The following is a 109,182-nucleotide window of genomic DNA, read 5'->3' on the forward strand; positions in this document are numbered from 1 at the left end:
ACAAAAACTAAACCTGTGCAAAAATTCAAAAATTAAGATTGTTGCAAAAGTGTTAATTAAATGGGTAGTAATTGAGCGGATAGGGTTTGATTCGGCTAGGAAAGGACGCGGGTTGCAAATAATCGGATGAAAATTGATTGGGTTTGAATTGATTCAGGCAGGTAGTAATTGATTGGGTGTCAATGGTAAGTATATCATTTTATCTAACCTTTTAGTGTAATTGATTTATACAGTAAACAATTTATTTAGTCATTGGTTTGCAGTCTAAACTGCAGCTTTTAGTAAAGAAATGATAAGACTTAGTCAAAAATTTCTTTCCGGGCCACAATAAAAAAAAATCCAGGACCTTTTACTTTTTAATATAAAAACTCTAAAATTTAATATAAAATAGCAAGTGTGTATGAAACAAACATAGTATAGAAAGTAAGTTACTTAATATCAAAAAAATGCATGATTATAAGTTTTTAATGCTTTTAATGCTCTAGTAGTTTTTTTGCTATTATGTACATCTAAGCCTGCAGTTTGCAGACTTCTGGGACTGGACTAGTACTGCTTTGTGTATTTTGCGTTTGAAGGTCAAGAAAACATAGTTTTGATCTTTAAGTCCTCACTCTCGGGTATTTTATAATGTCATCTATCTTGGAATTTTGTAATCACTCCATAACCTGGTAACTAAGTTTAAAAAAGCCAATGGTTTGACTGAAGCCATCTGAATCATTGTTGTGCCTAAGAAGAACTGCCAATAAAGACTAAGGTCAGTTAAAAACATAATTTTACATTAATTTTAATGTTAAAATCATCAGAAATCTCACTTTTTAGTGATAAGCTAAAAACAAGTATCACAGTGATCCCAACTGGGTTAAAAAAAATCAATGTTTCTTGAATAATATGTAGATGTTTTCAGGGTTTAAAAACCTGAAACCCGCAAAAACCTAGAAATTGAAACAAAAGTTACTAAGTTACTGACAAAAGTTACCTTAAAATTTAAAGAATTTTTACATGTATATTAATGAAATTTTAATTTGACACAAAAATCTATCATAAAGATAATTTTTTTTTGTTATCACTTACTTTTTTTTAACACATTTAAAGTAGCTTTACAGTACCTTTTTAACGTTTAAAAAAATGATTAAATAGTATAATAAATTTTCTTCAACTTCTGAATGTTAAGTATGATCAGATAGTTAAAGAGAATTTGTTGTACTATTTAATAAATTTTTTCTACCTTAAAAGTTTAATTTTTTTTGAATAATAATAGACCCAAAGACTTGTACTTTAAAAAACCTGGAAGAAATTCAGAAAACCTTGAAGAAATTTCTTAAAAACATTTGGCAACCCTGTGTTTTATAAATCATTTTTAAATTAATTCATAAATTGGCTATTTTTTTAAACAGTTTAGCTTGTTTTATAATTATTAGAATACAAGGTGCTTTTTACAGATTTTAAAAATTCAAAACAATTTTTGAGGTATAGCCGGTCAAAAACGGAGGCAACAATAGGATCCTTATGGGAGGCGCAAACTAAAACGGCAAATAACTAGAAATCACTAAAAATATATCTCCTCCTACGTTTTTTGAGATAACTACCTCATATTTTCAGGAAATGTTTCTTGCAATATTTAAAAATTCTGTTGGAACAGAATTTAAAAAAATGAAAAAATAAAAATTTTATATCAAAAAAAAAAAAAAAAACTTTTTATTTTTATTTTTTATAGAAAATTTTAATTTTTTATTTTTTTTTAAATTCCCTCCGACAGAATTATCAAAATATATCAAGGAACATGTCCTAAAAATTTAAGGTAGTTATCTCAAAAAACGTAGGAGAACATAGATTTTTAGTGAAATAGTCTATTTTTGTTGTTTTAGTTTGCGCCTCCCATAAATAACCTATTGTTGCCTCCGACTTTGACCGGCTATATCTAAAAAAATATTTTGAATTTTTTTAAATCTGTAAAAAGCATTTTGTAGCTTAGTAAAAACTCTTTAAAATAAGATCCAAACCAAAAAAGGGTGTTTATTTCCGGATTTCTTTAGTTATTTTTAAACTTTAAAATAGTAAACATTTTCTTCATTTAGCTTACACAACTTTTAATATACTGAAAGCTAAATAGAAACAAACAAGTTTTTCAAAGAAGGAGCCCAGCTATGAACTATTAGATTAAATTTTTGTCACTTTATATTAATTTTTTAGTCACTAAATTGGTCAATGGCTGCTTGCCATCCCACTAATATAGAGGTGGACACCATAAATAATCAAAGGGCCGGATCCGGAAAAATTTAGTCCTTGGCAGGCCCTTAGCAATTTGAGTTAGTGATTTGCTGGATCCTTGTATCCTAATTAACAAGTATTACCCAGATCTGGCTAATTACTTTTTCTAGATAAAGATCCAGATGCGACTGGAAACTAATTTCAAAAATGATTTGGATCCTGCTGGATGCTAATAGATTGGGTATTGCAGAACTTTTAATCCATTTATTCATTACTAAGTTTCTCAAGTATGGAATTTTATGTTAATGTTTATTAAGTATTCATAATTCTATATTTAATATAACTCTGGACTGAATTAATACTTGTTAGTCTTATAAGAACAATAATTTGATTACTGAAAATTACTCAAGCGTAACATTTTAAGCTAAAACATAGAAAATTATTAAGTATTTGGAATTATCTAGCTTTGACAATCCTTGGTTTCACATTTATAATATTCAATTTAACAGTAAACTAACATTACAATATAAAACTACTACTTTATAATTTAAATAAACTAATAAAGATGCATTACATATTTTTGCACATATAAAAGAAACAAAACAACAAATAGTTATGATATAATAAACAGTTTTACAATTAAAAGCAAAAATTGATTAAAAGAAATTGATGAAACACTTGTGGTTGATCATATATTAGAGTTGTTTAAATATAGCTGCATGTTGGTTTGAGAAAATCTGCAAGTGCAATGGAATACCAATTAGGTTTGAAATTAACCTATCCGTGTTGATGTTTATAGTCAATATTTTTTTGCAAATGTATGAAATCTCAAACAGAACAACTAGCTTCATGGTCATCTTTTTTAAGTTGACAAACTTTGGCTAGTTCATTAATACATAAAGTCTTTCTAAAAATATACTAAAAGTAACAAAAAATATATGTTTGATTTAAATTTTTATGTCAACTTAATTGTAAAACAGTTAGACCTAGATAACAAATTTCTTTGGATATAATTTAAAATTGGTCAAAGTCTTAAAGTTTTGTTTTGTGAAAAAAAATTGTACAACTTTTCTAATATTTACATATTATAAATTTTGGCTGGTTTTCATATAAATTTTGAAAATGCTTAGTGGGCTGGTCACATTTGGCCATGGGCCGTATTCCATTTAAATTTATAAAATGTTTGCGGGCTAAAAAAAAAAGATACCAACCAAGGGTTAGGGGTAACAGTAATGGTAAAAAAAAAATTAAGAATAAAGTTACCGACCAAGGGTAAGGGTTTAGGGGTAACAGTGATAGTAAAAAAAAATAAAAATAAAAAAATTGTGCGAAAATATCTCTGTATTTAATTGTGAATGATCAAAAATGAAAATATTGTGCAAATTTGACAGATATCCACTTACTTTATCTTCTGTTATTTTCTTGCAGTACTTATTATTTTTTACAGAACTCTGTGGAAGTGTGTTAACATGTTTAACACACAAAAAAAGTCAGTTCAATATTAAAAAGTACTGTGCAAATTGATTTTTATTATTGTACATTCCAACTACTTGCTTTGCTAGGATCTTTATTAACAAAAGATTAGCTTGAATTTTTCAATAAATTTTGAATAATCAATTTTGAAACAATTTCTTTATACATTCTTTGAAAAAAAGTACCTATTATTTACTACTTAAGTAAATAAAATTTTAAAATTTTTTTCAAAAAAGGAAAAGTTTGTTTTTGCAGGGTTGCCCTGCTTTACCTGGAAACCTGGAAAACCTGAAATTGGACAATTTAGACATAAATAACCTGGAAAAACCTGAAAATTTGATCAAAAAATCTGGAATTTTTAATAGTTTTAACATTTTCAGTAGTGAAAATTTGATTTGACACAAAAATTTATCATATAAATAAGATTTTTTTGTCATTATCAAAATATTTTTTGATTAAAAAACACATTTTAAGTAATTTTACAGTATATTTTCAATGGTTTTATACTATTTAACACAGTTTCTTATATAAAAAATAACTTAAAGTGAAATAGACCCAAAAGTGTGCACTTTTAAAACCTGGAAGAAATTTGGAAAACCTGGAAAAAATTTGGAAAAAAACAAGTGGCAACTCTGTTTTTAGTGTTCCAAGAAATATTTTCTAATAGTTTGATGTTTCTAGCTCAAAAAAACTAAGAAGAGATCGATTTAAAAAAAAAAAAATTTTTAATTATACCAGGGTAGGCATTTAAGCTGGAATCTTGCAGGGTGGCCAAAAGAATCTTGAAACCTGAAATTTGACAATTTGTGCAAAAAAAATCTAAAAAAACCTGGATTTTAGGAAGTGTTGAAATGAAAACCTGAAAAAACCTAAAATTTTGTACGAAAATCGTGAAAAAACCTGGCTTTTTAAAATTTTTACTATTAAAACAATTTCAGTATAACAAAAATTATAAATTTTATCACTTTTAGACTTGTTCCTTAATCAAATAATATATTGATTGAAATTGTATAACTAAATATAAACATTTTAGTCTTGTTTTGATTTCATGCATGAATAAGTTTTTTGATGGTATTATAGATAAAAAACATTGTTAAGTGCAGTTTACTATTCTATTATACTTGACAAGGTCATAGTTTTTTTTTACCACTAAACCTGGTAGTAACAGGGTTGCCACTTTACCTGGAAAAACCTTGAAAAACCTGGAATTTGACAATTTAGGCAGAAATAACCTGGAAAAACCTAGAATTTGAGAAGTTTTGAGAAAAACCTGGGAAAACCTGGAATTTTAACAATTTTCAGATCTTCAGTAGTAAAATTTGATTTGACCCAAAAAATTCAGTTTTGTCATAATTATATTTTTTTATTAAAAAACATATTTAAAGTAGCTTTATGTTATCTTTTCAATGTCTTTATACTATATAACACAATTTCTTACCTTAGATTTAAATTTATACCAAAAATAGACCCAAAAAAGTATACTTTTAAAAACCTGGAAGAAATTTTGAAAACCTCGAAAAATTTTTGAAAAACAAGTGGCAACCCTGTAGTAAGTAAAATATTTAATTTGCACTAATAGTATCATTTATAGACAAGTATATTCAAGTTTTTGATTGGTAATTGATAAGTTATTACTTAATTTATTGCCTTAATTCATGAAACTACTTTTTTACTTGCATTTCCATTGTTTTGAATGTCATGTAAAGTCAGTCAACAAGAACCTATTTCTGACTGATGCAACTTAATAGAGTTTAGATTAAGAGAAAACTAAGTGCAAGAGAAAATTAAGAGCAAGAGCAAAAAAAAAACAGAGATAAATAAAATCTTTTGATGCAGTGTTATATGCTCTATGTCAGTGCTTCTGAACCTTTTTCAAGTGGCGGAACCCTTTTCCAAAGTTCAACTTTTCCACGGAACCCCTAATTTTAATTTTACATAAAATGTTTAGTTAAATAAATGTTCTTTTTTAAATTTCAAAAGGCTTCGCAGAACCTCTGAGAGGAACCCCATTTCAGAAGCACTGCTCTATGTATTTATAGAAGCTATAACAAATCTTATCTTTTTAGTATAAGTTTTAAGTCATCAGTTGTGCCTAATTTATTTAAAGTAGCTATAAAAAGTATCGTTTAGTTAGGTTTACTGTTTTTTTTTGCATATTTTTTAAATAAAATTTTTATTTTTTACATTAAAAAAAAATTCTTTCCAACAGAATTTATTAAATATATCAAGGAACACTTCCTGAAAGTTTGAGTTAATTATCTCAAAAATGAAATATAGCAGAAGATAGATATTAGTGAAATAGTCTGTTTTTGCACCTTCCATAAGGAACCTATTGTTGCCTCGGACTTTGACCGGCTGTATCTCAAAAACTATTTTGAAATTTTAATATCTGTAAAAAGCATCTTGTAGCAAAGTAAAAACTATATCAAATAAGAGCAAATTTCGAAAAAAGTGTTTTACCACCCTCTATGCCCTTAATTAAGTGTTTTTGTTACCTTTTGTCGGTTAGTAATTTTTTTTAAATCTTTATATCATGTATACGTTATACACTTTAGGCTTTTTGTTTTCTTTTTTTCCATAAACTTTTATAGTTGAGTAAAACACTGTAGATCAGGGAATTATACATCATAAGTTTATCAAAGATTAAACTAGAAATGGTTGTCTTGTTTAAGAAAAGTTATTTTTGTTTAAAGCTTCAATTAACAAATTAAAACTAACAACAAATTTTAACTAGATTGTATAGCTACTTATGTTATTAATTAACATAAAGGCTTTTGAACAATCATATGAGATGAACTTGTAAGAAATTGATTCAAAATAATAGTACAGTATGCAATAGAACAAAACAAAGATTAAATAATAGTAATACTGTATTGTTTAAGTACTTTAAATGTATCAAAAAACTTATTTTTTTGACTAAAGATTAATTTACTACTAAACATGTTCAAAAAAATATATACTTATGAAAACCTGGAAAAAATTGGCTAAAAACATTTGGCCACCCTGATCTTGAAAAACCTTAAAATTCAAACAATTTTTATAAGAAAAATAGTAAAATTTTGATTAGATCAAAAAATCTTAATTTTTTGTATTATTTACAAGTTTGTTTGTTATAAAACATATTTAAGGGCATATGGGGGGTAAACACCTTTTTTTTTGGTTTTTGATCTTATTTTATAAAGTTTTTACTAAGCTACAAGATGCTTTTTACAGATTTTAAAAATTCAAAACAATTTTTGAGGTATAGCCGGTCAAAGTCGGAGGCAACAATAGGATTCTATGGGAGGCGCAAACTAAAACAGCAAATAACTAGAAATCACTAAAAATCTATCTTCTCCTACGTTTTTTGAGATAACTACCTCAAATTCTCAGGAAGTGTTCCTTGCAGTATTTAAAAAATTCTGTCGGAACAGAATTTCAAAAATAAAAATCTTATAACAAAAAAAACAAAAAAAAAAACTGTTTTGATTTTTTAAAAAATTCCTTCAGACAGAATTTTCTAAATATATCAACATTTCCTGAAAATTTGAGGTAGTTATTTCAAAAAACTTAAAAGAAGATAGATTTTTAGTGAAATAGTCTATTTTTGCCATTTTAGTTTGCGCCTCCCATAAGGAACCTATTGTTGGCTCCGACTTTGACCTGCTATATCTCAAAAACTATTTTGAATTTATTAAATCTGTAAAAAGCTTATTTAGCTTAGTAAAACTTATATAAAATAAGATCAAAAACCAAAAAAGGGTGTTTACCCCCCCCCCCCCCCCCCATATGCCCTTAAAATAGCATTACAATAATTTTTGATAATTTTTTATAACTAAACCCTTTTTTTCTAACCTTGTATTTAATGTTATACTTTTAATGGACCACAAAGCTTACACTTACAAAAATCTAGAAGAAATTTCTCAAAAAACCAGAGGCCATTCTGTTTTAGTTTCTGCCTTCCATAATGAATCCATTGAACTCATCAAATTTATTTAATTTTTTGTCAAAAATAACTTGTTAAAACCTTTTTGTAAAAAGGAGATTGTAGCTTGGTTGTAAATCTACAAATTAGTACAGAAGTGTATAATAAAATTCTTTACCTTCTGTGGCCTTTAAAAAGCTAGTTTTAAATCTAATTTAGTTTATCTTACTTTGTTTGCCAATACTGATAAATTCAAATAAAGTTGCTTTAAGATTTTATGCAAGATTCTATTTTTAATTTTTGTTTTTGAAATAGTTTAAAAAAAGTTAAAAATTTAATTTAACAGAAATTTATTTTTACATCTTAAGTAAAAAGATAAGCTGCATATTAGGTTTAAAATGTTTAAAAGTATATTTGATTATATATATTTCAGTAAGAAATGGACATGATGAATGATGTACAATCAATAGAAAAGAGCATACAAATCCTATTAGATGAACAACGTATTAGATTAAATGATTTTTTTGTAGATTGGGATCCATTACGAAGTGGATTTGTTACAAAGCAACAATTTATTCGATGTTTTGATTTAGCTTGTCAAGGCACTCATGGGCTTAATTTAACTCAAATAGAAATTGAAAAAATAGTTACTAAATATTTAAATAATTCAACATCTAAAGACATGGTGTGTTATAGAGACTTTCTAAGCAATATAAACCAACATTTTAACCAAGATTTATTGCATCCCAAACCACCCGTAGAAACTCAAGTTTTAGCTAAAGTACCTTATTTGAAATCTATAAAATCTGAAATTCCCAATAAAACTTTAAAATCAAAATTAATTTACAAAATATTAGAAAAAATTGCATTTTACTATTACTATAGAAAACTAGACATACAAAGTATGTATAAGGACTTTGACAAAGCTAATTGTGGATTAATAACAAAGAGTGTTTTTATTCGTTTTTTTCCTGCTCCGGAAGGATGCACTGAAAAGGATATTGTTATGCTTTCCAATTATTATCAAGATCCTAAAAAATCACTTTGCTGTAATTACTTAAATTTTTGTTATGACATTAAAAAAATGATAGAAAATATGTATAAAAGTAACCAAAAAATACTCCAAAAGAGTGTACCTAAATTGATAAAGAGTAAAATAATAGACAGTTCAACTGAAAAAGCTCTGAGTTGCTTGAGAATTATGGTTTATAAAAATGGAATAAGAACACAAGAATTTTTTCAAGATTATGATAAACTTAATCATGGAGTTATTACAAGAAATCAGTTTTTCAATGGCCTAAAGCTTTGTGTAGAAAGAATTGGAACAGATCCTTTACTGACAAACCAAGAAATAAATTTTATAGCTGACTATTATAGTGAACCAGGTGGTCTTGTCAAATACAAGCAATTTTGTTTACTAATGGAACATGCATTTAATGTGCCTAGACTTGATAAAAAACCAGTTGTTTTACCTCTTCAGCCACCTTTAGGAGCTTTGTCTAGAAGTCTTGGTTTTCTCAAGGAAGAAGATAAAAATGATTTGAAACTTGTTTTAAGTCAAATTAAACACAAAATATATGAACGTAGGTTAGAAATTCAGTCTTATTTAAAAGACTTTGATAGAAGTAAGGCATACTCTAGAACTATAACAAAATTTCAGTTTAGCAGAGTTTTACATAATCTAAATTTACTACCTCCTCAGCATTACTTTAACTTACTTTGCGAAAAATTCTGTGACCCAAGGTCAGGTGATATTAGTTATAATGCATTTTGTCAAGAGGTTGATATTAATTTTCATCATCAAAATATAGAAGAGCTTGCCCCAATACCTGAAGTTAAATATAAGCCTAAATTTAATGCGCCTTTATTAGATGCTTCTAAAGTTAAAATAAATGAAATTATCAATCGTATTAGACATCTTTGTACTGTTAAACAGATCCGTCTCAGCGAGTTTTTTATTGATTGGGATAGCCTTCACAGTGGTTTAGTATTTAAAACTGTGTTTGCAAGATGTATACACCTTATGGGAGTTAATTGGCTAAATGATGTTGAAGTTTTGGCATTAGAGGAAAGATATGAAGATAAAAATAAGCCTGAAATGTGCTCTTGGGTAGAGTTTAAAAATGAAATAGAAAATTTTATGGAGCCTAAAGATCTTGAACAACACCCATACAAAAATGTTTTTGCTAGAGCTCATCACATAATGCCAAAAAAAGGTGCTGTTACTAAAAATAATAGTGTCAATTCTAAGAATCAAACTCTATTTACTAAAGCTATGAATCGTATGCGAGAAAAGGCTATTGTTAGAAACATTAATCTGAAACCAACTTTTCAAGATTTTGATGCTCATCAGCTTGGACATGTTTCAAAGTTTCAATGGTTGCAAATTTTAAAAATGCTTGATTTTGAGGCTGATGAGGATGAACTAAAAGCAATCTGGGAAAAGTTTTCAAATAATTATGGTTTTAATTGGAAACTTTTTCTAGAAAATTTGCTTCCTCAGGGAGATGAAATTGATGTTTATCCTCAAATTATTAATCACATGATTGAGTTAAACTTGAACAAAAAACCATCTGAGCTAAATCCACTAAAAACTATTGAGGAGATTATTTTCAAATGCAAAGTAAAAAACTCCAAAGAAAGACAGCGACCACATGAATTTTTCAAAGATTTTGATAAGTTAAGAAGTGGTGTTATTTCTAAAGATAATTTTTATCGTGCTGTGGATTTAATGAAATTACAGTTAAAAGAATCTGAGGTAAATATAGTGGCAAACTTTTACCAATCATTTAAAAAACCAGGTTTTGTGCAGTACAAATTATTTTGTGATGAGATTGAGAGAGTTTTTACTATAAATAACCTTGAAAAACTTCCCACAGTGACACCAAGTCCATTTAAGCCTCCTGTTGATTGGCATTGTAATATATTGAATGATAGTGAAGAAAATCACTTGATGATTGTATTAAATAGAATTGCTAAGTGGGTAAAAGAAAATCGAACTCAGTTGTACCAGTATTTTGAAGACCATGAAGTCACTCATACTGGCCACTGTTCAAAAGATGTTTTTTCTCGGGTGTTAAGTAAGCTAAACTTGCAGAGATTTTATAATTCTCAAGGATGCACTTTAATATGTAAACGATTTGAAGTAATTCGGGGAGAAGTAAGAGATATTAACTTTTCAGCTTTTTGTGATACTATTTATGATATTGCTGGTTTTGTTCCAAATAATCCTTAATAAAAGTTATTTTGTGGTTTTTTGTTCAAATTTTGATTACTTATGAAAAACAACTTTAGTCACTGCATAGCTTCTTTATACTTAGTTCTCATTGTCAACATAAATTTAAAAAATAAATCTTTTTAATATACAATGTGTTTGTACTTTTTAAGCCTTAAGTAAAAAGCTGAATGCTGGCAAATTTGATAAACTGCTGTATTAAAGTAATAATATTTTTAAACTTATAAAAATCAATCATATTTGTAGACTCAAAATATATTATTACAATGTTAATAAAAGGTCTTGTTACAATAAAAGCTGCTAAAGATGTTTTCAAAATGAGTAGTAGGTTTGTGAACCACCAAGCAAATTCTATTGTGCAAGATGTCAAAGATAAACGATATAAAGCTATGCTTGGTGGAGGAGAAAAAAAGATAGCTGCACAACACAAGAAAGTATGTTTAGTTTTTATGAAAATAAGTATTTAATACCAAAAATTCTTTTTATAAAATAGTAATTAAAACACATATTTTTTTAAATTGTTATTGCAAATATTTAGGTTTTCATGAGAGTTTTGTATAAGAAAAAAAGTTTAGACTTGTAATAAGTCCTTTCTCACTTATCTAGACATTTTGGGCAATATTTTAAGTTATGGCCGGATAAGTACAAAACATTGTTTTTTCTTTAAATAATCTACCTCTTTTATATTATGCTATGCATGCAAAAAAAAATGCACTCTCTTTTTTAAAAAATTAGTTTGTTTCCATTTTTTAAACGAAACTAACAATTTAATCAGACCAAAACTAATCGAAACAAAACTTTGATAAAGTTTAAAGCTAATTTAAGGAAAAAAACACAGTAAACCAGACTTTAAAAAAAGCAGTAATAAAAAATCTCCGGCAGTAGGATTTAAGCTAATTAAAATAATGAATTAAATCCTACTGCTGGGAAAATTTTAGCACTTTTGCTACTACTTTTTACCAAGTCTGCTGTTAACAGTATAACTAATATTGGAACTCTTCTGAAAAAGGAAAGTTTAGAGATTTGTTTGACAGAATTTTCCCGTTAATTAACAAAAAAATTCATGTAATTGGATGAGTTGTGACACACTTTCTAGTGTGGCTTCTGGTTTACAACGATTAATAATCATTCATTTTCTGTATGGCTTCAGCTTCAGAGAATGGACATTTTGATGAGTGAAGAACATTATTTTTGTCTACACTAACCCTCATCAGCATATCCTTCTTTGCTGAAGTGGTTCTATATCCTAGAGTGTTCAGAGTAAATCAAACGGTAGAACTGAGATGCCCTTTTCAGCAGTATTATACCATTACTGGGACAGTCCTTTTCCTGCTCCTAACGAAAAGTAAAAAATGTAAATGTAAAGGGCGCTTTTTAGTTTGTCAAAGTAACTTTCCTCTATTTTTTAGCTGTCTTAGTGGCTACAGTAAGTCCTATCTCCTCTTTTCCACCTTTAAACTTTTGAAACTTCCCCTTTGCTTCTCAAAATGTCTTTCAGAGTCGACTGAATTGGCTCATTTTAACAGATTTAGGCACATTATTTGTTGCTATTTTGCACACTTTTAGCTTGTTTTCATTTGTTAGTTGAACTCGTTTTCCTTTCTTTGCTGTCATATCCATATGTTGACTGTGTTACTACTACTAACTTACCTACTAAAATCAAAAAAGCTTGTAAATAAATTATAAAACATGTTTATATTTATTAAGCGCCAAAACTATTAAACATTTTAATTTGGAAAGAATTATTAGAATCGTATGTACCTATAAACTGTTTGCCTAGTTATAGAAATTAAATTAGACATGTTATTATAGTAAAACATTGATTTTAGCTTAATTAAATAAATTTACTTCTTGTCTAAAAAAGACCGGTAAGCGAGGGCTGGGTAAGCTAGGAAAAACTGTACAATCAGAATATACCTACAAATAAAAACTGTTACGATTTAAAGTAAAAAAAAACTATTGCTTACTTTCCTTTAAACTAAACCATTAAAATTTTAATCATTGACAGAAATATTTTTTTCTTATTAAAGGTATTTTTGTTTTACTCAAATTAAGAAAATTATTGTCATTAGGGAAAATTAACTGCAAGAGAGCGTATTGATGTTCTATTGGATGAAGGAACATTTACAGAATATGATATGTTTGTTGAACAAAGATGTACTGATTTTGGAATGGATGATGAAAAAAACAAGGTTTTTGTTGCTTTTAAATACATTGTTAATTTTTGACTTCTTTATAAGCTTATCCAGGGTTGCCACACACTTAAATTACTCAGTAAAACTCAAGGTAGACGGAAAATTTTCTTAAACTCAGGCTACTTTGAACTCTTTTGAAAATTTTTGAATTTGTTTTTGCAAAACTTTATAGATATTTTTTATGTATCTCAGGTTATTTTATATGATTAAAATATTTTTAACGTGTTGTTTTTATCAATTCCTTTTATTTTATCCTTTTGTTATTACTTTGGTGTTTTTAGGTATATAAGGTAGATCAACAATATATTTTTCAGTTTTTTGCACGAGATGATGTTTTACAATTTTTCATAAACTCTGGCCAACTCAGACTAGCTTGATATAACTCAATCTAGCTTGTTGTAACTCAGACTTGCTTTTTTGTAACAATTTGTTGTAAACCTGATTATCCCTTAATTCTATTTGTAAAATTTTCTTATGAAAGTAAAAAAATGAATTACAACAAATTTTTATTAAATAATTTTTTTTTTATTCTCTCAAATTTGTTTGATATTAGATTACTAAATTTTTATAAACGTGTTTTACAGAAGTACACCGATTATGTAATGCATAATACACTTTATCAAAAACTAAATATTTTAACAGTTTACAGGAGATAGTGTTGTAACAGGACATGGAAAAATAAATGGCAGACCAGCGTTTGTTTTTTCACAAGATTTTACTGTTTTTGGTGGTTCGTTATCTTCTGCTCATGCTCAGAAAATTTGCAAGGTTTTTTTTTTGATTGGTGGTAATTTTATTTATGCTGTTAGATTATAATTTTTATCAATTCCAAAACTTCTTATTTTTTAATGCATAGATAGACTAAAACAAATAACAATTTTGTTTTTTTATGTTTTAGTTCTAAGTTACTGGTAATTGAATTTAGTACTAAAACACTTTGTTAAAAATAGTATATCTAATAATTTTTGACAACTAATATTTTGTAGATTTTATCTGATGTAAGCACTTTAAGTTAAAAAGATAAGGTTATAAGGTTTATTTATTTTAAAAATTAATAACTAAGCTGTTAGTTGTTTTAACTGCTTTTAAAAGTTTATAGTAGTTATTAAAGTATTCGTTGCCAAATTTTAAAAGTATCATTGGTTCTATATGGAAAGTGCAAACTAAAAAAAAAAGACAAAAAAGGTCATTTTACTAAAAATTTATCTCCTCTTACAATTTTTGAGCAATAATTTTCAACATTTCAGTTTATTTATATCAAATTAAAGAATTCCTCCAAACGTATATATATATTATTAAGATTAGACTGAGAAATTATTATTTTTTCAAATAAGCCAAATAGTATTATTTTATTTTTTGGTCGTTAATTATTTTTTGAGTTTTTTGAAAAGTCTGTTCAAGCATATTTTTTATAGATATCCAAGGTACATTTTCTAAAAGATTTTTCTTTAGCTTAAAAAATAAAAAAAGTAGATAGATTTTTAAATAATTTAAAATTTCTAATATATAATTCAATGAAAAAATTGCAGATTATACATTTGTTTTGGAAAACTTTAGTAAAATTAATTCACATTTTTATGTTATATTAAATTTGATCCTAGTTCACATTTTAAGCTTTCATTAAAAAATCAATTAAAAAAAATGTTAAAAATTGACTTAAATAAATACAATATATATTAACTTTTTTGAATAAGAATTGAAAATGTTTTTTAACAAACGAAATAAATCTTGCTCAGTGTTTTTATTTTAATTAAGTGAGACAGTTGTTTTCAATGGTTCTTTAACCAAGTTTTATTTATCAAATTATTAAAAGCTGTCTGATTCTATCAAAAAAGGTAGACTACCTACATACCGTTTAAACTTGTTATTTTTTAGATAATTTTTTTCACTTTAGGTAACCTTGCTCCAATAAGTAGTGTAATTCAGTTATAGATTGGATTTTAAATTTTAGTTATTGTATGATTATGAATCAGGTCTTTATGATCACTAGTTCTCAAAATAAACTATATTTTTTTCTAGTATTTGGTTCACTGTGACGAGTAAGCTCTAGCATCCTTTTAACAAATTTTATATTTTTTATATGCTACGTTCAGATAATGGATCAGGCCATGTTGACAGGAGTACCAGTAATTGGTCTAAATGACTCTGGAGGTGCAAGAATTCAAGAAGGTGTTGAATCGCTAGCAGGGTACGCTGATATATTCCAAGTAAGAGTATTATATTAATTTTTTAAGTTTTTTTTCGGTATTTTAAATGACTTTGGTTTAGTAAGACTTATAAAATATTTTAGTAATCTTAAGCATATTAGAACTATTCTCGGCACTATTCCGATTACAAAACTAAAATTGCGCTAATATGTATGTACAGTAATCTGTCACCTAGGTACGCACTTTGAACACAGCACAAAAGTGCGTACCTAGGTAATTTTGGTATTAAACTATGTTTTTACATTAAGCCTAATACAAACATATTAAAAACCACTAAAGTTTACAGACGACTATTAAAGCAAAATCTGTTAAGACAAAAACTTTAACAATAAAAACAAAAATATTTGTTGAAAATATATTTGAAGTCTTAAATATTTAAATACGTATATTTATATCAACCCACAAATTTTTTTTTAGTTTTTCTTGTATTTCCTGTACCTTTAAAATTAACATAGTGCATATAGTTAATTACTAATTTTTAATAAATAAAGATTTCTTAAAACTTTGATCATATTTTATTAAAAACTATGATGAATAAATGAAGAAGAGAATATTACGTCAGTAAATATGAGCTAATGGTTGTTTGTATAAATAGCCAAAGTTTACTGGCTGGCAATATTCTTAATAACATTTACACAAAGTTTGTTATTCTAGAATCTAGAAGCAGGGCTGTTTTCAGCAGAATTTTTTTATGATTTTTAAGTATTTTTTGTTCTTGTGTTTTAAACATAGGGTGTGAAATTTAAACTGCACTCTTCGTCATTTTCGTTAAATATTATAAGTAAAGTGTAATATGTTTGTTTTAAACATTGAATTTCATATACAATTTGTAAGTTCATTAATTGTTTTCTGGTTCCTTTAATTTTGTTTTATCTAAACTTGATATAGTATAGTTAATTTTTAGATATAATGCTGTTGTATTCCTAATTTTAAGTTTGTTTATTTTAAATTTCCGAGTAAAAAAAAAAAATTAACAATGTGTTTTTCGGCTAAAATGTTCGTGTTATACCGGCAGTTCGTACCTAGATGGCAGGTTAGTGTATATATTTGTGATTATTAAAACTATGTGAAGTTTATCTGCTATTGGCTGTGCTCTTTTTATAGGGTGGTAGCTGTCTAAATTGCGCGAGCGTACAAAATTGCACGAGGGGACAAAATTGCACGAGTTCACAAACAACGAAAGATACTTTGTACAAAGATACTTTTGCACGAAGATACTGCACGAAGATACTTTTGCACGAGGGGATAAAATTGCACGAAGATAAAATTGCACAAAGATACTTTTGCACGATGAGTTACTTTTGCACGAAGACACTTTTAATAAAAAAAATTTTATTATTATTTTTTATTGTAATTAAATTTTTTTTAATTATCACTGTTACCCCTAACCCTTACCCCCCTCGGTCGGTAAGTTTTCTTTTGTTTTAATAAAAAAAAATATTTTATTTTATTTATTTATTTATATTTTTTTACTATCACTGTTACCCCTAACCCTTACCCTCGGTCGGTAGCTTTTTTTAAAATTTAATTTCTAATTTTTATTTATTTTAATTTTATTAGATATTTTTCTTAATTTTTACTATCACTATTACCCCTTACCCTCGGTCAGTAAAATTGTTTTCTTTTTTTTATTAAATCATTTTTAGTTTTTTTTTTTTTTGTTTATTTATTTATTTTTTATTTAATTTTTTACCCATGTGCAAAAATTTTATTCGTGCAAAATTAACCTTTGGTGCAAAATCGTCTTCGTGCAATTTTGTTTCCTCGTGCAATTTTGTGCCCTCGTGCAATTTTGGATTTGTGCAAATTTGGCTTCGTGCAATTTTGTACACCCGTGTAATTTAGTCCCTTCGTGCAGTTTAGTAACCTCGTGCATTTTTGTCTTCGTGCAATTTAGACCCGTTCCCCTTTTTATAACCTCCCAAGTTATTTTGAAATCAAATTTTTTGCGCTATAGGTCGCAAACATACTTCGAAATCTCCGTCTCATTTTCATATACACCACCTTTAAAAGGTTTTTATGGTTAGCATATCGGAATCTGAACTGAGTTGAGCATAAGCCGATGTAGCAAAGTGCTATTTATTTCAAACCGTACTAGCTGAAGATTAAAAACAATCTTTTTTTTATCAATTTTTTTAATTGAATTTACTTTTTGTTCGCGCTAAAATTGTTCAGGTAATGCTAAAACTTTTATTTCTATCTTTCAAGTTTCAATTTATATTTCGAAAGCGTAGTTTTTAGTTTGTTGTTAAGAAAATTTATGCCGTGTGTAACTTTTAAACGATAAACCTGATGAGCCAACATATTAATTACGCTTAAAATTATAATTTGCATTGCTTTCGTTCCTCTGCCTTATCTTCTAAACCGTATAAGATATGTGGTTGGTTATATATGTAACGCTACCCTGGCGGTTACTGACTATAACGCGCTAATATATAAAAATCCTTAGGCTCGTTCTTATGCTATTGTTTAGACTAACATTTATAATTAATATGGTAGGTTTATAAAAGTTAATTGAACTTATCTTATTGTTTAACTTAAGTAAATTCATAAAACTGTAGATAATTTATACTACTTATATAACTGAAATCGAGTCTGTGAGTTGAGAATGTATTTTACATTAAATAAATGTGCGAAAAAATACAACAAACTATACTATCAAAATACTACGAAATGAACAGCCTAACTTAAAAACAATCGACCTCGGTACTCTAGTAACGATGTTTAACAAATATGCATGGTTACTCATAAGAAACAATCAAAACTAAAGTAAACGCAAAAGCAAGTGAAAAACCAAGCCACATTCAAGTGCACTAATTGCTTATAACATGAAATAGTTTAAGAGAAGAGAATGAAAGGCGTTGGCTCTCTACCGCTAACCGCAGCAGAGTTCTACTCTTCTAACATTTTGAGATTATGAGACATTATCTGGATCTTCATGCACCAGCACAAAATTTTCAACAGTTTTCTATTGAAAATTTTATGGTACGGGTGCGTTGGGTCCAAGTATTGTTAAAAGTAGATACACACGGCATAAATGCTCTTTTAACAACAGTAAATAAAGACTAAAAACTACGCTTTCGAAATATATTTGGGAATTAAAATATAGAAATAAAAATTTTAGTACTGTAAACTTTAGCACGAACAAAAAGCAAATTCAATTTAAAACATGGCTGCACTCTCTGCAATATGGAAAAACACGAGATTTCAAAATTTAAGTTTAAATAAACAAAATGAACTTTTTTGTAATTGTAAACATTTTTCAAACTTATATTTTTAATAAATTTGAACGTTTGTACAAGCTTAGTGTATCTTATATTTTTAAATGACAGGGTTGCCACTTTACCTGGAAACCTGGAAAAACCCGGAATTTGACAATTTAGGCTAAAGTAACCTGGAATTTTAGAAATTTTGAAAAAAACCTGGAATTTTTAACAATTTTAACAATTTCAGTAGTAAAATTTCAGTTCGATACAAAAAATCTATCATATTAATAAGATTTTTTTGTCATCATCAAAAAAATTTTCTAATAAAAAATACATTTAAAGTAACTTTCAGTATCTTTTCAATGTTTTTATACTATTTAACACAGTTTCTTACATTAAACTCAACTTAAAACTAAAAATAGAATCAAAAATGTGTACTTTTAAAAACCTTGAAGAAAATATATACGTATACGAAAATGAAACTGAGCTTTCGAAGTATGTTTGCGGCCTAAAGCGCAAAAACATTGATTTTAATTTAACTTGGGAGGTGATAAAAAGAGCGCAGCCAATAGCAGATGGTAATAACCCTGTTTGTAGGCTGTGCTTTAAAGAATCAACAGCCGTTATGTATGCGTTAAAAAAGAAAGGTTGTTTAATAAGAGGAGTGAATTCATATCGTCTTGTTGACATATGAAAAAGCTCTTCTTAAAATACAATACATTTTGAAGTATTTTATAGTCACTCAACTGTTGTTTTTGTTAATTTTTATTGTTTGAAAGATAGATGGTAGATCTATTTTTATACTGAATTCTTGTAATGCACAATATTACGTCATGTTGTTTTTTGTATAACTTTCGCTTCTATGTTTATCAAAGTGCTTTTTGTTTTAAATTTAGCTGGCTGAAGATTAAGGCGTCTAGTCGTATGAAACACGTGTACCAGTATTTTTGAAATCTTATTTTTTTAATAAATTATATATTAATATATATATATAAATTAATGTTTTTTTAAAATTTCTGATCGATAGTGCTCGACAAATTGAATCGGAGCTAAATATTTTTGTGGTTATATAAAAAACTATAGGTTTATATGACCGTTTCGAAAATGAGATATGTTACCTCATATACTCATCAGTAAAGCTAAAGTTTATTAACAATGTTTAAGAGAATTTTAGAATTTAGAAATTCTATAATTATTATGATGTAGTGATAATGAAGGTTTTCGTACAGTAAGCTAATTTTGAAAAAATACGCTGATCTTGTTAGTTTAAGAATTTTTGCTTTTTTAAAAGCTTGGAAAGGTTGTATTAGAAATTTTTTAAAGCTGTTCGTGTTTGCGGCTTAATTTTAATTTAATTTAATATTTAGTTAGTTTTAGTTTTGCTAAAAAAGTATATTTGGTAATAAATGCACATATTTTGTCTTTCGGTTTTCTTGTTTTGTGTTATGTTCTTGTCTGATTAACCATTTTCTATTTTTTTTAAGTTCCAAAGTTTGCAGCCGAATTTAGTATTGAATTTTGATTTTGTCCTGTTTAGTATTTCCCATTTAATTTTGTGATCTGTATTGTTATCTTTTAAATTTCAAATATAGTTTGCTAGTTCTGTTGTATGTCTTTTGTTAATGTTGTTGAATGAAGATTTGTGATTCCTATTTCTTTGTTTGAAAGTATTTCCTGTAGATCCTAAGTACTGTTTGGTTGTTTTATTGGATGTTATAGTCGCTCTTAATATTATGTTTGAAACTAGGCATTGATTGTTGAATATGAGTATATATAGTTTTTTTTTTTAAAGTGTCGGTCAAAGTGCTCGACAAATAAATTTGGGTCTAAATATTTAATTATGTACATAATAAACGACAGTGTGCCATGCACACGAACAGTTTAAGATATTTTTCTATATCACTTTTCCAATCCGTCTTATAAAAACTATTTTATAGCAATTACTAAAGAATTTTCAAAATGCACTAGTTATTTAATTAGTAACAAAACGAAAAGCAGCGTATATTCAAACTGTACAAAAAACTTCAACATCATTACTACATCACAATATTTATAAAAATTGTAAAATCTAAAATTCTGTAAATCAAATCAAATAAACTAAATCTTTTCTGATTGTTATATGAAATAAAAATATTTCATGTACGAAAAAAATGTAAAAAAAAACTGTGGTTTATTGTGTAAGTAAATAAGTATATATGTTTGTTCATTTATATTCTATGCATAAACATTAGCTAGTTAAAATATTATGAAAGTATGAGTTATAAAGTTTTATTACAGAGAAATGTCATGGCAAGCGGGGTAGTTCCACAGATATCTTTAATTATGGGACCTTGTGCGGGAGGAGCAGTGTATTCGCCTGCACTAACAGACTTTACATTTATGGTCAAAGACTCTTCATACCTTTTTATTACTGGTCCGGACGTTGTAAAAGTAATTAATTTTGATAATTTTTCCAATAGTTGTAGTCGAGTCTAGTTAACTGAGTTATATTTTAATTAACTTTTTTTTCTAAAATATTTTTATAAACATTGTAACCTACAGAACATGCTATTTTTACTGTCAATCGTTAATTATTGTTTTTTATGAGTATAGAGGGAAAAAAAAAACTTGCTCAAAAAAATGTTTGTTGTCAAATAAATAAAATAAAATTTGTAAAATTAATACTTATCAGGGTTGCCACTCGGTCAGGAAAAGTCAGAAAATCAGGAAAAGTCTGGAAAAATTTAAAAAAATGACAAAAGTCAGGAAAAGTCAGGAAATTTGATAAAATTTAAAAAAAAGTCAGATTTGTCAGTTTAAATTTACAAAATTCCTTGTTTTCCAAAGCCTTCAAATGGTAAAAATTAATTAAAAGTCCTTTAAAGTCAGAAAAAAATATCAAAATTTTCTTAAAAATTTACAAAAATATTTAATTTTATTTCCATTGCCTTCACCTGGTATAAATTAGTGAAATATCCTTTATAAAACTGCAAAAATTTTCTATTAACATATTGAACAAGTACCCTACTTAAACAGCAGATTTTGTAAGCTTTTTAGTATTGATGATCTGTAGCAAGGACACTTCCATAGTGAAACTGTGATATATACACAAAATATCTAGCATAATTTTAGAATCAAAATGTTTTTTGTTTAAATAATTGAGTTATTTATAACTAAGCAGTTAGTTTAGTATTTTATGTAACAAGTTAATGTGTATACTTTACCTCTTTATAATTTTTTCAAAGTTGATTAAATTTATAAATTAAGTTATATTATAAGAGAAGTATATGCCAAGATTAAGTTTACTTATTGTTTGTATTTATTGTAGAATAACTTAAGTTTTTAAAGTAAATATGAGTTTATTTATTTGTTACAAATTTTATACTAAATGATAAGAGGAAATATTTTATACAACTAATATACTATAAGTTTACTTTTTTATGTCTTTTTTTTACACTTACTTAAGTATATTCTTTTTTTTTATTGATTTTTAATTTAAGGATTTTATATTAAATAGTTTGGGTAGTATTTTGTTAAACTAAGTGAACAATTTGTATAAGTAAAACTGATTTAGAAAAGTCAGGAAAATTTTGGTAAAAAGTCAGGAAAAAGTCAGGAAATTTTTCTCAGCTTGATCAGTGGCAACCATGCTTAATGCTGTTTTTATATTATATATTGTTAAACAATTGTTTAACGGACTTGTTTATAATTTTTTTATGTAAAATAATGTTTATTGTGTTACTTGCTTAATTGTTAGACATATTCCTCAAATATTGTCAGGAAAAAAACTCTTGTATTTTAAATTAGCATAAAAAACTTACTTTAACATAAACTTATTTAATAAGTTTACTTTTTACAAATATTATTTTAAACCATCTAGAAAGGAGAATTTTTTTAAATCACTTATTCAATTGTACTTATTTTACAGATTAAGAAGTTGTTTCGAATTTCATATCTATCTATAAATATGCATTTACAATTCAACAGTCAAAAATAACTCTTTATTTAGTTTGTTAAATTATTTAATGTAAACTAATGAGTGATCTGTAAAGATAATAATAATAAATGAAATACTTTACAACAAGCTACATAACTCTACAAACAGTCAGTGACAAATGAGGATGTTACACCAGACGAGCTGGGAGGAGCAAAACCTCACACTAGTGTATCAGGAGTTGCTCATGGAGCTTTTGAAGATGATGTCGATGCTCTTATTAATCTTCGTCATTTTTACAACTTTATGCCACTGAGCAATACAGATGACGCACCGATGGTGCAAAGTAACGATCCCAGGTATTTCGCTCAAACTTTTTTAAGTAGTATTCAAGTTGTACGATAATGTTATTTTTAATTTTAATGTTTACTAGATACTTTGTACCGTAAATAAAGTGGTAAATAAATGTCCTTTCTTGTTATTTAAGACAAAAAAAAACCTTTTTAGTTATCATTTTTAGTTGTTAATATTAGCATAGCAAGTTAAATGAAATAAATTTTGGCTTATAGCTTTTCGCTTATTAAGATTTAGTTGTCTTTATTACTATAGACAGGGTTGCCAAAAAACCTGGAAATTGAGAAATTTTGAAAAAATAACCTGGAGTTTTGAACAATAATAACTAAAAAACCTGGAATTTTTAATAACTTTTACATGTCAAGTAGTAAAATTTCGATTTGACACAAAAAATATATCGTATATACATAAATTTTTTGTCATAACCAAAAAAAATTTTTAATAAAAAACACTTTTAAAGAAGCTTTACGACATCTTTTCAATGTCGTTATACTATTTAACACAGTTTTTACTTTAAACTTAATTTTAACTTAAAATACCGGTAAAACGTGTAATTTAAAAAACCTGGAAGAAATTTTGAAAACCTGGAGAAAATTTGCCAAAAACATTTAGCAACCCTGTATAGATTTTTATTTTAGTTCAACTTTACAATAAAATATTTATTATATATGGCAGGAACGTAGCTAGCTCAAAAAATCTACAAATATGCAAAAAAAAAAACGGGAACGGGTCAAAATTGCACGAAGACAAAGTTGCACGAGGGGACTAAATTCCACGAGATCAAAATTGAACAAAGAAAATTTTTCACCAAGGGTCAATTTTGCACGCGTTACACTTTTGCACGAGAGTAAAAAATAAAACAGAAAAAAAAACTAAATGATAAATTTATTAAAAAAAAACAAAAAATAAAGTTACTGACCAAGTTAGGGGTAACAGTGATATTAAAAATAAAGAAGTAATAAAAAAATAAAATAAAAGCTACCAACCGAGAGTAAGGGTTAGGGGTGACAGTGATAAAAAAAAAACTCATAAAAGTTATTAAAAAAAAAGCTACCGACCGAGGGTAAGGGTTAGGGGTAAATGTGATAGTAGAAAAAGAAAAATATTCAACCCGTGCAAAATTGTCTGCTCGTGCAAAAGTATCTTCGTGCCATTTTATCCCCTCGTTCAAAAGTATCTTTGTGTACTCGTACAATTTTGTCCCATCGTGCAATTTTGTACTCTCGTGCAATTTTGACAGCTACCCCAAAAAACAATAGGGACGCATGATGACGTAATATAGGTATAGGGAAATTTATGCTACCACTAGTGTTATTGTGTTTTATATTAAAATATGCAGTTATGATAAGTTCAAAAAAAAATGTAATTTTGATGTACAAGAAATAACTGTAAACAAGGTAGTTTATGGTGTTACACACCAGTGGCATTGCGATGATATTTTTGTTAGGAGCTGCGAAAAGTGAAAAATTCTCCAAACTTAAAATTAATTTAAGACCTTTTTACTTTAGAACTGCATCAATTTGTCAATGTAAAAAAAACATGTTTTCATAAAAAAAATCAAACTAACTAGTAAAAAAACTTAAGGTAAAAAATTACGTTTTCTTAATAGCTATAACTACTTTTTTTTAATTTAAAACTATTCTGGTTCTCTTCGAGTTTCCCTTGCTAGAGTTGTCCTTGCTCGACTTGTCCCTGCTCGAGCTGCCCCTACTCGAGCTGCCCCTACTCGAGCTCAATTTGTCACTACTTTGTTTATTGTTCTCGCGTTGTAATGAATTTTTAACAACTCAAGATCATAATTTTTATTTTACATTTTTTCTCATCAAAAAAATCTATAACTTTTAAAAAGAATATTTTTACAATGCATTGCTTTTTGATAAAGAGAATCTGAGCTGAGTTAAGTCTATTTAATATGTTCAATTTTTAGAAACTACAAGTGCTAAAGAGTGTTTATATTTCAAAGTTAGGGCAAAACTAAGTATAAAAAATACTAAAAGGTAAGAAAACAGAGTCTTTTTAAGCTAAAGAATTGAAACAAAAACACCTTTATTTTGAAAAACTGTATACGTTTCTGCAGATTTGCAGAAATTTACCAAGCTAAGTGCCTGATACATGGTAATACGTTTTTTTGTTTTAAACTAAAACCTATTCTAAGCATGCATTGAAATATCTAAGTTGAATTACTAACTGGCCTTTGTAACCTATACATAAACACTGTTCAAAAAGATAGCTTTCAAAAGATTACTACATATAGTGGTTAGAAAGAGATATCTGCAAAGCATATTTTAGCAAATATTTACTGAACTAACATGATTTTGTTTTTTACTATTATTATGACACTGTGCAGTATTTATCAAAATCAATTTCAAGTAAATTATTATATAAACTTTTAAAGTCTTCTATTTAGTAAAGTTAAAATATTACTGAAGTTTTTGACTATAATTGTTGAGTTATTAAGAATTAATATTTTTTAGGTAAAAAAAACGAAATCTAAAATGTTTTATTAATTAAAAAGAAACGAATCAACATAAAAATTAAGTTAGATATTGTTTATGTAATGATATTAAAACTTTAATATAAGTGCATTTTAAATAACTGTTTGTTATTTTAGCGATCGTTTGTGTCCGGTACTTGACGATATAATCCCGCTCGACAGTCACATTGCATACGACATGGTTGATGTAATCAATTCGGTAATTTGAACTTATTACAGCTTTTATTTTAACGAACTCCTTTTGTATATCACATTAGTTAGTAGCAATATTTAAGTTATCTTCAGCTATGCTGAAATATTTTTGCCATTATACAAAAAGAACTAGACTGCACCGCATGAACAACAACCCACGCAATTTTTTACTACCTGATTTTATTCTCATTGGAAATCTTCAGACAGATGTTGTGTTAGACTGATACAATGGTTCATCGTGACTATGTCTATCTAATGAGTCTTAATGATGACAAAACTAGGTTTTAAATTTTGCGTAGATTGTCTTTGATGATCGTGCGTAACAGTATAGTGCTTGATATGTTGTATAAAAAAACTGAATGTGTAATTGTTTTTAAAATTATATTTTACTTAAACTAGTTTTGTATATCATTATTTGAATAAATGTTTATGTACATGGTTGAAATTTTTTTTATCAACACTTTAAATTTAGTATTTGTCAAAACTAATAAAAACTACAAATTTTACGTGAAGTTAGAACGTTTTAATAGTTTTATTATTTACTTTAGCTAATACATTTTTAATTTAATAGAGATTTCAAAACTGATTTTTTTAAAGAGTGACTCAAAATATTATTAGCTGTTATATATTTACCAAAATTTTGTTTATCCCAGTTGTTTATTCGAAAAAAATTGGTTACTATTCAATATACTGCTATTCATAATTTTTGTAGATTGTAGATGATGGTCATTTTTGGGAAATAATGCCAGATTATGCTAAAAACATTGTAGTTGGTTTTGCGAGAATGGATGGTAAAACCGTTGGCTTCGTTGGTAATCAACCAAAGGTTGCCTCAGGTGATACTGTTTATAACTTTTAACATATTTTAACTTTTATAAATGAATATTCACTAAGTATAGCCACATTCTAAATGTTTTTTGCAATCGATTAAAAAGAAAGCATTAACAAAAGTTATTAGAGCCAAAGTCTGGATATTGATTTGCCGTGAGACAAGCTCAAAGTTATGGCTAACTGACGAGTTTCGATTAGAACGAAAATGTGAATGTTTTAGAATTTAGTCTACCGGTAGCTTGAATCTGTTAATCTAAATTATATGATCAAAACTTGTTGTTAAAATAATTTGCAGCTGTATTTAAAATAAGGTGTATATTCAGTTTGTATCAGGGTTGCCACGGGTCAGGCTAAATCGGGTCAAGTCAGTTTTTTTGGGTCAAAATGACCAAAAGTCAGTTTTGTTAGGTTAATGGCAAAAAGTCGGTTTTTAGGTCAAAATGGCAAAATGTCAGAATTGGTCTGATCTAATTTACAAAACTCTTTAATTTTCAAAGCCTTAAAATGTTAAAATAATTAACAAAAATTTTCTAAAAGTCAGACTAAATAGCATAATTTTCCTAGAAATTTACTTACAATATCATTAAATTCCAAAGCCTTCAAATGGTAAAGTTAAATAAAAAAATCCTCTTTAAAGTCAGACTAAAATTGCGAAATTTTCCTAGAAACATGTTAAACTATTACCTTGTTTAAACAAGTAGTTGTTGTATGTAATCTTTTTAGTATTGGTGATCTGAAGCAAGGACCTTCGATAGTAAAACTCTGATATATACTCAAAAGTTGTGAACTTGCAGTTTCTCGCAAAAAGTTTGCAGAATAAGTTATGATTTAGTTTGAGTATTTTAATTAAAAGTTCTTTGCGGGTAGTTTACTTAACATTTGTGACTTTTGATTATTTGCAAAGAGGCAAGCAGTAAGAAAAAAGTATACCTAATTCAGTGCAAATTTTTTATAAATAAGTTTATATTATATATTTTTACATTCCAATAACTTATTATTACAGTTATCTTTCGCTGAAGTATTCATTTCTGAACACAGCAGCTACTCAATCTAAAGTTTGTAGCTAAGAATTACTAGTCTAAATAAAAAGACACCTGACAGAAAGTTGCCACTCAAAATATGTGTACTCAGAATGCGTTATTAAATAAAGTGCATATTTAAAACGCGTACCTAAGAGGAAAGTAAAAGTAAGGCTAAATCGGTCAAAATTTTAAAAAGTCGGGCTAAATTTATAAAATTTTGCGTGATACCCTGTTGTAAGCACTTTAAGCACCGAACCCACTTTAAGAATGAACCCACACCCAGATTAGTCGATGTTTACTAAGTAAGTTAAAGAAGCATATTAAGATAATAAAAGGGATAGTAGTAGATAAGTTAGAATATTTATTAGAGTTTATGGTAATGAAAAATAAATTTTGATTGGCTTGATTTGAAGAATAACTCCTTGTTTTAAACTTCATTATTAAAGATGAACAATCTAAAAAACGCTTATAAATACATAAACACTAAAATGAGCTGATGTTAAGCGAGCCGGTCATTTTCACTTTGAGGGCCGAATCCGGCCTGCGGGCTGTATGTTACCCACCTCTAAACTAATAGGCTATTTCGTTTCATCTGTTTTAAAGGCCAACTAAGCTCTGACCAACAAGGGTTGTGGAAAATATATGTCTCTTAACAAGGCATGTCAGTAAAAATAAGATAAATTTTCAAGTACGTACGCTGACTATTGATGAGTTGTAAATATTGTTTCAACATTTTTAAGCAAGTTAATCCAAAAAATATTTAATTCAAACTACTATTACTTTTGACTTATACTGCTGTACTTTTCAATGAAATTTAAACAACAATTTAATTATAGTTTTATGCTTCCAGGTGTTTTGGATATCAACGCTTCAGTAAAAGGTGCAAGGTTCGTCAGGTTTTGTGACTGCTTCAATATTCCCATAGTAACCATGGTAGATGTGCCTGGATTTCTTCCAGGAGTTGGTCAGGAACATGGTGGAATAATTAGACATGGTGCTAAACTACTTTATGCTTATGCAGAGGCCACTGTGCCTAAACTAACGGTCATCACTAGAAAGGTTTAGTTAAGTTTGTTGGTAAACTTCGAGTTGTCAGTTTGGGTAGTTTGTAAATAATTTGGCATTAAAAATTGTTTGACATTATAGTTAAGTATATATAATATTAGTACTTTTCTGTGTTGAGGCCCAAATGTGTTTTAAAAGTCTACTAAATATAGTATTGTTATGACAGTAAGTTTTTCCGTGCTTGATAACTTTACTTTAAGTAAATATTTTTTTATGAATTGGTTTAAAAAAAAGAAATATAAGTTCCAAATTATTCAGGGTTCGTGCGCGTCAGGCTAAATCAGTTTTTTAGAAAAAATTTGAAAAACGTCAGGCTAAATCAGTTTTTTTATTTAAAAATTTGAGAATCTCAGTTTTTCTCAGTTCAAATGCTTGGAAAATTTTTGATAAAAAAAAATTGAGAGTTCTTTTTAAGATCAAATTGAAATGTGAATTTTTTCTAAATAAAGATTTAGTTACTAAAGAATAAATTAGTCAGTATTTGTAAAAATAAATGCTTTACACTTTTTTTTGAAACCCTAAAAAATTTTTAAGAATCTTCATTATTTTGTTTTGAGCAGATTATTTACGTCATAATTATATAAATTCATAAAACAAATACAGATTGCTTTATACCAAAAACTTTTTAGATTAAAACTCTTTGCAGTTTATTCATATATTTTACTGTTTGTTTAAAGTTACTAGAGATATTCACAACACTAAAACTTAGTTTAAGATATAAGTACTAAGTTTTGTGGGAGTACAAATTTTAGGTACAATTCATTTTTCTTTACAAAAACAAAACATTAAAGGTTTCTTTTTTAATTTTAGTGTTAGCTTTTTAAATCTGATACGACGTCAACAACCACTCTACTTATTTAGATTTTACGATTTATAATTATGTATCAACTTTAAGTATTAGTCAAAATACTATAGCAAACATTTTTTACTTATTTTAATACTCTTGTAAGCATTTCATTTTATTAATAGTACTTTCTAAATTGATAGTGTTTTGCAGTTTTCTTGCGCACTTATAATGATATCATTAAGGCATATGGAGGTGCATACGATGTTATGTCATCAAAACATCTACGAGGTGATGTCAATTACGCCTGGCCTACGGCAGAAGTTGCAGTAATGGGAGCCAAAGGGGCTGTAAACATTATTTTCCGTGGTTACGACAGTGAGACCCAAAAGAAAAAAGAAGAAGAGTATGTGAAAAAGTTCGCTAATCCATATCCTGCTGCAATTAGAGGTTTCTAATATTTGATCGTTAAAAGTTTCATGACTTAAAGTTTTTTTTTAATTTTAAAACTTGATTCTTACCGAAAAAAAAATCTTATTTACAAATAAGCATTACAAACTAAACAGATCAAAAAAGTCAAACAAATTTTTTTAAACATGTTTTTTAATAAATTGATATAGAAATAAGAATATTTTAATCAGGCTATGTTGATGATATTATTGAACCGCGAACCACCAGAAAACGGTTGTGCCAAGACTTGGAGTTGTTGAAAAACAAAAATCAGGAAAACCCTAAGAAAAAACACGCTAATATTCCTCTTTAAAACCACAGTTTGAGTAGTTTACTAACACCCATAGAATATATTGCACTTAAAAATATATTTTGAAAAATCTAAACGTTTCACAATTTAGTTTTCAAAGCTTTTATAGTTTTTAAGGTATTTAAATTTTTTTAATGTATTTTAAAATTTTACAGCAGTTAGCTAAGGTTCAAATTGTTTAAGTTTAGAATTTTTCAAACTAAACTACATAACCACTTTAAGTTTTATCGTGATGTGTGTAAGTTTATTTTTTCATTTATTTTAATTATGTTATATAATCAAATGTTTTCTCAACAGTATTATATCAATGATTAGTTTGATGTTTATTAGCATATGTTGCGTTTTGTATCTGTAAAACAAATGTTTTTAACTATATGTGTAAGTGTTTTGGAAGGTATATAATTGTGAATTTGGTCGATCTTTATTAGGCAATAAACTAAAGTATAAATGTAATATTGTAAGTAGTTTTTTTGGTTGCTTTAGACCTGTATAGACTCACAAACTATAAAATACTTTTTTTTTTAATTTTACAATAGTAATAACCGCTCAGTCGCGCTAAAGAGTAGCATTTTCTCATAATATTACACACTTAACTGTGTGTGTTGCTACACACGCTTTAGTTCTATTTGCCAAGCATACTGTTACTGAGCAAAAAGGAGACTTTTGTAGATTTTGGCATATGTTTGTTTAGTTTATTATTTTTATACAAGTTTTAAATATTATCTTTCAAATGTTTATTAAAAAGTTAGACAGATAAGTATTATAAATTAGTTTTAAATTATTATATATATATATCTCACTACTCTTGTTTAATTTTTATATTGTTTATAGAAAAGCACTATATTACTTGAACTTATTTATGTTAAGAAGTGAAACTAATTTTATCAAACAGTATATATTTTTTTAAATTAAGCTACTTTTAATACAAAGTTAAAATTTTTATTTATAAGCTTAAATTTATTACTTCAAGCAAGTTTTAACTAGAACATGAAGTTCAGTGAATTTTTAAACATTGAACAGTTAAAACCTTGTTTGATTTTATTTTAGTCTTTTATAAATTAATTTAAGTAAATTGTTATCAATATTTGATTATGATACTGAAGAATAAAAAAGAAAACCCAAGCAATTAAGCATTGCATAAAAATTAACAACATTATTTAAAAAATTATTAAACTTTTGAGCTGATTTTGTGAATAGAAGTATTTGTTAGGTTCTTTGCTAGATATCTTTTACAGCTTAGAAAATGCATTTAAATATATTTAAACAGTTTCAGCAGTTAATTTTTTTTTGCATTTTAGATTCTTTTTGGCATACAAACACTTTTATTTCACAAGTAAAATATTTCCATTTAAGCTAGTAATTTTGTTTCTTTATTCTTTCATTACTTTATGTTACTTTCTACGGGTCGGTAATTTTATAGGTATTTTTAAACAAAATTACCATTTTAATTTCATGTATCGTATTTTTAGTATACTTGTTTTTATAAGGTCTTTTCATGGATAAATTTTGTAAAGTTTCTCAATTTTATTTTCACATGTCGTGATTTTAGCGACTTTTTTAAATAGTTTATTTAATTATAAACTGTATGAGCTACCTTTATTTTATAAAAAATATACAGAAGAAAATAACTTATGGATTGTTTGTTTTTTTGGGTGTAATGTGAAATAACTTTATTTAAGTTCATATCTGCCTACTACAACCTTTTAATTATAGTTTATTTGCTACAGTTAAAAATATTCTTCAAAAAACCAAACATGAACAGTTTTTTTGGTGTTATTTGAATTAGATTCATAAAAACTTCACTTAAACTTTTTTTTTACTACTATAACTTTTAAAACTTATTTATTTTAATTTATTATGAACTTTCTAAAAACTTAATATAAGTACAGTAACCTCTCGCTTATTTACGCACATTATGTCCACAGGAAATATGCGTGAGATCGTAAAGATACGAGAGGTACCAAATATACTTGCTATAATGGCTGCTTTCTTGATATTGCTTTAGTTAAAAGCAGACTGGGGACTTTCCCACTTATAACATTTTGTTAACTTTATTTATGAATATGAAAACAAAAGATAAAACTAAACATATATTAATAAAAATGGATTCAAGTTTATATAAAATAATAAAACTTGTAGAAAAAATTTTAAAATAAGCAGATTTTATTTATATGTGACTTATTTTATACTTTTTGCTGGGAAGCTTCATTAGATTTCTTTTTTAGATGTTTATTCATATATAGGGCAAGAGTGCTGTATTATTTATTTGTGTTTTAAACTCTCATAATTTATTATACTTTCATTATTTAACACAGTCATATTTCTTTCAAAACTTCAACTTAATCTCTTATTGTTAACAACATTTCTGATATACTGAGGTATAACTAAATGTATATCAATTAGTCAAGGAACAAAAGTTTACAAAGTCTAAAGATATAGAGAGGTGAGTTAATATTTAAAACATATTTTAAGTTAAAAGTCTACAGTAAACCAAATTTGTGCAACATTGAAAACTATAAAAAATTTTATTTTTAGAATTCTAAAATACGTAACTAAACGAGAGTGCGTAACGTCACGAGTGCGTAAATATACGAGAAGTTACTGTATATCAAAGTTTTTGGTCAAGTTTGAAAACTTTGATAACTGTACTTTCTAGTATAAAACTTGTTATCATGTATAAATTCTTTCAAACAAAATAAATAAGACTCAATTTTTAGAACAAGATATATTTCATGCTTCTTTCATCAGTTGTATATTAAGCAAAAAGAAAAAAAGTTTTAAATCTAACTTATATAGTGGAAATGCAATCAACGTAATTAATAATAATAAAGCAAAGAGTAATTAACAATACATAAGTACTTCTAATTACAATGCAACTAAAAAATATAAGTTAGATTTAAAACTTTATTTTTATTGCTTAGTATACAACTGATGAAAGAAGCATGAAATATATCTTGTTCTAAAAATTGAGTCTTATTTATTTTGTTTGAAAGAATTTATTTTAATGTCAAATAATGTTTAATTATCATGTATAAAACTTATTAATTTATTATAACACTTTATAGCTCACCTTATATGCATTGTATAATAAGAGCAGTCGTAATATTTTATGAAAAAATATTTTTTTGTAGTTATCCGGACATGTTTACAGAAAAATCTTGCTAAATGTGTCCGGATAAGTGAATAAGGACTGTACCACAATTTGAAAGCAAAACTTTCATCACCAAACAACAACAAAAAGACTGTTGTACAGGCAATTTCCCTCTGGTACACTTTGATATATCTGCACTTTATTGCGCTCACTTTTATAGTGCAGTAAGAAAATATTTCTGTTATAATCTATATCCTTGAATTTCAAATCTAATTGTTTTAAAAAACTTTCACAAGAAATTTTGTTGCTATTTTACGTTTAGAGTACACATTTTGCAGCTCAAATTCAGTTGATGCACTTTGGAGCTACAATTACAATCAACAAAAAATAACATAAACAAGACATTAAACAAGTTTGAATTTATAAAAAACTAATTAATAAGTTTAAACTTATTTGCTTGATAAAAAAGGCAGTAACATAGTACATACAAACATATGTGTACAAAATTGAAAAAAGTAAGTTAATAGTCTGTTAGGGGGGAGGCGTAGGGAAATAAAGCTAATTAATATTACAAGTGATGAAAAAATCGCTAGTGAATTTAGATGGAATGAATATAATAGTTTTTTTTTCTATTTTGTTTTTGTGGAAATTTAATGAATTTTACTGATATTTGTACTATTTAAATTAAATCTTTTTAGTTTTAACCGAAAGTGTTCCACCCACTCACACGATACCACATCCTGTGACAACTTATTCGACATAGTCTCTGCTCTGTGAAAAAATGAACCTTGCCACTGATTGTTGTTAAAGTTGTGTTAACATTTAATTTTTCTCTTAATTTTTCTTATATGATTATTATTAGGAGAAAAAACTGTAAAATTGACTAAAAAAACTTTATAACTCCCACTAATAATGTTAAAGCGTAAATAAATCAAATTCATACTTAAAACTGAAGTTATAAATTTCTTATACATAATAGCTCAAAATTTTTTGTCCTAAGAACTGGTGTACGAAAAAACTTATCGGTTGTCGAGTCACACACAAAAACAATTAAACGTCATGTCCAGGACATAGGTTTTTACTTTTCTGATTTATTTACGAATATTAAATATTTTTACTTAAAACTTAAATAAATTAAATATTAATAAGTTTTCTTTAAACTAAAAATAAACTTAAGCTTTATTCAAGGTGTTACTTTTTATGATAGTTTAAACAAACAGTATAAATTAAAAAAAAAAGAAACAAAGTAAATTAAAACAAAACTTACTTTAATGATGTTTATATTTTAAACTGTATCCAAGTTGTGTACGACCCGACAACCGAAAGGTTCCTTCGTTCACCATGTCTTTGAACAAAACAATTGAGCTGAACTTTTGTCGTTCAATAGACAATAAGTATACTCTTATAAAAATGGACCTTGTTTTTGGAAAACAAACTTACAGTTTTTTTTTCTCGTATAATTAAAATATTCAAACTCATGATAAGAGCGTTCGAACTATCCTTTATAGTTTTATTGTTTTAAAATTAGTATTATTATAGTATATTTGATATTTATTTATTATTGTATATTATTTGTGATTTCCAATGATTTACTTAACTTTTCTGGTAGCAGCAACCAGGGAGGTCGCGTTTGAGCATCTGAGCAATAATTCTCTACTTTTATTCAGAAACCCACAGTAGAACAGAATATAAAATTATGAATAGTTTTTCACTAACCACAAAGAACAAACAAATGTAAAACTAACAAATTAACTAATAATAACTAAACAAATATTTAATGTAAAATATTCATTAATTTAACTAAAATGCTATAAAAGGATACAAATTTGCGAATTTAAGTAGATAAAAACCCTTTGTAATCAAATTCTTCTTGTTTGCACAATTCTGGTTTGTTTAAAAATATAGAGATAGCCTCTAACTTAATGAGGTCAAAAACACTGTTACAATGATTGATTATTTCAAATCTAGTTATCTTATATTTTCTTCCACAATCATTATTATTTATTAAATGTTTTGCAATTAAAAATCTTTTAGCTGCGTTTTTGGTTGTTGTTGTCTTAATTTCAGGTTTTTCTTCTATAAATTTCAACACGTATGCAGGTAAATGTTCCTTGATCCTGGTTTTGAAATGGCTTGAAGTTTTTCTGATATAGCTTATTTCACAGAAGCAATTGAACTTGTGTATACAACTTTTGTTTAAATCTAGTCTCGGATCTTTTAACTGCACTTTTAATACTGGTTTTGAGACAAATATGATTCTTGGATTAACTTAATTGTACGCTGTTTTTGTTAATTTTTCACTCTATTCTCAAACACACGTGATGTTTCTCCACTATATGGTAGTTTCAAAACTGCTGGGAACTTCGATGTTTAATTTTATGTTCTGCTCTACTGTGAGTTTCTTAAAAATAGTAGATAAATGTATATTAAACTGTCACAAAAAAAGTTTAGAGAGTGCTTTATAGTTGTTATGTACCTAATTTTCTGTACTTGTTATTCTATAAACATTTGCACTTACTAGTTTGAACAGATTTTTTAAGGGGTCTAGGAAACTTTCTAAACAAATTAATTAAGTTACTGGGCTCGTGTTTTATTTTCAGTTTTGTAAAACTTTGCTTTTGTGTTGTTGTATCATAAGTTTAATAAGGTTTTCTGGTTATGAAGATAGTTTATTTTTGATAACTTTAGTATTGTTAAAATAAACACTTTTTAAGTAATTTATTTTATAGATAAGTTTTAGTTTAGCGTATATTTAATTAAATTTTTATAGTTTTTGAAGCGATAGTATAAATAATACAGAACATTTATGTTGTAGCACAAAACATTTTTAATGAAAACACTTTTTTAAACTTTTAAATTCCAGAAATTTTTTGACAATAGAATAAGTACAAAAAAAGTTAAAACATTAGTGCAACTCACATGAAGATGGTTAAACGTGAGTAAATTTAAACACAGATGAGTGATAAAGTTTCTGGGAGGTTAGTTTCTTGCAACTGACTGTTTCAAATTTGTTTTTACTTTTATTTGGTTAGCACTAGGCTGAATTGTACGACTAACCATCAGTAGTTCCAGCGAAATAATATGACCTTAGTTTGGTCCTACTCAAAGACATAATTACGAGGAAACGCAGTACCAGATGATCCGTTCCACAAAAAAAAATGTTTTGGAGTTAATTTTTAATAGATACAACGTTTTTTTTGATTATTTCTACCTAATAAAGTTGGGTAAGAACAAAATCAGTTTGGTACTCTATCATTAGAACAGCTGGTGATAGTCGTGTAGTGCAGTAGAATACTAACAGTTTAATGATTGTTAGCATTTAATCTATACTGACGATGATAACCAACAGTTTTTAACTCGTTATCATTTAAAACTCGATTATTTTAAACTTTTCCTATTGATCTTCCTAAACTGAATCATTAAAAAACATTTTCGTTGTAAGCATAACAACTTAATCAGCAAAATACCAGAAACTTGATTTGAAAATATTACAACTGTTTAATAATTAACTTAAATCAGTTCTTATCAAAGTGTTGTGAAGCTCTGTAAATTTTGTAATATTTTTGTTATACATATATCATATGAAATTATAAGTAACTTAATTACATATCGGAACGATTTTTACTTATTTTTTGTTAATTTAAAAACTTAATAAATGTTTTACTAAATAATCCTTTATTCAAAATTAGCTTATTTTTTCTTATCTTATTTTTATTATTTTATATTGAATTAAATTTATTGCATTGAATTGAAAATAGTTCATTCATATTCAAAGCATAAGTAATATGTGCTAATAGACTTATAAAAATAAAATGATATCGTTTTTATTTTTATTAATTATAAATTAATGAAGTAATTTTGGTGTAAATATAAAACTTTATAAACAGCACATGCTATAGTATGGTAACTTTGGTGTTTTTAAAGTTAAACTCAAGAAAACATTGTATAAGTTTCGCCCGGTTCCATGTCAATTCAAATTCGGACAGTTCAAATTCCGACAACTCAAATTCTTAAAAAAAAATTAGAAAGACTATATCTCAAAAAATAATTGAAATTTGAGAATAAAAAAGCTTATGTAGACCTTATTAATATCTACACGCCACTTTTTTGTTTTTGCAAAATCTTAAATACTTTTTACGATATTTTAAAACTACTAAAAATAACTATGTTTTTTACTTTATTTAAACCATATATCAAAAAATATTCAATGTTTTCAAAAAGAAAAAATGGCTTGAATATATTACTAGGACCTACATATGTATTTTTTATATTTGAAAAATGTAAATTACTTTTTTATTTGTGGTTCATTACCCTTTCAATTTTTTTAAGAATTTGAATTGTCAGAATTTGATTTGTCCGAGTTTGAATAGTCGTGCACCCGTTTCGCCCCTTCTACTTATATATAGTTTTTAAATTTATATATACACACTAGAAAAAATATAACTTTTTACAGGGGCGTGTCTAGACTTTTAAAAGTGGGGTAGCACAATTTTTTTGTTTAATAATACAGTAACTTTTGTAGTAGCTTTAAATAATACACTTTAAAAAGTACATAACTGTCTAATACATAACTGTCTAAAAATTTTTCAGCTACATAAGATCTTTAAATTTTAGAATTTAAAAATACCAGTAAAACATTTTTAAAAATCCTTATAAGCAATCCAGTTTTCTTCAGTTTTTAGTACTTAATTATATAAATTTAAGTCTTGTTATTAAAAAGGAATTTAAAAGAAAACAATATAGATTAAAAAAAAAGGAAAATACTAAGCAAAACAAAATAAAAATTCAATACTAAATTTGATTGCTGACTTTTTAACCTAGATAAAATAGATAGAGCAGATAAGACTAAATTACTAAACAAGAATAGCGAAGAGCAAAACATATGTTTACATTATCAATTTTTTCTTTTTTAAATTAAAGCTAATCAAATTAAAATCAAAGTAAATTATGCCGTGCACGTGAAAAGTTTAAGATATATTTCTAATATACCTTTTCCCTTCAGTATTGTATAAAAATTACTAAAACTTTATTAAAATGCACAAATTCTTAAAATAATAAGAAAACGAAAAGCAGCATATATTCAAACTCAACTTACTGCACAAATTTCTTTAACACAATACTTATAACATCTGTAAATTCAAAAGTTTTGTAAGACATGTCAAATAAAGTAAAGTTTTTCTGATGATTGTAGTTTATTGTATAATTAATTAATATGTACTATATACCAGTGGGGTAGCGTAATATTTTGGTCAGGGGTGCGCAAATTTTTTTCTTAAAAAATCCCCTAAGTTAAAACTTTTGTAATTAGCTATAAAAAGATCATTTTATAATCAATACAATTGAAATAAGTTCATAAAGTAAAATAAGTTCGAAGTAACTGTTTTAAAAACTACTTATATATTACACAAATAAAAAAAAATATAAATATCATTAGAACTACTTATACTTGCATAAATGAAAAATTACTAGATAAAAATTGTTTTTACTACTTACAGTAAACTTTATACCTTTAAAAATAAATATATTTAATAATACGAAAATATCTGTTTTATATATGAAAAAAAAATCAATCTCTTTAATATACAATACAACAGTGATAACAACACCTCATTGCACATAATTTAAATAAAGTTACACAGAAGTTAAAATAGACCAACTTTATAACTGTTATTAAAATTTTTTAAAACTTTTCCAAATAGTTAAAAGTATATTTTTTGAATCTAGTTCATCTGATTGTATTTGTTTAAAATAAAAATCGCAAACAAAGTTCATTTCTCATAGGCTGACACGCTTTTTCTTGTATGTTTACAAAAATAAAGATCAGAAAACTAGCAGTAGTCTAAACATTTATTGTAGCATAAAAAAAACTTGTAAAATTGTTTAACTTTCTATAAGGGTGACGTATTTTTGTAAACTTTTTGCAGAAAAATCTGTCATAAGGTTATAATACTGCGGTGCACTAATTAGTTGCGTTCTTTTTGAGTCTAAATTCTTATGAAGTTAATGAAGTTATAAAAATTTTCCTTATGGAGTTTTTCATCAACATCGATGCGCACTTTCGCTTGCGCACCGAATCAGTATATTGGGTAAATTCCCTAACTTGTCACTAGTTGGTATTCAAAATTTCGTTTAACGTTTTGAATACTAGACAAACATAGTTGAAAAAAAGAAAATTAAGCAGAAAAAATAAACAATGAAGGACATAAATATTACATTCTTTTTTTTACTTCTTTTCTTTTTTGGGTGGCACGCATGCGCCAGTGTCCCTCCCCACGCTACGCCCCTGCTATATACTAATAAACAAAACATATTAAAATATTTTAATTATTTCTAAGAAAGGTCTGTTTTAAAGAAGGAGCAACTGTTAGAAAAATATTTTTTTCTATTTAATATTTTGTGACTGTTCTTTTAAGAAATTGCGTTGTTTTTACGTTGCGAGACATACATTATCTTTTAAAGTAATAATATTCATTAATGTTTATGCATAAATTTGTATTCTATTTTCGTTCTTTTTTTTTAGTTGTTAAATTTGAAAAATTGAAATTTTGTTAAGTGTAGAACAAACAGAAACAACTATTTTGTTACAATTTTTTTAAACTTTAAATATCGATTTTTTTTTAAGTTTATTAACTTGTACTTTAGCTAATAATGAAATCTTTATTTTCAGGGAACGCTTATCAAATTCGGACTACACTAATACAAAAGAAAGCAAAAGTAATCACGTTGAAAGTAATTAGTGTACTATTTTTTGTAGTTTTGGTAAGCTTCAAAACTTTTCTGGTTTTAACTTAGTATTGAGTATGTTTTTGCATATGCTTTTAAGTATTATGCTAAAAACAGGGGTTAGTAAATTACTATTGAAAGACAAATCTGACCTGTCTCGTGAATTATCTTTTACTTAAAAGTGAATTAGCGAAACAGTATCTTTAAATTAGTGTAAAATATCTTTAAATTTAATTTATAAACATTCTGTTAATTTAATTCCAAGTAACATTAGAGGCAATTTAATTGAATATATTCAATTTTTTTGTTGAAGAATTTTTTCTTAATTAAGAGTAATACTACGGCATACGAAAAACTGTTTAAGTTGAATCTGAGTTTTCACTTATAAACGGATGCTGACCAATTACTTGAGTACTATTTTAGAAAATAAACTTTAGGATTTTGAGTTTTTAGAGCATAACTAATTGTAAAAAATAAAAATTTATAGTTTTATATATTTATTTTTTGTATAGTGTTTCGTAGTATTATCTGTGTTGAAATTAAACATCGTGAATAAGTGATGCGATAATCAAAAATACGCCTATATAAAAAAGTACCATTTCATACTAATATTATATTTAACTTTTGCTTCAATTACTACACTAGTCAATACTCAGTTGTACTTTTTGTAGAATAAATTTACAACTTTTTTTCACAGTATAATCACACGTCTCCAAAAGTTTAAAACAATTTTATACAAAAGGTATTTAAATGATGACGATTTTTAGCTTTATGTACAGCTTAAAAAACTTTATTACATTTAGTTTTAAAAAAATGGTTAATTGATTTAACAACTAAAACAGATTGTCAGTTACCATTTCAACCATTTACAATTCATGTAGTAAGTAAAGCAGGAGACCTGAGAAAAATTTGTAATTCATATAAAAGTTTTTTCAAAAGTCTAGATCCAAGTTTAATTAAACTTTTTCAGTTTAGTGAAAAAAATAACTCTTCCACACTTCGAGTTAGTTTAAAATAATTATAGCTTAAGTCTACAACTTAAGGATATTAGATTTAAGTAGTTTTTGTAAATGCTTGTTTAACATTTTACTGTTGATTAAATTTTATACCCAACAGCAACTATAAAACGTAAACCTATCTTAAAATTTTATTAATAGAGACTTTATAAAACATGTCTTCAAAAAACAAAAGTTTTAAAATATTTGTGAAATAATTTTTTTTAAAACTTTTATTAGAAATCTAGCAACATAAAAGCTCGTATACCTTCTATTGCTATTGTTGTTTTTTGTTACGATGATCCAGTCGAGTATGAATTGTTTGAAAACCAAGAAGGTTTAGAAGATAAAGCGAGTTATGAAACTTATAACAAATTTGCAATTAATGAGAGCTATCAAAAATCTCGAGTTCTTGAAAAGGGTAATGTTTCTACTTACAAAAAGTTAAAAAACTGTTTAGGTAGTTTTCCATGGTCTTTTCATCACAAAGTTAGCATTAGTGGTTCAATGAAGATCTGCGAAGGAAATGATCAAGACTACTTTTATTATCGACCACTTGACTTTGATTATAACAAGTCATATTCTGATTGGGAATCTTTGCCACTTTTAGGAGTTCGTAAAACTCATGACGGTAACCCTATTTTAAGAACAACCGTTTTCGTCACCTCAAAAAAGTGGCGAGAACAAATAAGTTTTTATTCTCGCTTGTGTTATTCCCCAACAAAACTAATTCGCGATGATTTTTGCCTGATCGAGCTAGAGCACACATTCAGCAAAGGAGTTAAAATGCAACTCGGCTTAAAACGTTTACCGGAAGGTCTGCGCCCTAAGCAGCTTTTATCAACATTTTTAGAGTTTGAAGTCAGAAAATACGATACCGTTGCTTTGACTCCACATGAGCTTGAACCTATGAGCGATATAAGAATGCGAACACGCGATCATGACGGGAGCACTATAATTCTTATTGTACCAAATAAAAAAGTTAAAAAAGAAATCGAAGTTAACCGGTCGTCGTTTAAAAAAAAAATCAAAAATATTGCTCAGAGTGGAGGTCAAAGTCTTAGTCCTTTTAAAATTAATACAAGCAGTACTTTAAAAAAAACCTTTGAAGCTTCTATAGATTTTAGCAACACGGCAACAAAAATTCCACTGAAAAGCCAATCATTCGAAACTAAGCTAGATGTGTCTAAAAGTTCAGAAATATCTAAAAAGAATCGTAAAATAAATAAAAAAGTCTTTGAAAAAACAAAGTCTGTAGACCTTCTTGAATCCGAAGTTTCATTAACTTCAAGTTCTAGGACTTTGTCAGTAATAAGTAAAAAGCTTGAAAAAATTCAAAACATACCAGAAAAAACAATACATGTAAAAGATTATGACAAAAACGAAAATAATATTTCTATTCGTGATAGAATAGCTAAGTTTGAAATTCCAGTAAATAACTCATCAAAAAATTCATTAACAAACTCAAGCTTCAACAATAAAAAAAGCATAGAAACATTTAATATAACAAATGAAAACTTCACCTATCCTAAACTTCCGAAACGAATGCCGCTCATTACCAACTGTTCTTACAAAAATTTTGAAAAAAACAAAAATAACAATCATTTGCAAAAACGGTCTGTTTCTGCAGTACCTTACAAGTTTTATTTTAATGAAAAATCTCAACAAAGTAGAGTTAAAAATACGGTGGATTCAAATTTTAAAGATAGTTTTTATGTTTGACTTTAGTTGATAGAATAAGGAAAGTTTAAAACAGCCTTTCTAAACACTATTTGATGTTTATAAACACGTTAATTTTGTTGATCTACGTTTTTTTTGTAAACTGTAAAAAAATACTATAAAAATCGTTATTTATACTACAAAACTTATGTTTATCTAGATGTTTAAAGCTGAATTAATAAAAAAAAGAATTATTTATCTAAAGCTCTTAAAATTTGTAATTTTACATTCGTTATTGATTTAAATGTCAAGAAAAGTTAAACTTAGAACTAAATTTTTCTTATACTTTGTCCTGGACAAGCAGTTAAAAGGTATCTGTGGTGTGCGACTCGATAACCATAAGGTCCTTCGTGCACCAGGTCATAGGATTAAATAATTTGAGCGTTTTTTTATCGTTCAATAAACTATAAATTGTAGAGTAATAGTATTTTTTAAATCGACAATTTAAAAACTTTCAAATACGAAATAAAATGTTAAAAACTATTTTTACAAAATTTGTAAAAATTAAATTCGATAAGCAGCTTTTAATATCTTTTTTTAGTTTTTTTATATTTTCAGGTAGAAGTCTGCAGATATTAAAAAGAATAATTGCAGAACTTTTGTAATAACATCATTAAAACTGTTAAAATATTTATGAAACTAAAATAATGATTGATACCTTTTTGATTGTTTTTATTCTTATTTTTTTATTAAGTTATGTTTAATAAACTGTTAGTGTAAGCTTATATAGTTGTCATAAAGTAAAGTTGTTATTTTTATGTACCGTTATTCTTTTAATAAAAAAAAATATTTTTTAATGGTTTAATGACATATGACAAAATAAGTCAGTACGAACTGAGAAAACGTTTTGAAATTTTACAATTACGATTGTTTAATAATAGTTAATAGTTAAATTTTAAAGAGTGAAACTGTAAATGAACAAATAAAAGTAGCTGTATATTATATTAGATTACAAACATTTTATTCAAATTTATTTAAAGGTGAAAAACAAATAAAAACACAAAACAAATAAATATATTATTTATTTATCGTCGTATAGTTTTTTTTAATCTAGAACTATAAATTAAATTACTTTTTTTTTTTAATAGTTTTACTTAAAAAATGTCAAAAATTGACCTATATTTATAAAAATTGTTGTGCACTATTGCTTTATAGATTTTTGTAATAGCCATTGAACGAAACAGATAAACACAAAGAACTTTAAAACATTACTATTTAAAAAAAATAATTGGATTTTTTTGTTAAACGGTACTTTTTAAATAGTTTAAGCTGTTTTCTCTAAGATTAACCTCTGGTTTTTAAGTTATAACGTGCGTATTCTACATCTAATTGTTTTTAAAAATATTGTTATAAGAAATATCTTTAAAATTTCACTTTGAATTTGAAGTCTATACAGTGAATAACTACGTCTGTGGACATGTCGGCAATACCTATAGTTTTATGTGTTTTTGGCTTAGTTCAAACGTGCATTAATATGCGTAAAAAATGCTATAAAATAAAAGTACAACTTAACTATTTAACATTGTAAATACATCATATATTTTAACTATGTTTGAAAATTTACTGTTAAATATGTTTTTTGTTCTAAACTTGATAAGTTTATTTTGTAGCTGCTTCCAGTTTGTGTGAATTTAAATAGTTCCTAATTAAAAGAACTTTTCTACTAGTAATGAGTTATAAAAATGTTTTATTAGGGTACGTAAGCTTATAACTGTGCAACGTCGTGCATGTAAAAAAAAATGCTGGTAAATTTTATTTAAAATGAAAGTAGTTATAAATGCTAGGCTTATTGAATATTTTGAGAAAAAAATCATTTTTTTTACATAAGTTTTACCATATAATAATTGTTTAATGTAGTTGTACTATTCTTAATTAGTTCATAATAAAAGTTTTAAGTAAGGAAAGTTTTTGAGATTAATAAAGTTTCTGCACACCCTAACAGGAATACTACGTGTCGCCTCTGGTATAAGCATAAACTTCTATAAATATAGATTAGTTAAAAACGTTTTTTATAAGAAATGTTTTTAAACCGGCCTTTAAAAGCAAGCTAGGTCTCGTTTCTGTCAGTTTACTATTTTAGAAAATTAAAACATCAAAATGTACCTTAGGGACGACGCAAGTTCAAAAAAGTTATGAGGCTAAAAAAAAAACATCATGTACGACGCGTTATGACGTCAAACTAACTTTACACAGTAGTTTCTGAAATGGGGTTCCCTGGAACCCTAGGGTTCCGCGACGCCTTTCGAAATTTAAAAAAGAACATTGATGTAATTAAATATTTTATGTAAAATTAAAATTAGGGGTTCCGCGGAAAAGTTGAACTTTGGCAAAGGGTTCCGCCACTAGAAAAAGGTTCAGAAGCACTGGTTTAAACTACCTCAAATGTTATTATATTTTATGTTTAAGCATGCAGTTAATTAAGTTTGGAATTTATACTTTTCAGAAAATTTTTAACGTTTTATTAGCTAATTTTATTATTTTATCAGATAAAATGCTGGAAATCTTAGTGATAATTGTAAACTAAAAGAAATGTTAAATAAAAATGTTCAACATATTTTATAACATAATTTTTATTGAACGAAAAAAAAAAGCGCTCGAAATAATTTGTTCTAGAATCTGGAAAAAAAAACTTTCGTTTATCGAGTCGTACACCACTTGGATACAGTTTAACATCTTGTCCAAGACATATAAAAGTATATAATAACAATTAACTTATAATATTCTTAAAAATCTGAAAATGTTTCGACAAAACTATGTTTTAAAAAGATACAGTTGCTTTATGTTTATCAAAAACTATTTTGTAAAAAAAATATGAAAAATAATTATTCTACTTTTAGGTTTTATTTCTAGCTAATTTTGTTACATATAAGAATAAAAAATTGAACTATAAGAATATAAAGTTTACCTGAAAAAGAAATTAAATACTTTTTTGTAATTACTTTATTAAAAGTGGTATACATAAATATAATTAAACCTTTTAACATGTTTGAAAAAATTGAAAATATTTTCGATTTCTTATAACAACATAAATTACATTACTAGTAACTAAATCCAAAGTTTTTCATATAATACTTTTGTATAAAAATCAAATTATATAAAAATTTTAAAAGTATTAAAAAAAATTAGGCTAAACATTTCTTTGTCAAGTTTAAAATATTTATTTACTTTTATAAACTAAAGTGGTATATAAGTAAGTTTTTATAACTTTTTTCTCTAACTATTAAGTTTGGTTTTAAAAACATTTATTTCTTTTAACATTTATTGAAAGTTTGCTATTATTTGTAACTTTTTATGATTAGTAAAAGTTTTACGTTATTATTACAAAAAGCTTAAAAACTCTTTACGAGTTGAACAAAGTTTTAAATACTTCACTATTTATAAAGTTTTACTCTAGTCTACAATCTATTAGAAGAGATCAATATTCTAAAGGTTTTACCTAACTTTTATTTTGAACTTTTTTTAGATTTTTTTTAAATTAAACAAAAATAATTAACAGCTTCTCATTTATTAAAAAACGGTGCTTTATTCAAGATGCAAAATTTTCATAATAACCTAAACAAGCAGTATAAATAAAAAACTTATTGGTAGAAAAACAGTTCTAAAAAAAGTATGTTAAAATTTTTACTTTATTTATCAAACAGTCTTACAATGTTTTTTTTTTATGAAGTTATTTTTCTTTATTATAAGAATTTTTAAACTATCTTTTATAGTTTTATTTATAATTTTAGTTGAAATATATTCTGATCTACCATGAAATACTTTATTATTTTAGTAATGGTTACCTTACTTCAACTTAAAATAACAGAATTCAAGATGTACAATATAAAAAACAAAAGTAATTTTTTTTACAGTTTTTTATTTAAATGCTGTATGCTGTTGTAGCGAAATGGTGGGTAAAAATATTGTTTAAAACTTTTTTGAATTAAAAAGTTTATGTATTATTCAAACAAACTTTTTAATTCAAAAAATTATTCAAACAAACATATTTAGTCACTAAAAAATGACCTATACTTATGAGTCAAATAGTTTCTCTTGGAAGCTTTTTTTATTATTATTACATTTCAAAACTTTGCAACTCTCGAACAAAAAATTAATGTCCCATCAATAACAAATGGTTAGTTGAAAATTTCATATATAAAGCCGCTATCAGATCAGAAAACGAAACTATCACTACTTAATCTCAGCGGGTGGCGCTTTCAAAAAATATGGTATGTACAACCATATCAGTGATTTTAAAAACTACAAAGAAAACGGCACAGAAATATCGAAACATATCTGGAAACTTAAAAATAACAACATTGACTATAGAATAAACTGGGAAATAATCCACCATATTGGCAAAGCCAAAAACCCAGAAAGTATTTGCAGTACTTGCATACTAGAAAAAGTCGTAATTGCCAAAGCCGACAAAAGTAATAACTTTAATAAACGGTACGAACTCTTCTATTCCTGCCCGTATTTCAAAAACCTTAACTTAACCCTTAAGTTTTCCGTAATATTATTTCTATAAATGTCCTTAAAAAGTTTTTGTGTAGCTTCTTATTCCAGCGAACTAGTTTTTATAAAAAGCATTCAAGCAAGAATTCAAAATTTCATAGGTTTTACAAGCATATATTTCTTTAAATTTTTGATAGCTATGTCACGATTCAAAATAGCCACATTAGAATGTATTTAAACTTAAAGCTCTTTTACTACTAATAACTACAATTTAACTTGCAATGTTTATTTCAAAAACTTACAAGAAGAAAAAAAGAATCTTTTATTTAGGTTCTTGTTATTTTTATTAATTTATTATTTCTATTTAGGTTTTGATTATTATTTTAGTTCTTTTCAACTATTATTTACTAAGCAGAAACTTAAGTAAAGTTTGAAATTTACCACACATTCAAACCTTAAGATTAAAATTTAATTGCATTTTTTTAAAATTAAATATCTGTTTTTGTTAACTGTTTAAATACTATTTACCATGATTGTTAAATATATCTTTCTAGATTTTATATAAATACTGACGAGGTCTTTGTCCGAAACTTAGAAAATTATTTAGTTTTTTAAATTCTTATCATAAAAAATACCAATACAATTTTACAGATATTAAAAAAATTTAACAACTTTTTTATTTTAAAACAAAACAAATAACAAAAACAATTTAAACAATAAAAAATTAAAATTTATAACTTTTTAAAATCTTTGATAGTTTGCTCAGATTAGAATAATCTTTGTAACATTTAAGCAATTCGGAAAGTGTAGCTATGCAGATTTTCAAAAACTTATTATAGATTAATAGATTTAAAGCTTATTCGCTCATTTTTCATATAGGTAAATCGACCATAAAAAAATACTTAAAAGTTTATTGTAAAAAAATGAACGAAAATGCCTAAAAAAAGTTTAGTCAAAGGACCTAATCTACAAGAAAACCTCTCGGTCGTCGAGTCGTGCACCACATGCTTAAATAAAATTTTAGTAAGCTAAATTTGTGCCTAAACTTTAAAAACATATAAAATAAGACTTGATTTTTTTTGAAAGTGGTACCAACCGGTGTTCCCTTAATGTTATTGTTATTGTATCAAACTGATCACTGAATACTGAATAAAAGTTTTTTTTTTGTTGAAGTTAAATTGTCAAAATCGAGTAACTCTTTGTTATAACTTTTTTTTTAATATTAAAGTTTATTTGTAATTTGCTGAATAAAGGGCATTTTTTTGTTTGACTTTACTTAAAGTATCTTTGTCATTTTAAGTTTTTATGAGTCTTCAATTAATTATTAAGGGTAGTTTTTTTAATACTTGTTTTGTTTGATTAGAACTATTGTTGAGTAAAATATTGGGGAGGCTGGTTTGTCAAAGTTATCTCAACAAAAAACAAAAGCACTACATAAAATATTAAAACATTTCAAAGAAGACGATTATAGAATTACTTGAGAATACAGGACAATTCAAACATATTTTTACATGTAACTTTTAGCGTTTTAGATACCCTTTAATAAACCAGTTTTTCAATTTTTTGGTCGACAATAGTCCTAATTAACCAAAACAAATGTCAAAAAAATAGCCTAGACAATTAATCCAAAACTCATTAATAAAGAAGTTTCTTATAATGTCTGAACAGCTTTATGAAGATTAATAATGGCCTATCGATCTTAGAAAATAAGTCAGGTACATTTAAAAACGGCTTTCAAAGGGACTCAAATAGGTGCTCCCTAGATTTAAACTCAAATAACTAGAGTTTAACTTTGTACTATTTCTGACATAGAGTTATACAAGGAGTAACAGTCATTAGGTAGTTTCTGGCTAAATTTAATAAACACCTTGGCGGACCAAAATTTTAGATTATACATTGAGTGCGCTAATCAAGCAGCATATCACGATCTAGTATGAATTAACTTTTGCTACTTTACGTATGGTCAAACTCTTAAAAAAAAATATTATAAAAATTTCATATTTTGGAGGTTGGAAATAAACTTACTTTTTTTTAATAACATTATAACAATATTCTCGTCACTCACAAGCTTTTACAGATAAAGTTAGGCATTAAAAACATATAAACTACAAAATAAATCTACTAACGAATTAAAAAAAAAAGCAATTTAAATTAAATAAGAATTTTCTTGTAGAAATTATAATTGTAGTACGAGAGAAATGTAGTAAGAGAAAAAATAACACAAAACTCTTAAAACTGTCTTAATAGCTTCTTATAAACCAATTAAACGTAATTTATTAACTAAAAGTTCATTATATTTTATTACTTTTAAAAACTTTGTATTATTTGGTGTTTTTAGTGTTTTAAATAAGACTAAAGAATAGTTTCAACTATTCATTATTTTTAAAAATTTATGCTAGAAAAAGTAAACGAATTGTATATACTTAAAAAAACTCTTACTGTGTGTACTAAAAATATATAAGTTACAAAGCGATTTCGTAACAAAGTTGATAGTTGACTTAAAAAAGTCGCATAGAGCGAAAAAAACTAATACATGTGATTTTTGTTAAAGTATGTTACTAGCAATTTAAATTTTTCCCTAAGGCTAAAAAAATAACTTAAATTGTTTAAAAGTAAACTTAAGTGATAGCAATAATGAAAAGTTTGTTCGAAAATGAATGAAGATTATTATTTGGAACAAATATATAATACATTCAATAAATAGTTATATTCTTTGTTTTTGAACAGTAGAAGTTTATCGGTAGAATAAATCTTGCTAGAAACTTAATATTTCAATAGCTGATATAGATTTTTCATGGTTCAGCAATTTTATCCGCCCACTATATGTCTAAAGATTTTGAAATTTTTACATTTATCAAGTTGTGCTTAAAACTTCTTAAGCTACTTACAAAACCAAACAAAATCAAAATTTATAGTTAAAAATCATTTTGTTAAAGTATCTACAACTTTTATAATTGAATTAAGATTTTTTCTTAACCAACATTCGTTAAAAAAATATCAAAAGATAAAAGGCAAAGTATTTTTTAGATTACTTATTTGTTTACCTTACAGCTAAAACTAGATTTTTTTTATATTTGACGAACTCTTTATACAAGTTTATTAGGATAATAAAATAAGTGTTTTAAAACAAAGTTAAAATACTTTAGGATATTTATTCATAAAACTAATTTTATGGAAGCTTTGGTGTTAATAATTTTGATTATTATTTGTCTTTTTTCAAAAAGTATTGTTAAATCAAAAAGAAAATAGAGAAACAAAAACTTATTCAAAAATTTAATTTATAAAAACTTAGATATAGTACTTTTTGACTAAGGTCGTTTATATTTTCAATTAGTATTTTTTAAAGTGTAAACCTTTTTTCTAAAGTGTTCAAACTTAATCAAACACAAGCATGTTAAATCTTTTTTGTTTAAACGTCTTAAAACTACAAGTTGTTTTTTAAATAAAGTTGGTACAGTTTTGAAATATAAATGTCAACAGCACAAGTAAAAAAAAATAATTTTTAACAATATTTAAGTACAACTTCGAAATAATATGCTTAAGTAGTATAAAAACACACAGGTTTTTTATGTAAGTCAACTTCATGAGATTTTATATGAAACTTTTTAGATTCATTTTATAAATAGTAGTGTAGGTACACTGTTAAAGTGTTAAGTAAAAAACAATAAAGTATTAGTTTCTCTAAAGTTGTTATATATTTCAGCCCGACTACTTTATTTTCAACAACGTTTTTTGTTATTTTTACTATAAGACAAGCTTTAACTAAATTATTACAAGTTAACAAAGTATAAGATTTGATCATGGTTCACTTTTTCTATTTTAGTAGAAATAGGTACATAGTCTCTACTAGCGTAATAAACTTATTGTTTTCTTGATTTTTACTGGATATGAAATGCTACCACTTGAATAAAAACATAAAATTTGTCCATTAAAAAAGTATACAATAACTATTATTCACTATTTTATATCTTTCTAAGTCATAAGAGATATCTGTTTTTGTTTTAATTTACAACCGTAATGTAAAAGTAAGGTAAATAAATATACGTTTTATATTTGTATTTTTTTGTTTAGAATTTATAAAATTACTTACTGATCACATATAATACTTCTAAGAAAACGAAACAGCAGTTGACAGCAGTAAGCGCATCTTACTTAGCTTTAAAGATGGATTCTTCTAATTTCACAACTTCTATGACAACATTTGCAAACGATTGTTTTGTGAAAAGTATAAAAAGCCACTACGAAGAAAATTTTCGTTTGCCAGTGTTAAAACAGACCGATTTAAAAATCATAAATAACAAAACCTCAAAGAAAAACAATTTTAGTTTAGGTGATGAGCAACTAGGTTGGTTTATAATTACCATAAACGACAGAACTTTAACTACAAGATTTGATTATTTTTTATTCAAGTATGTTATTTAGATTTCAAAAGAATTTGTAAAATCATTGTGGATAAATGGCAAATGCGTAATAAGATTTAATAATAAAAAGCTTAATGATAAAACTAGAATATAAAATTGTTTTGTCAAAAACTTTGTATAATTTTGTTGTAATAAATTCTTTTTTAAACTAAATAAATTATGATAATATTTTTTGTTTTTAAAATTATTTTCAACAACATTTTTTTATTTATTTATTAAAATTTTTATATTACTTTATGTTATTACTAGTATTTTACTAAAATATATCGGGCTAACTTTTTTTCTAATAAAAAATAACTACATTATTTTGACTAATACCAACAGTATAAAAATTCTATAAGAAACAATAATTATTCAGGCTTAATTTTGAATATTGTTAGATTTAACTTATTACGTATTTATTAAGCTATAATGAAGTTAAAGTTTAGTAAAACAAAAAGTATTTTTGATAGATGCTCCGCAATCAATAAAAAGTCAATCCACATATATGTTTAAAAATAAAGAAACTAAAGAAAATTATTTATCCGATGAGCTACAGTTAGTTTACATGTGCTATTACGTCATAACTTCATTCATGCAGGACAAAAATGAGCAGCTAAATAAAGTTTGTTTGTTTTTTCAGTTTTTAAATTAGAGTTTTAAATTTTTATAGCTGTGTATAACTTTTTATCAACTTTTCTTTAGAACAGGGATCAGCCGCCTTTTATTCCATTTTTCAAAGAAAAAAATTGCTGGTAGGCTGCACTGTATAGCAAAATTTCTTGCGCGAGCCGCAATTATTAAAAGAATACTCTTAACCTATTTTAAAACTTTATTTAAATCAAAAGCTTTATAAATTAAGCAATAACAAAGCACTAATAATTACTAAATAATAAATTAAGGACCTAATTGAAAAATTTTACCACAGTTTTTTTTTTCTTTAAGTAAGTACACCCTTGGCTGGAGATTTTAGCTTTGCTGCCCGCAATTTACCGGCCTCTGCTTTTAGTATACAGAATAAAGTACTAAAATTTTTATTTTAAGTGGTAGAACATTTTTGTTACTATTATTAAAACTGCATACAAATAGAAAATTTTTTGTAAATTTTTTAAATTAGTAAAAAATAATTTGCACACTTTTTTACAACTACTAAAATTATAGTCACTTGTTTAAATGTTTTTCGTGTAGTAGACTGATATTATAAAACTACTTACTATGAATAAGTGTTTCTATAAAATCAACGTTTATAAAAATCTAAAAATAATATACGACTTAGATATCAAACAAAAGTAGCGTCAGTAATGTTTACTTGTTTTTAACTTTAAGAACTTTCATCAATATTTTAATTATAACAAACTTATACTTAAAGGGTCAAAGTACTAACCTTTTCGAAACAATAATAAGCGAAAGAAGAAAAAACTACATAGGAAAAACTCGTTTATGGAATAAATCTACGTCAAGTAAAGAAACAGATTCTCGAACACCTTCTCCTTTGCAAAAACGAGGGAGAAACCGACCTAGTTCTACACATGTCAATGTAGATAGCGGGTATGATTCAGACCAGACAAACTTATGTCGAAACTTGTATAGTTTTATCAATGCAGATATCGAGAAGATGTCTGTACTGGAAAAGGTAATAAATACTATTTTAAATTTAAGATAATGTATTTTAACTTTTTCAAAGTTATTTAGATTTTAATGTTTTAAATACCGTAAATTTGAGCTTAAGCAAAAACAAAATAGCATGTTTTAACAAATAACTACTTTCAAGTAAGATATGTGCGAAAACGAAAGTTTACTTTTTTAGTAAGATCATATTACTAGCAACTTTGCTAACAAATATTTTCATATCTATATGAAATACAGGTAATTGCAGTTTCTACAATTGGTATGAAGTATAACTGCCTTAGAGACGAAATATACTGTCAAATTTTAAAGCAAATTCATGGAAATCCATCTCTTAGAAGTGCAGCTTTAGGCTGGATCTTATTATCTTTAGTCTCTTCTTGTTTTCCACCATCTAATAAAGTGAATGTTTTTTTATTAACATTGAAACTTTTGTGGCATAAAAGTCTTAAAAGTATTATAATATTTAAACTTTAATAATTTTGTAATTTTTTTAGGTAAGCTTATAGATTTTCTTAGAGCTCACTAGTTGTTATTTCAAATTGGTGTTATTATTAAACTAAGTCACTAACAACAGCTTAATAAAATCATTAAGGACAATTGTTAATTTTTTTACATTCTGATATATATAACCAAAGACATGTCATTGTATATCATTAAATTAGTTACTATTATTTATAACTAGTACCCAAATAACATTTAGCATACGTTAAAAAATATTTCTTTTACTAGACAAATTCCGTTTGAAATTTGTTTTTTTTTTTCATTGTAATTTACAACTTTTTCACATTACAGATGTGAAGCATACCATTTTTGTACTTTTGTAATTCCTGATATTGTATATAGTGTTTAAAAAAATATTTATTGAATATTTCAAGTATTTAGTGTTTTAAAAAAGATTGTACTGCATGTTGTTATATTAGATAACTATATATACTTTATAATTTTATTTACATAGATAAAAAGTCTCTCTTTTAAAGACTAGAGAAGTGTTTATTTTTACTTTTCAAACAGCAAATTAGTGTGTTCGAGAAATTTGAGAAAAAGAAAATGTTAAATTTTGTACAGATAGAATATACTAACACTTTATTTTACTTAGCTTAAGTTGCTGAACTTATTTATTAAGTTTCCTTTGTCTAACAACCTTAAACTAAAAAATTGGATTCAAAGGCTTAAAACTAAAAACATTAATTAATATAGCCTTTGTTTGTAAAAATATACTTTTTACTGCCTGATTAGATAAATTTGTTTATACAACTAATACAAACTAGTCATCTACCGGATACAAAATACGGATCTGGCTATTTTTTGCTTGGATCCGGGTCCAGTTTATGGAAAGACTTAGCTTTCTGCAATCAGCCTCTTTCAGTTTTATACTTACAGTTTATCAAAATTATTCTAAACCACGTAGTACTGGACACTTTATTTTAATTTTTCTAGTCTTTTCAAAGTCAAAATTTTTAGGTCAAATTAAATTAAAAAGTTGTACACTTAAATATTAAAAAACTATTCTTTTGTTTTCCGTTACAGTAAATTAGTAATTAAAAGAATTTTGAACAGTTTTTTTTTCAGTGTATAACTTATATAAAAATATAATAGAATACATTTCATTTTCTTTAAATTTATTTTAGTACTTTCGTAGTAAAGCTCATCAGAAATTGTTTCTTACTAAATTGGAATGAATACAAATTGAAATAAAAACATACTGAAGTTTAAAGTTTTAAAATATAAAATGACGTAATAATTAAATGTTAAAAATCAAATAGGTGCTTATGCTATATATTAGTTTTATTAGTATACCAAATGTATATAGCATAACCACTTATTTAATTTTTAACATTTGATTATTACGTCATTTTATATTTTAAATCTTTAAACTTCAATATGATTTTATTCTAATTTGTATTCATTCCAATTTAGTAAGAAACAATTTCTGATGAGCCTTACTTCGAAAGTACTAAAACAAATTTAAAGAAAATGAAATGTACTCTGTTATGTTTTTTAAAAGACTTTTATAAAACTTTACAGTTATTAATTTCTATAACATTCTTAAAACAATGAATACTTTTTTTACTTACACAAATCTTTGAGTTATAATGATATTGTTTATTGAACAATAAAAAAACGCTCAAAAAGTTTGGTCTAAGGACCAGGTGTACGAAAAAACCTTTCGGTTATCGAGTCGTACCCCACAAGCATACCACAATGCATGTATAATTTCATTTCATACATGCATTCTTTAAAGCAAATGCTTTTAAATAACTCTTTCTTAAAATGTCGAAAACAACTATCTGAATTGTTCTGTTAAACTTTAAAAGGCGCTAAGAGCAGTAAAAATTTATATAAAAAGTTTTCTAAGCAAAACACAATAATCTTTTCTAAACAACTTTTTTGAACTTGGCCTGAAATATTTTATTATGAAAAGACTAGAAAATTTAAAAGAAAACGTCTTGTGCTACGTGGTTTACAATAAATTAGATTCCAATTGTATTGTTTATAGATAAGAATGTCATCTTGTTAGCCTCATTATTGAACTGCTTGAGCTTTTTTACATAGTAAAGCAGCAGTGTAGTAGAAACAAAGCATTACTATCAAGTATATTTCCTCATCCAAAAGTAGTGATTTTTTATTTATTTTCAAGGGAAAAGTCCACTAGGTCAAAGTAGTTCTACAATCTTAGCAAACTTAGCAGAAAATATAAAATAAGCTTTTGAATGAAGGTTGTAAACTACAAGCAAAAGCTAACATTTAAACCTTCATGATAACAACTTGTTGTTAGTCCCAAGAGCTGTTGATCAACGGTATCGACTTTAACTTTTCCACCCTAAGCTCAAACATAAAATTAAAATGTTGTTAGAATTGGAAGAAAACAGCATAGTTATCGTGAGACTGGTCAAAGTAGTCACATATCTCTAGTACCGCCTAATAATCCTAAAATCTAAATATTCTCATATCTTACTAGGTTTGCAAGGACGTATCTTTCAGTACCTCCATCTTCTGTTTATTCAAGAATGTTATTTTCTCAAGCTAGGTAACTTATTGGAATAAAAGTAAAATCGATTGCTTACAAAGACCGGCAAAAAAATATTTATTTTTTTTATTACATCTTTAAAAATATAGAATATATTTTTTGTTGCTTATAGCGTGGATAAAAGTAAATAATATACTTAAAGTACTTACTTTTATATATCTAAAAAGTTATTAAAAAAGTTAATCTTCATCTTTTAAATTAAACTTTTGTATAACTTTTTGTAACTGTCCTGCACAAGACTTCAAAAGGTATCCAAGTGATGTGCGACTCAATAACCGAAAGGTTTTTTTGTGCACTAGGTCTTAGGACTAAATATTTTTTGCGCTTTTTTTGTTATTCAGTAAACAACTTTAATATATAAAAGTTTGATTTAAGCTTGTCACAAAAAAAAAAGATTTGTTAATTTTTAAGTATTCTAAGATTAAATCTTTTTTTCTACATCATACACGGTACGAAATTCAAGTTTAATCGTATACGTAGCTTAAAATCATATATGAAATTTAAAGTGAGATTTCGTCTAAAAAGAACATTTTTTCGTGTTAGTATAAAATTTAATTTTTTGTTAGGGTTCAAAATAAAATAGTTTAACAGTAACATTGCGTTTCGTTTTTATATTGTATAATTAAAACAAGGTTTTTATTAAACTAGTGGTATTGAAATAGTAATATTTTCTTAGCTTGTTTTCTAATAGCACTACATAAACTTAAAATATTTAAGTTCTGAATCTGGCCGGATCTTAAATTTAAAAAGATATACGAATACGGCTCGACCCTAATTAATGGATCCGGTAGATCATCATCAGAAAACATAATAATAAAGTTTTTATGTAATTATAAATTACTTTTTATAAAATGTCTAAAAAATTTGTCTGAAAATCTTGTTTAATTTGTTTTTTATTGTTAAAAACATCAATTCAAAATTATTAATATTTGTTTGTTAAAAGTTTAACAAAAATATGTTAGTTAGCATTCCAACTAAAGATTAGTCCAAAGTTTTTCATAGTATTTTGTAAAATTTGTTTATATAATGGTATTTGGTATTTAGTCGTATGCATTATTTTGACTTTGAAGCTTTTGATTAACTGATTGCTCCATTAAATTTAATTAAGCTTTTTAATTTATTTATATATTACTTAGAATAAAATTAACAGTTTTTTAAAACCTAAAATAAAAACCGGTTGAAGTATTATGAGTTTTACTATTATTTTTAAAATAACAAGTATATTTTGATTAGATACTGCCATACCTTGAATGTGTTTTGCATGAACACAACTCAGGAGGAAGTAATTACTGCAAAAAGAGACTTATTAATGTTATTAAAAAGGAAATGAGAAAAAATCCACCTTGTTCGTTAGAGCTTCAGGTTTTAATTTTTCTTTAATAATTATTAGTTACTGTGTAATACCAATACAATTAAGTAGCGTTTTCTTATAAACAATTTTACTTTTAAATGAAGTTACAAGTTATAGCTTTTTACTACCTAAATTTTAGTGTTTTAATTTGAACAGTATAAACTTGAATTTTAAAACATGTATAACAAAATTACTTTTAAAACGCTAGTATATAAAATTTTGTTTGTATATTTTTGTTTAAACAAATTTTTATATACAAAAAATAAATTCAACATTTATTTTATTAAAAATAAATAATTTTTTTATAAGGACTAAGTAATTGCTTATAATATAATTTAATTAGGCAGCAAAGCAAAATAATGACATTAGACTACCCATAATTTGCATGGATCAATCGGTTAGAACAGTTTGGGCTGATTCACACACAACAGTCGAACAAATTTGTACTAAAATTGCATCTAAAAACCGTTTAGATGATAAATTCGGCTTTGCCATATTTTTTTCATTTGATAATAAGGTAAACATTTTTTTTTCATTTGTGGTTGGTAACTCTTTAAGCCGAGGTCAAAATTTATCTAAAATATTCTTTCGCAGTCAGGCTTATTAAAAACTCATTACGAGCGTGTAGTTTTGAAAAAAAAAGATTTTTTTTTACATAAAACAAAACTGTAATGAAGTAACCATTTAATAAGTACTGCTATGTACTGAAAGTTAGTTTAACAGCAAATTTTAAAGTGTTTATTATAAAAAAAGCTAACATTTATTTCTTTAACACAAGTTAAGTCACCTCGGGTAAGATAATTTTTTGCTTGGTGGGTCAGATCTGGCCCGTGGGACGTTTTTTGCCTACCCCCAACTCTAAGTAATAATAAAGAAAGTTTTAATCACGTATGTTACCTGTAATTATTAAATTTAGACATATACGAGTTAAATTTTATATCTTAAATTAAAGATACTTTTTTTAAATGTGTAAGAAAAAAATAAAAACAATTAAGCTTGTTTAGTTTTTTTAAGCTTAAATTTAATACAATATTAAAAAAAACTTTCAGAGCAAACAAAATTTTTTAACAGCAACTTCATTTATTTAAATTTTAATCGGTTTTAAAAGTCAAGGAGTTTTCTCAATATATGTTTAGCATATGGTCATTTGACATGCATCAATTCGCATTTGATGAGTTTCTTCCCGCATTAGAAATGATAAGGATTAATTCTTTATTATAAATTTTTTTTAATCTAATTATTTTGTACACTCATTGCATAGTTTAAAGTAAACTTTATTTAGGTTTTATAACTCGCACTGTAAAAATTTAACAAATAAATGATTTTTAAGTATATTCTTAAAAACTAAAGGTAGGTACAATTAATTTAGAATACAAGCTACTTCTTGAACTCTTTTTTATTAATAATGTACTATTCTTACTTTATAAATGATTTTTAAATCACTTTAAGTGTGCAAACATAAATTCTTGTGTTTTACAAAACTTTTTAAATTGTATACAGTATATTTTAAGCATTTCTAATCATAAATTTTATTTATGATGATATCTAAATTTTTAATTATAATAGTAATTAAAATAAAATAAAAACAGCTTTTTTCTAAAACAATTTGAAGTAACTAGTCATTTAAAGGCAGGTGATGTGACTGTTTCATAAAAAAATTACTATGTTTTGTTAAATTTATAAACTAACACTTAAAGTCTTATGTTGGAAGCTTCTCTGTTTTCTCATTTACTAAAAAAATCATTGTATATGTACGCACATAATATAATTTGTGGTAATTATTGTTACAAACTCCTAAGTTCAGCTAAAAAATGTTTAAAAACTCTTATTGTAGTAAAATGAATAAAAATTGTTATAAATTATTATTTAGCATAATTTAATTCTTTGATAACCAACCGTGAGTAACTTTTAACATTTTTTTACTTTTGTAAATTATTGAACTGAAAACCTTTACTTGAAAAATATGTGTGCATACAACTATTTTATATGAACTGATAATGCTAAAATACAAGTAAAAGTAAGTCATTCATTTACCATTTAAAAAACACAAGAAAAGAACATCTAAGTATAAATTAGGAATTAAGGACTGTTGAAGAATACTAACCTAAAGACATGTCTTGTCATTTACTAACAATCATGTTTTTTTTTTTGTTTAAAACAAGTACTGTAAGTTTAAGAAAATATTCTTATAGGTTGTTCAACTAGGAGGTGGAGATTTTTACATTATGGATGCTATTTCCCAAGCAGAACAATTTGCAAGAAACAATAGCTTAAAAAACTGCTGGAGAATTTATTTCAGGTTTCAAAATTTTGTCGTATTTTCTTGTACATTTATCTCAATTCAACAAGTCTAAATGCTCTTTAGCACTTAAGATAAAATATTTAACTGTTTAAAAAATAAGTATTATTTAAGAAACTTTTCCAACTATAAAAAATTAAGGGAACAACCGTCTGAGTATATTTTTTCAAAAATTAAAAAGTATTGACATAATAAATATCGTATACATACAACTTGTTCAATGTTTTAAAAACATAAAGTATGTAAAAACTTTTATTTTAGCTTTATTTTTTTTTAATTACTTTTATCATTTATCACGTAAAGCAAACAACAAAAAGTTATTTGATAAACAAGATTTGTGTGTGCTAGTAGTTAGTTAAATTCTAATCTGTTGAAAAGAATATTAGTAATTTGTAACGCTTTTTAAAAATAGCAGTTATGGAGTAAAATGCAATTTTTTCTTAGGCGTGAAATATTTTCTCCTCTAGAAGCTAATGCTTTGAACAATAGCCATATGAAAATGTGGTTAACTTACAAACAAATTTGTGGTGGAGTCCAAAGTGGAGAGTACGAGTGCAAAAAGGTTTGAGCTATATTGTAAAGTTAAAGTTTTAATGATTAGGTCGGAAGAAAAGTTCAAAGTCTAATACAAAGAACTGAAGAGAAAATAAAAACAATAAACAAACTTTATGTTAAAAATAACACAAAAATAATAATATCTATTGAATTATTTATTCTGACATATTTTATAAAGTTTTATCGGATATGTACATAGAATGTTAAAATGCAAAGTAAGTTTTATGAAAATATCAAAAATTATTTAAACGCTGTGAAATTAATGAGCAAGATTTATAAAAAGACCCTTTGTGAAAAAATAACGACGTGAAATTCTAACATGTTCCTATAAAACAATTTTTGATTTAGATTCTAAAACTTTCTGGATAATCTGTTTATGAGATCAGCAGTCTTGATATTTTTTATAAGCCGTACTCAGTAAAAGTGCACACTAGACTATCAATAAAACAAACTATTCCTTATAAACAGCATTGTTTTATTCTTTGAGTGTCTTAATAACTAAATAAATGTTAAAAACTGTTATTTATGTTATAATTAGCTTTTTTATTAGGAAAAGATAAATCAAAAGTCATTTAAAAAACAGGTTTTTACTTTACTAAGCTTTCTCCGTACAGTAATTAATTCAAACGTGCACTGTACACCGTGAAGACAGCTGTATTAAACATTAGTACGTAAAAAACTAAGTGTTTGTTTTTTAAGTTTACAGATATAAAAGTATTCTTACTAGTAAAAACATATCTTAAAATCAAAAAATAATTGATTTTAATTAATAAAAAATAACGAGTTATCTTAACAATATATACTTAACAAGCTACAACTTTAAACTTTTTTAGTGTAAAACTTGTTAGAATAAAACTAAACAAGGTAACTTTAGCAAAACCTACCTTTAACTGAAAGTTACCTAAAATATTATAATTCAACTTTAGATTTTTAAAATGTTGCTAAACATCTTCTCATTTTTCAATTTAATATTTTTAACTGTCATGAAAAAAAATCTTTTTACTTGATGAGTTATAAAAAAAAGTATACTAATTTTTTTCACAGCCTCAAGATTTAGCGCTCCTCCTAGCACATCAATATCTTATTTATAACAAGAAAAACCCTTATGAAATAAATGAAGTTAAATGTACGGAAATTTGCAAACAAGCCTTACCAAAGGAAATACCTACAGATGATATAGATAAATGGACCAAAATGGTTTTGAGTACTTTGAAAGCTTTAAAAGTATGCTATTTCATTTAGTTTAGAAAATGTTTTGATCTTGATTTTAATTACGTACTTTTACTAAAGCTCTACCATTATTTCAGTTTATCACTTTAAGTATTTACACGATTTAGTTTAAAGTTATGTACATAATTTACTTTATTTTTAGTACTACTTAAAGTCTTTTGTTTAATTCAGTTTTAAAGTATTATGTAGTTAGAACTTTTACTTTTAAATGTAAAAGTTGTTTTAATCACTACAAACGGAAAAAAAATGACAAGGAAGTAGTAATTAATAGTATTAGTTTTATAATTTCTACTTATTTCAAGAACATTTTACAAAAACAAGGTTGTACCACAAACTTAAACAAATATTTTGCTGATTATTTTGGATTTTTATTATTATTTTATCAAAAAAATTCAAATATTATACTAGAAAATATAAAGTTTTTACAATATTTAAAAAGTTCTATATTTTCTTTTGGTGATTAATTTGCAGATTTATTAGTTGTAATATTACTTTAACTGAAGCAGCTAAACATTAAGATTACAAATTTAAAATCGACAGGATAAGAAAAAGAACAGTTTTGACTATTTGGACGTTATGCAACAAATTATACGATATTCCGCAAGATCCTTCATTCTAAGTTTTACAAAAACTTTTTTGTTAGTTTTTGAATGATAAAAAACTGTCATATAAGCTTTTTTTATAAGTTTTTAATATATATTTACAACCATTACGTTACTTAAGTAGTATTTTTTGACGACAGGTTTTACTTAATATAAAGAATGACTAGTTTGATTTGTCTAATGGACAGCTTAATCAGCTAGTTACGTTGAAATCCCATAGTTTTTGCTTAAACAATTTGTTTGTTATTACATATCAAACACCTTTCAAAAAGATACCTTAAAATACAGTAAATAATCTCGACTATTTTTAAAATTTTATTTTTGTAAATCAGATGAAGTAAAGGTTTATTCAAATTAAAAAGCTCTCTGATGATTGTCTTTTATCATGACAAAATATTTTTAAGATGTAAGATTTTTATTAAATAAGTAAATTTTTTTTTGGAATGCTAATAAGGGTTTTTTATGTTGTTTGAAAAATAATATGATTTTTTTACATAATACTGTAACTTTTTTTCTATGTCTCTAAGTTTTTAAATTACACAAAAAAACTTTTATTTTGTCTGTTAACAAACTTAGAACTAGTACTATAGTACAACGGTATCTTTTTATATTTTACGTTTTTTGTAAAATACCAAATAAAGTAACAAAAAATATGCTGCATAGTTCTGTGGAACTTATAGTCAAGAACATAAAGAGAATGTAGTTTTACATTTTAAAGTAAGGTGACTAAAGTACCCAATTAAAGTTATACCAATAATTTTTAAAGTGTTCACTTAAATTAAATGTCAACAAAAACATCGGCAAAAGTCAGCAGGGCAGAAGCCCGGACTTTCGTATGCCGTGAGACAAGCTCCAGTTTAACACAAGGGTTGATCATACCAATTCGATCATCAGACCACAAGCTTTCGGTAGACTGAGACCGGTTTTGTCCTGATTAAGACTCATCAGTCAGTCACATCCAAAAAACTTGCAGTCTTCTTTAAACTTTAAATGAAATGTCGTTTAAATATTTATTATTTAGAGTAAGATAAATAACTTGTAGTAAACGAGTACTTAACTTTAGAAACAAATACTGTAAAAATCATGCACTGCACAGCCTATTATGTTAAGTGTTCAAAAATTTGTTACTATTTTATATATCACAAAATATATAATATATGATAAAAACAATATATAATATGTTTGATAATATAAAATATTTTATATAATATCAAAGTTTTTTTTGCAAATCACCAATAAGTATGAATAAATATTATTTTTACTTTCTTATCATTAATGTTTGATAATATACTTCAGACTTGATTGGTATACTGACGGAGAGAATACATATATTTCAAAGAAAAAACTAACAATAAATCATACGAAGTTTACAATTCAACCACAACCTAAAGGTCAAAGTAGTAAAGTTCTAGTAAATACAACTGTACCTTTAGTCGATATTAAGAGTGTAGAAAAAACATTAGAGTTAGTTTGTACTTAAATATAAAAAGTTTAGTGAAATAATGAGTATTACTTTTTTTTATTGAAAAGTACTTTATCTAAATTAAAAAAACACCGTTTTTTTTTTTAAATCCTCTAATTTATTGAGTAAGCAGAGAATTAACAATATCTCGTAAGTTTTCATGATATCTGGTTTTTAATTAAACATAGGTACATAAAATATTATTTAGAATGTTTATATAACTTGTTCCTGTTATCAAGTTGTACTAAGCTATCATTTAAATAACTTTTTTATACATACTGTACCGATTCTTTGTTGATGCTTATCCTTGGGTTTTCTTTTGGTCCCAAGAAAAAATTTCAAAATTATAAAACTAAATTAAAAATAATTTTAATAATAATAATCTAACTCGCCAATTTTCATAAATACATTTCTCTTTATTACTATTAAATTAAAGTATTAATCATGTTTATAAAAATAAAAAAAACTAAGCTCCTTTTACTGAATTACAAATTATGATCATTTATATTATTGAAACAAGGCTTATCAACAACAATCATCTTCCAGTTAAGTACAAACTTCTTAGGTACGCATTTATAAGACAAAGCCTTGAGTACGCACTTCCGATTAAGTAACTCATTTTTAGCTGCTTTCAAAGTCCGTAATAAACCGAATGATAACTATAAAACAACATAGTTTCGAAGTAATTTTACAAGAAGTTAAGTTAAAAAGATAATTTTAAAAAAAGTATTGAGCTTAATTTTTTGTTGTGTAAATTTTAAAAGCTGATCATTTATAACTTTAAATTTTTTATTTTCTATATTGATCGTATTAAACTTGATTATTCAAACGAGCATTCTCTTGGCTTCAATGGCTTTTTTTGTAATTTTATTTTTTAAGCAAACTTTAAAACCAATTATTTTCAATTTCTTTAGTGCTAACTTGGAACTTTTTTTTTTTATTCTAAAGAACGTTCCTTTGCTTAGCTTTTCACAATAATTTTCATCGAATTAGGGATTTAGTTTTGTAGTGGGGCCCCTTTAAAAATTTAATGTTTTTTTAGCATTTTTTACTTTACATTGTTTTTCTCCAAAAAAAAATTTTTTTCAAATTTTTTTATTATTAACATACTTATTAAGTTTAGTTTTGAGACGTTATTAATTTATTTTTTCGAAATTTTTTTTTTATAACATGTGCTTAAATAAATTTTTCAGAAAAGTTCCAAATATGCGCGGTTTTGATTCTTTTTTTAGATGGTTTTATAGCAAAAGTAAATTATTTTTTAGATAATTTTTATTCTAAACAGACTTATATAACTCAGTTTTATAACGTTACTAAATTTTTTCAAGCTTATTAATATTTTTCAAATATATGACCTATACAAGTTTTACCTGAATTTTTTTGTTTACGTAATTTGAGGGATTTCTTGATCAAATACTAAGAGTTTAGGTAAAACTTAAATGGGTCATATATTTGAAAAATAATAATAAGTTGGGAAAGAATTAAATAAAGTCATAACACTTGATTATATAAGTCTGTTTAGAATAAGAATGATTTTAAAAACAGTTTACTTTTGCTCTAAAACCTTGTAAAAAAAGAACCGAAACCGTTCAAATTTGGAATTTTTCTGAAAAATTTATTAAAGAATATGTTATATAAAAATTTTTTTTTTTTTTTATTAAATTAATAACGTCTTAAAACTCAATTTAATAAGTATGTTAATTATAAAACAATTTGAAAAAATTTTTTTTTTGGAGGAAAACAAGGTAAAGTAAAAAATGCTAAAAAACATTAAATTTCTAAAGAGGCCCCACTACAAAACTAAATCCCCAATTCAATGAAAATTATTATGAAAAGCTAAGCAAAAGAACGTTTTTTAGAATTAAAAAAAAAGTTCCAAGTTAGCATTAAAGAAATTGAAAATAATTGGTTTTAAAGTTTGTTTAAAAAATAAAATTACAAAAAAAGCCATTCAAGCCAAGAGAAAGCTCGTCATATCAAACTCGATCATATTAAACTTGAACGTATTATACTTAATCATCATAGACCAGGTCATTTTGAATTTAATCATATTAAACCTGATCATATTAAATTCGATCATATCACACTAAATCGTTTTAAATTTAATCATATTAAACACAATAATTTTAATTTTAAAAAAGTTTAAACACGATCATTTTAAAATCAATTATTTTAAACATAATTGTTTTAAATTTTATCAGTTTTAACTTGACAGCTTTATACTTTTTATCGTTATGTTCATAACAACATAAATAGCAAACGTTACAAATTATCTCGGAAACAGTACAGCTTACTTTTGAATTCAATTTTAAGAAGTTCGTTAAACTTTTTTTTAGAAGTATTTTACTATAATAAAATGACTCCTATAGACTTGTTTATTGGAGATTTTACTTCAACTGAAAGAATATAACACTTAAAACGTGGTAAAAGCTTACAAAAATAAGACTTTAATCATATATTAACTTAAATATAATCAAAAAGTACAATAAGTTTATATTAAACATGTTAATTCTTTTTATAACTGCTGTTGTTTTTTTTGTATGTGCTAAGTAGTTTTATAACTGTGATGATCTTATGTATTTGCTAAGTTGGTTTATAAATTTTGTCGATTGTAACGTTAGATAGAAAGTACACAACTTTGTTGATTTTATTATATGTAAACTTTAAGTTTATACTTTTTTCTTCGTTTAAAAATACAAAGAACTATGAAGATTTTTGTTTGTGAACAAATAAGTATAGTAGAAAACTATCTAATTTGTATTTTCTTAACAACTGATTTTAATAAACCTGTGTAGTTAAATATTTATAAGTTTTAAAAACAGCACAAACATTCCTTTTGAGGCCGGTATTAAATTTAAAAATAACTACAGCATGAAAAAATTTTAATATCTACAATTTTTAAATCTGTTTTTGTTTTAATCTTTACAGCGATGAAATAACTGTTCGAGTTGTAACATTAAACGGTGGTCAGCATATTATGAAGTCTTATCAGTGCAAAGAGATAATCTATATTTTAAAACGTTTCATTGAAGAGATAAAAATTTAAACGTTTCTTCAGCTCAGTGTAACTGTTAACTACTTCAACCCAACACAGAAATTTTAAAAAAAAGTTTTTGCTTTGCTTATTGTAATACAATAACATTTTGTTTTAGAATTATACATGTCTATTTTTCTTGCCATTTTATATTATATTTCAAAAGCTGCTTCTAACTTTATTAATATTTTTGCTAGTTTAAGCTGTTTCTTAGAACTAACTTGTTTTGAAAGTTTCTATAGTTATAATTAATTGTGTTATCAAATACATATATAATTTTAATTTAAACTGTCATACTTTTGTTTTCTTTATACTGTGAATATTGTTTTAATCTTAAAATTGCTGCAAACCTAATTTACTTGCTATACGTAATATATATTAAACTTCACCACACGATCAACAACAACTGCATCAAAGAAAATCCACGACCGGTTTCGTCTTTATTAGGACTAATCAGGCAGGCTTAGTCGCAAGAATTCAAAGTGGAAAAAGTACATCAGCACTGAAGCGACCGCTTATGAGTAAAGTCTTCCTATACGTAGTAATAAATGCTTCACCTGTAGCTATTTACAAAATTTAAATAAGTTTTAAAAATATGACTAGTTTTATGATTTTTACAGGAAATATTAGTATTAAAACTTGTTGAATAAAAAGAAACTTTTGGTTATTGTGTTATGTGTATACTTTAAGTATTACTTATTTTAATCAGTTAGATTATTTGTAAGTTTTCGTAAACAATAATGCATTTTTACGTTGTGATTTTTAGTTTATTAATTTTTCTCTAAGTATTAATAAAAGTATAATATTTTTTGTTCAATAGAAAAGCCGTGTTAAATAAAACAAAAGATAGATTAATGCATTTTAATTTCTTATTTGAAAAGTATTTTATTGTTTTTTCTTATATAACAAACTCATCAAAACTTGAAATGTAGTACTCTGAAAGCTTGTTGAAAACAAGCTATGAGAAGTTGTAAATCAAAATGAATCATTTTGCTACATAATCCTGTATTACTTATCAATTTTAGTGCTGAAAATTTATTACTTAATGTCACTAGGATTAGTGCAATATGCTTAAAACAAATTTTCTATAAAAAATACCCAGACAGTCACCTAGGTACTCACTTCCTAGGTACAAACTGCCGGTATGGTACGCAATTTTCAGCTAAAAACGCTGTGTTCAACGTGCAATTTATTTTAATTTGAAATTTAAAAAACCTTAAATTAATACAAAAGTATTAAGCTTTAGAATAAATTATGATGTATTAAACTTAAATAAATAGTAACTAAAGTAACCAAAAAATGAGTTACAAACTTACAAATTGTTTATCAAATCAAATATTTAAAAAAACATGTTAAAGTTTATCTATTTAACGAAAGTAACGAACAGTGCAATTTAAATTTGCGTACTCCATGATTAAAACACAAGAATAAAATATACTTAAAAAGTCATAAAATTTTTATATAAACGAAAATAAAGAACAGTGCAATTGTCATTTACATACTTGATCTACAACATAAACATAAAAAATATTTATAAGATCATTAAAAATTTATATAAACGAAAATAATCATAACAAGTTATAGAGTATCCTTTATTTATTACACTAACACATGTTTCTGTGTGTTAATCCGTTAACACACATAAACATGTGTTAGTGTAATATAGAAAGGATACTCTATAATTTGTTATTATTATATATTACAGTGAACTTGTTTCGCTAGGATCTTTTGTTAACAAACGCTTAAATACATAATTTTGAATAGTTATAAACGAATATAATGACCAGTGCAATTTACATATACATACATTATAATTGAAATATAAACTGAAAAATCAATAATAATAAAAACAAAGGACATTGCAGTTAAAATTTATTTAGAACTAGATTTTGTTAAAAACATGTAAGTGTAGCTTGTCGTTTGGGTTTATCAGACATTTTTTTTTGCTCGCTAGTTCTTTTCAAAATATTCTGAAAGTTTTAAAGCTGGCTGTAGCTTTTTGTAATTGTTGACAACTTGTTAACGTACTACTTGTTAACAAAGCGAATAAATGTGTTTTTTTTGTGTGTACAAATTATATACTGAACTTAAAAGAGGATAATTATTTGGACGTAATAAAATCCCTCCCTAAACTTAGTATTTATTTTTATTCAACTTGTCTGATTTACTCAACAATCGAAAAATCTACACAATTTTATAATCATTATTAGAATTTTTTATTACTTAAAATGCTTATAACAAGGAATTTTTTCTGTTTTATTGAACGACAAAAAAGAAACGCTTAAAATGTTTGGTACAAGGACCTGGTGCACGAAAAATCCTTTCAGCTATCGAGTCGCACACCACTTAGATACAGTTTAACGTCTTGTCCAGGAGAAAATCTTTAAAAAATATGTATTTTTTTTAATTAGAACAATCAAATACATAGTCATAATTTTAATGAATAATTATTTTTTAGCATACAATAATCTTAAAAATTGCAAGATTAAAATTTTGGTGAGAAAAAATTAATCAATGTTAACTTGTTTAAGATTAAATTGAAGGATATTGAAAGTTCAGTGTTATTTATCAACTTGCTAAAAGTTTTTTACTAAGATAACTTATATTTTTGATATAAAGAATTAACTTTTTCTCTGATCAAAATTATAACTACACACCATTATCAAAGATTACGTTCTAAAGAATTAAGAGAATAAATCTAAATTTCTTCATTAGTTAATTTATTTTTCTATAGAAAATACTTGGAACAATTTTGTATCACATTTATGGTTACATTTATTTCTTTAAAAATAATAACTTCGCGATTTAGATATAACAAACAAATAAATAACTTAAATAAACAGCTAATTATTAAAGACAATTTTTTAAAAGTAAATAACGACTAAATAACTAAAAATAGCTTGAATATTTGGATCAAAATGTTTAAAAACTTTTTAGATTATCAAAAATAGAATGTTTTGTCCATTAACATTTAAAAAATTTCTTTACACTGCTTTGTAAATAGAAAATTTATTCTTTATGTCTTGAAAAGTGTTAATTAAATAGAACTTATACAAATATGATGAATATTTAATAACCTACGAATTTATGTTTAATATAAATGTAAAAATATTTATCTTCTTCAAATAATATCTTGGCACTTTTTCGGAATTCACTTTTCTTTCACATGAACACACACATACTCACTTAAAACATATTAATATAATTGTATATTCTAAATTAATGAATAGTCATAAACTATTAACTTTTTATACATATCACTTTTTATTCTGCAACCTGGTTTTTTACCTCTTACTAAATTGTATATTTTTAATTTTTATTCAGTTCTTTAGTTCCAAATTTAACTGTAAGCCTGTATTCAAATCACAGAAAAACCTGCTTTTTTACCTACTACGCCCAATGTATCAGGTGAAAGTTTTTTTACTGCAGGTTTATACTTATTATATAACCACCTTGTTATTTTACATTCGTATCAAATAAGAATTCGTAATTTATTGTACATTCAAAACATCTTATAAAATCTATTTAATTAACTTTCGACTCCTTTTTGTAAGAAAATAATTAATTGTCTTACTTAATATGTAATGTATATGCAGTTAAAGTTTTGGTGTTTTTATGCTCTGTATTGTAACTTAATTGTTGGTCAGGGCTTTGAATGCTTAACAACAATTCTAGCTTTGTGCTTTGATGTATTTCGCGTCTGCGTGTAAGTGGTTTAAATTCTAATTAGTTGATATATTACCACAAGTTTCTATAGCTTTAGTTACCTTAAACTATAACTAAATAAAAAGTATACAGCATTTCGTGGCGCTTACATTTAAATTTGTTAATTAACTTATTAATCAATGTTTGTTGTTTTACTTCTTTTTATTCATAATAGATAGATTTAATAACACATCTTCATAACTTATTATTTTGTAATGCATTGGTAATGCATCCCTGAAATTAAGTCTTGAATATCAAAATGAACCTGTACGGCAACCATAATTAACGAATTGCTAATCACTTATAATTATGTATAAAACTGCATTGTCATGATGCAACTTAAGAAAAACAAATTCATTGTTTTTATAAACTGGCTTGCAGTCACTTCAATGTTGTCAGTCCACAAGGTGTGTATTTCGCTTTGTGTAGTGAAATCAGTTCACGTACATCTAGTTTGATTTGAATTTGTTGCTTTTTGGAACATAAATTCTGTGTTTGCTTTGAGTAGTGAAATCTGTTCACTTATAGCTAAGTTGATTTGAACTGGTTGCTTATTGGAATAGTTCTGTATTTGTACAGTTAAATTGGAACTCAGCAGTTAATTTCCAGTTAAAAATAAAATTACATTTTTAACTGCTGATTTCTACAATTTTATCAGGGCTGATACCAATTTAAACTTTTCACTGCTAACTTTTTATATTTGAGTAGTTTGCTAATTTTCTAGATTTGTGTTTATCTGTATTAATTTTAAAGTTTAGTAAGTTCATTACTTCACATTGGCTTGTCTTGATTTTATTTATTAATTGACTCAAAAGTATACCTAATATGGACCTTAAGTATAAACCTCTCTCTAGTCTAGATGTAGCAAAGCTACCCTCTAGAAAACCTTCCACACGGTTTAGCATGGCCACTAATGTGTCCATCTCTCCGGGGCGCTCCCCCGTAAATTACAATGTATTTAAAATAATTGTGAAAACTATGTTTAATTAAAAATCCTGGCTGTTTCTTCAAGACATAAAAAGTATTTTTTCTATCTTACAAAACAATGTAAAGAAGTTATTTTAATGGTAATGTATTATAACATAATAATGTGCCGCAACTGTTAATAAATTTTTTCGAAAACTTATCGACCGTTTAATCTTATCAATTAATATTTCTTCAACTTTCATGTAATTAGTTTATATTTTGATTTGATATTTAATTTTTATTTTACTTTATTTTAACAATTAGTCCTGGACATGATGTTAAACTGTTCTGGTGCATGACTCGATAACCGAAAAGTTTTTTTTCGTGCACCAGGTCCTTGAACCAAACTTTTTGAGTGTTTTTTGTCGTTTACAAATATTATAGTTTTATAACAGTCGGATATAACATTACAAATTGTATATACTTATTAGTAACTATTAATTTACAATAATATATAGTAATATAATTATTATTAATAAACACATGTATACAGTCACCTACTTTAGCTTCTGTTCTTTCCTTACAGTAATTATTTTTTTACAAAGCTTCGTTGAAGTGTGTTAACTTGTAAACACAGGAACATGTGTTAGATATAAAAACATATCTATGAAAGTACTAATAATTATATTTTATTGTAGCAACCACTTTGTTTTTATAACAAAAATTAAAATTTTGCAAGTATCAACTACTGATTAAATCTTAAAATAGTTATTAAACAATTGTTTTCAATGTTATACAATATAAATAAAAAAGAATAGGTATTTAAGCAATTTAATAACGTGCTTTGATTAGGAAAATAGTTATAACATTTAAGCACTTAGTTATTATAGCAACCACTTTGTTTTGATTGAGAGAATGAAAAATTTTGCATGTATTTTGATAACGTCACCATGAAAAAAAAAATTATTAACTTAGCAGTTTTTGCTGCTGCAACTAAGAAACCCATAAAACTTTCTACAGACAAACTAGTTATATAAGCATTACGCAGTTTTTACACCAATGTTGACTATTTTTATAACAAAAGGAATGAAAATAAACAAGAGTATCTTTTGAAGGGAGTGCCAGTCATAAATATCAGATAAAGTATTAAAAAGCTAGGAAGGCAATATATATGCTGTTTTATTTATTAGACTTACGTAGATTATATAAGGTTAGATTAAATTAGTTTTATTGAATGAAGATAATTCAAAAAATACATACGCTTTGTTTTTAAACCAAACAACTAAGAGTTTATTTCATTTAAGACAAATTAATTCAAAACTAAATTTATAACTTATACCATCTAATTAATTTTGAGAGACTTCAGACTAGATTAAATTTTTAATTATAAAAAAATGGTAGAAAGAAGTTTTTAATAATTTCTAAATTATTTTTTTATTTTAAATTTCTATAAAACTAAATTAAAATAGTTTATGTACGTTATACATCTTTCTGATAAGAACTATTCTTTTTGCAGAATTCAACTATATAATCAGCTACACTTTGATAAGATTTAGCAACTGAACTTTCTGGAAATTCATCAAACAACGATCTACCTTCGTCACAGCATCTAAATTTAAAACTAAATAACTTAAATTCTTAAATAACTTGAAAAAATAATTTTAAGAAGGCTTGGTTTCAAATATTTAAATTTATTTATCTATTATAAAAAATAAGTATTTTAAATGAAAATACTTAATAGAGTTAGATCGTGCGCCATTCACCTGTTTAAGCATTACATTTGCTACAACATTAATAAATAAGCATTAAAACTTCTTTAAAAAAATTAAAAAATATTTTTTACTTAACAAAACTAAAAATAAATCTAAGTAACATAAATAGTTTTTAAACTTTTCATATTCATAAAAATAATCAGTAAATGTTATTAACACAGCAAAAGTGTATCGGAAAATAAAAACTTAAGATCTAACTTTCTCTGTTAGCAAAGCTTAGATATACTTAATCTAATAAAAATTGCTTATAAGTAGGCAATTTACACTAACTGAAATAAATAGAAATTAAAATTCAGATATTAAAACAAAGTAAGAAAAAATAACGAAGAGCTTTACTTTTATCAAACTAAAGTGGACTAAAACCGTTTGTACTGTTATTTAAATTAAAATATTTTTATTAAAAAAAAAGATTTAGAATGTAATTATTTTTCTAAAATTTTTGGAAATCAAACACATACTGATTTATTACCCTTAGTTATTAACTTAAAATTTTTGTATTAGCTGAGCAAACTAATCATAATTCTAAAAAATAATCATCAAGGAATTAATCCTTAAAAATAATATTCTTAGACTAATTTGTAACCACATTTTTACATAATTACATTATTAGTGAAAAACACTCGCGGACTACACTTTTTTTAACTATACGATTGACTTATTTTATATTATAAATTTCTATAGATACTGTTTTTATTAATATTATTAGACAATTAAGTTTATGTTTGTTTATAGGAAAACAATATCAAAAATAGTGACTACCGAATACACAAAATCAGGATACGGATATTAGTGAAAAAAGGCTGGACCCGAATCTCATTTTTAAATCACTAACAAAAATATATAAGGTTTAAATAAATAAATATCATGATTAAGTTTTTAATTAAGTTGATTATCTTATAAGTTAACATAAAGGTTTGATTAACCACTTCGATCATCAGACTACAAGCTTTCGGTAGACTGAGATCCGGGTTTCGTCTACTTACTTGTGGTCTGATGATCGAAGTTGTATGATCAAACACGTTTATGATAACTTTGAGCTTCTCTCACGGCATAATAAATTCAAGGCTTAGGCTCTGTAGACTTTCGCTGAAATTTTCTTTGATGATTCTATACGTTAAATAGTTTGGTCTATGGTGTTTTGTACAGATTTTTATGTTTTTAAATGTCTAATGCTAAAAACAGTGTGTTCAAATAAACTTTAAGTATAAAATTGTATTTTGTTATCGTTTGGCTCTAAAATAATAGAGCTTTCTCTGGACATAACTTACTTGAAAAGTTATTAACTTAACAAATTAATGTGTCTTGTAAATGTCTATGTCGTTTAAAACCGGTATGCTATCTGTTATGTAAAAAACGCTGCCATTTTAAGTCATGGTTGTTAAAAGTTTTTAGAATTTTTTTTCCAGGTTTTTTAAATTTCTTTCGAGTTTTTTAAAGATTAAGTTTTATGGTTAACTTTTAGTTTAAAATAAAATTTAAGCCAAAAAACTGTTTTTATTAGTATAACAACATTGAAAATATACTGTAAAGCTACTTGAAATGAGTTTTTTAACAAAAAAATTAATGATAAATTCAATGATAAAACTTTATAAAAAAACTTTCTACATGATAGATTTTTCGTATCTAGTCGTAATTTCATTACTTTACATTAAAAACTCTTGAAAATCCAGGCTTTTCTAAGTTTTTTAATTTAAAATTTCTTAAATTTCAGGTTCTTTGGCAACCCCGTCAGGTCCACCAACTAGCGAACTTGCCCAAACTTTTTATACAACATTGAAAAAGTATACAAAAATTGATTTATTTAGGAATAAAAAAATCATTAAAAATTTTAAAAAACCACATATAAAAAAGAGTTTGTCATGTTAGGGAAGAAACTAAATTATTTAAAAAAATAATTAACATGCTTTTATTGATACAGCTATGGTACACATATGTCAATAGATAGTAATTAGAAAGTGGATGTTTGTCTTTTTATCAAACATTTTGGTACTTAAGGTAGTAACTAGAAAACACAAACAAATATTTGTAATCTACAATATAGATCAATCACAATTTTCAATTCAAAAGTACTAATACTGTGAATCTGTTTATGCATAGGTAAATTGCGTTTTTTAAGAAATATTTTAACATAAACATTGTGTAATTGTTTCTTTAAGTAGAGACATTTTTATTAACTAAAAATGATTTTTGCTCGTTTAACAAAAAGGATCCCGATCTATTTTTGATTCCTCTATGCTAAAATTAGTGATAAAATTAAAACCGGTGGGAACCGGTTCAAGATCTTTTTTTTATTAGGATTCGGTGGATCAGTTATCGAAATACTTACAAAAAATAAGAAACTAAGCCAAAAATTTCATGTTCAATAATTTCATTTTCAATAAAAAAAGAATAAAATCAAGGCAGAAACCACAAAAAATTATTGACATGCTAGGAAGATAAAGAAACTCACATGTTTATCATTAGGATATTGTAAAAGGATCACGCAAAGAATTACTAGAAAACTTATAAGAAACAAGTTTAAATTACAGCAAACGTACTGTTATATTTTTTTGAAACTATCGAAAAATCTATAAAACTTTTAGAAATAAAACGACTAAAAAGACTTTTATTGTAGTTATAGACAGGGTTGCCACTCTTTTTTTCAAAAATTTTTCCAGGTTTATCAAGTTTCTTCCAGATTTTTTAAAGTACACATTTTTGGGTCTATTTTTAGCTTAAAGTTAATTTCTATATAATAAACTGTGTTAAATAGTATAAAATCATTGAAAAAATATTGTAAAGTTACTTTAAATGTGTTTTTTAATATAAAATTTTTTGATGATGACAAATAAAATTTAATTATATGATAGATATTTTGTGTCAAATCAGAATTTTACTACTGAAAATGTTAAAATTATTAAAAATTTCAGGTTTTTTGATCAAAATTCCAGGTTTTTCCAGGTTTTTTTCAAAATTTCTCAAATTATAGGTTTTTCCAGGGAAAGTGGCAACCCTGTATAGAGTTATTAAACATATTTTAGTCAAATTTTTTACGACATTATACCTAATCGAACTAGATTTATTTTCTTTATTTATAATAAACTTTTAATTTTGAAAAACTTTTAATAAGCCATATGTAATATTAAAATATAATGTAAATTGGAAATTTGATAAGTACATAGTTAGTACATATTTATTTCGAAAATAAGTTATTAAGTTATTTATCTGTTTAAGTTTATAACTGATAAAACGAACTTAATATTTAAACTATTTTAGTCTCAGTTCAAACTATTAATAAATATTTTTAATAAATATATGACATATTGATACAGATTAAATTTATAAATTCAAAAACCTTGTAACTTTCTGGTCAATAGGAATAGTAGCAAGTAATTTTAACTGCATTTCATCGCAAGTTTGAATAACGTTTTGTTTTATAGAATGAGGAAAAATTTCGCTTGATTTTCCGCAATTTCCACAAAAAAACTTGCTCATATTTTCAATCATACCAATTACAGGAACATTCACCTTAGAAGAAAACGATTGTAACTTAAATATATTTCAAATAAAAATCTTACTACTTAACTTTTTTTTCATATTATACAAAATTGACTTATAGTTTACACGTTTAAGTATAATATAAGAGCCAATATTATTTTCTGTATAAAAAATTTAAAGACATTTTATGGCATTTTAGTATCAGTAGTATAAATGCACGAACAAACTATTTTTTTGCACTTAAAAACTGATTTTATCAATTTAGCTTAATTTAAAACTTATGTAACGATTAAATATACCAAGACACAAAACGTTTTAAAAATTGAAGATGATGATTTTATAACCAAAGTCTGTCGAAAACTTATGTGCAATATTACTAAAACAATGTGAATAAAGTTTATTAATTTGTAATAACAATATAACTCAAAACTTTCGAAATCTGGAAGCTTAAATGTACTACAAAATCAATCCACTGCTTTCTCAATAACTTTTGTCGTTAATTAGCAATCAGCGGCAAAAAAATTGCTGAATACAATCGAATAAATTACATCTTAGTTATTTTTTATACTTTTAGTTGGTCATATATTTGATTGTTATCTATTATAAAAACTTCCAAAAATCTCTAAAGTCAACATGAGTCCGAAGACAACATTTTAGAAATTTTTATAATTTAGAATAGTATAGAATACTTTAGAAAATATTTTTTGTATACTTATACTACTTGTGTAGAATTATTAAGCTTCCGCTCATTTTAGTTAATACGTTTATAATTGTTTTGTTTCAGATGTTTTACATTGTTATTAAATTCACTTAGTTTAACAAGGAGTTATTCCTCATGTAATAAATCTTACTATGGTTGTAATAAAGTGCCAAATTCAAGAATTCAGCTACCAAACGCCAGATGGATCATACGAGTTAGTTTGCAGGCTTCTAGACCTAGTTGACCATAAAAATAATTCTGGTTTATCAAAAAGTATATCAATGGCAAATGAACCTCAACTGATTCAGCCAAGAGTGGACCGTGGGATCAGCAAAGAAATATTGTTTGCTTTTATACGCAGGTGGGAGGCATTCAAAATTGGCTTAAACATAAGCAGCCAGAATGCATGCATACAACTGTATTAATGTGCGCATGACAAACTTGGTAATCTCATGTTGACAAATGATCCTAGAATGATGGATAAATCAGAAGAATATGTAGCTAAATTGATGGAGTCAGTAGCAGTCATAAAAGTTGCAGTTGGTGTCAAAAGAGCAGAACTTGTGAGCTTGCATCTAGACCACGATGAACCTTTCAGAACATTTGCAACCCGTGTTCGAAGTAAGGCAGAAACTTGTAATTTCACTACAGTTAGTGAGTGTGGAAAAAAATGTTAAAAGTTATACTGAAGAAGCAATTAAAGACGTGATGCTTGCAGGTGAAAGTGACGAAGATATTAGAAGAGAAGTCTGACCTGGCCTTTGAGACTTATTTTCCAGTTTTAGAGTACCTGAGGAGATATCGAGCGATGGTGGACCAGAGTTCTTGTCCTGTTAAACAAAGGAATTCTTAAAAACCTGGGCTTTACACATCAAATAGCTTACGCTTATTATCCAAGATCACACGGAAGAGTGGAAGTTGCTGTATGATAAATTTCTGGGTACAATGCTTCAGTTGAGTAACACCCCTGACAGCTGAAACTCCTTCTCCAGCTGAAACTATATACGGACGTCAGCTGCGAGATGGTTTTTCATTTTTAGACAAACTTGAAAATTTTCTAATCCTGCTGTGCGTCCTGTATGGAGAGAAGCATGAAAACTAGAAGAAGAGGGACTTCGTATAAGATTCGTTGAAAATGCAGAAGCGATCAACTGTAATGCTAGGAAGTTGCAACCTCTGTATGTTGGCAGTTAGTGTTTACTACAGAACCAAGGCGGTGCCCATCCGCGTAAATAGGACAGGAGCGGAGTGGTGATGGAAGTGCTTCCACATGATAAGTTTGTAGTGAGAATTGATGGCTCACGAAGACTGACGCGTAGAGATAGAAGATTTCTAATATTGTACAACCCAGTCTCAACAAATATTGAAACGAAAGTTTTCAATGGTTGGCACAAAATTCTACCCAGCTCAAACAAATCTACCAAGGGCAATGTAAGTCATCAACATGATGATTCTCCTGTAGAGGTTACAGAAGACTCCAACAGTGCCAATACAGATGAAACACGTGAGATTGACCGAGATGAGTTGAGTGAGCACATTCCTGCTCCTCCAGTCCCCATAGTAAATAAGGTGCCACTTGCCTTGCGTGTAGGTATAAAGATTTCAATGCTCCAGGAAAGCTTAAAAGTGGAGTACTCCAATGAAGAAGGAAGAGTGCTTTAGATGAGATGTAGCATAATTGAACTATAGCTCATTTTACTATATGTTAGTGTTCGTATTATATATGTGTATTTATATTTATACTATATAAATATTTATCGTTTCAGATTTTTCATTATTAATGAAGTATTTATACACAAGGAGTTTTTCTTCATAACTATTCAAATATTAAATTAATCATTTGCTAACAGAGATCTTAGAGAAGCTAGTTCACTTAAATATTAACTTGTTAACACACAGAAACATGTGTTAGTTTAACAAAGAAAGAGTACTGTGTAAATTTGTTATTATTTAATTATTCTTATAGTTTATCTTGCCATAATGATAAAACTTTTAAATATGTTAAAAAACTATAGCAATTTGTTATTAAGGGCATAGGGGGTCCACCTTGATTTTTACAAGTTGATCTATCAGACATTTTTAACCGCTTGAGTATTTTTTAACAAGTGAGCGATCAAAGTCGGTGACCTCAATAGGTTCCTAATGGGAGGCGCAAATTAAAAATGCATAAAAAGACCATTTCACTAAAAATCTATCTCCTGCTTCATTTTTTAAGCAATCTTCTTCAAATTTTCACAGAAAGTGTATTATTAAATTTTAAAAAGATTGAATGCAGGAATGTTTTTAATTTTGAAAAATAAAAATTTTATTAAAAAAAACCACTTTTTTTTTGGTTTTTTTATCTAATTTTTTTTTTTTAATATTTTCGAAATTCCAAAATTCAAAGTCTTCTAAATTACAAAAGGAACGTTTCCTGAAAATTTGAGGTCTCTAGCTCAAAAAATGAAGGAGAATATAGGTTTTTAGTGATTTTTTAAATTTCCAAGAAAATTGACGTTGAAAAATTTGCGGTCCATACCTTTGTATCGGAAACTTTTTATAAAAATTACAATATCTCAAAAGTTAAATAAGATTTTTTAATTCTATAAAAACTGGCTTGTAGTTTGTACTTCAAGCTTTCATATAAGATACAATGTTATTTTTGTAAAAAAAAATGTCGGATCCCCCCTATGCCCTTAACAAAAATTAAATAATAGAACGAATAAATTGTAAAACAACTATGTATTACAATCACTTAAAATTGTTCGATTTCAAATTTCTAATATTGAGTACATAACTTGGCTTGGACTTTAATTTAGCTTAGTTCATTAATTTATTTAAGAAAACTAACTTTTTTAAGAAAATTTATTTGTTTTCTAACATCTAAAAGAGAAATTTCTTGTGGAGTTGTCACTATAACTGCACCATTAACTCCAACCTATAAGTTTTAGTTTAGGTTTATCCAGTTTTAGTTATTTGAAGTTTTATTTTTTGAAAAATTATATAAATTCACATCATAAATTTCTTACATACATCTTTAAATACTACAACTAGCTGATTAGTGTTAATTAATATATTATCATGTAAAATCATCAAATTTACTAACTTTTAGTGTTTTTTTTCTATTGAGACAATCTTGTTAAACTAATTGTTTTTGTAAACAATAGTGCAAATAAAAAAAGTTTGCAAAAAATACTGCACTTAAACATTGTACTTTTTAAATGTTGAAACAATTGTGTTATACAGAGTTAATTTACAGTAAAACATTTTTCAGATGATAGTAATTTTAGCCTTAAAATTGAAACTGTTAAGTTTTATGAACTTTTTATATATATTTAATTTCTTTTTTTAATTAAGATACTAAATGCTGTACTAACACTTTTCTTGAAAGAAAATTAAAAAATAGCATCTAAAACGCTTTAAAACATTTACTTCCATAGCCTCATATTGATTAATTTGGTCTTACAAAAATAAAGTCATATGAAAAGTATATAAGCTTTGAAAAGGTTTTTACTTTTTAGTCTCTAAGGTTCAAAAACTAATACAAACCTCGCCTAGTATACTTGTTATAGTGAGATGTTCATTTGAAGTTCCTGGAGGAGTGTCAATAAGTAGATAATCTATAGTATTCCAGTTTACCTATAAAACTTTGGTATAAGTATTGTCTTTAAAAAAAAAAATTAATATTAAATTGTTTTTGAATTCACACCCAAATTAAACTATTATTAGTAATAAAATTTAAGTTTTACGAAACTCTGCAGCAAACATAGGATTATAAAAAAACAGGAGCCGATCATTTCTAACCCACTATCATTTCTATCCCACTATCATTTCTAACCCACTATCATTTCTAACCCGTTCACTTCTATCCCGATCATTTCTAACCCGATCACTTCTAACCCGATCACTTCTAACCCGATCATTTCTAACCCGATCACTTCTAACCAGATCTATTCTAACCAGATCATTTCTAACAAGATTATTTCTAACCCGATCATTTCTAACCCGATTTAACCCAATCATTTCTAACCCGATCATTTCCAACCCATTCCACTTGTTTATTCTTTTTTATTTTTTAATCTGGATTTCATGCAAAAACAAACTAGCCTTATATATAGTTATTAAAATATTGTTTATTTTTATTTTTAGTTTCTTTATTCTTCTTAGTATACATTTTAATTTTTGTATTAACTTAACACAAGTTTAATTTATTTCATTATCTCATTTTTTGATATTCAATCATACACATAGTTTCAATTTTTTCATTACAGTAACCTCTCGGATCTTTACGCACTCGTGACGTTACGCACTCTCGTTTAGTTACGCGTTTTAGAATTCTGAAAACTAAAAAATATTTTTTTTTAATATTGCACAATTAAGTTTATTGTATATTTTTAATTAAAAGTATGTTTTTAAATGCTAGCTCACCTCTCTATGTATTTAGACTTTGTAAACTTATGTTCCTTGACTAATTAAAAAACATTTAGTTATTAGTATATCAGCAATTTTGTTAACAATAAGAGATTAAGTTAAAATTCTAAAAGAAATGTGCCTGTGTTAAATAATAAAAGTATAATGAAATTTTAAAACACAAATAATAAATACAGCACTCTTGCCCTATATATGAATAAACATCTAAAAAATAAATCTAATTAAACTTCCTAGCAAAAAGTAGCGGTGATACTTAATAAATATAGAGCTTACACTTAACACAAATCTCAATTGTTATTTTTAGTAAAAGTATCACTAATTTTCATTTGACGCTTTTTTTAGTTTAAGTTTATCTTCTGTAACACAGCAAGCGTTGAAATTTTTCGCACGTTGCCTTCAATTCTTCGTAATGCTCACCAGCACCAGTTACTCCATCATTTTTCTTATGTTTTATATCTTTTTGTTTAAAAGAAGAAATCCATTACAGCACCAAATGCATATTTTTGTAAAAGGCTATAGAAACAGATTTTAATATAGACACCTCACCATTTCCTAATTGTAAACAAATGCTTAATTATAAATTGAATTTTCTAACTAGAATACAATGTAAATGTTAAGTATCAAATAAGTCACATATAAATAAAGAAAAAGATAAAATCTACTTATTATTAAAATTGGTAAAGTTTTTCTACAAGTATTATTATTTTATATAAACTTAAATTTGTTTTTTTTAATATATGTATAGTTTTATCTTTTGTTTTTATATATATAAACAAAATAAACAAATTGTTATAAGTGGAAAAGTCCTAAGTATGCTTTTAACTAGAAGCATTATCAAAAAACAGCCATTATAGTAAGTATATTTGGTACCTCTCGTATCTTTACGATCTCTCATATCTTTACGCACTTTTTCTGTGGACACAATGTGCGTAAATAAGCGAGAGGTTACTGTATTTCTTTTTTTTTTTCTTTAAATCTACTTTAACAGGCCTTTTTCGTTAATCATATACAATTAAGTAAATAGTTTACTTTACAATACTTTAAACTACTCTTTGTAGGATTTTTAAGTAAGCAGTTATAACTATATTTAAGTTTGATCTTATAGTAATTCACTTGACTATAATAATTTTAACAACAGCAAATTTTAAAAAGTAAATCTTTACCAATATTTAGATACAAAAATCTTTATATTACGGTCTAAAAACTACATTGTAAGTCTGTTGTAAATGTTTTATTATAGTAGGTTAGTTTTAAGTTTTATTTAATAACTTTTACAAATTGTTATACAACTTGCCTATTAATATAATGGAATTCAAACAAACACTAGGAGAAATAAAAAACTTTTGTTATATTAAGTGGAAAAGCATAATTTTTAGGTATAACCTAGTTAAATGTTAGTTATAAAAGGTACTAGGTATTAAATTCTATTTCATATAAATTTGTCTTAAATTTAAATTCAGTCTCCATACTTGATAAATATATATTAACCATATAGAGTCTCTTCAAAGAAAAAGTACGGAATAGTCATTAACGGCTGCAATACTCATTATATTTCTTACATTGACGACTATCAAAACTTAATATTTAATCTTTAGAATTCAAAAGACATACTTTTCCCAATCCCTTTCAAAACTAATAAAATACAATTAATTTATAATCCATTTTTGAACCTTTTTAAAATAATAATTACCACGAAAATAAATTGAAAAATACATGCATTCGTAGTTATCTTTCAGTTTAAATGTGAAATTAGCTTTTAAACAAAACTAATCTTTGTAAAAAAATTGAATAACTTTGATTTCAGTTTATTTGATTAAGATAAGATACTTTATATTGAAAATAATAAGTAATTTAACAAGTTTTAAACCGATAAACCATTGATTTATTATGTAGAATTCAGTTTATTATATAGTTTGATTTAATTAGCAGCGCTTTTCCTCTGTAAGTAATAAACCGTTTTTCAATATTTTTGATAAATATTTATTTGACCTGTTAACATTTAGTGGTTAGTCAATGCACTTAAATATTTGATTTTTTTTACAATTGTATGTACTTTAATTCCAATAATGTTTATTTTAATTGTATCGATTATGCTTTGACATAGCAAGAAAAATAATTGATAAAAAAACAATGAAATATCAAACGGTTGCACAAATGTACAGAACCTAACTTTAAAAGTCAGGACGTGTATATCCCCGGTTGATGTTTGAACAAGAATAAATTTTATTTATGAAAATTTGGAGTTTGCTTGAATTCTGACATTCTAGTATGTTCTAAATGAATTTTATAAAAGTAACCATGAAACTTATTTTAATGAAGAAGTGCTTGATTCAGACTATTTTGCTTATTGCTCCAATAAAATTATTGAAACAATTTACTAAATCGTCCCAATATGTGTTGCTAAACTTTGAAGACAAGGTTTTTTGTTGAAAAGAAATTGGAAGTTAATTCTAAATTGAAAGATTGTGCAGCTGTGTTTGGTTTATTGGAACTAACTGATCGATGAAAGAATTGATGTTAAACTTGTTATTATGAAGTTAAAACCATATTTGTTAAAAACCTTATCCTTCAAATCATAAATAAGTCAATTAGTATTATACTAAATTGTTGATTTATTTTAGTGTTAATCTATAAATGTTTGATAAAACAGAATTTTTTGATTTTAAGGTATATAAACTTTCGTCTCTTTGTTGAGTGACATTCAGTATAAGTGGTCCAGATTTTGATGACTGGGTCTAGTGTAGGATGACAAACTTCCAATAGCAATAAATATCAAATATTAAATTTTAACAAAAGCTTTAGAAGTGATCGGGTTAGAATTGATCAGGTTAGAAGTGATCGGGTTAGAAGTGATCGGGTTAGAAGTTATCGGGTTAGAAGTGATCGGGTTAGAAGTTATCGGGTTAGAAGTGATCGGGTTAGAAATGATCGGGTTAGAAGTGATCGGGTTAGAAGTGATCGGGTTAGAAGTGATCGGGTTAGAAATGATCGGGTTAGAAATGATAGCGAGTTAGAAATGATAGTAAACCAAAAAAACACATATTCATAGGATGACATAAGGCCTCAATTCTATAACTCAACATTGTGTGTTGTAGAAGTTGACAGAATTTATAATCAATAAACTGGATTTCATAAACAAACTTTTTGCAAGCACCATAATTTGTAACTGAAACATAACATTTAAAAACTAAACTTATTTACATGAGATGATTATGTAATTAATAAAAGTGCTTATCTTGTATCATGCTTGCCATAATGGGGGTTTCTCTAAATCTAGTGAGTCTAAAACCTTATTTTTACATTATTTTAATAAATAATTCATTTTAAAAGGTGATTCATTATTTCCTAACAAAACATTATAAATTTTTACCGTTTATGCTTTACTTTTTATATTTATATAACAGTTTTGGCTTTTAATAAAAGCCCTACTGTTATAACATGGGGATTTTTTGAGTTTTTTTAGTCAAATTAACCTCAACTAAGAGTAGAGTGTTTCAAAACTAATCAAAAAAGTTTTTTAAATTGCTTTGCTTCTAAAAATAAAAGGTAAATGGACTTAAAGTAAATTTATAGGAAAAAATTAACAGCCTCCATATACTGTTGATTTCTAACATTTTAATTTAAACATAAAATAAATGTTATATAAATAGTGTGTATTAATAAATGTTTATTTAACACATTGTCCACAGACACGATAACTCGTACGCTTCGTTGGTGTAGTGTTTAAAGAAAAGATTGGCAAAAGTCATCAGAGCCAAAGTTTTTAAGTGCCATGAAACAAGCCCAAAACTTATCAAAATTTAATTATTCTGGAACTTCTTACAAAAATGACTATATCTCAAAACGTATGTATCTTCTTTTTATTCCATAAATACTTACTTACAGTTTGAACATTAAGCTTTAAAGGCCAATGTAGTTTTGTATACATATTTTTACCCCATCCCCTTATACCCTTAAGGATTTTTTCTGAAAACTCTAAACCTCTAGCTCAAACATTAAAAAATGGATATATTTTCAGTGAGTCCACAGATTTCGAATTAAACTAACAATGGAAAGGTTACAGTGCATATGTTTGTAATATTTTTTTAGAAAAATGACAATGTCACAAAAGTTTATACTTATTTATATTCTATTAAAACTGACTAAGAGTTCATACTTTAAACTTCCGTATATAAAAAAACTATAAATTTTGTAAGAAAATGCCTTGACCAATTATGGCCTTAAATCATATATTTCACATTGGCTGTGACTGTAAAACTATTGTAATATTTTGTGATGATAGGTTAAAAATTCTTTAAGCTTCAAAACTTGTAGACTGTTAGATTGTGGGTATAAAAAAACATTTCTATTATTTTTCTGCATGGTAATAAATCTGTTAGATCAATTTTTATATATTTGTCACAGACATTAAAGTGGTCAAATTGGTTTTCAAACAAGATAATGGTCTCATCATCACATGAAATTAAGGACTATTCAGCCATAAATATATTTTAATAGATTTTAATTAATCTTATTTGTAAAGGCTCTATTTTATAGAGACTTATTTTATACTCAAATTAGTTTTTGTGTCACTTCTAAAATTTTAAATGTACATATTATGTTTACACAAATTTATTCAACATAAACTTTCTTAGCTACCCTCTTTTGTTGTAATACAAACTTTTATTTCAAGTTTATTTGCGCTCTTAATTCCCGTTTTCTATTTAGCTGAGTTTATTTTGCAGCTATTTTATTCATTTACCACTAGAAAAAAGTTAAATTTAGCTGAATTCTGTTCTTAATGAATAATTCAATAAATTTATGTGAGTACGTCATGGTTGCTTGCTGTTGGAAATCTCAAAAAAAAGGCTATGGTTAAAAATTCTTAACCATAAAAAAATTGTTCAGAATTAATTTTGTCAATGACAACATTATATACCCAAAAATAACATTTCTTTAGCGTTTATTGAAAAACTTTCACTCAAACAACTTAGTTTATTGTTATTATCAAAGAATAATGCTTAAAAGTCAAATAAAATCATGATATACAGTTAAACCAATAAAACTTGAGAGGAGATACATTTATTTTCAAATACCAAAAATAGAAAAAACAGATAATATTTGAGTTCGTTTTCAAACGACATTTTTAATAGTTATTAAGTCATTACGAATGATTTGAAAAGTATAACAGATAAATTTTTATTAGTAAAATTTAAACATTATAAAACCATCTATTTTAAACTATAACTAAAAACTATAGAAAAAAACTGTAGACTACGTTAGACTTGAGTCTGAAAAAAAAAGTTCAATATATTAGATTTACTTCTAGATAGTTGGTTGAACGAGTTAAAGAACTCATGATTTAAAATACTGTTATTTCTGACCACATTAGAATTAGACCATAGTAATGCTTGCAATTGTATATTAACATAGCTATTAATGACTTTAAAATTTTCAAATATTATAATACAAAATAGGAAATTAGTATAACTGAATATACTTTAATAAAATAGTACATCCAAATTTGAACAAGCAACTTATAAAACCAGAAGTACCCATACTTTAAAAACTTTTGATTAGGTTTCATAGTTTTTTTTTTGTGTCTAATGTATTTTTAAATGTATATTTCGTCAAAAGTTTTTGAATTTTTATTTAAAAAGTTGCTTTTTGTGCAGCTATTTTGTTATACTTTTATACATATTTTTATAAGTGTTTTTTTTAGTTAGCTTCAAATATATTATTTCATAACGTTTAATTTAGGGGTGGGCAACGTACGGCCCGCCAAGGTCAACATTACAATATTTGTATAAAACTTTGTATTAGTTTTACAAAACAAAATTTAAGAGTTAGATTTTAAAAACATTTTAAACTCATTTTTAAATTTATGTGTAATAATAAAAACACTATCTTATCCTAATATTTTGTTTTGTTTAAACTAAGTTGGAATATTCTTTGGTCAAATTACCTAATGCAAAATGTTTTATTTTAATTTGATATTTTACATACCTACTTTTGTCAATCTACCATATCAATGACATTCATAAACAATGGACAAGTCAAAAATGACTTTTTTTGTCGAACAAATAATGAGTTATTTATATCAATATTAAAAAAATAATTCTTTTCCAAAAAGTAATTGACAACTTTTTTCAGTAAAACTGCTCAATTTTATATTTAAAGAAAGGTTAGGAAAAGTTTTAAGATTCGTTTGGGACCTAAGGCCGCAAGTTAGGCAATTTTTTAAAATGATACTCTATTTATGAAAAATATAAAGGTTTTACTTAATTTTCCAATAAGGATTGGTTCTCAGATTTTGAACTTATGGTAAACTTGTTTAGGCATAATTGGGAAGGGTATTTTTGCCCATTAAATGTACTTTGCAGTTAAGACATTAAGGCTAAAAATAAAAATGTTTCCCTAAATCTCAGTACGAATAACTTCACTCAGTTTGCAACACTTACAAATTCAGAACAATCAGTAATATAAATGGAAAAGTACATTAACATCATATTTATAGCTGACGATGAGTTTGGTGTGACGATGAACTTCAACAAAAGAATACCCTCATAGAAAAATTCAAAACTGAAAAAATTTACAAAATATATGATGCACTTAACAAGTTAAAGTTCGATTCGAAAATCTTTTAGTATCAAGTTATTGCATTAATAAGATTATTAGTAATTCTGCACAGGGTTACAATAAATATATAAATCTAAATACTTGATAAGTATTAACTTAAAATGTCATACTTAAGAAATTTTTGTGAACTAAACGGATTCGAAAAAGTGATCAACAGGATCCATTAAATTAGTTTCCAACGGGATCCGAATCATATTTCAAAATTAGTATCTGGCCGGATCAGGACCTTAAAGGGATTATCCGATCGAATCTGTATACTGGATCCGGTAGATTACTAACTCGAAATGCTCCGGCCCGCCGATTAAAAACGCTGCCCACCCCTAGTTTAAATATCATTAATGAAAATTGATCTTTTATGAATTTTAAATTATTGATACTGATCATAGAATTTAAAAAGCTCTTTGAAAATAAACTCAATAATTTAGATAAAAAAGGAGAAAGCAATCAACATGGTTTCCAATAAGTTATTAAGTCATACATTAAACATGAAAAATGGTCTGTAAAATTTTGAAAATGCACGTTTTTTTGATGAAATAGCCTGTATTTTTTCTGTTTAATAACTTTAATCTATTTACTACTAGTGTAAAAAAGTTTTGCTTTGGTAGTAAACTGATAATTTTAGCAATTCTATTGAACCTTGATTATTTTAACTAACAATTATTTTTTAATTAGTGTAAACAGTTAAGCTTTATAGTATATACAAAATAGTTTTCAAAGTTATTTTTTGTAAATAATTTTTTGAAGTCTTCACATAGTTATCAAGACAGTATGGAGAAAGTATAATTATTATTCGAAATATCTAAACTACAATGTTCACCAATAAAAATCAGTATATAATACTTCATTTCAGTTATATGATAATCACAATTTAAAATTTAATCTTACTTCTTTTAAAAGTCTCTTGATAAGTCCATCTTTTTTATCTCCTTTTAAACATAATGCAACGTCTTCTTTGATAAGAAACCCAGTAGACATAACGGCAATATTTTCCCTGTAAACTTAGACTATTAATATAAAAACTAAAACAATATTGTAAAGTATTTGTTTAAACAAACTTATGATTTGCAGTTTAGTTTTCTGAGTTTAGAAATTAAGATAAATTAAAGGTAGTGACTGACAAATGTAAGAAATAGATAACATATATTTTAAGGTTGTCAAGTAGGTTTTATTTAATTTGATTAATATTTACATACTAGTTATATGAAGTACTTTGTTTACTTAAAGGAAACTTAAACATACTCTAAATAAATATTTGTCAACGAGTTTTTCGCTAGTAAATTTGCATCCCTTATCAAATCAAAGCAAAATCAAGAAAGAATACAACATTCAATGCAATAAAAATTATATTAGCATTAATTTAATGGATGTTTTTATGTACTTTTTTTTTAATTTTAAATATGTTTTTTTTTTTGCTTATACAATAACTTATTTAAATTTACTGAAAAAAATTTTAATAACTTAGCAAACTAATATAACAAAATATTGTTTATATGGTACAGTGCTTATTCACTTATCCGGACACGTTGGGCAAGATTTTTCTGTAAACATGTCCGGATAACTAAAAATCCGGATAAGTACAAAACATCAATTTTTTCGTATAATAACTGCCCCATATAATGCAATGCATAATAAAAGTGTTATAATAAAAATAAATACATAGTAATTGTGAGTAATATATAATAAAATGATAGTTAATAAAAGCTAAGTTTTAGATTCAATAATTGATTTTTTTAAAGTAGAAAAACATCAGACTTACTAAACCTCTGAAAGGATATACGTTTTTGAGGGTCAAACAAGTAAAATTTATCATTTGTAATTCCGACTGCCCTAACTATTAATTAAAAAAAAAGATTAATTTTTGTTTAAGAGATAATAAAAATTAAAAATATTAATTGATTAAATTAAAATTTTCTAAACTGACTTACTTTACATGCTTACAGATTAATGATAACTAAGCTAGTTTTGAACAAAGATAGAATGTAATCTTTAGTAGTATGATTACGTCATAATAATGAACAAAATTGTACAATCTATAAAGTCTTTTTTAAATTTCTTACAGCATAAGAGCTTAAATATTTGTATCATACAAAAATATAAGAGTTTAATATCGAAAACTTTTTGAACATTCTTCTGACTGAAACTGTCCGGATAAGTGAGCGTCCGGATAAGTGAAGTCCGGATAAGTGAATAGCACTGTAGTGAGAACAGTTACTAAGTAACTCATAACACTTTTGCTTCTCTCTCTTAAATACAGGTTTTTACTTTCATGAACAAAATAAGTTTTTTAATTCATTTTTTCGCACTTTACTGACCTGTGATATAAGTAATAAAAAAATTACTTTATATATTTTAACTCTTCTTTGTTACTACGAAGGATATGTTTTATAATATGTTTTATTTATACACTAAGGCCATAGAGGGAGGGCTGCTTGTTCTTAACAAGTTAGCTATACTATGTAGATTCTAATCTAAGGTAAAAGCTAATAGATGCATTTTACAGCTTAAAACAATTAATAACAGATTATGAAATATAAGGAATAACAATTGGTGAGTTAAAGGCCATAGGTGAGTCCACCTTGATTTTTACAAGTTGATCTTATTTTTAGAGTTTTATCTCAACTATCCAACATTTTTAAGAAAATTCAAAGTAACTTTCAAAATATAAGCTATCAAATTCAGTGAGCTCAATAGGTTCCTTAGAAGAAGCAAAACAAAAACTCAAAAAAAAAAGCTTATAATATTATTTCTTAATTATTTTCTTAATTGACTTATCCTTCATCTTTTTACAGTAAGTCCATTGCTTATATAAAAATTTTTTAATTTTTTTAAACTTTGAAAAACAAAAATGTAATAAAAACTACCTTTGTTTAGTATTTTTAGATATAATATTTGAAATTTATTTTTTAAACTATAGTTTCCTGAAAATTTGAGGTCTCTAGCTCAAAAAGTAAAGAAGAAGATAGATTTATATTGAATCTATAAATTACCAAAAATTACAATTAATTTGCAATCCATACATTTGTATAGAAAACTTTTTTTTTTCAAAATTATAATACCTCATAAATAAAAAATAAATTAACTCTATAAAAACTGGCTCATATAACATACAAAATTGCCACTCTTTAGTGTCAAAAAACTATCCTGGTGACAAAAAAACTGTCCTGAGTCATCCTGAGTTTTTTTAAATCCTCTAAAAAATCTTATACTAACTTTTAAAATCATTATAAATAAAGTTTTTGAATAAAATTGGTTATAAAATATCAAAATACTGAACCAGGAACAACTAAACATCATTCTAAATAAATCTAGGAAAAAAACTGACTGTGACTTTCAAAAATTTTTGAATTATCCTGAGTTTTAGTAAAAAAACTTAACTGTGCTAAGTAAATCTAAGGATTTTTTAATAAACTTAAATTAGCCTGAGTTATCTTAAGTATGTGACAACCCTGTTTATACTTGAGGCTTTCATTTAAGAGCTAACGCTAATTTTTCATAACAAATGCTCGATCCCTTCCCCCTGTGGCCTTAAAAGTTCTGCTCAGTAAAAAGAAAAAAAAAGATAAAAATAATGTTTTATTTAAAATATTTTTCCTAAAAATTTTAACACTCCATTATGGAATTAAAACCATTGTTATCTAATAAACAACTTTTTTCAGGAACAGGTCAGAAAAGCAAAGTGAAACTTTAGCATGGAGTGAAATTTATCACGGTGTGACACTTGAGCACGGAGTGTCACTTAAGCACTGAGTGACACTTTAGCACAGAATTTATATTGCAACTTTTTTTCTATGCTTTAATAACATTTGTACTATTATGTTTAAAAGTCTAAACTAAAAGTTAACAAGTTCTAAATGAGTCTTCAAGCTTTAATTAAAACTAAAACAAAAATAAATTTACAAACTTTATTAACTTATTTTACTATATAATTTGAAATTAAAATATTTTGACACTTTTACATTAAAATTTTTGACATAAAACTATTTTTATAAAGCTAACAATATATACAAGCTCTAGAATTCTTAAAACTTTTTTAAAGGCTTTATTAATTTAAACAAGATATAACTTTAAGCATAAATTTTAAATAAAAGGTGAGATATATAAAGGTCAAAAACTTACTTAATTAATTTTTCTAATGCATATAGCTTTGAAAATTATAATACATAAAGGTTTAAGTTTCTCTTATTTCTACATGCACACATCTTACTTTTTTTTAATGCTTATCTATGTGTTATAAAAACTAAATATAGATTACTACAAGGGTAAATAAACTTTATTCAACAATTTTTCTTTAACTTTTTATTATTTTTATTGGTTTAAAACAGAAACTTTAAGAAACAGCTTAATTTAAAGGGCTCCTAATAAAAACTTTTTAAGACGATACTTTCAAAAGTGTTAGCACTAATTTTCACATTTATTTTTTTGTTATTATAATAATCATAAACTAATTAAATATTATTTAAATGAACATTTAAAAAGATTTAAAATCATTCTGTGCTAAAATGACAAAGTGTTAAAGTGTCACTCCGTACTAAAATGACAAGCCGTGCTAAAGTGACACTGTGCTTTTCTGAAACCTACCCATTTTTTTCTATATTAGGAGTGATTTTGATATTCATTAAATTTATGATTATAGTTTTAGTGAGTTTTAAATTGTTGAAGTTTATTTAAAATCTATTCAAGTAAAATTTAAAGTCTGTAGCTCAAATAATTTTTAAAAAGAATTTTGTTTTTAAGTGAACCTTATATTACATTACAAAAAAAATTACAGAAAATAGTTAAGTTTTGACATATTTACTTGAATAAAAAGATATTTAGATCACATTAATTCGATCACTAAAACTTTATAATTCAGCAAACAGTGCTTCTGAAGTCAAAAAAGAACTACTTTGGCAAAGGCTTCACCAGCAATCACAAGATTAAAGATTTTCCTGTAATTATTACAGTTCAACCTGGAACTTGTTTTTATAAAAGTTAATAATCTTAGCATCACACATGTCATGTAGGTGGGGTACTAAGCATGACTTGCAATGGGAGCAAGTCGGCCACAACTGCCTGGTTCTTTCTAAGGAGCCATCAAAACAATAGCTTTACTAAGGTCTTTGGTAGCTGGTTTGCATTTCAGTTCATACATTATTAATAATCATGCTGTTAAGTTCATCGTTAGTAACTACACTTTGTGAAGAAAACAGAAGAGAAAAGTGTTAAACCCATCTACCTAATTGTATAACATTTTTCCAGTTTCTGATTGCAAAGGTGAGAGAACTGAACCACTTTTCATTGGTATGCCTAGATTTTGCACTTACAATGATTCTTAAAAAATTAAAGTCTTAGTAAAAATACAGAACTTTATCATCAAACAAGATCAATGGTATCAAAAATGTAAAAAACATTGTTTACCTTTGCTCAAATGTTGCATCAAACGTATCATTGGACACAGAAATCAATAATCGTATTAGTAAGGCCTTGCTTAGGCACTTTTGCTTGTTTGACTCCCAAGAGTTTGGGATAACTAGAATTTAATCATTCACACTACAGCTAACATTCAGTGTTCAACATGAACGTTTTCTAGCATCCAAAAGAACTAAATCAACACCTTCCACCTATGATGCCTCTGTCAAATCCTTAGAATTGCATGTCAACAAAAGATCACCAACAAGGAAGTGTTGAGACGTACTAGTCTTACCATCATGTACTTTACCTTCACTCAATGCAGGCTTTGCTGATTTGTTCATGATCTAAGCATGAGTAAAGATCAAATAAGAAAGTATATGTTGTATAGAGAGTTGGTTATTGGCAAACACAATAGAGGTTGTCCAAAACTACTTTTAAAGATGTATGCAAGCGCGACATAAAAAGCTTAAATATAAGTACTGATTAGTAGAGGTGTTTGCAAATGACCGCCTCAAATAAAATAGTACTTGAAAGACTGAAAGAAAAGGATAATCAATACCCTGAAAGGAAACTGAAGCAGATAAGGAAATAAGAAGCAAAATGATTTTTGTTTATTAATATTTTTATTTTTGTTTTATTTGTTGCATTACTGTATTTAGAATTTGTATTGTTATTTTTTATTTTTATTGTTCTACGTACAAAACGCATTGCCAACTTTGGTTAATAGAAAGCCTTTTATTGTTATCAAGTATCATGGTATACCTTATATATAACTTATACATAATTTGATTAGCATAAAAAGCAGTCACTTACAAGTAAAACATCTCCTGATGCAAAAAAGAACTGTAAAACTTTAAAATAAACATAAAACATACAACTACCTACTTAATTTACTTGTCAAAAATTAGAAAAATTAATAAAAACAATTTAAAAGAAAAATAAAAAATAGGTTTCATAACAAGACAAAAAAAATACTAAATAATAGAAAAATAATCTGAAAGAAAAAAATTCTTTCAAAATCTAAATTCATTAGCTTTTACTTACCAAATTAAGCAAATAAAAAGATCAATTTGGCAATGGTCTTAAAATAATTTCAAAATTAAAATTAGTTAAGATATTGACTTATCTTAACCATAACACAATTACTTCAAGTGTAACTTAATAATTGTGGTATACACAATATGCTTTAGTATATATAATATTTAATTTTTATTCTACCTATATATTGGAGAGTATCCAGAAGAGCTAGCATGAGACTCTTCATTCATTATACCAAGCATTCGAGGTATGGATGGACCACAAAGATCAATGTCAAATACACCAATGTCAATACATTCATCTTGGGCTAGAGCTAGTGCCAAATTTGTAGTTAAAGTACTTTTTCCTACTCCACCTTTTCCTTTAAATTTTAATTAAGTTTATAAAAAATATACAGTGGACTAAAAATTTTCAATTTAGTATAAACTTTTATTATCCTTTTTTTTTTAATATATGCTCATATATGTGTTTTTTTGAATAACTAGAAGGTAGCAAATAAAACCTTGCTGACAAATGGGTGTTAAATACTGAAACAGCTGTAAAAGGTAAAGTATTTGTTTTTGTGTACTAAATTTACATATAAACATAAAATAACATTAAATTACAAAGTACTTGCTTTATTGAGACCCACATTTCTCTATGTTAATCTAGTAATTTTAAATAAATCATAAGGTTTTTTATGATAAATTTTTTTCAAAAGCCAATTAAATTTAGGGGTAGAGAAAACTTGGGTGATGTTTGCTGTACTAATAAGGAGATACGATTTCGATGTGTTTTGGCTTCATTAAGAAAAATCTTTAAAATAAAATAAATTTTGCAAAAAAAAAAGGCACAACCCAAAAAACTAATTTCAACCACAAAGTCCATACTTTTTGATTTTTCAACTTAAACAGTAATAAAATCACTTATACATGTCCTAGACTTATAACTTATATCTTAAATGAAAGTTTATAATTGTAGGCATAAATTAAAGACATTTCTACTGCTTTTGATGTATTATGACATCATTTTTACACAAAAAATGCAAATTTTGTCTTTAAAATTGTACTTTTTTTCTAATATAAAAAGCACATTCTTCTGCTGTTTTTACTTTTAGTTTCTTTGGATTTTGAATGTAAAATGTGTGGAGTCAGCTAGCCAGAAAGATATTACTGATGTAATGCCATTCTAATTGCATGTTGGTATAGATATTAAATACATTTTAAATCTATTTCCAATATTAAAAATCATGACTATTGAGAGCACCTGTCTAAGAGTAAAAGATCCAGACCAGTGGTTGTCAAGCTAATCAAAATCTGTGTACACCAAAATGCAAAAAATAAAACCAGTGCACCCCAAGATCTAATTTTATTAAGTGCTGCTAGTGGTTTCACTACGTAAACACTTTTACTAATGCATTTCTCCTTTAAAGTAATACCTCAGTTTATATTTACATGCAAACCTTTCAACAACTAAAACTAGAATTTATCATTTTATCCTGTTTTTAATGAACCTTTCTATTTGGTTTACCTTGTTTGCCCAATGATATTTTATTTATATGATGGCTTTGTCTTACATACTTATTAATTAAACACATCTCTGCAATCACTACAAATTCCCAGTACAGTACTCTTAGAAAGTTTTATTTAATATTTTTTATGTTGTTTAAACTAAATTAATATTATAATAAAAACTGGATTTTTTTTTGTAGTCTAAAAATTTTGTGCACCCCTAAATGAGTTTTGTGTAACCTAAAAGTTTTGTGCCCGCCAAAATAAATTTCATACACACTGGTGTGCACCAGTGTACACCTTGACGACCACTGATCTAGACCTATATATCATAGAAACTGCTAGTAAATTCATCAAAAATAGTCTAATTTTGTTTTTAAATATATAGAGTTCTTATTAAATTAAATAATAACTATTTATCAGTATTAAGTTTTTTATTTTAGCCTTAAGTATGTTATTGTTTTCACATTTCTATTAGTATCAAATTCTAAATTAAAGTATAAATTAGTAGTTTATAAACATATTTCAAATAATTATTACCAGATAAAATAATGATTTTGTTTTTTACTTTAGAAAGAGCTTCTTTAATTAAAGGAATATCCGGATCAGGTTTTCTAGTCTCTCCAGTAGCACAAATTTTTTGGTTTGGACAACCTTCACAAGCAGATGCTTTCCCTGCTTCCTTGGACTCTAGCCCTGGGCAATGTTCAGGTGTATTTTTGGGATTATTTAACATTGTTATATTTCTACTTAAAGATTTATTTTTATTAGCTATTGTTAACTTATTTTAATAATATTAACTTTAAAATTTATTAATTGTGTTTAATATTTATTTAATACAAATCAACTAGAAATGACAAATTATAATGATTTTATTATATATTTAAATACAGTATCTTTTTACAAATCTATGCATTTTTGAATTCTCAAAAAACACAAAAAAAATAAAATTGCAACTCGTGGTTTTTTTTTTAACATAAAATGAAATTCCCAAAAAAAAATTAATAAAATACATATTTTAATTTATTAATAAAATGCATTATCAGAAAACAGTCAATATAGTATGTATATTTGCTACCCTCTTTAAATATATTTGCTCATTTTAATACCCACTTTTGCTGTGAACGTAATGATTCACAAGAGGTTGTGTAATTGTTACAATACAAAATAAAAATTTGATAGACATTGAATTACATGTTAAAAAAACCTACATATTTTAATACCAGAACTCATTTAAGGGCATGGGGGAGAGGTAAAACACTTTTTACAAATTTAGCTTTTTTTAATGATTAGTCAAGCTACCAGTTACTTTTTATTGTTTGTTAAAATCATTTGTCTGTTTAAAACACTTTGTTTTGTTTTGTAATTTAAAATGTTTTTGCATTAACTACTATTTTACATTGAGGGCATAGGGGGTTAAAATCACCTTTTTTGGTTTTTGATCTTATTTCATATAGTTTTTACTAAGTATAAAGATGCATTTTACAGATTTGAAATATTCAAAATAATTTTTGAGATTTAGTCCATCAAAGTCGGAGGCAACAGTAGGATCCTTATAGGGAGGCATATACTAAACCTAAATGCAGTTTTTCTACAAAATAATGGACATACATTATTCAACAATATATACTGGAACTTTTAGAAAATTTACATTGATATTTTACTAATATTTACTACCACGTCCAAATTTCAAGAAGATACTTTTTTAAAAGTAAAGACATCGATAAGGTACGCTTATAAGAAGTACGCAACCGCGTAAAGTACGCTCTAAATTTTTATTTACTACCAGGTACAAAACATTTCACCCAATTTATCTATTATACCTAATATGTTTTTGACAAATTTTATAAATACTTACAACTATAAATATTTACAGATCACGGAAAAAACTCAAAGTAACACAAAATGTTGTAATTTCTTGTCACATTCCAACTTCGATCGACATTCTAAAATTTTATTACAACATAAGTAAAAGTAATATGATCATTGGTATTTATTTTAAACTAAACTTTAGATATAAAAAATTATAAATTTTGATAACTTGAAATATTATTAACTATAACTACTTACTATTTATAAATATCACAAAAATAATGAAAAAAATCAAGCTTTGTTAAAATCAGTCTGTTCTCCTTTTCAAACTTCAATCTAGTACTTTTTATGTCTAAAAGTAGATGCAGGCACAGTATTTATGCCTTATAAAACAGTAAAACTATGATTAAGTTGTTTTGTTATTTCTACAAACACACTGACGCACAGTGTTTATGCCTTTTAATGGAAGGTGCAAACTAAGTACGCGAAAAAAAGACCATTCTACTTAAAATCTATCTCCTCCTTCATTTAATTAAGCAATCTTCTTCAAAATTATGATGTCCGACGAATGGAGGGCTTACAACGACGTTGAAATATTAGTACATAGCAATAGTGAACTGATGAAATATAAACACCACACGGTTAACCATAAAGTAGGCTTCATCAACTTCGACAACCCACGGGTACGTACCCAAACCATTGAACGGTGCTGTGGTGACATGAAGGAAGTTATCAAGAGGAGAGGGTTGAGTAAGAAGGTTGAGCAATATTCGTATAGATACAGATTCTTAAAAAAATATCCGGTGAACACGCTTCACCATTTAATGGTTGAACAAGGAAATCATTCCCTTATTCTAGGTATATGAACACCCCATAATACTTTCATAACATTTTCGTTATTTAGTTAGTCTGTGAAACTTGTATTGTTTTAATGTATTTTGTAAACTTATGTGAAGTATTTTAATAGTTTTTAAATTTTAGCTAAAATAAGTTGCATCTAGAATTGAAATGTTTTATTTAAGTTCAAATGTTTATAATTTCGTTAAGTTGTCAAGTTGTGAATTGAAGTAAGAATAATTAAAGTATTTTAACGCTAACCTTAATTAAAGTTGTTACAAGTTTTTCGTTTTTTTAATCAAGTGTTTTAAAAAACTTCTTTAGTCTGTAAAGTTTTGATGGTTTTAAATCTTTTGCTTAACTTTGTAAACTAAAAAAGAATTATTGATAATAGTTTTTAAATTTTAACTTAAACGTCGTGAAGAAAAATAGTTGCAGTAACAATTAAATATTTAAAGTTTACTCTACGTTGTAGTTAAAACACAATCTCTTATAAATTTATTTGAAAACTTTCTTTTTATTCGTAAAAAATAAAGTAATAGTTAAAAAAGAAGTTTTACAACTAAATATTATTGTTTTATAAAGCTACAAATGTTGTGCGATCAAAGTTTTATTGTTAATTGAAGCAAAATTTTGTGCGTGCAATAACTTAATGACATAAAAACAAGTTAATCAAAGGTTTTTGCGTAAAAATAAACAAACTTTGGGTGTGCATAAATTGAAGAAAAAAAAACAAGTTAACAAAATTAAACAATTTAAACATAGTTTAATTACTTTTACTAAGCACATTTACTACGCGTCTATATATTTGTAGATATAACGAAAGAACTTAATCATAATTTTACGGTTTTATAAAACACATATACTGTGCGTCAGTGTGTTTGTAGAAATAAAAAAACAACTTAACATAGTTTTTCTGTATTTTTAAGACACAAATACTGTGCGTCAGTGTGCTTGTAGAAATAACAAACAAGTTAATCATATTTTTCTCGGTGTTATTAAGCCTAAGTACTGTGCTTGGCTTGCTTCTACTTTTAGACATAAAAACTACTAGATTGAAGTTTGAAAATGAGATCAGACTATTTTTTAACAAAGCTTGATTTTTTTCATTATTTTAGTGATATTTATTTATAATAAGAAGTTAAAGTTAATAATATTTTAAATTATCAAAATTTAAAATTTTTTTTATCTAAAGTTTAGTTTAAAATAAATACCAATGATCAAATTATTTTTACTTATGTTACAATAAAATTTTAGAATGTCGATCGAAGTTGGAATGTGACAAGAAATTACAACATTTTGTGTTGTTTTGAGTTCTTTCCGTGATCTGTAAATATTTATAGTTATAAGTATTTATAAAAATTTTTTAAAACACATTAGGTATAATAGATAAATTGGGTGAAATGTTTTGTACCTGGTAGTAAATAAAAATTTAGAGCGTACTTTACGCGGTTGCGTACTTCTTATAAGCGTACCTTATCGATGTCTTTACTTTTTAAAAAGTATCTTCTTGAAATTTAGACATGGTAGTAAATATTAGTAGAATATCAATATAAAATTTTCTAAAAGTTCCAGTATATACTGTTGAATAATGTGTGTCCATTATTTTGTAGAAAACCGTCGCTTTTAGGGGCGCGTATTCTACTTATTAAACTCATCTTTTTTAGAGGTACTTTTTGACAAAATATTCAAATTTTTATATAAGCAGGGCTACGCTCTGCTAATATCTACATTTACAGTAACCTCTCGCTTATTTACGCACATTGTGTCCACAGAAAAAAACGCGTAAAGATACTAGAGATCGTAAAGATACGAGAGGTACCAAATATACTTACTATAATGGCTGTTTTTTGATATTGCTTCTAGTTAAAAGCAGACTGGGTACTTTCCCACTTTTAACAATTTGTTTTCTTTATTTATATATATATGATAACAAAAGATAAAACTATACATATTTAAAAATAAAAGGAATTAAATTTGTATAAAATAATAAAACTTGTAGAAAAATTTTATTAATTTTTAAAATTAGCAGATTTTATCTATAATTATATGTGACTTGTTTGATACTTAACATTTATATTTTATTCTACTTAGGAAATTCAATTTATAGTTAAGCATTTGTTTACAATTAAGAAATGGTTTGGTGTCTATATCAAGATTTGTTTATATAGCCTTTTACAAAAATATGCATTTGGTGCTGTAATGGATTTCTTTTGACCAAAACTATATAAAACATGATAAAATTTTTTTAAAAACATTGTTTATGTTACTAAAACTTTTTTTAACTTGACCTTTGCCCACATAAGGATAGACTTGTCTTGTATAAAAGATATTTAAGTGGATTTTTTGAGTAGGAATGAAATTTCATGCCATAATAATTTTGGGTAATGAAATTCAAATTTTTATTTTTGAATTTTTTAGAATTAATAAGCGTAACGTCACGAGTGCGTAAAGATGCGAGAGGTTACTGTATTATCAAAGTTGCTACAATAAAATACTACTACTAAAATACATTTACTTTGGGAACAGGTCAAAATTGCATTACGACAAAATTGCACGAAGACAAATTTGCACGAGATGACAATAATTCACAGTCAAAATTTTTTACCAAGGGTCAATTTTAAACGAAGATAATTTTGCTCACAGACAAAATTGCACGAGGGGACTAAATTTCACGAAGACAAATTTGCACAAAAGGACAAAATTTCACAAATAAAATTTTGCATCAAGGGTCAAATTTGCACCAAGGGACTAAATTGCACAAGGGGTTATTTTGCACAACGACAATTTTGCACCAAAGTTCAAATTTGCACGAAGATGCTTTTGAACGATAAGAAAAAAAATTCAAGAAGTCATTTTTGCACAAAGGGGCAATTTTGCACGACAGTAAAAAAAACAGAAATATAAATAAAAAGAAAATAATAAATAACTAACTAAACAAAAAAAAAAGTAACTGACCGATGGTAAGAGTTAAAGGTAACAGTTATAGTAAAAATGAAAAAAAGAATTTATAAGTATTTAGAAAAAAAAACATATAAACTAATAAAAAATAATAAATTAATAAATAAATAAGTTACCGACCGAGGGTAAGCATTAGGGGTAACAGTGATAGTAAAATAAAGAAAAAAGTTAATTAATAAAAACAATTACACAAATTAATAGAAGTATTTAGTTTAAATGGTAAAATTTTATTTCTAACGCTTTCAGTAAAATATTAAAGAATCAATTGTTTATTTTAGTATATATCTAACACAGTACCTTTATTTTAATGTTTGTATTCTTAAAAAAAAAAGATGCTTGCTCATTGGAACAATTAATAGTTTATTAAACTTTTCTAGTCTAGTAAAGAGTTAATTAAATAGTTTAAAAACATCTTTAATATATTTGCTAAAACGTTAACTTTTTTTAACAATGTACTTTTATAATCGTTGATAATCTTAAAATATTTTTTTCTAAAAACTGTAAACTTTTTAAAAATGTAATATAAAGTAAACATTGTTAACAAGTTAAAATAATAAAACTTTAAATACGATAATAAAAGCATGGAAGCAACTTAAATAAGTACAATTACAACTATCATCATAATTGTAAATTTAACTGTCATATAGAATAATTAAATAAACCTATTCGTATTAGCTTATATCTTAAAAGTTGACATTTTTTAGTTTAAAAATATTCTTACTTCAAGTTATTTAACATGATGCAAGTAAAACACTTTAAAATCGTTTTTATATTTTTATAAAGTACGACAAAAAAAGAACATTCGTTTCTATCAAGATAGCATAAATAGTGTTCATTGTATGACGAATATTAAAAAACAAAAAAACAAAGTGAGTCAAAATATTTGTTACTCAAATTTTAATAAAATCTTCTATTAATTTGTCATACACCATAGTTTAACGTCTTATTAGCGACAAACAAAAATCAACATTAAAACTTAAATTAAGCATTTCAATTAAAATGAATCGACTTATTTAATTTTAAAGCTTTTAATATTTGAAATTATAAAAATATTTTAAACTCAGTTTTATAACTATTTTACAACATAAAGTAAAAACGAGTATTTTATTTAAAAGACAAATTTTTTATTTAAGCCATTTTTTTATTATCTATTTATTCTACGATAAATCGTATATGCTTGTTCATTACTAAACTTTTTTAATTTAAAACCGAAACTAAGTAAAACTAAAACCAATTGTTTTAAATAAATAATTTTAAAATAGAAGTTACATTATTCAGACGGGAAACAAATTTAAGTAATTTTTACTTTCTTATGTTAAATTGTAAGTAAAATAAAAACTAAAAGTTTGTTAAAGATAATTTTTGGAATAACTTCATTTTTTGTTTTTGTATATTAAAAAGTTACTTGTTTTTAAATCATAATTAATCTGATTTGTTATACAAACAAAGCATAATTTTCATTTTTCAATTATTTAACATCTTTTTTGTTTTTATTTGCATTATTTCGATTCTTCTTACTTAAAATATATTAAAAAAAAAATATTTGCCAGCCTAGGTACTAATATAAGTCGTAATTTAGAAATTCCGGATATTGTGTAAACTTGAGTAAAAGTTTAAAAAAAGATTAACTAAACGAAATTTAATTAACTTCCGAATTGTTATACAAATAAACAAGTCGGTTTAAGTTTCAGTGACTTTTGTTGCTCTAAGTCTAAATAGGAATTCATTAATTTTTAATTAAGTTTAAGACGCTAAATCGACATAACATACTTTTGCTGTTTGTTACATGACATAACTGTTTTATTAGCTAGGTTTTGCTTTTCAACTTTAAAAGTTTATTTTTTGAAATTCACTTTTGTTTAAATTATCCTAGCTACGTAAGTTAGAAGAAAATCCAACATAATATAGTTATAACTGCTTACTTTTAGAATACTACAAAGAACAGTTCAAAATATTGTTATATGTATATCCAAACGATTTAGTAAATTCTAAATAAATAGAAAAAGTTTCTATTAATTAAATTTTGAATTTAATGACACTGTTAATTTTATAATATATAGTTTATTGAACGACAAAAAATACGCTCAAATTTTTTTTTCCTTGGACTTGGTTCACGAAAAAACCTTTCGGTTATCTAGTCACACACCACGGATACCTTTTAACGTCTTGTCCAGGACAATACAGTTATTATTATTATTAATAATATTAAAAAAATATTTAATATTATCAACGACTATTACTTTGTGTAATTGTTTTTATTTTACCCCTAGTTCTTACCCTCGATCAGTAACTTATTTTATTTTTTTCTTATTAATTTTTTTTATAACTTTTCTTTACTATTACCCTCGGTCAGTAGCTTTTTTTTTTCTTTTTAATTAATTAACTTTTATTTATTGATTTTCTTGTTTTTTTAATAATATTTATAAACTATTCTTTATTTTTACTATCACTGTTACCTCTAACCCTTACCCTCGTCAGTAACAGTTTTTGATTTTTATAAAGTTATCTTTTAGTTTTTTTAACTCTTCTGCAAAATTGACTTTTGGTGTAAAATTGTCTTAGTGAAATTTTATCCCCTCGTGCAAATTTGTCTAAGTGCAAAAGTATCTTCGTGCAAATTGACCCTTTATGAAAATTTATCTTCGTGCAAAACTGACCCTTGGTGCAAAATTGTCTTTGTGAAATATTGTCCTTTCGTGCAAATTTGTTCATGTGAAAATTAGTCCCCTCGTGCAATTTTGTCTGTGAGCACAAGTAATTGACCCTTGGTGAAAAATTTTGATTGTGAAATTTTGTCATCTCGTGCAAATTTGTTTTCGTGCAATTTAGTTGTAATGCAATTTTGACCTGACCTGTTCCCAAAGTAAATGTATTTTAGTACTGTAGCAACTTTGATAATAAATGTAAAAATTACCTGCTAATATAAAAATTCGAATATAATGTCAAAAAGTACCTCTGAAAAAGATAAATTTTATAAGTAGAAACGCGTCCCTAAAAGCGACCATAACCAAAAAAATAAAACAAAAAAACCATTCAAGCCAAGTTCACTCTCTAACTTAAAGTTGTACAGCTGTCAATTTCAATTCTGACCCTTCAAGTTCTTTAAAATATGATGGTTAGGAGTTAGCTTGGGTGATGTTTTTTATGAAAACAGTTTTCATAGGAGAACTTAAAATCTTTTATTCAACTTAACAAATTGTTATTCAAAATATTTGCTGTACCAGAGATTAAAATAAAAAATTTAAGTTCCCTATACTAAAAATTTTAAATTCTTTTGTTTTTTAATATATTTAAGTTAAGTCGCTTGAATATAGCGCAAGTTAAATATATAAATTTAAAATTTTTTGTTAAAGTTATGGCGGATGTTTTTTACGTATTGCAACTGAATCACCTTATTTTATTTTATCAAAAAGTTAGTAGCATGTGTTTTCAAATTTATTGCAACTTAATCACTTTGGCATAATGCAAATCACGTATAAAAATTTAACTAAATATGAAAATAATCTAAGTTAACTTATCGCAAATAATAAAATAAGTCATTATTAAATTCATTAAATATGTATAAATTAGTCATTATAAAATAAATAACTAATTGATATAAAACACGATGTAATAAAAAAAAAGATTTTGTAAATAACAAACCTTTAAAAAAGTATTATTTTTATGACAGATGTTTTAATCAAATTAAATAAAGCAACAAAAGTGATTACGTTTTTTAAAAACATAAAAAACTATCTAAAACAAAAACTTTTTATAAAAAATGTTTAAAGCAGATTTTTTTTTCCAAGTTCACTAAAGGTAGTCAAATTCTTTTTGAACACTTAAACTTATCTACTTATCTGAAACATCCACCTTAATTTCTTTTTTGTTAAACCAAGTTCATTTTATGTTTGTATTTGTATTGGTCCGAAACAAAATATATTTAGCACATGCTTCATTTAAATTCAGTTAGAGTGAACACGTATTTAAAGATAATTTTAACTTATAGAAACCTTAATCATTTAGTAAGCTATGTTTTAATCAACCTTTATTTTATTTAAGATTGTTTAAGGTGATCACATAAAAAAAAACTTTAATTTTGTCTGAAACATAAAGCTTAAATAACATAACTAGCTTGTTAATGTTTTTGTACAATAGAAATACTTTAAATTTTAAATTAAAGTTAGAACTACTAGTTTGGTGGTTGTAGTGGTTCTGTAAATTAGTACGTGGGTAAAAGATTTTATGTTTTTTGTTAATTCTTTTTTATTAGTTATGATAAACTTCGTTTTATCTGATTTGTTTGATATTAAATTTTAAACTTATTGTAAGTTACCAGTAGTTTACAGCAGAAGCTGATTAAATTAAAACATATTATAACAAAAGTTTATGATAGGTATAAGTTCAAATGATTTCTAAATACGTGTTATACTTAGATAAACTATATTGAAAAGCATGCTGAATAAATGTTATTTCTACAAAAATTTACGTTTAGTGTTGCTTTTAAATGTGAACACTTTAAATGATCTTGGTTTGACAAAAGTATGAAAAAAAAGTTTTTTGTTGTAGATAAGTTTAATATATTTAAAAACGTGATCACTAAGGTGCATCTGTTGCCCCTCTAAAAGAAAAGTTTTAAAGTAGCACAACATAACTTTTTTAGCGTAGGGAATCACATAAAATAACTACACAAAAAAAAAAGGTTCCTAGCTTTCACCAACATTGCACTTTTGACATTTATCTGAAAACAAACCCAATGTAAATTGTATGGGACCTTAAAAATTTAATCTTCGATTTTTTGGTTGTAAAATTCTCTACATGTAGCAGTTATCATAAAAACACATTCTACGCGTTTAAGACGATTTGAAGAAAGTTTTATGGAGGCACTACTTGATTTTCCAAAAAAAATAAAATCCGCGACCATTTCAACCCGATCATTTCTAACCCGACTATTTCTAACCCGATCATTTCTAAACCAATCACTTCTAACCCGATCATTTCTAACTCAATCAGTAAATTTATTTTAATTTTTAGATTTCTTTAATCAGAATTTTTTTTTTTTCAAACAAACTAAACATTAAAAAAATGTGCTTTTATTGAGTACTTTAAGTTTCCTGTATTAAAAAAAATGTTTTTTACGTTCTACATAAAATATACTTTTAACATTAATTTCATTTTAAATTATTATACTTACATTTTTTTTTTTTTTTTGACTTGTTTTTTTTTAACAATCTGCTCATATCAAACTTTTTTTTTTGAATATATAAAATTTACAACACGACAATCATTCTATAATAAGGAGAAATCAGAGTCTTCTTGCTCAACTATTTTTACCTTAGTCTAAGTTTACTAAAAAATAAAAATAGCTGTCTTAAGGATTAAAAATGTAGAACTATTTTTTTAAATAGACGACTGAAACTATGGACCACAAAAGGGTCTATAAATGTTTTTTAGAGTTTCAGTAACATAAAAAAAAATTTATTCAGCATTTTATTTATTTTTAATTATTAACAAAAGCATCTTTATTCGTCAATTTTCTTACTTTTTTTTACAAAGTAAGAAGATTCTGTATAAAGACAAAAACTGAAAAAAAACAAAAATGGCCACTATCCTAAAAAATATTAAGTTTATATAAAAACGAAAACAGTTACTATTGTAGTTAGATCATTGAAAACTATTGAAAAGAAAACTATTTAAGAACTAAAAACTGTCGTGTGTTGAAATTTTATGTCCAGAAAAGAAGTATAATATTTATCTACCTAGAGCAAAAATAATCAATGACACTTGAACAGACTTGTTTATTAGTACAACTATTACGAGGATGATCAAATCTCGTCTAGTTAATCTTCTTTGAAATTTTTAGTTAAGCTTATACAATAAATGAACAGTATTATCATTTGATTCACTTTAAATATTTTAAATGCAACTAAATTAAAACTTATGTTAATATATTTATAACTTTTGATTTAATTTATTTAAAAGAGTTGAAATAACTTAAGTACAAACAAAGAAACAACGGAAAAAGCACTTTATATAAAAAAAAAAAACACTTATAGTTAAAATAATTATAATTACGAGCAAAATCTCGTAGAAACTCTTTTTATAAAGTAAATGTAACTGTAGAAAATTTAATATATCAAATAAGTAATAACTCAAGTTGTAATTAAAACTTTTATGGATATTATATAAACTAAGTAAAAGTTTTTAAGAAGATTAACTAGACGAAATTTGATAGCTTGGTAACTGTTACATTAATAAACAAGACTGTTTAAGTGGCTATACCTAAAAATAATGATTTTCCACTAAAAAACAAAGTGTTCTAAATCGTTTATGGTTTTTTTAATTACATTATCTAAAAGGTCTTTGCAAGTTGTTCCACAACTTGTGCTAGTTTTTAGGCTTATAGTAGAAATTTACAGTTTATAAATTGGCAGTAGATTAGTCAAATACTATACAATACAATGCTTGCGCTAGACTTACAACAAAGCTTTGTGTAATTTTAATTTAGTTAGTTACAGTTTATTTTAAGAATTAAACAAAGCATAATTAAAAAGAAAAAACAAACCATCTTGTAAATCTTATTTAATCTGAAAAAAAAGTTCGATTAAGCAGGTTGACATGAAAAAAAATTAGAATAAGGAAGACTATTTGGAATTAAAAAATTATTATACCTTTATTAAACTAGATTCAAACATGCTTAAAAAGATCTTTTTTTATAAGGTTTTTATTTACATAACTTTAGTATTTTTTACTACGGTAACACCTATGCTATAACTTAGTTTAAGCACAATTTAAAATAAAACACTGGTATAATAAGTAATTATTAAAAAAATCATTATTGAATTTTAAAATTATATATAATCAGTCATTAAAACTTAATTTTATTGCAAGTTTATTGTCCTACATTGAATCAAGGCATCAAACCTGGTCCACTTATACTGAAAGATACATAAGAAAGAGACGAAAATAAAGAATAACACAAAAAATTTATTTTGTTAAAAATTATAAAAAATAACATTGTATAAAATTTATCGAATGGCATAAAAATCAAAATCTTTAACACATAAAAATTATAACTTATTTACGCTTTGGAGTAGAAGGATTGAAGAACATTTTGCTAAGCCTTTCTTTTTTACCTTCTTATAAGCAACTTCATCATCTAATATTTTTATGACCTTTTTGTACTAACAACAGCTAACACAGTTACCCCATCTTCGATTTTATCATCAACTTCCAGCATCTCACTAACAAAAAACCTTCTCTGCAAAGTTCAGAAAAACATTCTGAGATATTCAAGTCAACCTTTTTAGTGAATGAGTTTGATGCAAAAATCACAACATAGTCTGAATCACGAACTTCTATATCAGTGATTCTTAACCTGGGGTAAATTCCTTTGTTTTAGGGGTTTAATTTTTATTAATGGAAGTTATGTAAATTAGTGTTCATTAATTGTCTTTTTGTTTTATAAGTTAGTATTTAACTGTAATTTTTATATTAAATAAACTCTTTCAGTTTTACTAGTTTTTACTACTTAAACTCTTTTACTTTATTGTTTTGTCAAAGCATAGCCGATAAAATTAAAAAAGTAAAATATCAGAATTAAGGTACAGACAACTGCAAAAAAAACATTTAAATTTTGAATGCATTGACTAACCACAAAACTTGAAACCTAAAGCTCCAAGCACATT

At 25.8% G+C, this 109,182-nt stretch overlaps 5 protein-coding genes across 6 annotated transcripts; 4 read left to right on the forward strand and 1 right to left on the reverse strand.

Moving 5' to 3' along the window:
- Positions 1–649: 649 nt before the first annotated feature.
- On the forward strand, positions 650–11,047 carry LOC145834618 (uncharacterized). 2 transcript variants are annotated; one of them, XM_082942092.1, is made up of 3 exons: positions 650–754; positions 8,019–10,343; positions 10,465–10,585. In XM_082942092.1, the coding sequence occupies exons 2-3, from the start codon at positions 8,025–8,027 to the stop codon at positions 10,465–10,467; spliced, it is 2,322 nt and encodes a 773-aa protein (XP_082798218.1). In that variant the 5' UTR covers positions 650–754; positions 8,019–8,024; the 3' UTR covers positions 10,468–10,585. The 2 variants fall into 2 exon arrangements, with proteins under 2 accessions (XP_082798218.1, XP_082798217.1); XM_082942091.1 differs by having other exon boundaries at positions 8,019–11,047.
- A 1-nt stretch (position 11,048) lies between these two features.
- LOC145834620 (propionyl-CoA carboxylase beta chain, mitochondrial-like) lies at positions 11,049–30,461 on the forward strand. Its single transcript, XM_082942094.1, has 11 exons — positions 11,049–11,254; positions 12,893–13,012; positions 13,658–13,783; positions 15,109–15,222; positions 20,706–20,858; positions 22,513–22,700; positions 25,307–25,388; positions 26,094–26,217; positions 28,085–28,293; positions 29,329–29,533; positions 29,725–30,461. Exons 1-11 carry the CDS (start codon positions 11,087–11,089, stop codon positions 29,844–29,846), a joined length of 1,611 nt encoding a protein of 536 aa, XP_082798220.1. The 5' UTR covers positions 11,049–11,086; the 3' UTR covers positions 29,847–30,461.
- A 5,335-nt stretch (positions 30,462–35,796) lies between these two features.
- LOC145834619 (uncharacterized) lies at positions 35,797–42,789 on the forward strand. The gene is made up of 4 exons (XM_082942093.1): positions 35,797–35,912; positions 39,602–39,663; positions 40,500–40,660; positions 40,893–42,789. Exons 1-4 carry the CDS (start codon positions 35,890–35,892, stop codon positions 42,372–42,374), a joined length of 1,728 nt encoding a protein of 575 aa, XP_082798219.1. The 5' UTR covers positions 35,797–35,889; the 3' UTR covers positions 42,375–42,789.
- An 8,094-nt stretch (positions 42,790–50,883) lies between these two features.
- Positions 50,884–67,065, forward strand: LOC145833718 (myosin-VIIa-like). The gene is made up of 12 exons (XM_082940871.1): positions 50,884–51,153; positions 51,682–51,833; positions 52,578–52,841; positions 53,075–53,236; positions 57,099–57,227; positions 57,560–57,733; positions 59,409–59,515; positions 59,960–60,077; positions 61,115–61,294; positions 61,841–61,938; positions 63,199–63,366; positions 66,293–67,065. The coding sequence occupies exons 1-12, from the start codon at positions 50,973–50,975 to the stop codon at positions 66,408–66,410; spliced, it is 1,851 nt and encodes a 616-aa protein (XP_082796997.1). The 5' UTR covers positions 50,884–50,972; the 3' UTR covers positions 66,411–67,065.
- A 4,772-nt stretch (positions 67,066–71,837) lies between these two features.
- LOC145833702 (cytosolic Fe-S cluster assembly factor nubp1-like) lies at positions 71,838–96,648 on the reverse strand. Its single transcript, XM_082940850.1, has 7 exons — positions 96,446–96,648; positions 94,596–94,776; positions 88,872–88,977; positions 80,487–80,576; positions 79,789–79,875; positions 76,116–76,288; positions 71,838–72,618 (listed from the first exon to the last, which is right to left on the reverse strand). The coding sequence occupies exons 1-7, from the start codon at positions 96,639–96,641 to the stop codon at positions 72,489–72,491; spliced, it is 963 nt and encodes a 320-aa protein (XP_082796976.1). The 5' UTR covers positions 96,642–96,648; the 3' UTR covers positions 71,838–72,488.
- Between the last annotated feature and the right edge of the window lie 12,534 nt (positions 96,649–109,182).

The sequence above is a fragment of the Thalia democratica genome, chromosome 4, assembly GCF_965202585.1.
Source record: "Thalia democratica chromosome 4, ktThaDemo2.hap1.1, whole genome shotgun sequence".
Lineage (NCBI taxonomy): Eukaryota > Metazoa > Chordata > Thaliacea > Salpida > Salpidae > Thalia > Thalia democratica.

Excerpts from the sequence above, each read along its gene's own strand:
- LOC145834618 (XM_082942091.1), top strand. The coding sequence starts at position 8,025 with ATGGACATGATGAATGATGTACAATCAATAGAAAAGAGCATACAAATC.
- LOC145834620 (XM_082942094.1), top strand. The coding sequence starts at position 11,087 with ATGTTAATAAAAGGTCTTGTTACAATAAAAGCTGCTAAAGATGTTTTC. Across the intron at positions 22,701-25,306 it reads GTGCAAAGTAACGATCCCAG|CGATCGTTTGTGTCCGGTAC; the intron begins GTATTTCGCTCA and ends TTGTTATTTTAG. Across the intron at positions 29,534-29,724 it reads ATATCCTGCTGCAATTAGAG|GCTATGTTGATGATATTATT; the intron begins GTTTCTAATATT and ends TATTTTAATCAG.
- LOC145834619 (XM_082942093.1), top strand. The coding sequence starts at position 35,890 with ATGAGTGATAAAGTTTCTGGGAG. Across the intron at positions 35,913-39,601 it reads AGTGATAAAGTTTCTGGGAG|GGAACGCTTATCAAATTCGG; the intron begins GTTAGTTTCTTG and ends CTTTATTTTCAG. Across the intron at positions 40,661-40,892 it reads ATAACTCTTCCACACTTCGA|AAATCTAGCAACATAAAAGC; the intron begins GTTAGTTTAAAA and ends AACTTTTATTAG.
- LOC145833718 (XM_082940871.1), top strand. The coding sequence starts at position 50,973 with ATGGATTCTTCTAATTTCACAACTTCTATGACAACATTTGCAAACGAT. Across the intron at positions 53,237-57,098 it reads GTTTTCCACCATCTAATAAA|ATACTGCCATACCTTGAATG; the intron begins GTGAATGTTTTT and ends TATTTTGATTAG. Across the intron at positions 63,367-66,292 it reads AGTGTAGAAAAAACATTAGA|CGATGAAATAACTGTTCGAG; the intron begins GTTAGTTTGTAC and ends TAATCTTTACAG.
- LOC145833702 (XM_082940850.1), bottom strand. The coding sequence starts at position 96,641 with ATGTTAAATAATCCCAAAAATACACCTGAACATTGCCCAGGGCTAGAG. Across the intron at positions 80,577-88,871 it reads TCAAGAGACTTTTAAAAGAA|GTAAACTGGAATACTATAGA; the intron begins GTAAGATTAAAT and ends AAAGTTTTATAG. Across the intron at positions 76,289-79,788 it reads AAATAAATTTTCTTAAAAAA|GTGAATGTTCCTGTAATTGG; the intron begins GTTAGTTTTCTT and ends TTTTCTTCTAAG.